At 39.7% G+C, this 121,896-nt stretch overlaps 26 non-coding genes across 26 annotated transcripts; 16 read left to right on the top strand and 10 right to left on the bottom strand.

Moving 5' to 3' along the window:
* Window positions 1-5,068: 5,068 nt before the first annotated feature.
* On the top strand, window positions 5,069-5,140 carry TRNAA-AGC (transfer RNA alanine (anticodon AGC)). Its single transcript has one exon. It is a non-coding gene; the product is annotated as a tRNA-Ala (tRNA).
* A 4,342-nt stretch (window positions 5,141-9,482) lies between these two features.
* On the top strand, window positions 9,483-9,554 carry TRNAA-CGC (transfer RNA alanine (anticodon CGC)). The gene has a single exon. It is a non-coding gene; the product is annotated as a tRNA-Ala (tRNA).
* A 10,148-nt stretch (window positions 9,555-19,702) lies between these two features.
* On the top strand, window positions 19,703-19,775 carry TRNAF-GAA (transfer RNA phenylalanine (anticodon GAA)). The gene has a single exon. It is a non-coding gene; the product is annotated as a tRNA-Phe (tRNA).
* Window positions 19,776-23,484: 3,709 nt separating this feature from the next.
* TRNAA-UGC (transfer RNA alanine (anticodon UGC)) lies at window positions 23,485-23,556 on the top strand. Its single transcript has one exon. It is a non-coding gene; the product is annotated as a tRNA-Ala (tRNA).
* A 3,518-nt stretch (window positions 23,557-27,074) lies between these two features.
* On the bottom strand, window positions 27,075-27,147 carry TRNAK-UUU (transfer RNA lysine (anticodon UUU)). Its single transcript has one exon. It is a non-coding gene; the product is annotated as a tRNA-Lys (tRNA).
* Window positions 27,148-28,332: 1,185 nt separating this feature from the next.
* On the top strand, window positions 28,333-28,405 carry TRNAR-CCG (transfer RNA arginine (anticodon CCG)). Its single transcript has one exon. It is a non-coding gene; the product is annotated as a tRNA-Arg (tRNA).
* A 3,792-nt stretch (window positions 28,406-32,197) lies between these two features.
* On the top strand, window positions 32,198-32,269 carry TRNAA-AGC (transfer RNA alanine (anticodon AGC)). The gene has a single exon. It is a non-coding gene; the product is annotated as a tRNA-Ala (tRNA).
* A 3,540-nt stretch (window positions 32,270-35,809) lies between these two features.
* Window positions 35,810-35,881, bottom strand: TRNAA-CGC (transfer RNA alanine (anticodon CGC)). Its single transcript has one exon. It is a non-coding gene; the product is annotated as a tRNA-Ala (tRNA).
* A 3,991-nt stretch (window positions 35,882-39,872) lies between these two features.
* Window positions 39,873-39,944, bottom strand: TRNAA-UGC (transfer RNA alanine (anticodon UGC)). Its single transcript has one exon. It is a non-coding gene; the product is annotated as a tRNA-Ala (tRNA).
* A 707-nt stretch (window positions 39,945-40,651) lies between these two features.
* TRNAF-AAA (transfer RNA phenylalanine (anticodon AAA)) lies at window positions 40,652-40,724 on the top strand. The gene has a single exon. It is a non-coding gene; the product is annotated as a tRNA-Phe (tRNA).
* A 929-nt stretch (window positions 40,725-41,653) lies between these two features.
* Window positions 41,654-41,727, bottom strand: TRNAT-AGU (transfer RNA threonine (anticodon AGU)). Its single transcript has one exon. It is a non-coding gene; the product is annotated as a tRNA-Thr (tRNA).
* Window positions 41,728-46,333: 4,606 nt separating this feature from the next.
* LOC133095788 (U6 spliceosomal RNA) lies at window positions 46,334-46,445 on the bottom strand. Its single transcript, XR_009701652.1, has one exon. It is a non-coding gene; the product is annotated as a U6 spliceosomal RNA (small nuclear RNA).
* A 477-nt stretch (window positions 46,446-46,922) lies between these two features.
* Window positions 46,923-46,995, bottom strand: TRNAF-GAA (transfer RNA phenylalanine (anticodon GAA)). The gene has a single exon. It is a non-coding gene; the product is annotated as a tRNA-Phe (tRNA).
* A 5,412-nt stretch (window positions 46,996-52,407) lies between these two features.
* TRNAA-AGC (transfer RNA alanine (anticodon AGC)) lies at window positions 52,408-52,479 on the bottom strand. The gene has a single exon. It is a non-coding gene; the product is annotated as a tRNA-Ala (tRNA).
* Window positions 52,480-61,182: 8,703 nt separating this feature from the next.
* Window positions 61,183-61,254, bottom strand: TRNAA-AGC (transfer RNA alanine (anticodon AGC)). Its single transcript has one exon. It is a non-coding gene; the product is annotated as a tRNA-Ala (tRNA).
* A 2,105-nt stretch (window positions 61,255-63,359) lies between these two features.
* TRNAA-AGC (transfer RNA alanine (anticodon AGC)) lies at window positions 63,360-63,431 on the top strand. The gene has a single exon. It is a non-coding gene; the product is annotated as a tRNA-Ala (tRNA).
* Window positions 63,432-65,922: 2,491 nt separating this feature from the next.
* On the top strand, window positions 65,923-65,995 carry TRNAF-GAA (transfer RNA phenylalanine (anticodon GAA)). The gene has a single exon. It is a non-coding gene; the product is annotated as a tRNA-Phe (tRNA).
* A 790-nt stretch (window positions 65,996-66,785) lies between these two features.
* On the top strand, window positions 66,786-66,892 carry LOC133095791 (U6 spliceosomal RNA). Its single transcript, XR_009701655.1, has one exon. It is a non-coding gene; the product is annotated as a U6 spliceosomal RNA (small nuclear RNA).
* A 6,663-nt stretch (window positions 66,893-73,555) lies between these two features.
* On the top strand, window positions 73,556-73,627 carry TRNAA-CGC (transfer RNA alanine (anticodon CGC)). Its single transcript has one exon. It is a non-coding gene; the product is annotated as a tRNA-Ala (tRNA).
* A 4,021-nt stretch (window positions 73,628-77,648) lies between these two features.
* Window positions 77,649-77,721, top strand: TRNAK-UUU (transfer RNA lysine (anticodon UUU)). Its single transcript has one exon. It is a non-coding gene; the product is annotated as a tRNA-Lys (tRNA).
* Window positions 77,722-82,739: 5,018 nt separating this feature from the next.
* Window positions 82,740-82,811, top strand: TRNAA-CGC (transfer RNA alanine (anticodon CGC)). The gene has a single exon. It is a non-coding gene; the product is annotated as a tRNA-Ala (tRNA).
* A 5,367-nt stretch (window positions 82,812-88,178) lies between these two features.
* TRNAA-AGC (transfer RNA alanine (anticodon AGC)) lies at window positions 88,179-88,250 on the top strand. The gene has a single exon. It is a non-coding gene; the product is annotated as a tRNA-Ala (tRNA).
* Window positions 88,251-96,184: 7,934 nt separating this feature from the next.
* TRNAT-CGU (transfer RNA threonine (anticodon CGU)) lies at window positions 96,185-96,258 on the top strand. The gene has a single exon. It is a non-coding gene; the product is annotated as a tRNA-Thr (tRNA).
* Window positions 96,259-106,723: 10,465 nt separating this feature from the next.
* Window positions 106,724-106,795, bottom strand: TRNAA-UGC (transfer RNA alanine (anticodon UGC)). The gene has a single exon. It is a non-coding gene; the product is annotated as a tRNA-Ala (tRNA).
* A 7,210-nt stretch (window positions 106,796-114,005) lies between these two features.
* Window positions 114,006-114,077, bottom strand: TRNAA-AGC (transfer RNA alanine (anticodon AGC)). The gene has a single exon. It is a non-coding gene; the product is annotated as a tRNA-Ala (tRNA).
* A 6,027-nt stretch (window positions 114,078-120,104) lies between these two features.
* Window positions 120,105-120,186, top strand: TRNAS-GCU (transfer RNA serine (anticodon GCU)). Its single transcript has one exon. It is a non-coding gene; the product is annotated as a tRNA-Ser (tRNA).
* The last annotated feature ends 1,710 nt before the right edge of the window (window positions 120,187-121,896 follow it).

Raw genomic sequence — 121,896 nt, 5'->3', positions numbered from 1 at the left:
AGAAATCAGCTGTTAACCTTATGGGAGTTCCCTTGTATGTTATTTGTCGTTTTTCCCTTGTTGCTTTTAATAATTTTTCTTTGTCTTTAATTTTTGTCAATTTGATTACTATGTGTGTTGGTGTGTTTCTCCTTGGGTTTATCCTGCCTGGTACTCTCTGCGCTTCCTGGACCTGGGTGGCTATTTCCTTTCCCGTGTTAGGGAAGTTTTTGACTATAATCTCTTCAAATATTATCTTGGGTCCTTTCTCTCTCTCTCCTCCTTCTGGGACCCCTATATTGTGAATGTTGGTGCGTTTAACATTGTCCCAGAGGTCTCTTAGGCTGTCTTCATTTCTTTTCATTCTTTTTTCTTTATTCTGTTCCACAGCAGTGAATTCCACCATTCTGTCTTCTAGGTCACTTATCCGTTCTTCCGCCTCAGTTATTCTGCTATTGATTCCTTCTAGTGTATTAATGACAGCAACATAACTACTTATTTGATTAATTACATAAACACAAAGAGGTCATAATTACAATACCAAAATCACAATTAACAAATGATTACTTAAAATAGTGTAGTAATCTTTTTTTTTTCACTTCTTTTTGTCCTTAAGGTATTACCTTTCTCTCCATGTAAGTAAGGTTTTTTTGGGTTGTTTTTTGTTTGTTTGTTTGATTGTTTGTTTTGAGAAACAAAATTTAGTTTGTCCTTCTGTATTCCATTTTACAGTGGCATTATATTGATGTGCCATAGTTGTCTCAGTTTTTCCTTTTGATGGATATTTGGATCATTTCTCATCTTTTGCTTTATAAATAGTGATGTGATAAATAGTCCTATGCATCTACTTACCTTTTTATTTTTTATTTTTGCCAGTATATCTTTGGATAGCTTCCTAGAAGAGAGATTTATGGGTCAAAGGGTAAATAAATATGTAATTTTTCTAGATACTGCAAATCTCCTTCCCTTAGGATTGTATTCCTACCAGCACTCCACAGATGGAGTAATGTCTCTGCAACCTTGAACAACAGAATATGCTATCCAACTTGTAGATTTTTGCCAATCTGATAGGCGAAAAAATTGTATCATAGTGTTAACTTAGTTGTATTTCCCTTATTATGAGTGAAATTGAGCATTTTTTTCATATAGTTAAGAACCATTTGTATTTCCTCCTCTTAACTCTTTATTCATATCTCTAAACTATTTTTTCTGTGGATTTGTTGGCCTTTTACTCCTTTAAAAATTTTTATTTATGTAGAAAGAATAGTAACCATTTATCATGATATAAATTGCTAATAATTTTTTCAGCCTATTATCATTTGTTTCTTTGATTATGGTGTTTTTTTGCAATGCAAAAAGTTTTCCTTTAATGTTTGTATAATCATATTTATAAATATTTAGAATACTGCTTTTAGATTTGGGGCCATATTAGGTAATTTTGCTACTCCTTAGGTTATAGAGGAGTTCACATATGTTTTCTTTTTGTATTTGTATAGTTTCATTTTTTTAACATTAAAATTTTTAATACATATGGAATTTATCCTGGTATGCAAGGTGAGAAATGTATTCAGTTTAATCCTTATTCATGTGACTATTCAATTATCTCAGTGCTACAAATTTAGAAGTTCATCTTTCCTTTGTTGATATGAGTTACTGCCTTTATTGTAAACTAATTTTTATTTGCAACTGGTTTTGTTATAGGATTTTCTATTCTCTGTGTCAATAACAAACAATTCCAGTTACAGAGGGTTTATGGTATGTTTTAAGCCTGTTGGGCTAGCTCTCCCTCCTTGCGTTTGCTCTTATTATTTTAGGGGTTTCCTGGCTATTATTGATGGCTTGTTTTTCTAAGTAAACTTTATAAAAATTACTCAGTTGCAGAAAAATGTGATGGCATTTTTATTGGGATTGCATTAAATTAATAAATTATCTTAGGAATAAATGACAATTATATGAAGTTGTATCTTTTTCTATTAGAATATTATATATTTTTACAATGTTCAAGTATATTTTTGTGACTTCAGGAGTGTATTAGAGTTTTATTCGTATAGATTTTGGAAATTTTTAAAGTTTATACCCAGGAATTTTTTTCTTTTAAAATTTTATTTCCTTTTCCCTTTACTCCCCTCCCCACCCTCCCTGCTTCCTTCCTCCCACCCCCTTTTCCCTTTCTTTGCTGTTGTTAATGGCTTCCTCTATTGTGTTTTTTATATATATATATATATATATATATATTTTTTTTTTTTTTTGGTATATGTGAAGGGTATTGATTTTTTGTGTGTTATTTTTCTAACCTACCACTTCACTAAAATCTCTTATTGTTTCATAGTTTTTCTTTTGTTTTTTTTGATTTTTCAGATACATAATTATAACTGAATCATAACATCGTTTTCCCTACTTCTTTCAATTCTTATGCCTTTAACTGTCTTGTTAATTGTTTTGACAACTGTCTCCAACTTAATATTAAATAGCAGTAGAAATACCGAATATTATTTTTTCCTGCCCGCAAAGCCTCTAGTGCTGCTCAGTTAACTAAAATGCTAGTTTTGGGCCTGAAGTATTTTATCATGTTGAGAAATGTCCATCAATTCTTATTTTATTGAGTGCTTTTGGCACATTTGTATTAATTTCTTAAGGCTGTCTTAACAAGGTACCACTAACTGGGTGGTTTAGAACAATAGGAATGTATTCTCTCATAGTTCCCTAGCCCATAAGTCCAAAAGCAAGGTGTAAGTAGGGCCATGCTCCCTCTGAGGTCTCTAGTGAAGAATGCTTTTTTTGCCTCATGTTAGTTTCTGGTGGCTCCTGGCAATCCTTGGATTGTAGCTGCATCACTCTAATCTCTGCCTCCATCGTCACATGGCCTTTTTCTCTTTGTATATCTCTGTCTCTGCATGTTCTCCTCTTGTAAGGACGTCAGTCATTGGATTTAGGGCTCACCCTAATCCAATACGATGTCTTTTTAACTAATTACATCTTCAAAGACCCTATTACTAAATAAGGTCACATTTTCAGGTTCTGAGTCCACATGAATTTTTGGAGGACACTATTCAACCCACTACAATGTGAAATGTATGTTGGCTTTTGTCAATGTCTATTGTGCAGCTCTTGGAGATGATCATGTATGGTTTTTCTCCTTACCTTTATCAATTTGATGTATTATATTAATATTGTTAAAGATAAACCAGAGCTGGACAGTAGCTAGAGTGGTAAAAACAGATTTCATTCAGGAATATTGCAATGGGCAAAAGGCCTCAATATGGAACCAGGATCAATTCCAAATACAGCATAGCCAAGTGGGAATTTATAACTAAGGAGAAGGGTGGAGTGGGGGTGAGGGTCAGTGGATAGAAAATTACTAAGAAGAAACATCAGAGGTAAGGAAGAATTCTGGCTAAACCAACCAAACAGGATTCTTGTTGAAAGTAGGCCAAGGTGATCAGACATCACCCAGGGGATGGCAGCGGATGAGGAACACAATTAGATATCAAGGGTGACCAGACATGGAGGATAGAGGATTCTATCCAAACCAACCTAACAGGATTCTTGCTAAAATTGGACAACACAGAGATGAAAACAGAAATCCAAAAGTCAAGGCCTATTTGAAAAAGAGTTCAGGGAACCCTGAGTAGAGATTGGTAGAGGAGAGAATCTTTGTTAATGTCTTCCTTAATAATGAGTGATCTTTGCATTTCTGGAATAAACCCCACTTGGATATTCTGTATTATGTGAAATTAGACTATAGTTTTCATTTTCTGTGTGAACTTAAAAAGTTTGTGATGAACGCTATACTCACTTTATAAAATGAATTGGAAGGGCTCCTTTTTCTGTGCTTTGAAAATTTAAGTTGCATCATGATTCTCTGATATTTAACAGTTCGGTAAAATTTCTTTGTGAAAGTATTTGTGCTTGGTGCCCTTTTGGGGGACATACTTATTCAACTGTTTTTCTATTTTTCTATAGTAATGGTCTGTTTAGACTTACTGTCTCTACAAGAGGTAATTTGGGTATAATGCATTTATAAAATCCACTTCATCTAAAGTTTTTAAATCATTTGCTGAGTTGTGTCTTATGATTTTTAAAAAGTTTTTCTGTTTTGATCGTTATTTTCTCCTGTCAGTTCTAATTTTGTGTATTTGCACTTATTTTCACTCTTCTTGATTAGGATGGTTAGAGGTTTGTCTATTTTGTTGACTTTTCAAATAACCAGCTTTTTTCTTTATTAGTTGTCCTTCTAAAAAACTCATTTTCTGAGTTTGTCTTTATCAACCCTTCCTTCTTCATTCTTTTTGGCTTATTTTGTTCATTTTCTAACATCTTGAACTGAGTGTTTGATTCGTTATTTGTCATTTCATTAACGTCCTTTTCATCTCTGATTGGAGAAGTATTATTTACCGCATTACCTTATACGTCTTTTGCCCATATAAGCCACTTCTCCAATCTTATCTGAGGCTCTGTCGGTTTGTGGGGCTGAAAGCGAGAGGCTCAGAGCCTCAGAGAAGGGTGTGGTTAGTGAACCAGTCCCACCGTGCGGAAGGTTTTACAAAGGGTTAATGTGCATCACAGGTGTAGCCTTCTTAATGGCCTTCAATTCCACCCCCAAGGGGGGCGCGATCATAGCCCATGCGCCCTCTCTCCTCGGCGACCAAAACAAACAGCTCTCCATTTGTCCTACCGTCTTCTCTCCCCTCTGGAGCTCATATGGTCTCTATTTTTGCATCCCCCGCATTATACTTTGTGGCTTTCTGGCAGCCCTTTCAAGCGGCAAGGAAAGAGGAAAGGAGGGAGTGAAAAAAGGAGAGAAAATATTTCATCCCGTGGTCTTCTAGAGGCGTCAAGGAAGTGACTCCAGACTGATTGGAGCGAAAAGGTCCCAGGACCACCAATAAGGGCTTTCCGTCTAGAATGCAACTTACTCTTCTTTTAGCAAAGCATGTCATAGGACCTAGATTTAGGTTCCAAATGTAAGATTTCGGAAATAAGCGAAATTAGGTAGATTGGACTTTAGCTTGATATTAATTCTTGTGAAACCTACTCAAAATGGCTATTTTCTGTTTTGAATGTATTCCCGAGGGCGCAGTTCGAGGGAGGGGGTGTAGCTCAGTGGTAGAGCGCGTGCTTAGCATGCACGAGGCCCCGGGTTCAATCCCCGGCACCTCCACTTTTGAAAGTTGTTCTTGTTTCTTTCCCCATTTTACTTTTTTTCCCTGCTCAAAAAAACAGTAAACCGATTTCACAACTATTTCACAACTATGAGTATTGGCGCTGCCCTGTTACTACTTCTCGGGTTTGGCAACACCCAGGGTGGCTGCGAAAGGAGGAAAAGATGGAACGAGAAGACAAAGTCTGGGCTCATTCAGCAGCTCGAGATTCCGGAACAAAAAGCACGTCACAGTATTATTAATAAAGCAGGAAAGAAGAGATAAGGATGGGAAAATTTAACAAAAGAAACACATGGTCGCAAGCCAATTTTTCTTAGTTTCTTTTGTTTTCTGAGCCGTTTTGGCCATGATCAGACTGCAGGTTGAGCAAGAAGAGAGCGTTCCAAAATGGGAAATCGAGAAATTTATTTTCATCAGTGGATGTGGAGAAGTCACACTTAGGCAGCAATAGCTCCATTGGGAATACATTGAGCAATACCTTGGGCTGAAGATTTCAGAAGTCACAGATTAATTTCCAGTTTTCTGTCTTTACTCTTACCCGAGAATAGGATTTAACTGGATAATTTAGATGATATACAGAAGTAATTTTATATGAGATTGTTGCACCCTCTATCGGAAAGGAATTTTCCAGACCCAGGGTCAGTGTGGTCCTTGGACCAAAGGAGTTGGTGGTACCTGAGAGCTTGTTAGAAATGCAGGATGTCAGTTCCACCCCAGACTTACTGAACTAGAATCAGCATTTCGACAGGATCCCCAAGTGTGTCCTTTGCACGTGAAAGTTTGAGAATCACTGGTTTGAGTGCTATGACGTGGATTTAAAGGGTATATATTATAAATATATGGCTGTATTATAATTTTTTGCAACTTCCTACGCTAATGTAGAAAAAACAATTGCAAAAAATGTATTTCTATTGTTGAACAATTTTTGTATTCTAATAATTGACACTTTCCCCTCTCATGGTAATATGATATTTATTAATATTAATTTTTTGAATCAATATACATAATTGAATTAGATGTGAAGTTTCTTTTTAATAAAAGTTTTGCAAGGTTTGCAATCAAGACGATGCTAACTTCCAGTATAAACTAGGAAGTTTGTATCTTTGTTTCTGCTCGGCAACATCTTAAATAGGATAAGATCTTTCTCAAGTTAAAATGCCTTCACTTTGAAATTTACCTCTTCAAAGGAAGAATAAGAGCTAGCAATCAGGAGCCAGATTTTCTTTAATAGGAGTAATAGGTCATTTTCGGTTCTGTTGACATATTTTTCTCTCTCGTTTTCAAAGTACAATTTTACAGTGTCTTTTTGCCACTTGTATCTACTGTGTCAGGAGAAATGTATTCACATGCTCCAACAATAGGAATTCATCAAGTTGCAAAAGGCAAATAGACTAAACTTGAAAAAGAATATCATGAATTCTTACCATTGCTTTTATGTATTATATTAGGGCTCAGGTCCAAATGGAAATTTTTTTTCCCTTCCAACCATAGACTTCTCCAAGGAAGTTCACCTCTGAAATTTAAGGGAGAAGAGGATAGAGTGGAAAAGCCAGGAACTTAGTATGAGAAAACCATAGGAAATATAGAGTGGCAATTTCAAAAAAATTATATACCAATAAAAGCAACATATGACAAATGGAGGTACTTCTTTGAAGGCTAGCTGTGTCTAACTTTGGCCCAGGACAAAAAGGGCTCATTTTAAAGTACATTGTAGATGAATTCTGGAAATTCAACTATGTTTTATTTGGGGGCTCTATCCTTCAACAAGCTTTTGTTTAGCTTTCTTCGGGGAGGAATTAAAGATTAAGGACCTCTGAGAGGAAAGGGGAGGTGGCCATGTGTGTGACACCCTCTGTGAATGTGTGAGAGGTCACAGTTGGGCAGGACCATTGGCTGCATAGGAATATGGAAGCAGACAATGTCCACTAGGCCACGCAGTCACTCTGACTCAAAAGGCAGTGATTTATTTTTTTCAAAGACATATTTAATAGGAGAAAAAAGAATACTTAATCCTTTACTGCCTACTCTAGGAACAGTTTCTTCATATTCAATCAAGGTGGGAAACTTAGAGCAATACGACTAAACCTCTCTGTCCAGGTCAACAAATCGAGATGTTGTAAACACCAAACATCATGAGTGTTAATTCAAATTCCAGAGCATTACATAAAACCTTTTTACATGAATACTTTATCCCTTTTGCCCTGTCAACTTTGTGTGTGTGTGTGTTAGCTAACACCTCTACTGTGTCACATAATTATTCTTCTAGTGGTGGGAACAATTAAGATCTAGTCTCTTAGCAAGTTAAATGTTTACAACACAGTTTTGTGGTCTGTAATCCCTGGACTGTGTATTAGATCTCCAGGACTTATTTGTCTACTAGTTGCAAGTATGTACCCTTAAACAACATCTCTCCAATTCCCCACCCCTCAGGCTTTGGTAACCACCATTCTACTCTGTTTTTGTTTGTTTGTTTTTTTTTTTAAGATTCCACATATAAGGGCTATCATATAGTATTTGTCTTTCTCTGTCTGACATCTCACTTAACACAATGTCTTCAAGACCCATCCATGTTTCTCATATATAACATCTTCTTTATCCTTTCATCCTGGTCTGTCATTAAAAAATGGCACCCAACCAGTTACAATTTTCTCCCTGGTTTTAGATGCATTAGAAAAGCACTTCATACATCTGCTAATTGCTGATTATTTTCACAGAAAATTGATAAACAATTTTGGTGTTCAGTGTACATTGGAGTAAACAGAAAAAGACAAAATGAAGCCAAAACTCCTTGTGAGGAACTTCTGGTAATGTAACTGGTAGTTAGGCTTCTCCAATTTCAATGACTCTGGAAACTTTCATATTTGTGCTTTCACCCTCAAACAGCCTAGATAATTTCCCACTCATCCTCCTGGACTCTCTCTCTCTCTCTCTCTCTCTCACACACACACACACACACACACACACACGCTCATATACTAGAGCTTGCAGAATTTTGTGGGTGCCTCTTCTCTAGCACTCAATTTCAGCGAAACCTGCCACTTCTGTCTCCTCCTATCTATTCTACCAGCCCCATGAGCCAATTGAGAGAGAAATTCTGCCAAACCAATAATGTCCTCTCAATTCCAAAAGATATTCAATGATATATTTACTAATATAGGCAAAGACATAAGATGAATGAGGAAGATATAACACATACTAGGAGTCGTACCAGAAAATGAGTCTTTCTGGGTCTTCTATGGAAGTTTCAAGGACATGATGCTAACCAGTGTGACTGCTAGGGTTCAAGATCAGACTAAGAAGCATTTTTGTTTGTGTGTTCGTTTGCTTTTGTTTTTGTTTTTTGGCTTTGCACAACTATCAGTAAAAGAGTTCCTGATCGCTGAATCTCAAAGGACGTTTCCAGTTCTCATTCTGCTCACTCTCTGTATGCTGTGCCTTCTGAGCACTCCCACTCCCGTGTATTCATATCAGAGCGCTGAGTTGAGTTCACTGCGCTACACTGACAGGCGGGAACTTATGGATGGATCTGTTAAATTCAGCATGTCCAAAACCAACGCCATCTCCTCCGCATAATCTCTCTTCCATTCTGAAGAAGAAGGAGGAGGAGGAAGAGGAGGGGAGGAGAAGGGAGAAGATGAGGGGGAGGAGGAGGAGCTCCCCAGGGTAACGGCCTGGTCCAGTGGTTAGGACTCCGAGCTTTCGCTGCCGAGGGCGCAAAAGAACAATAGATCTCTTTTTTGCTTTTCTTCCTGTTTCTTGGATGACTGGGTTCTCTTTTATGTGCCTCCCACTTTGTTTCTTGCTCTGTAAACCCAGTAGGTATCTCCAACCTGTGTCTAGATACCTATTAACTTGCTTTTAATCAACACTTCTTTCCATCCCTGACTCTGCTGTTTAGTGCGTGCCTTGAGCACTATTCTCCTAGACTATTCTATGAACCTTCTTACTTGCCATCAGGATGTAATAAAGATGAATAGACTGTTGGGAATGAATCGCTGAACGAATTGCCGGTGGTTTTTATTTTCACCTGGGGTTTTCCCATTAAAATCTTGCCCTTAACATTCCTGTGGAGCAAACAGCAAATAGCAAGAAGTGTTTTATCCAAGGAAAAGTTCGTCAATTTTCTGACACACGTTTTCAATATTTTTCGTTCCACTTCAAGTTTTATTTGGTAAAGAATCAGTATCACCCACAGCTCCCTGGCCTTCTCTATCTTAAAGCAGTCACATATCCTGCTCCGACACACAGTACTGCTAGAACAACAAACACAGCAAGTGGGGAGACGGGCCCACAGAATACGGTGAGATATTTCTTGAAGGACCTCCCCCAGTACCTCAGGAAGGGGGTGTAGCTCAGTGGTAGAGCGCGTGCTTCGCATGTACGAGGCCCCGGGTTCAATCCCCGGCACCTCCAGCTGTTGGCTTTCAGGAAGCTGTGGGATTTAAGTGCTCTTTTCCTTGATTCCTTTACCCATTGCCTGCCTGCTCACAAGAAAAGTAAACATATGGTCTACCAATTGCCTGCTTACAAGAAAAGTAAACATGTGATCTAAGACATTCACTTTAATGCTGCGCTATTTAGACTTCATGAGCCTCAAAACCACTCAAGTCAGCTGACAGAGTAGATGTCTATTGCTTTCCTACGGAGGCTATAACAAATTACCACAAACTCGGTGGTTTAAAACAACAGAAATTTATTCTTTTACCCTTCTGGAGGCCAGAAGTCCAAAATGAATATCACTAGACCGACATCAGGGTGTTGGCAGAGTGCTGCTACCTCCAGAGGCTCTAGGAGGAGAATCCATTCTTGCCTCTTCCAGCTTCTGGTGGCGGCTGGCATTCCTTGGCTTGTGGCAGCAATACCCCAATCTCTGTCTCCGTGGTCACACTGCCTTCTCCTCTGTGTGTGTGAAATCTGCCTCTGCCTCTCTCTTTTAAGGACACTTGTGATTACATCAGGCCTACCCGGATAATCCAAAGTAATCTCTCCATTTCAAGATCCTTAATGTAATTGCATCTGCAAAGACCTTTTTCTATATAAGATAACATTCACAGGTTCTGGGGATTGGGACCTGCTATCTTTGGGAGCAATTAATTATTCAGCCTACTATTCATAGGATCCCCTAAACCCAAAACAAGTGTGCCGTCATAACTTTTCACCTTGGCTTCTATTTCCCACTATTACTGAGAGAAGAGAAAAAGGAGAAGAAAATAAGAGGCTTGAAGAAAAATTGCTTTAGTTTCCTTTGTTTTTTGTGAAGTTTTAGGATGAGAAACAGAAAGTCTTCCCTCTGATTAGTCTCTCCATCACCAAAAGTTTAGTCCAAAAATAAACCAGAGAATACTAGTTGAATGAGTGGGTGATGCTACTGGAAAGGACAGCTGTCAAGAAGCTAGAGTCCTGCGAAACATGGGAAAAAAAAAAAAAGAATCGGCTTTACACGACTCAGCTTACACATGCCAAATTGCTATTTTGTACTATCCAATTTCCTTTTATTTTGTCACTCATCCATTGTTCCTTCTTTTCAAATCTCTAAATAAGATTATGCCTGGAAATGTCAGTTAACAACAAATATGCTACCATGAAGAAGTGGCAAGAAAAAAATTTTTTTGGTATGTATGTCAAAATGGAAATTATTAGCTGCCAAAACAAGAAGACATGTAGTTCACAAATGTCTAAGACATTTTCACTGTAGCGAAAAACCAGCCATTTCCTCTACTGTTTCCTGCCCATATAATCACTTCTGCTTTGTATTTTCCAGGCACTCCTCAAAATTTCTAGTCCATTGATGGCCCCGTTAAAGGGCTATTATGGTTACAAATCCATCACTATCTCTGCCCATCTTCACCGCTGAATATTAGAGAGGGAAGGGAATTCTGTCTCCCAACTTTACTCTTTCTTTCCCTACCAGAACTTTACTCTTTCTTTCCCTCCTCACCTCTCAGCTCTGAGAAAGAAATTCAATCTCTTTCAAATGTCCTTAGTTGATTAATTCACAAGCAAGGAGTGTGAAAGGAAAAGAGAGCAAAACACCGCTAAATTCTAATATAAATTGGGAAATTTGCATCTTTGTCTCTGCTTAGCAATGTTTTCAATATGATGGGAACCACTTGAGAGCACCTACTGTCCAAATCTTAGGATCATTTCAGAACACTGGGTTGCCTCTCCCTCAATAACCAAAAACTGCAGAATATATAATTACTCGGACAAACAATATTTTTCTAAACTATTTGAGAACAATTTGCAGATATTATATCTTTTTCTCCACAAATCTTCTTATTATACACTTCCATCATAATCTTTATATTTTATACATCAGTATATATTTCTTAAGAGTAAGGGCATTTCCTTACCACAGCACAATGATCAAATTCAGGAAATATAACACTGATAAGAAGTCTTTTCTAATATACAGTGCATATTTAACTAATTTTACCAATAAAATACTTTATAGAAATTTCTCTCCCAAACTAAGATCCATTCCAGAGTCACATATGAATTTAGTTACTCCTTAGTCTCCTTTAATCTGGAAGGGTTTCTCAATCTTGCCTTTTGTGAGATTGACATGTTTTTGAAGAGCACATGCCAATGATTTTGTAGACTATTCTTCAATTTATGTTTTGATTAGACTAAGTTCAGGTTCTGAATATTTGGGAGGAATATCACAGAAATTATGTTTCCCTCTATCACACCAAGGAGCATGTGATGTCAGTTTCTCCCATTGTTAGTGATGTCAGCTTTGATTACTTGGTTAAAGTTGTGTCTAATAGGTTTCTTTCCCCAATAATTAATAAGTAATCAGTAAGGGATACTCTGAGACTATATAGATATTCCGATCCTCATCAAAATTTACCTATGCTTTTAGCACTGATCTATGAATTTTGCCAGAGTCTATTATTATTCTGATGGTAATTTTATAACTTTGTTATTACCTCTGCATTTATTAGTTGGCATACCACTGTAAGGAAAAATTTCTCTTCTTCCATATTTATTCATTTAAGTATCCAAGGATTGTAATCATTTATTGTCATTATTCATCTCAAACTGCCCCAGATTTAACCAGTGAGAGGCCCTTCAAGTTGGTTTCTGGATCCTTTTGAATTGTCCTCATGATTTTTGAGCAGTTATATTCTAGCACAGAAAGATAACTTAGGATCATCTTGTACTCTCCCTCTTCCAGTCTTAGAGTCTGTGAATCCTACAAGTAGCTCTGTTTCCTTTTAGTGGGGATTGGTATTCAAAAATCAAGATATGGGACTAGCATTGCTTATTGCTACTGAGGTATTAGTTTTTCTAGGCCCTGTTAGCAGACAGATCTGGAGGAAAAATGACAGATATACAAACAGACACACGCGTGCACACACACACACACACACACATATTTCATATCCAGAGCCAACAGGGCTATTCGTTACTTACCTCCTTCTCTTACAGTGAGAGCCCTGAATTCCAACAACAATATATGTGTTCATTTTCCCAACCACACAAAAGTAAATTCACACACACACACGCACGCATAAAAATAAATAAAATTCACACAAAATATCAGAATTGACATACCCTTAACACTACAAAAAATAACCCTGCTACATAGAGGTTATGATTTGTTTGCTTTTTTTTTTTTTCTTGTCTTTACAATTGGGATAAAGTACTGTGTAAACATTTATTTGGATGTGTTCTTTCTTTTTCTCTTGAATGAGGTTATGTTATCCTTTTGAAATGCAGTTAGATTTTTTTCTATTCATATTCAATTTTGCAGTAGTTTCACACACACTTGAGTCAGTTTTATTTTTTGACTATGTAAAACATTAATGTTTCCAAGAGTCAAAAGTATTCAGAGAGTAATATTCAGATAAATTGTGGGAGAATGTTGTGTCCCATGACTCACCCAAGTGATGGAATGGAAGCACAATCCAAGCAATCTAATCTGATGGGAACCCAACTTTGTGATCAGATTCTGATCACAAGCTGACCACAAATCAAGAACAGTGCCTTTCTTTCTACCATTAAGGTTCCTTTCTCCTGGAGTAGCCATGCCTGAGAGAGGATAAAGTGTAAGGAGTTTAGAAATAGCAGAATTGAACTTAAGGTGGCTTATTTTGATAACTTGATCTTCAAAGATGCAATGCTGGTCACTAGAAGGTCACAGAAAGTCTTCTGAGAAGCTGATAAGAGTGAGGGGGTATAGCTCAGTGGTAGGGCGTGGGCTTAGCATGTACGAGGTCCTGGGTTCAATCCATAGGACCTCCACTTTTGTATTTTCTTCTTACCCACATACCCTAAGAACTCTTGCTTCCTGAAACATCTTTGTCAAACTCAGTCGTCTTGGCTATGGCAATTCTTTCTTAACCTTTTTGGGACACAGGGAGGAATTGTGCTCCTTCACTAAAGTTATCTGTTGTTTGCTCTATTATTGACTGCATCTCTCCAAGCACTCTCAGCAATCACTAGCACGTGGGCCACTGTCAATAGGTTATAAAAAGCAAGTAGCAGTTTTCCCAACCACCTAATTTCCAGTTGTATGGAATCTGAAAGCATTAGCAAACGCGGGTCTGTGTGGCCTAATGGACAAGCCATCTGATTCCTTGTCAGAAAGTTAATCACTTAAGTTCTTCTGTGGTTCTTTTATTCTAGCTCCTTCCTAACCAGGATGCAGGAGGCTGAGAAGATTTCACTAAAATATTTCACTAGATTTCACTGCCAGTGGTTGATGACGGTGTGCTGGTGGGCACTTTTTGGCTCAGAGCTCCTCAAACTCTGGAGCTTACATAGAAGTCATTTAACTACAAACAAATGGCAAACAAGGAAAAGATAGCAGTCACCTCAGCAGAAATCTGTAAAGGGAAATAGTACTTCTCTGGGTGTTTGAAGAAAGTTTCCAGTCTGAAATGGCAAACATTCTGAACTCTGGGGTCCAAGATCAATCTAGGGGAAAGTTCATTTCTTTGTTTCCCACAAATAGAGAAAGAGCTCTTATTCTCCCAATCCCAATAGATCATTTCCAACCTTACTCTACTTACTCTCCAGGGACACCCTCCTTCCAAACTACTGAACAACCCGTATCTCCAGATCAGAGCTCTTTGCACAGCTTCAGATTCTGTTATCACAATGCCTAAGCAGAAATCCACTGGATACACCATCTTTTTTTTTTTAAACATCTTTACTGGAGTATAATTGCTTTACAATGGTGTGTTAGTTTCTGCTTTATAACAAAGTGAAGCAGCTATACACATACATATATCCCCATATCTCCTCCCTCTTGCGTCTCCCTCCCACCCTCCCTATCCCACCCCTCTAGGTGGTCACAAAGCACCGAGATGATCTCCCTGTGCTATGTGGCTGCTTCCCATGAGCTATCTATTTTACATTTGGTAGTGTATATATGTCCATGCCACTCTCTCACTTTGTCCCAGCTTACCCTTCCCCCTTCCCATGTCTTCAGGTCCATTCTCTACCTCTGCATCTTTATTCCTGTCCTGCCCCTAGGTTCGTCACAGCCATTTTTTTTAGATTCCATATATATGTGTTAGCATACGGTATTTGTTTTTCTCCTTCTGACTTACTTCACTCTGTATGACAGACTCTAGGTCCATCCACCTCACTACAAATAACTCAATTTCATTTCTTTTTATGGCTGAGTAATATTCCATTGTATATATGTGCCACATCTTCTTTGTCCATTCATCTGTCTATGAACAATTAGGTTGCTTCTATGTCCTGGCTATTGTAAATAGAGCTTCAGTGAACACTGTGGTACATGACTCTTTTTGAATTATGGTTTTCTCAGGGTATATGCCTGGTAGTGGGATTGCTGGGTCGTATGGTAGTTCTATTTTTAGTTTTTTAAGGAACCTCCATACTGTTCTCCATAATGGCTGTATCAATTTACATTCCCACCAACAGTGCAAGAGGGTTCCCTTTTCTCCACACCCTCTCCAGCATTTATTGTTTGTAGATTTTTTGATGATGGCCATTCTGACCGGTGTGAGATGATACCTCATTGTAGTTTTGATTTGCATTTCTCTAATGATTAGTGATGTTGAGCATCCTTTCATGTGTTTGTTGGCAATCTGTATATCTTCTTTGGAGAAATGTCTATTTTGGTCTTCTGCCCGTTTTTGGATCGGGTTATTTGTTTTTTTGATACTGAGCTGCATAAGCTGCTTATAAATTTTGGAGATTAATCCTTTGTCAGTTGCTTTGTTTGCAGATATTTTCTCCCATTCTGAGGGTTGTCTTTTCGTCTTGTTTATGTTTTCCTTTGCTGTGCAACAGCTTTTAAGTTTCATTAGGTCCCATTTGTTTATTTTTGTTTTTATTTCCATTTCTCTAGGAGGTGGGTCGAAAAGGATCTTGCTGTGACTTATGTCATAGAGTGTTCTGCCTGTGTTTTCCTCTAAGAGTTTTATAGTGTCCAGCCTTACATTTAGGTCTTTAATCCATTTTGAGTTTACTTTTGTGTATGGTGTTAGGGAGTGTTCTAATTTCATTCTTTTACATGTAGCTGTCCAGTTTTCCCAGCACCACTTATTGAAGAGGCTGTCTTTTCTCCATTGTATATTCTTGCCTCCTTTATCAAAAATAAGGTGACCATATGTGCGTGGGTTTATCTCTGGGCTTTCTATCCTGTTTCATTGATCTATATTTCTGTTTTTGTGCCAGTACCATACTGTCTTGATTACTGTAGGTTTGTAGTATATCTGAAGTCCGGGAGCCTGATTCCTCCAGCTCCGTTTTTCTTTCTCAAGATTGCTTTGGCTATTCGGGGTCTTTTGTGTTTCCATACAAATTGTGAAATTTTTTGTTCTAGTCCTCTGAAAAATGCCATTGGTAGTTTGATAGGGATTTTTTAAAAAATCTATTCTTGTTTTCAGCCACCAAAGGGAAAACCAAGCCAGCATACTGCTAAACATTCAGAAAGCATAAAAGCAGTCTCTTTCTCCATCTACAGAAGCCAAGAAACCTGGAGGTCTTCCATAATGCATCCTCCCCTTTTCTTATTCTCCAGAAGCTGTAACTGTCCACCAGGCGGTCACAAACCAGCTGTACAGCCAATCTTGAGGTCATCCACTTGACTTGTGAGGGACTCACCTATATTGCTCTGTACCTGTACTAGGAGTGAAGAGACCATGGCTTCGTCTGTAGGTATCACCGACTGTTCAGTGACTGTGGCTTTCCACGACCAGAGTCTTCAGACCCTGTTCCACTCTTCAGACTCCTTTTGAGGCAAGAGCATCGTGTGAGGAGTAAAGGAGCCTGTTGCAAATGCCAGGAAGAGTTTCTTCAGGACAAAGTTGTGTTTCAATAAGCTTCTAAGAGTTAGAAATATGTGCAGCAAGCAAACGGGAACTTTCTCAATTTTTTGCTTTTCAAGCAAAACCTTAAAAAAAATAAGACGCTTCCACGGTCTCGGTTGTGTTCAACCTCAAAGCTGCCGCTTCTACTGTCGACTCTGCTCCCACCGCATCCACGTCCCCAAACCGGGGCATCCCTGCAGCTCCCAAGCTACCAGTCCCAGAGGTTCCTGAACTTCAAACGAAATCTCACCCTCACGTTCGTCCCCCAAAGCGCTCAGCCTGTCTATCCAGCGATGGAGAGTTGCTAGGCGCTCCCGAAGCCAGAACAGTCTTCGACATAAAGAGCCAAATCCTTTTCTGAGACAAGCCTACCTCCCTTGAGAGAAAAAGATCTCATCTCTTCCCTCATACCCGGACGACGCCACGGAGAGACGTGGAGCTTAGACACCGCCCCACCCCCCACCTCGCCCCATCAACTTCCCCTCAAATCCTAATCATTTTGAGGATGCTTTTCCTTTGCCCACTTCCTCTCTGTCCCTTTTCTCCTTTTCTTCCTCCACTTCACCCCACCCCGCCTCTTTCCTCTTCCGTCAGCTGGCGCTCCTCTCCTCCCTACTGTGTGCTCCGGAATGAAATTTGCACAGCAGCTTGGCGCACTACTAGTCGCATTTACACGCATTTTAATCTCTGTATTGAGACACTCATGTGTGGCTGATATTTTAATTTCCACATTGCTTTCTAATTCCTTTCCTTATGTTCCCAGATCAGTCTTTCCCCAGCATAGGCTGATGCTTGGTCTGGTGGGGGGCTAGGTGCATGGCTGGGGCTAAAACCCTGGGTAGTTAGAGAAATGCTGGGGGGAGAAAGAATCAGTAAGAGAATCTAAAATATTTTTAGAGGAAGTCATCCAAAGACTTGCATCCGAGTTTCCACTTGCACCAAATTTTGGCTAAAGGCAAAAAGCTCCACCCTTTCAGAATAGGAGATTGAGATTTGAGAACCTGTCCAGATATACACAGGGGTTTATTAAAATTCACTTAGCTGGTGGTTCTTGGGTGCTGCCCTTTCCTCATTCCAGAGATGATTATTTCTTAAATCCTGAAAGCCCCTGAAATTGTTTCTATTTTATTTAACAAAAAGAGTCCTATGTCCTGGCACTGTTCACTTCTTATAAAAAGTTCCTAATGCTCACAGATAGGTAAAAAACAATTCTTAGCCAGGCACCAGTCTGCAGACCACAATCTGAAAAGCACTAATGAAGAGATAAGATGTACTGGAGGTGATGAGGTATCCAAGGAGATCCTTTTTCTTCTTTTCTTGTTATTTAAATTGAGGCTTAATTAATATAAACAAAAATGCATGAAATTTAATGATTCAGCTTGATGGGTTATTGCGTATGCATACACCCATGTAACCAACAGCTCTGGCAAAGATACATGATTTTTCAGCCCCCAGCTGCTTCCTTGTGCCTCATCCCAATCAATGCGACTCTCTGACCTCTATCACCATAGATTAGTTTTTCTTGCGTTTTGAAATAATATAAATAGAATCATACAATATGTACTCATTTGAGTGTGGATTCTTTCACTCAATTTTTAAAAAGTTGGATACATCCATATCGTTGCTAGTAGCAGCAGTTCTTTTTCATTGCTTGGTAATATTCCATTGTATGAATACTGTGCATCACAACTTTTTAATTCATTTTACTGTCAGTGTACATTTAGAGTGCTTCTAGTTTGGGGCTGAAATGTCTAATGTGGTCACTAGCATTCCTATATTTGTCTTTCAAGGGAAATACTCATGCATTTCCCTTGGGTATAAATAGAGCTGTGGAGTTTTGGGGGCATAGCTTACATGTATATTTAGATTTAGTCAATATTTCCAAATAGTTTCCCAATGTGTGTGCACCAGTTTACAGTCTCATCAGCAGTGTGTGAGTGAGTGTTCCAGTTGCTCCACATGCTCAGCAGCACTTGATATTGTCAATTCTCTTAAGGTAATTGATTCTGGTGAAGAGAAGTATTATTTCATTTGGTTTTTAAATTTGCATTTCCCTTATAGCAAATTATGTTGGGCACCTTTTAAATTGCTTATTGGCTATTTTGGGTATCCTCTTTTTGTGAAGTGCATGTTAATTTGCTCTTTCTTAATGAGATTTTAGTCTTTTTCTTAGTGTTTTTTAGAAGTTCTTCACAGATAATGGTCTTTCGTAAAACATAAGTGTTGAAATATCTTCTCTCAGACTGTAGTTCATCTCTTCTTAAGAAGGAGAGGACTTGAAAAATTTTGTAAGAATAGGAAAGAGAAAAAGAGAGAGAGGTTGAAGTCAGAAAAAAAAAAAAAGTTCCATCTGGAAATCTTTCCTGGTGGTTGCAGAAAAAACGCCGCCAGGCAGTTTGCTGGGGCGGGAACCTCGGAAAGAGCTGATAGGTTGAAATGTGTTAAGAGCAGAAACGGTGCTATTTGGCTTGGGACCCTTACATTTCTCCTAGTGTAGCAGCTTAAGAGGATACAGTTTAGAGGTTTAAGAAATAGTAGGATTTGAGACAGTGGCTTTTCTATCTGGCCAACTACCGTATCTTTGAAGACCCCCTCAGAAATATGGTTACTATTTCAAAGATGATCTTCACGACCTTTCTGTCCTGAGACGTGTAGTTCAGTGGTGGTTTATCCTTTCCTTACGAGAGGGCTGGAAACCATACACGTGCATCTCTTTTTCTCCCTTTACGCTTTGCTTGCTCACACGGAAATAGACACATTATCCGATGGATTGCCTTTAAATGCTTCCGGTTTCTACTCTCTGTGTCTCCGCACTAACAACCACGTGTCAGCCCAAGGAAGACAAGGGAAAGGAAGTGACTAGAAGAAAAGAATTGGCTCCTTCCGGATTTCCTCAAGCCGAAGCAAGAAGCCCGTCTCCATATTAACGTGCCCAATAATCCTTTTAGCCTTGTCATTGAAGAGCAAGACAGAAAAAACCGAAAGACGAGGCTCGATAATTTCATTTTGAATTGCCTTAGTTTTCTGAGCCGTCTTTGAGTAGTGGAGTAGCTGAATCCGTTTCTCCCCCTATACTTCCCTCCTCCTCTACCAACCCATCCAGTCTCCTAAAACTGGATCCTATTTTTAGACATGGACTTCAGGGGAGCCCATATATTTTGGGGCGAACGAATGGGTGATGTTGAACAAAATAAGATTAGACTGGCCTCCACAAATGAAAACTTTAAATTTTGGGAGAACAGCTAAGCTAAGCGTTCCCGGGCGGCCGAAATAGCTCAGTTGGGAGAGCGTTAGACTGAAGATCTAAAGGTCCCTGGTTCGATCCCGGGTTTCGGCAGTAGCGTTTTACTTTGGTGTAATTATTAACCCGTTACAAGACAGTTATGCCCCAATCCCCAAAATCTATATATAACTACAATTTTTACGGCTTTTTGCAAGCGCGATCAAGGGATATGTGTGTGTGTGTGTGTGTGTGTGTGTTTGTGTGTGATGTGTCTTCCACGAAGTGTTTACTGACAGTGATATTTTATTTAAAGTTTCAAAACCTAGGAAATTATTTTCCTAGGAGCTAGGAAATTCCAATATGCTACATGCCCTTGCACTTACAATTCATTTCTGCCTTTTGTTGTGTGTGTGCGTGTGATCTTTTTAATCACAAGAATTGGTGGTGGTGGTGGTGGGGAAACCTGCAGGAAAAAGAACTACTACACTGTGTAAGTGTATGTATGTGGGTGTGGTATATGCAAGGAAAATTTTCCAATCAGAAAATATGGGTTTGTATCTTGAGTCCACCCCGTTTTTAAACTGCTAGAATAAGGAGCTTTGTTGAACATCATTGAACTTTTAAACAATTACAAGAACATGCAGAGTTTTCTTTTTGACAAGACATTCATTCCTTCAGCCTTCCACCCCTGTCTAGAATTTGCACATCTTAAGTTATTTCTGTTTTGTTATCCAGGAAAGAATGAAAATAAGCACTTCCTTAAGAATTATTCTGTTGAATTTTCACAAGGGGACCTAGAATACTGAAAAATGAAAGCAAATGGAAAGTAAAGTCGTCAAGACTCAGGTACCAATACCCCATTTTTTCCTTTTAATTTTGACTTTATTTCTTGAAACTCTTTGTTAGGGATAATAGGTCACTCTTGTGTCATTTTGAACTGTTTTCTTCTTTTCAAATTTCTGTGTCAGTTTCATAGTGTCTGTTTTCCACCGACAACTCTTGGACACTTTGTCAGAAGAAAATAACCAACACTATTTCAACATCAGAACTGCATCAAGTTGCAAATGGAAAATTGGTACAAACTGAGAAGCAACGTCAAGGTAGGGACATTCGCTGTACAGGAACTTGGCATTAGAAACTTATCCATTAACAATCTATCCCTCCTCAATTCAGAAGCTTGCATTTTATTTCATTAAGAAGTATTTGATTGGACAAACAGCATCATTGAGTATTTTATTGCCTAACACAGTAATGATTCCTTTACATTCTGTTGAAGTGGGAGGTCTAGGGTAATTCACAAAACATAATTAGCCTCACATTCAATATCTAAAAAATGAGGCTAATGATGTCTATGTAAAAAGGGATACTGTAAATACCAAAGGAGATCATGCAAGTGAATGCCTTGTGTCATGTCCACACATAGTAGGAAACTGGTAGGCTGTGCTCCATATTCCTTGGTTCTGGTGTTCTCCCAGAACAGCATCTAAACATGTCATGTCGTCTGTAGCTAAGGCTGTCCAATAGCAATATAATAAAGCCATAAATGAGTCACTTTTGTAACTTTACATTTTCTAGTAGTCACATAAAAAATAAAAATAAGTGGTCTTAATTGAAGAAGAATATTCAAATAACTTGGTATATCAAAAACATCATTTAAATAGTCAATCGAAAAATTATTAGTGATATAGTTTACATTTTAAATATCATATTAAGTCTTTGAGGCCTGATATATATTTTACACTTACAGCACTTCTCAATTTTTAAGTGTTCAATACTCAAAGTGGCTAGTGGCTACCATTTTGGACAGTGCAGGGTTAAACATACATGTCATAGATTTTCAGATTTTCTGAATTGAGTATATATGGCATGAGTGTGTTCTGTCTCTCAATTTAGAAGTTTAATTCCTGATAAGAATTCTGTATTAAATGAATCCATAGTCTGAAGATGGCTATAGATTTTTTAAAAATTGAAGTATAGTTGATTTACAATATCATATTAGTTTCAGGTGTACAACATAGTTACTCAACAATTTTTATAACTCTAAATATTTAATTTAAAAAATCCCCACTTTGGGGCTTTCCTGGTGGCGCAGTGGTTGAGAGTCTGCCTGCCGGTGCAGGGGACGCGGGTTCGAGCCCTGGTCTGGGAGGGTCCCACATGCCGCGGAGCAGCTGGGCCCGTGAGCCACGGTTACTGAGCCTGCGTGTCTGGAGCCTGTGCTCCGCAACAGGAGAGGCCGCGACAGTGAGAGGCCCGCGCATCGGTATGAGGAGTGGCCCCCGCTTGCCGCAACTAGAGGGAGCCCTCGCACGGAAGCGAAGACCCAACACAGCCAAAAATAAATAAATAAAGTAAATAAATTAAAAAAAAAAAAAAAAAAATCCCCACTTTGTTCATGGGGCAAAAAGAAAAAAAAAAAAAGCATACCTTATTATTATGAATTCCTGAGACCCCAATAGACATGCAGTTTTCACCAGGTGTAACACAAAATTATGACCAAGCAGTGTTTCTGCAAACCTTCCTAATATTGGAAAGCATCATAAACCTAATATTTTACAACATCAAACAGTCAAGATAATCCTCCTCAGCACTTCATGGGCTAAAAATTTCATGAGCCAACTGAAAGAACAAATCTGTCAGACAAACCATATTCTTCCAACTTCAAAAGGAACTCAATGTTATTTTATGAATATTGGCAAAAGTCCATAAATGAGCAAACCAGAAGGAGAAAGGGTTAGCCACTGGAAATCTGGTGCCAGGAAATGGGTTCTCTTGCAGTCTTTTTATATATTTCAAAGAACACAGCCTTAACCACAATAAATCCCAGGGTTCAAGAAATGTCCGGGAGCAAATTTATTTTCCTATGGATATCACTAATGAGAATACTTTTCTGTCTTTATCCATCCTCCACATAGTTGTATCTACTGATTACTCACAAATCCAAAGCTGGAGGCAGGGGTAATTGTCTGAGTTCACCATGTAACATTCTCACAAGTGTGCACCACATAGATCTTGAATTTAACATGAGCAAAGCTTGCTCATCTTCTCCGTCTTCCAAACTTCCTCCCATTTCCAAAAGAATTTTTAAAACCTCCCCCTTTTCTGCACTTTCTTCTGTTTGGTAATGACATGGCTTTTTTCCCTCCCGAAATAAATGAATGAACAAACAAACACATAAATAAATACTTTTTTTCCCCTTTATCCCTAATGTCTTGCGGCTATTTGTCTTTGGTCTCGCTCTCATAATTTAATATTTTTCTCCATCCCTGAAGCTGTTGTTTCATTCATGCCTTATGAATGCTTATGAAGAAGAGATTTTGGATTATTGGCAGGGCCTGCTAAATTATCCGGGTGCCTAGATTAGAAGAGAAAAAAAGCCCCTTACATTGCAATGTTGAATGCATCGCTCTAGGGTTTTTTACTGCCTGTGGCTTTCCTCCATCAAATCTGGTCCTTAATATTCCGATGGAGCAAACAACAAATATCATGAAGCGTTTTAGGCAAGAAAGAAGCTGAATTTCAGTGGCCTTGTGTCTCAGGTTAAGACATATCTGGAGGAAATCAAAAGGTCCAAAAACTGGGACTTGATTTGATCTCTTGCCAAGCATAATAGGAGACCCCAACTATGTTTTAAAGCTATGGTGGCAACTTCTTTTGGTTATCTGACACATGTTTCCAATCTTTTGCCTTCCACTTCAAGTTCTATACTCTAAAGCATCAGTATCCTTCTTTGGTTCCTCTACTGCCAAGACACCCAAGAATCCAGAGCCTCAGGAAATAAAATTTATTCCCAAAGAAACATTATCAAGAAAGCTGTCAGGGAGGGGGTGTAGCTCAGTGGTAGAGCGCATGCTTTGCATGTATGAGGCCCCGGGTTCGATCCCCGGCATCTCCAGGCCTTGCTTTCACTTTTCCCTCAAACCTCAAGGAATACAGATTTAGTTCTCCTAACTCTTTTTTTCCCGTTATATCCTGTACATATACAAAGTAAAAACATAACCCAATGGATTCCAGTGAAGTCCCTCGTCTCTTGCTGTGAGCCTCGACCTCACCAAGACGACTTCAACAAGCAGAAGAAAGACAAAAAGGAAGTGGGAGAAAGAACGGGATGCCAACAGGAACAGTCTCGAAATGTTGGCCCTGAGATTAAAGTCATGACCACCTACACACCGAACTATCTAGAGTTCAGCCTCTGAAAACCATTTCAAATTAAAAATACTTGGTTACTGCCTTACCTTTCTTATCTTGCATGTCTTGCATTCCAAGCTCAACACATTAAACAAACAACAACAACAACAAAAACACTCACTCCTACGTATAGCTCAGATGGTGAAGTCTAAAGACAAAGGCGGTCCCTGTTTCTACCTTGCGCTCTTCTCCTACCACTAGCACGTGGGGATCCGGACACTGTGGCCTCCCTGCCGCGCGGTCTGAAACCTCCAATACCACCGGCATACACTAAAAACAGAAACTCAACCGCAGGACTTCTCTCAAGTGCTCCAACGACGGAAAGAGCAGCGAGGCTCTCTGAAAACCGCGACAGTCGGACAAAACGAAGGGGATCTTCCTTCGGGAAAGCGCTCTCAGCTCACTTCTTTTACCGGGAATGGGCCTGCTTGTTCCCCACGTACCCAGAGGAAGCGCAGCAGACGCTCGTAACTAACCGCCTCTCCGCCCATCCGAAACTGATGCCAGTCTAAGCACTCGTCCACTTTTTTCCTCCTCCACCTTCCTGTGGCCGCTGAAGCCGCGGACTCCACGCCTGCCTTTCGTTATCGTTACCTGTATTCTGCTCTCGTTCTTTCCCCTTGACGCACTGATCTCCCTCCTGGTGTTAACTTTCCCGAACACATCAGCTCACTCGTCTGGGAGTCTCTAAGGCCGAGAACTGCCAAACCTGGCTGACTTTCAGAATCATCGGGGGGAGCTTTTAAACAAGGTCGATTTCTGGCTTAGCCCATCAGAGATAATTTAGAATTTCCTCCAAACCTGAGTTGACTGTCGGAACAAATTTTGGCTGAAGGTGGGAAGCGTCTCCCCTTTCCACAGGGACAATGGGATCTCAAGAACTAATTTGGCAACCGGCGAGTTCATTTTGCACGTCGGGCCCAGCGGCTGAACCTCCCCCCTGGTGTTCTTTCATCCAGAAAAGGGTTCCGTATATACTAAGAGGGGCAAAAACCGATGCAGCGTCCTGCTGTCTGTGCTTGTCCCCAGCTTGGTCTCTGTGCGTCTCAGAACCAGAGCTGCAAGAGCCCGGGAGACAAACCGATGCCGGATTTCCCAACCATGGTGCTGGCCCAGGCGTTGACAAGGGTATTGTTTTTATTAGTTTCTTCCTTCTGTTTGCCTTAGGTTTCTTCTGCTCTTTTTTCCCTTGGCTATCTCAGTGAAAACTTAGATGACTAACTTGTGATTTTTCTTTTCTTCTATGCACTGAGGGCTATAAATTTCCTTCTCAGTGCTGTTTTAATATGTATCAGAAATTTTTAGTGCTGTCTTAGTGTATCAGAAATTTTGATACACTGTATTTTCATTTTTATTTCATTCTATTTATTTTTAAATCTCCACTGAGATTCCTCTTTGTTGCGTGGGTTATTTAGAACTGTGCTGTTTAGTTTCCAAGTGTTTGAATATCTGCCTCTTATCTTTCTGTGACTAATTTGCACTGTGGTCAGAGAACACACTGTATCTTTCAATTCTATTAGATTTGTTGAGGTTTATTCTATGTCCCAGGATATGTTCTATCTTGGAATACATTCTGATGGATTTGAAAAGAATCTGTACTCTGCTTGTATTGGATGAACCGTTCTATGTTGATTGGATTCTGGTGGCTGATGGCATTTTCGAGTTTTTCTATATCCTTGATCATTTTCTGTTTAGTTGTTCCATCAGTTATTCTGAGAGAGACACTGAAGTCTCCAACTATAATAGTGGATTTGCATATTTTATCTTTCAGTTTTATCAGGTGTTTTATTTCCTTCACATATTTTGAAGCTCTGTTTTTTGGTGCATACATATTTTGGATTACTATGCCCTTCTTGGTAGATGGGCACTTGTATCATTGTATGATGTCCTTCTCTGCCTCTGATAATTTTCTTTGTTATGAAACTGACTTTATCTGACATTAATACAGCTACTCCTGCTGTCTTTTGATTGATGTTTGCATGACATGCCATTTTTTTTATCCTCTTAACTTCAAACTGCCTATATATTTACAGGTTATATTTGAGGCGAATTTTTTTGTAGACAGACAGCATATAGTTTGGTCATGTTTTCTAATCTACCCTGTGGGTTTAATTGGTGCACTTAGACTATTTACATTTAATGTAATTATTGGTATGTAGGGCTTAAGTCTGGCACTTTATTTATTTATTTTTGTTTTCTGTTTGTTCTCTGTTATTCTTATTGTTCTCTTCTCTTTTTTTTGTTGCCTTTTTATGGACTACTTGTACATATTTTGGAATTCCATATTCATTTATCTATACTATTTTTTATTGTATCCTTTTGTATAGATTTTTAAAAGTCATTACTGTAAGAATTCCATTATAGATATTTAACTTAGACTGTACTGGTGTCACCATTTTACCAGTTCAAGTGAAATGTAGCAACCTTACCTCCCTTTCTGTCACTTTACTATTCCTCACTTGTAATATAATTGTCTTAACTATTTCTTTCACATACATTTAGAACCACATCAGACAGTGTTATACTTTTGCTTCAACTTTCAAACATAATTTTAAAAGCTCAAGACAAGGAAAGTTTATTGTACTTACCATGTTTTTTTGCTTACCATGTTTTTTTTCTTCCTTCCTGATATTCAATATTCCTTCTCTTATCATTTCCTTTCTGTTTGGAGAACTTACTGTAGCCATTCTTTTAAGGTAGTTCGCTGGCAGCAAATTATCTTAGTTTTCCTTTATCTGAGAATATCTTGATTTTTCTCTTCATTCCTGAAGGATATTTTCTCTGGATATTGTATTCTGGATTGATAATTCTGTTCTTTAAGCACTTGGAAAATGTTGTGCCACTCTTTCTGACCTCTATGGTTTCTGATGAGATAGATAGCCGCTGTCATTTGAATTGTTTCTCTATACGGGTAAAGTGTCATGTATCTCTGGTTTCAAGACTTTTTTTTCCCTTTGTTTTTAAGAATTCAGAAGTCTTGGTTGATTTTTTTCCCAGTCAACTGACGAAAGAGACTCTCTTCTAAAAACCACATAAAATCCAAATCTTCAGGTCAGCAATCCCTATTCCAAATGACTTCCCAAGACTGTCCCTTGGGGTTGGTAAATTTATCATGTAATCATTTCACACCTATAAAGCAATGAGCAAAGTTTCAATCAGTGTAAAAGCAGGATATCATTTCCTTCTAACTCTTCCTGTATGAATAAAGATAAAGAAAGATCAGTACGCCTGAACAGGGACTTGAACCCTGGACCCTCAGATTAAAAGTCTGATGCTCTACCGACTGAGCTATCCAGGCCTAGTGTAGTACTATTTCCCTTAGTATCTTATCTATTTTCACACATTTGGACAATTCATTTTATCCTTCATGTATTAGTTCCAAAGTCAGATTTCTTGAATTTTCCTCATTGCTAAGAAGATTCTGTTTGAGAGAGATGTTATAATCATTAGGAACATTTTCCTTCCTCTTCTCTTCTTTGTCTTCCTTCTCTAGGTTTTCAGAACCAGAGATGCTGCGTCCCCTAGACAAAGCATTGCCAGGTTTCAGACTACATTGCTAGACAAAGAGGGTTTCATTTCTTGCCAAGTACCTCACCTAAATTTCTCCAGGCAACACTCACACTATTTCTGTTTCTCTCTCTCTGCATTGTCTTGTACATATTTCTTGCAGCCTTTGTAGACAGAGGGAAAGAGAGTTGAAGGAGGAGGAATTTGAAGATGCAAGAAAGTGTTCCATAATGGGTCCCTTTCTGTTGATGGATGAAATTGCCCCCAAACATTCCTTTGGCAAGGGAGTCTTGGAGCTGGCTGATGGGAGGGTGGGAACCACGTGGAACAGCTCATGCTGGCCAGGCATTCTGCCCAATGTGGTATGGATTCACATTCTTCAGCTTCTACTGGAGCCAGTAGCTCTCCAAACAGGAAAACAACAAGGGACCATTATCCAATCTAATGCTTCTCATTGAACCCATTTCGAGAAGGAAAGGGATTTAACTAAAACAATTTCGTAGGAAACAGCAGAAGGCATTTCCTTGGTCTAACCAGACTCATTCAGTCCAGGCCCTAGCTCTTACCCTCCACTGCTCCTGTTTGAGCTTACAGAATTTTCTCCCTGGAGGATGCGCCATTGTATCTTTGAGATGGAACAGGTCAGAACACACCAAACTCTGAAGCTCCCTCTCCTTACACTATCATCATCCCTTCATTGCAGACTTTAGTTCTTGGCTCATATCTCTCCACTGAACTTGCATCATCATTAACTTGCATCAGACTTAGGTAAGAAAGCCTTCAAAGGCTGTGTCACTTCTGATCGCCTCACTGTTTATTAATTTTAAGTAATTGTTGTCAGGAACTTGATGCAGTTTTATTCCTTTTGGGGCAGGAATGTTATTAATGAGATCTTCTTTCCACTGAAGTTAGAAATTTGAGAACAGAAACCTACCACGTTTCAGCTCTCAGGTTTGAATGTCCACATTCACCAACTGGCTACGTGGCCTAATGGATAAGGCATCTGATTCCGGATCAGAAGGTTGAGGGTTCGAGTCCCTTCGTGGTCGTTGCTTATTGCTATGCAAGAACCGGAATCCTTTCCATTTGACTTTCTAAGGGTTGACCTTGAGAAGAAAACCTGAAATGAGGCAAGAGTCTTAAAAAAGCAAAATTCGTATGCCACTAATTACCGATACCTTGCGTTTTGTCATTGGCATCTAATCACCAGATAATACTCAGAGTGAAATACTAATACATGTATAGTTATTGATACCATAATGACCCTGGATTTTCTGGCTCAGAATCCTTCTCTAGAACTGGTAGACAGTGGCCAAGAAAAGGATAGGAAGGGGAAGAAAAGTTGACTGCAAACATTTCTCTGGAGAAAGCTGGGTTTCAAAGAGTTTCTATGCTTGTCTGATGCTTGTCAACTGAACTATCCAGCTCAGGAATTCAACTTATCCTGAGAATTTATTCAAAGCTAATAAGTGGATTATTCTCTAACCTTTCTACTATTTGCCTTCGTTATAAATACAGGGCACCAATATTTGAGAAATTCACCTGGCAGAGGGATCCTCCTTCTACATTCAGGATAGCTTCCTACTTAGAAAATCTGAACAAACTTGTAACAGGTAGAGATTGAATCAGTATTCAAAAACCTTCCAACAAAGAAAAGCCCAGGAGCACAGGCACATTCAGCTAAATTGCAAGACAAAAGATCAACACACAAAAGTAAGTTGTTTTTCCCTATACTAGCAATGAACAATCTGAAAAGGAAATTTAAAAAACAATTCCATTTACAATAGCATCTGAAAAAATAGAATACCTAGGAAAAATTTAATCAAAGAGGTGAAAGACTTGTACACTGAAAACAACAAAACATTGCTGAAAGTAATTAAGGAAGAGGGGTAGGGAATTTCAGTGGGAAGCACCTCTGTTCCTCCATCTACTGTCTATTTCATGACTCAAAAATTATGAGACTCAACAAAAATGTCTGTCAGGTTCTTTATTTTTCCTCTTCTTTCCATCTTTTTTCCCTGTACTGAAGGCGAACTTCCTCTTAATGTTGGTGTAGGCCTCTTTTTCTTAACTGTTTTTTTTTTTTCTTTTTCTTTTTTGGCTTCACAGTGTGGATTGCAGGGATTGACCCTGCGTCCTCAGCAGTGAAAGTGCAGAGTCCTAACCACTGGACTGCCAGGGAATTCCCTGGGCCTCTTTTTTTTTTTTTTGGTGGAGATTTAGGATGGACTCCCCCCCCCCCACTTTTCCTCTCCCGTCCCATCTTCCTTTTGCCAAAACAACCACCCTATGTGGAACCAAGGTCTATGGAATAGAACTGGAACAGCTGCAAAGGCAATGCACTGAATCATCGGTTTTCTTGTCATATGAGCGGGGAAATCAGGAGAAAATGAATGAAAATGTGCAAGAAGGATTTGGTTACAGAGTACAGAACACACATGGAGTTACAGGGGTTTTACTCAAGACCTTGTATGTGGAAGGCACCTGCTCAACACTAAAAATCAGCTTGCCCTAGAAATTCTTCATAACATATCAGTGCCATTTTTGGATGGTTTTGAGAAACCTAAAAGTTGGCAAGGGAAAGTCCACTGAGATAAATTTCACCAATGTAAAAATCATTAAACTAGATCCTCTCTTGCATCTCTGGTTCAATATTCTGGAACAGAAAAAGTATATTAGGCAAAACTAAGGAAATCTGAATAGATTGTAGATTCCGTTTTTTAAAATGTATCAATTTGAGTTCATTAACTTGGCAAATGTATCATCCTACTGTAAGCTGTTAACAATATGGGAAACTGAGTGCAGGGTATAGGGGAACTCTCTGTAATGTCCTCTCCATTTTTCTCTATATCTACAACTGTTCTAAAGTTAAACTCTTTTTATAAAATAAAAATTATCTCTCTTTTAGATATACAAGAGAAGAGAGCGTTTAAAAGGATTTAGAGCAAAGGTTTTTCTGCAGAGAGTGAATGCATTTCTAACAGGGCTCTTGTACCGGTTAGCACCCACATTCAACAGGAGGGTGACTTATAGGACCTATGCCACTGTCTGATTTCTATGATGATTTTAAATAACATTCAACAGAGGTTAAAACAAAAGAATAAGCATGTGATTAGTAACGTGCTCCAAACGAAAGCTGGCTTCAGTAGCCTTTTGTGTATGTATGTATACATGAAGTTATGGGGAAAGTGAAAGAGTCTACACCAGAACCGGGTCGTGAATCCTGGGTCCTCAGACTAAGGGCCTGATGCAGGTCCAACTGAGCTACCCAAGAGGACGACGGTTTCAGTGAGAATCTATTCAAACCAAAAACATTTAGTCACTGCTTAACCTTTTCCTTCCACTCTTTCCCTTGTATTTTAAAGCCAAACACGCTAAAAACTAGTTGATGGCAGTTGAAATGCCCAAACACAAAACTGCGGTTGGAATTTGTTTCTAAACTCAACGCTGCATCGGGATACGTATAACGTCGCCTTTCTAAAATCTCTAATACCGGGGTCTACTGCTCCAGAGATATGCAACCACAGGTGCGCCCTTGAAAATGTTCAGCCTGTGTTTGCCGTGACAGAAAGTGGAGCAAGGCACTCTCAGGGTCACAAAATCTTGGGCAAAACGGGACGTATCTTTTTGTGGGACACACGCTTTCAAATCACTTACCTTAGGAAGGAGCCTTCTTCTCTTCCCGAGGGGCTGCAGAAAGTGTAGCAGAAATGCCGGGCTTGGTCACTTTCTACCTCCGAGCCTCTCCATTGAGACCCATCTCCAAACTAGTCCTCTTCTATCTTCTTCCTCTGCTGCCTCTTTTCTTCCCCTTCATTGGCTTCATCCTTTTCCCTTCCAAGAACCAGGCCACTCTCCCTTCTCCAACACCTCTTCTGCTTATTCCACTTCCCAGCCGCTCGTCTTTCTAGTATGCTGATAACATAACCCATCCCAGTCGGTACCTGTCCTCTCCTCCCCATTCCCTCTCCTGCCAGAAGGTTTAGGATTTTATCCAAAAATCTTACCTAGCTTAACAGTCGCACCAATGTTTGCCTAAAGGTGGGAGGTGTCGACGTTCTGCGCCCTGGGTACTGATGAAATTTGCAGACTTGTCCAGGCATAGGGAAGGTTTACAGAGAGCGAACTGGTTTCGCAGGTTGCGCGCAGCTTCCCTTGTGCTCTCCTCCTTGCGCAGATAATTTGATCTGAAAGTGATGCTGTAACAACAGGAGCGCCCACATTTCTACTCTTGCCTCTGTCTGCCGCCACTCTTGCGTCGTCTGCAAAACCAGAGTGATAGCGTCGCCGTAACAAAGCCGCTGTCACGTCCCGAGTCCAGATGCCGAATGCAGTGGTTTGCAAGAGCACGCAAGACTGCCTGAGACACATACTTGTCGCTCTTTGTTCCGGTCAAGTATTGTGAATTAATTCACCTCTTGTCTTAACTTCACATCTGGACCTACGTTCCCTCGGCTGTACTCACGGAGCGCGCCTTTGTATCCCCAGCACTACGTTTTGCATTTTTTGGCAGCTTCATGGGCAGAGGAGGACTTTCTAAAGAAGGGAGAATCTGAAGACTTAACAGAAGATTCAGTTCTGGGACTCTCCCTCGTGGTGGACTAGAACTGACGCAGGAGGCAGTTGGCTGAAAGTCCGTGATGGGGGGAGGATTGTGGGAAGATCTAAGGGTTTTTCGGTCCAGAATCCATTTCTCCTTTTCCTGCCCTAGCTGTGAGACAGGAGTCACGCCAGAGGTTTCAGAAACAGAGGAACTGAACATAATGGACTTTGGCTTGCCAACACCGTCATACAGTGATAAATAAATAACTTGGGACAATAGGTAAACAAACTTACGCCGGGGGGGTGTAGCTCAGTGGTAGAGCGCGTGCTTAGCATGCACGAGGCCCTGGGTTCAATCCCCAGCACCTCCATTGGTCCTCTTAACTCCCTCACAGCTGAGATCCTTCTCTGTTTTCTTTGTGTAGACCTTAACTTCTGTATCCTTCGGTTAATCATGTAACTATGGGCCTTGACATTCCTTGGACCTCCCAACGTGACTACTTCAGTACAATAAAGCCAGGAACCAAGTAAAGTACAGAAACTGCTCGCTCAGAATCAGTCTCCTGAAGGCGGAGCACCGAGTACGCCATGTAGGGTCCATTCTCCTTTGCTGCATTTTTTTCATTATTATTAAGAAGCAGGGAAGAAAAAGACAGACTGAAAGAGAAAAGGGGGAAGGGGGCCTTTGGGAAAATTCTTTTAGATTACCCCTCCCACCTCCCACCCCGTCTTCCTCTCAGCTGGTTTGTGTCAATGGACAGGCTGCGAGCTCCAGAGAAAGTTTTCCTTCTCCTTTTCCTTTCCCCACTCGCCCCTGCGCTTTCACCACACGCCGAACCTTGGTTGGGCAGCAAAAGGTCGGTCCAATCACCAGCCATGGAGCGCTGTGTTCCCAGGTTTTTCCCGGTGAAGGAGTGTTTAAGATACTGTCCATGGGAAAGACGCTTCTCACGAAACTCAGAGGCTTCCAAAATCCGTAGTTGAAAAAGTTATTTCCGGTGTTGGAAAGAGCAGCTAGTCTCTCTCAAAGCCAGACTCGGGCAAAAAGGGTTGCGCATTCCTGTGGCACAAACGCTTTTAAGCCCGCTTCCCTTAGGAGGAAGATAACCTTCTGGTTTCCTGCATCCCTAGAGGGAGCAGAGGAGGCAGAGGCAACGCGGGCGCAAATTACCTCCCGGGCCAACCAAACAGTGGGCATCGTAAAGACCTAGCCCCAAGCCTTCTTTCGCCCTTTCCTCTTTTAGTTCCTCCTCCCCAACCGCAGCCACCTGCCTCCTCCTACCCGCCCCCATCCACTTTCTTCATCACCTGCTGCTTCACCTTCTCCTTCACTTACCCTTCCCGTCTCTCCTTTCATTCCGTTTCACCGCTTCCTCCAGGCTAGTTGTTTCCCAGCAGCTCACTTCAGTTCCCGCAGCTCCACTTTCTTGATTAACAGTTCTCAAACCTGGATGATCAACAAAATCATCTGGGGAGGCATTTCCATCCTATAGATCTCCACCCCACCCCCATCCCGTGATTCTGAGTGCACTCAGGAGCTACAAGGTAGAAATGGGCATACGTATATTTATAAAGTTATCCGACGGTTCCCCAGGTTCGGGAACATTGCATTCTAGTCTAGAACCTTTTATCTCTGTGTTAGTGAGTCGCTTCAGGCTGCCTATATTATTCACCAAGTTACTTTTAAAAGTCGTTTCGCCTCTAAGCACCCATTTCAGCGACTTTCCAGAGCCAACTAAGCCTCATTCGGGCTTTTTTTTGAAGGGGAGGAGCAGAGGAGGAATGGAAGAGTTGATATATATGTAATTGATTCCGATATTCAGGAAAATACAGATTTCCCACTCGTGAGAAAAAGTAAAAGAGAAGACACAATGATTTAGGATTACTCCTAAAACTCACCTTTGGTCACCACAGATTTTGGCAACAGGAGGAAAGTGTCTATTCCTTGCATCTCTGTGATGGCTGAGGTTTGAGTATTTGTCCAAGAGCATCGGGTTGGAGTGGGAAGCTTGTTATAAAAGTTTAATTCGCTTCGCTGTTCTTGCTCAGCCTCCAAAGTGTCTCCCTTAAGTGTCATTGTGGATCTCAGAAACAGAACTGCACAGTTCCCAAGACAAAGCCAATGAGGTGCAGGGCTCCAGAGTTTGGAGTTTCGCTGGGCTCCAGAGTTTGCTAGAGTGACCTGTTTTCTCTTTCCAGCTGGATCTAAATTCCCCAGGGAACTTTTCAGGTTCTGCTCCTTTGCACCCTTGTTCTAGCATTTCCAGCTGGGGTTGACAGCCAGAAGCATTGGAGGTGCAGGGCCCCCCGATGTGATGATGTGGGATCTGCCCTCTGGTGGAGGCCACCGGGAGAAGGAGCAACGTATTCAGGGTTCCAGCCTGAAGCCACTTGAGTTAACATGGGCCATGCATGGCCATGGCTGAAGCGTCACAGCCCTAGGGTTTAGAAATTCCCTTCTCCTGGAAAAACGGATCCAAAATATGGATTCCCTCACGGGTTACAGTGGCCAGAGTACTGTTCTTTATGGGAACTTCTTATGTCTCATGGCTTTTGACAGCTGCCTGAGCGATTCCTAAGGCAGAAGGAGGGCTCCATGCTAAATACAGTGAGGCTGTAAAGAGCAAAAGGAATAATGTCCTGAGAATCCGTGTTTGGCAAAATGGAAAAAGGTGGTCTAAGCTGTTTTTCACTGCTTTGTCTACTCTCCCATGTCAGAAGTCTAGAGAATGAGAGTCAAAGAGAAGGAAAACTCATTCACTTAATCTTTGCCCTGAAATGGTTTAGACAGCAGCTTGGCAACAACATACTTGGATGGAGACAGCCCAGAGATGGCCCTGGTAGGAAGGGAGCTTAGTGGCTTGGCTGGTTTGAGTGTCTGTCCAGGGTTTGAGTCGCAGAGGAAGCTGAGCTTGTGACTGATCCCTGCTTTCTCGTGATCTTGAAGGAACTAGGAGAAACATGATTTTAGTTTCTCCAAATGAGGGAAAATAGATGTCATTAAAAAAATTTTTGACTTCACGTTTTAAAACATCCTTTTCAAATACAAAAGTTATCATGCAAAGGTTTTGGTAAAGAAAAATGGAACAGTTTTTGTGCATTCACCCAACACTCGACTTGCACAGAGAACAAAGTGCAGAGCAATGATATTCTGTAGTTTGTACTGATTCTTAAACAAGTTGTTTCTGTTTGTTGTTTCTGTTTGTTTGCTTCTTTTGTCTTGTTTTGTTAAATACAAGCAAATTATATATCTATTCTTATTTCCACCCAAACACCTTTGGCCACATCTTCCTCTGGGACATCAGTGTGGTGTTACATGAGGTGTTGTTAATTCATTTAATGATTTAAGAACAGAAAAGTGAAGTTCAGTGAGGAAATGTAGAAGGTAAGGAATCTAAATCTGCTGTTTGCAGGGTTTCTGAGATTTACTTCAGCTAGGTGTTTTGGCTGAGAGGATGGTGGGGAGTTAGTGGGTGTCTTCTAGTATATATTTTGTGTAAATTTCCTGTGGAAGTTGATTTAATATGGAATAAAAATGACTGTGCTGCCCAAACCTAGGATCTAACCTTTAAAATCCGTTGGTTGCTTGCTCGTCTAAGCTATTCCGGCGAGCGTGAGCTAGCTCTTCAGCCTTCCAAATCATGTTTTAAACGTTCGCGTGGCAAAGGCTTTGCTAAATGTCACCTTACCTTGGGCCAACGTCCACCCACTCACTCACCAAAAAAATACTTGGGGTCTGTGCCCTGCACCTCCGTGGCTTATCTCGATTCCCTGCTCCAAGGCCCGTGGAGTAGAAATGGTATAATATCGAAGGGAATCCATTGGACTACATAGTTTTTAAAATGGGAGCAGAGGAAACGTGGCAAAATGTATGACAAAAATGAAAGGGGCGTATGAGGCGAAAACCCAGATGGAGGAGCCGGGGGTTGAACCCGGGACCTCGTGCATGCGAAGCACGCGCTCTACCACTGAGCTACACCCCCTGCTTCAGGGACTCTTTGGGGACCATTTATAAAATACTACTTTTATTTTGAGATTGGCTTTATTTTCTGATGGAGAAAATCCACTGGGTTAAATTCCACCATTTGTGAAATTACTAAACTGGATATTGTCTAGCGGCTTCACTCAGGTTACAGTCCGACTGACACAGTCTCTGATTCTAGGACTTTCCTACTTCTGTTAGCCCGCTGCAAGGTCCACTCAGAAGAAACTACGTGAAAATTACTTTCTTTCGCCTGGAAAAGTCACGGATTTCCAACACAAATCTCCAGCAGTACTGGCTCAGATGAAGTGCTTTTCAGTCCAGAGGCAGCCGAACTGAACTCCACACCAGGTTGGGTCGGATGACGGCCAACAAACATCCTTTTTCCAGCTGACACTCATTGTTTGCTCACGAATCACCACATGTTCTGAGATTGTCTTCAGTTCTGGTTCCACATCCCCCCACGTCTTGAAGGTTATGTCTACAAAGGATTTCAGGGGGGAAAAAATCTTTAGTTCTATCAACTAAAAAAAATCTAAAGTTCTATCAACTTAAAAAAAAAAGAAAAAAGCTGTCATGGGAATTCCCTTGGTGGTCCAGTGGTTAGGACTTCACGCTTTCGCTGCCGAGGGCGCGGTTTCAGTCCTTGGTGGGGGAGTTAGGATCCCGCAAGCCACGCAGCACAGCAAAAGAAAAAAAAAAGAAAAAGAAAAAAGAAAAGAAAAAAGTGACATTTTTCTAGACTGGGGGAATGAAAGGACAAACACAGGGCAGAGAAACAAGATTGGGGAACCTAGCAAACTGTCAAACTGCTTTCCCTGAAGGAACCCATTATCACAGTGGGAAAACCTGCAATTCTTCAGAACATGAAAATTCTAGGAGGTCCTGGGTAACTCAAAGCTGATAGTATTGGCCGTGTGGGAAAGAGCAGAGGTAATACCTCTTTTCTCACTGGGATGCTTTCAGCTTTGTGTAAGGCCAATGACCTCCATGAGTCCAAAGCCCTAAACTGTACTTCTTTATCATGATCTTCATATGATATTGATGGAAGTAATCCAGGAAGCTTTTCATTTAATGGCTTGAAAATATCGGACATAAGTGTTTACTGGTGAAGGCAGGGACAACTGAAGGCACGCAATTCCAATTCTTCTTGCCTTAGCCCTCTAAGCCCTTTTCTTGAGAAAGTGAATTCAGAAGCATTTGTATTAGGGTGACATGTTACAGAAAGGAGAATTTGTTTTGACACAAACTGTGGGCTTTTCAAATCATGGGGAGGGAATCCTGATTTTAGTCCAGCCTTTTAGAGCTCTTCCAACTAAGCTATGTTGACCAAATCTCTACTGTCATCAGCAATAATAATTTTCTCCACTTTCAAGTTTGGAAAGCACAGCAATCCTTGAGAGATGTTGTTCCCTTTTTCCCTCACTTTGAGAAAGTTGGTGTTTGATATCCTGCCACATTTGGTAATTAGTTTCAACTACTAGCAACAATGGGTGTGGGAAGGGAGTGGGAGGAGAGAAAATCAGTGGGTAGGTTTTCTGTTCCTCAGTCTTCAGTCTTTTAATTGACACAGGCAGAGCAGAGAACACAAAGGAATCCGTTAACAAAAATTGACTATGAGCCTCTTTTCCTTTCTTTTGTATCTTTTTCTTTCCTTTTCCTGTGTAAACTGTGATATGGAACAAAAGGGAGCATGGGCTCACTCTCTTATTTCTTATCTTACTTGTGCTGATGCAGTTAGGTTGGTAGATGCCAGAGTCATAGAGTTGAAATAGATCAGCCTAAAAGCAATCTTTTGGGTAATGGATTTACTTTGGATGTGAGCAGGGGGAAAAAAATGACAAAAGAATTTTTTTTAATGGGGAAATTTGGATGTGTTCTTGAAATACAGTATTCGTGAGGAAAGGGAAAAGCAATAATGGAGTCCAAGATTACCTGGATTCTCCTGCACGCTTAGCTTATGCTCTACCAGTGAGCTACACAACCAGATAGACCCTATACTTCAGTAAATCTATAACTGATGATTGCCCTGATTCTTATTGAGGAGTCATTTTTCCTTTTCCCCTACATTGTTTCCAACTTTTATTTGGAAGCCAGATGGAACTTGGCTTTCTTCTAGGAAGGTCTTTAGAGCATGTTAGGGTGTTCCTTCACTTCTCACATCCTGCCATTGGCTTCAACTAGCTTCTGAAAAGCAGGATATTGAGGGGCAAATCCAGGGCAGCAATAGAATGAGAAAGTCATAAATGTATACAATCCAGTGATGCTTTGCTCTGTCTTAATCTAGACTGAAAGACAACTTCGGAGGTGCTTTCAAGGGTCTGCTAGACAAATAAAACAGTGAATTGAACGACGAAAGGCAAGGGAGAAATTTGATGTAACGTGGTAGAATAACACAGAATTTGGACTCTTACTGGAGTCCAATACCTAGTACTTAGGAAGACTTACAGGTAGATTGGATTATGCAGACAGTGATGCCTTTCGCAAAGCTAATAAAAACAGGGGAAGTGGTGGGAATTCTGTTTGTTGTTGTTATTGGTTTGTTGATTTATTTTTGCGTCGGGAGCATAAGGCGGGGTAATAAAGGGGTAACGTTGAGTTTGGGTTTCGGTATGACATATTTTAAATGCCTACAAGATAGCCTCTTGAGATGTCTACCTACACACAGTATAACCTGAATCTGGAATTCTATGGACATCTCTGAACCTCAAGTTTGGACATGTATGTGGCTAGGAGTAGAAAGCCTCCAAAGAGTAGGTAGAGTGAGAACTTAAAGTTATGCATTCAGACGTGTAGGTAATGGGACTTCCCTGGCGGTCCAGTGGTTAAGACTCGGTGTTTCCGCTGCAGGAGTCACGGGTTCAGTCCCTCGTCGCGGGATTAAAATGCTGCGGGGCGCGGCCAAAAAAAAAAAAAAAAAGACGAATAGATAAGGAGGTTATTGTTAGTACTTGTGAAAAACAAAGAAATGAGATTGCTCCTAGGCTGATCTCATTCTTCTTTGATTTATACTGGTTATTGTTATGGTCCTAAAGTTTCCTTAGAAGACCAATAAAAGTCCCATTTTCTGCCATCAGCTTCCACGTAAAGTGATTATCTCTGCAGAAATTGCAGATCTCTTAAGCTGTCTGTAAAAGGAAACAGCATCAATTCCACCAGTCCCCAAAGGACAACCTTTGAGCAGAAATACTGTCCACGGGGTCTGGTTTATTGAAAAGGAACGTCTCCTGCCTCCACCGCACCCACTTGCTGCTGAGCATCTGCTTCTCAACGTTTTGAGAATTCAGTGGAAAGGATGGGAAGGAAACAAAGAGATGGCTGACTTTTTAGAAACCAAGACCTCTCCATTACTTGAATTTATTTGAAAGTCAAGTGTTCTCTAGGGCAAGGGATGAACATCACTTTGTCTCCAAAATTAAAGCAGGTTGGTGGTGGGGCTTTCTTTATTTTGTCTTTTTCCGGGCTCTTACTGGAGAAACAGAAGTCCTTGTTCGAATTCATGTGTTCTGTTCCAGGCATGTGATAAAAGTTCATGAATAGTTGTGTGTCTAAGGCATTTGGTTTGCAGTTCAAAGTGTTTTTCCAGGGACGGTTGGAATCCTGCTCACAGCACCCTAATTTTTCACGTGGCTACTGTCTTTAGGATTAGTTATTCTGGCCAAAGAAATTGCACACGGGTTTCTTTCTTTTTCTTTTTTCCCGTCTTACTTTGGATCTTCCTTCTCTTAAGTAGTATTGTAAAATGGTAGTTCAGGTGAAAAAGCTGGTTAAATTGGGAACATTCGCGGATGTGGAATAAGCCTGTTCTTTTTTTTTTTTTTTTTTTTCCTTCTCTTGTTTATTCCTTCTGCTGTCCCAGCAATCATGTTTACTTTCCATGTGAGCAGGGGGAAAAAAGTGACGAAAGGTGGAAAAGTAGGAGAGCAGATTCCGCAGGACTGAAGGAATGTAAAAATATAAAATATATTGGAGACCAGAAAACGAAGTACTCATGGAGGTGCCGGGGATTGAACCCGGGGCCTCATACATGCAAAGCATGCGCTCTACCACTGAGCTACACCCCCGAGTAATAGTGGCTTTTTTTTCGATATATTAGGAAATATGCCCATTTTCTGTATTCTTTGGCAAAGCTATTTTCTTTTGTCAGAAAATTTATTCTGTTAACTCCACTATTTCTACAGTTTTTAAATTAGATTTTTTTGGTGGCTGTCTATGCTCAAGAATAGTAAATTCTAAACCCAAATTTTTACCTTTCCTGCTCGTGGTTTCTTCTCAGCCGGGTCAGTCCTCTCCAAGACCTTCTCACCTGGGCCAAAAGACAGAGTAGATGGAAGAGCATAAAAGAAAGGAAATCATCACCTTTCATCATCACTCGAAATCATCACCAGGAAACAGAAAACTGATCCCACATTCACAAAAATTAATCTGTTTCTCAGCATCTTTGAAGATTATGCAAGAACAAACAAAAAGAAGAAAAAATAAGGGACTCTAAGAAATTAAATTTTTTTACTGTAATTTTCTGAGCTGTCTCGGAGTAGCAGAGAGGCTTTCCAATGAATCCCTATTACTTCTCTTCTCTCTCCTCCTACCGTCGCACATTGCCAGGAATTGGATGCAAGCACCATACATGGAAGACATTCCAAACTTTTTGGGGTGGGTAAATATATTGGACAATTAGACAGCAACACGTGCAGAATCTAAAACATTCTAAAAACGGGTTGAAAACAATCTCAGTTTTGAAAAATGTGTCAGAGAAACTTATTCTTAAGGAGCCGAAATAGCTCAGCTGGAAGAACGTTAGACTAAAGATCTAAAGATCTCTGGTTCAATCCCGGGTTTCGGCAAGCTGAGTGGTTCAGCCTACAGTTGGTAGGAGGAGCAATTTTAGCAACCCCCGCGACCTAGTCCTTAACACTCCAGTCTTTGAATTGAGGTCTTGTAATTGATGTCACATGAGCGAAGGAAATGTCCGGCATTTCTTGCTTCTCCCGTATGCGTGCGATTGCAATGCCCTGTGAATTGTGAATTTTGATTCATCTTTAATGAATGGTAAAATTCGTTCTTATAATTTACGATGCGATTTTACCTTAATAATAATGACATCAAATAGCAAATTAAGAAATACCATAACAGGTCGAGAGAGCGAGGAAGAAAAAAAGCTAAATTTACGTTTTATTATCTTTACCGGCATCTTTCCCTGTTTTTTGGGTAAGGGACCCTACATTTTCATTTTGCTCTGGTCCCGTGTATTATGCAGCCGGCCCTGACCAACATTAAATAGACATTCTATGCTTTCACAAATTTCTTGGGCTAATTACATCTACCTCCACACCCACTCTCAGTCTTCCCACACACCTACCATTGAATTATAATCTCGAGCACTGGCGAGTTTCGTATTAAAATCCACGCCCAGAGTCTACAATCCCTCTCTGAATTTCAATTCGTTGTTCTTAATTCTTTACATGAAATTAGGATTGGAATACCTGAGGTAACATTGCAAGGAAAATCCCAAGGGAAGATGTGGTTTGTATTTCCAAAAGGAAACATTAAGAAAATAGGCAGTACACTAAAATCACAGCCCTGCTCTTTGCTTTCTTAACATGGTCCTGCGTTGTGCGGATGTAACAAAATCAGTTCCATTTTGTTTCCAAAGCCTTTGGAAACTACCTATTAATGGGTGGCTGGTAGGCTGCTGGTAGGAAAAACCCCGCCAAGGTCGAATTTTAAGAGAGCAAAAGATGCATTTGGAGAATCAGACAGGTCACACCTAGAGAGGCCCCGCTGGGATTCGAACCCAGGATCTCCTGTTTACTAGACAGGCGCTTTAACCAACTAAGCCACGGAGCCCACGTTGTGAAGTTATTTCGGTTTTCGTCTATCAGAGAATGCTTTTGTATTGATGTATTTCAGAATAGGGCCTGAGATGGGAACTATATATTCATCTCTTTTTAATAATAAGTCATCTTTTCGTGGACTTTCATACCCTTGGCTTTTGACTGGGGTCAGAGCCACCCAAACAATGAATAACAGCTTTGACCCAAGCGTTATTCATCTGTCTTGTTTTCCTTTCGCTCTGCATGACCTCACTGTATTTGGCGTGGAGCCTCGATACTGCCTCAGGGAAACTCAGGCAGAAAAGTTCAAGCAAGATAGAAAGGCAGGGACTATGCGTAGATTTCCTCAGAAAGCACTGGGACACTGACTTTGGTAAACTGCAAGGAAATCAATATTCCGAGTGGACCATTTTCTCCAGGAGACGAAACTAGCAAAACCATAAAGGCCTCAAAATCTACCTCGTCCACTTGTGGTCAGGGTTACCTCAGCCTCTCCGTGCTGGCGCCTGAGTCCCCACGCTTCGCCGCGGGCATCTGGGTTGGTTGCTCCTTCTCTGGAAAAGGCCCTGCGCTACCAGGCGTTTCCCACATCTTTACACCGGTATCCCTGCCCCTCCACTGCTCCTGACTGGCAGAACCGCGGCTGACAAAGCTGGGCAGAAACTTCGAAGAGGAAAATAAAGTTGCCTCAGGAAATAAAGGTTCAGTTGGAGAGAGGACACAAAACGGCCAGGAGCTAAATGAAGACAAGGCAAGACAGTCCCTGCTCGCAAATCTCTTGGCCCAGCAGGTGATCGGGAACCCTGCGGCGGGATCCTAAGGACTTGGTTCTGAAAACCTCAGAATAGACCCTCCCATCAAATACTGCGACTGTGTTAAGCAGTCTTCTACCAAAAGAAGACAACAGGAGGGGGATGATACATGGCTTGGGGACATGACCTGAAAGTGAAAAGCAGATTAACTTTTTGTCACACCCTTCATGCAACTGAACAAGTCCCCAAACCTTAAAACCAGTGAAGCTCAAAGTAGACGCTATTGCCTTTAGCCAAATTTTGACCTGTCAGTCAACCCAGATACGAATTTAAGATTTCTTTTTTTTTTTATTTTAAGGTAATCCTAAATCATTTCATCTTCTGTCTTACTTTGAAGTTTCATTCCGACCTCTCTTACTGGTGTGAGGTCCTATCTTCCTGAGAACAGAAATAACATAACTAACTCTCCAGTTCCTCTGTACCACAGGTCAGTTCCCCTCTCTGCCCATTAACAAGACAGAAACTCAACTGGCTCTGGGGATGTCACTGGAAATATATATGAAAATATATCAATATTTCTTAATATACACTTAATATATTAAATAAAAATTTAAATATGTTAACATTAATGTTATGATAAATAGCAAAGTCAACCACAAGCAACCTTCCAAGGTAGAGAGAAAAAGGTACATAAATGCTGTAGACGAATGTCAGTAGTACCCCGACCTGGAGAATGGCTTGAGAACTTGATGAAAGTATAGATTGCTGGGCCCACCACACAACTCGTAAATGAATTAAAAATAAGGCAGGAATCTTTATAATTTAAAATCCTCTTCAGATTTTACAGATGGCCAGCCAGGTTAGAGAACCACCATTGGTCTAGAAAGTTAAGTGAGTGGAAGTAAGACAATCTGGTGACAATTTCATCTGGAAGTGGTGGTTAGGGAGGGAGAGGGGTGGGCAGAATGATTCCTGGGTTCTTGAAGAAAGGTAGGCAACAGAGGTTGAGGGATTTACCATAGTAACTCACTTTTTAAAATAATCAGGCTTGGCTTAGAAACAATAGTAATGAGACAGTTTTAAAAAAGAGAGAATTATAAAATTTTGGGAAGGGGGGAAAATGATGATTATTTGCACATGATAAAAAGAAAATGAACTAATGAGCTTTGATTCCAAAAGTTTAATGCTGACTTCCTTGGAAAGTAACCACCAGTCTTCAAAGCTTGTTAATGGTTCCATAAAACTCCTTTTATTTTGGGTCTGTTACCCAGATACCAGATTCTAATATTGTCAGTAGGGTGTTACAATTCATTCTGTTGGCATCTTCCTTATCTGGCCAAAGAATTATCAATGATAAAAAAAGCTAGCTGATTTGTTGTCTTAAAATTTTGTAACAGAAAGGTTAGTTTTCAACAATTTAATGCCACGACATGAATGCATGAACTCAACGCCATTGGGCAGCCTGGAGTGGAGCCCCACCTATGCTGAATCAGAAGTTCCGGCTGTTGCGCATGCACTATCACATTCTGAGATTGTTCTCAGTTCTTACTACACACTTCATCTTGTGAGTTTTGTTCCAAATAGCATCAGAACAAAACTTCAGAAATGCACCTACTCTTCATTTTCGTTTGAAGGAGGGCAATTTTTAAGAACAGACACAGGGCAGCAGAGTAAGAGTAGCAGAGAGAACAAAGCCCTCACATTCCTTTCCCTCCGAGAATGCAATGACTGACAGGAAAGATAGGCACAGAAATTCAAAAGAATAAAATTAAATAGCTGAAACCTCTGAGATGGGATCACTTTTGTCTATGCAGCTGATGATGACCATTTTTCCCCCAAAGCCTTTCAACTTTAGCTGCTGGCTTCTCCAGTGTTTTCTGTGTGATTTTCTGACATGTACCAGGCAGGGTTTCCTTAATATATTTATATATGATGGCAAAGCATGGAATTTCGATCCCCCCCCCCCATTTCAGCCCCCTAGACAATTCACTTCAAGGATGGAGAAGGGTGTCTGTGGTCAGGAAGCTTCTACATGCGAATTGGGAAAGAATTATTGACTAAACATGACCATCGCCACCAAACTATGGGAACAGATATGGGTACTCTTATGCTAAAGGATCTCTCAATCTAGCTATTTCAGTCACACTGGAAAACTCTACACTCACTGACTCAAATACTCACTTTAACAAATTGAGGTTTGGATAACAACAGCATTCTTATGAGAAGTGGATTTATTGTGCAATGTCTACCCATGCAGATAGAACTGAGATCTGTAGACTTCAATGTCTGGTGACTGCACTGAGTTGCCCTCAGTGGAGCCTGGAAGATAAGGAGGGAGTGGAAGAAAATTAGTGGGCAGGCCTTCTGCTCCTCAGAAACCTGTCTCTCAAGAAAGGCACAGTTGAGAAAATAGGAGTAGGAAGTTGTGCATGGTCCTCTTATTTTTTTCTCTTCCCATTCTTCCCCCCTCCCCCCATCCTCAATTATTTTTGCAAATGAATCATTTACTGGCTCGAGAATGTGCATTTGGTATGTTTACTGCCCTGGGTGAACAGTATCTTCCTTTGTTATCCCACTCCACGCAGCCTTCCTTGTTCTGACACAATCAGGTTCGGTAATGGACTCCAAAGCCCTTGGAGTAGAAATGCTTGAGTGCTTAAAGCAACCAACTAAATTAGATAAGTAGTCTCGCTTGAATGTGAGCAGGAAAAGATGAGTAGAGAAATGCAAAATAAAAGTAAGAAAAACCAAAAAAAAGAGAGAAGAAGAGAAGAGGTTCTGACATGGTCAGGAAACTACAGCTGTGAAGTGCGAGCATGGAAATATGGAAGATTAAACCTAGGACTTCTTCCATGCTCCGTAATCTCGCCACAACTCAGCTACATCCACCCAGACATGTGGCTGCTGAGAAAAAGTTTTTGACTAATTACCTTCCTTTTCTGGATGTCTTCGAGGATCTAATAGTTGGCAGAAGAGTTTAATCTGTTCAGCTCCTTTATTTTGTGAAGCTCCTACTCTGAATCTGGTCTTGCGGCTACATCAAGAGAAGGGGCACTGCAGCCCAGATGAAAAGACACATGGTCTTCCCAAAGTTAGCCGGCTCTGAGGTCTGCTTGCCAAGGGACTGCCTGAGTAGCAGTTCCATCCACCCAAAGAGAGAAGCCCATTATGGAACCTACCCTTGTATCTTCAAATGCTCACTCCTTCAATTTTCTTCCCCTCTGCTTACACAGATGGCAAGAAAAATGAAAAACATAATGCAGAGGGATGTGAGGAAGAGTAGCGTGCTTCCTCGAGAATTTAACTGCATGTGGGGAAATTAGAGACAAAGGATGAATTCACAATACTTACAGCGAAATGAAACACCTCCGTTCCAGCAGTAGTCTGCAAACCTTGCAGTGATATTTTCTAGTGGATGCTACAGCTCTGGTTCTTAAAGACACAGAAGACAGAAAGAAAGGAGGAGGAAAACAAAGTATTCCTGAGAGCTAGCTATTATAGAGTTTTTTCAAATGGAGTTTTCTCTGCAATGAAGAGAATGCAGAGGAGATTTCCACTAGGACAAGATCTACCAAATGAATTAGTTGATTATATGTGCAGTACCTAGATCTATAAGTTTGGGTAGTTCGCTAGTTAAGCTTTCAAATTTTTAGCTGGGGAAACAACGTTCGAATCCCTAGCAGTTTAGTATTGCAATGTTCGCACTTGTTCTCTAGTTATTGGGGAAGGCGGGGCGGCCGGGATATGACTCCAGTTATTTTTAACTGGCAGAAAGCAACTGAAATCTTGCCTGCTCTTAAAGTTCTGAGTATTTGCAATGGGATCCTTTACCCTAGTGGTTGGTAAACTATTGCCTGCGAGCTAAGAATGATTTTGGAACGTTTCACGAATTTGCGTGTCATCCTTGCGCAATGGGTCATGCTCACCTTCTCTGTATCTTTCCAATTTTAGTATATGTGCTGCCGAAGTATGTGAGCAGCGTTTTTTATTTTAAAAGGTTGAAAAATAAAACGAAGAATAGTATTTCGTGACACGTGAAGTTTATATGAAATTCAAATTTCGGTGTCCATATATAAAGTTTTATTCGAACACAGCAACCTCATTTATTTACACATCATCTATGGCTGCTGTCGGGCTACAACAGAGAGTACTTGTGACAGAGACGGTACGTGGCAGCTTTTTCCCTTCCCACTGCTGCTGTGCGCAGTACACATCGCAGTGACTCAGTGATCGTTCCTTGTTTTTCAGTGTCGCACACATAATATTTTATTATTATTTTTTAAAGTAGCAGTGCTTACACATCATTTAAAAACAATAAACGTGGGCCTCAACTGCGAGCTCCTGCATGGCTGAACTATGGCCACAGCATTGTGTTTATTGTGCAATTAGGCTTTAACATGCTAAAGGAGTATGGTGTATCGTGAGCATCATTTCGTATTCACTAAAATGCTGAGCTTGCCGAAACCCGGGATTGAACCAGGGACCTTTAGATCTTCAGTCTAACGCTCTCCCAGCTGAGCTATTTCGGCTACCCGAGAATGCGACTTCTTGACTTTTCTTTTTAATATTTAGATTATTTTCAACTTCGGTCTTTGGAAGGTTTCAGGTTCCTTAAGTATGGCTATCTAGTTGGCCAATATATTTGCCCACCCAGGAAGACTTGGAATATATTGTTTTCCATGTATGCCAGTTGGATCCAATTCCTGGCAGCGCGGGATGGACAGGTATAAAGCAGATTTTTTTTTTTTAACATCTTTATTGGAGTATAATTGCCTTACAATGGTGTGTTAGTTTCTGCTTTATAACAGAGTGATATAAAGCAGATTTTAAAGAGAGGTGAAAATGAGGGATTCAATGGAAAGCCTTTCTGCTCCCCTGCATCCTGTCACTTGACCCAGGACACTGTTGAGAAAGTAAGGGAACTTAAAGGCAATATTTTTGGGGATCCCTATTTATCTCTTCTTTTTGATCCTTCCTCTCTCGCAATCTCCAAAAATGCTGAGGAATGGAATCCAATAACGCTATAAATTTGCTAAAAGAATGCAATATACACGTTCATTACCAGTGTATATACAGGTTCATAACCACTCGTCACAGTACTCCAACTGGCAGGACAGCAACTGTCACAAAAATTAGAAATTTTGAAACGGCATATCTCATTGCAACAGAATTTCTTCACACACACAAAAATGTTTTTAATGAAGATGAGGTTGCAACCAAGTCATTCTATAATTGGCTCCTCTGTAAGTCGTGCAAGGAAACCATTTATCATGGAGAAGTAATTACAGAGTGTTTACTTGTAGTAGCCAAAGAAATACATCCAGGGAGTTCCCTGGTGGCCTAATGGTTAGGAATCCAAGTTTTCACTGCTGTAGTCCGGGGTTCAATACCTGGTCAGGGATCTGAGACCCTACAAGCCACAGGGTGTGGCCAAAAAAAAAAAAAAAGTCTAGAGAAAAGAAATCTAAGACCCCACTGATTGAGCCCTGAGGATATCAGGAGCAACATCGAGTTGATTTTAAAAATAAGACAAATGATCTGGCATCATTTTCTTTGACTCTTGATGAGTCAGTCTAACAGATGTTACTGACATTATTCAGTAGTTTATTCAAGCAGTCAATGTCAGTTTGAAGTGACTGAAGAAATAACCTACATGAATAGTCTACATGGAAAAACTCCAGGTGAGACTATTTTGTGAGAAGTTGAACAAAGAGCAATTCATTTCAACCTGCCACAATATGTTACAACTGGTGGTGGTAAAATTATGAAGGGAACAGAAAAAGACTTAGTTGAACAAATTTTAAAACTTGTGAGAGAGGTAAGCCTAGAGGACCTCTTTGAATTTTGGAGGCAATATAGAGTCTTTCAGACCTAATAATGTGATGGTCTTAACAAGTAGCCTGTAAAGCTACCAGTTTTATTTAAAGCCCAGAACAAGAGAAAGTTCTGCAATAGGTCCAGGCTGTACGAAAGCTACACTATCACTTTACCTGTATGACCCAGCAGAGTACTCAAATGTCTATGTAAGACAGAGATGGTATTTGGAGTTTTTGGCATTCTTCTATTAGTGAACCACAGGACAAACCTTTGGGACTTGGTGCAAAACTATGACATCCTCCTCAAATTTTTATTCTCTTGTTAAAAAATCGTTTTTGGTCTATGTTATGAGAGAGAATAAATGCTTGGGCATGAGTCACTATGAGACTTGAACTTCCAGTCGTGACCTACTTGTTCTCTAATCCATCTAGCCATAAAGTTGTGCATGCACAGCATCATTTCATTATTAAGTATAAACAGAATATATGAGCAGGGCCGACACACATGAGTCATTTGCATGGAAAAGTGGCTTATATTCCCATGGCTCCTACACTTGGTACTTTTTCTCTATCTCTTCAACCCCCATTCATAGCCTCATAGTGAGTTCCCTGTAACTGAGGCAGAAAAAAACAAAAAACAAAACAGGACTGGTTTATTAGTAATTCTGCACCCTATGCTGGCACCACACGAATGTAAGCAGCTACCATAGCACCTGAAGGCCAGTGGTGAAGGTAAATCCCCCCAGTGGGCATGACTTCACGCAGGGCACGTGATTGTTCATTTTACTTGGAAGGACAGATAGAGCATAGGGATCCACACTAATTCAAGACAAGTGACTAATAGTTTGGCTGGATGATTAGTACTTGGAGGGAAAATTGCTGAAAAGTGATGACAGAGAGGTCTGGGAAAGAAACAGAGGGATAGATTTTACTAAATGGGCAGAGGGATAGATTACTAAATAATCTAAGGATTATTTTCAATGTAGATGCTCTCCGAGGAGCACCCTCCTAAGAGGGGGATCTTAATAGGCAGTTGACAAGATGACCCGTTCTCTCAATGTTTGGAAGCTTCTCCTTAGCCATCACTGTCCTTGTCCAATGGGATTATGAAAATAGTGGCCACGGTGACAGAAATGGAAGTCATATACAGCTCAGTAACATAGACTTTTGTACACCAAAATAGATCAGATTGAAACCACTGCAAAATGACTAAACTACCAACAGACTTAAAACATAAGTAACATTAACATCATAACATGAAATGAATTCAAAATAAAAAGAGTTCTTTGAAAGGAAGATTGAATTAAAAGGTCAATAGGAGTAGATGTTTAATATTTTTCATAATTTCATTAGTGATCCAGGGGATTTTTATAAAATGGCACTTAATTTAAAAAACTACGACTGCCAAGGCATTATGAAAGGTTGCATCAAAGATACTAGCTTGAACCTGTTGCACGAATATATGGCAAAATAAAATAAAAATAAAGTGATTCAGTATTGAGATCAAGGAATATCAAGAAAGAAGTTTCAACATTAAGAAGAAATTGGATTGTCATACCTGAATCTTTATGACCTTGCTTTTCTTCTCCTTTCAGTTTTCAGTATTCTAATCTCAGTGGTGAACTAATCCTTCATTTAAGAATGCTTAATATTGTTCTTTCTGGAGCCCTTAACATATGGACATTCCAGACAAAGTCAAAACTCTACCAGTGATGGTATGCCAGCTGCAAGGGTATTTTGTCAGTAAGGAAAATGAGAAGGCTCGGGTAGTTATTAAAATGTCCAGTGATGTTCAGGTATTTTCCTCATGTCACCAGGTTAATAAAGCAGTGAAATAAAGATCGCCTAATGTCAAATAGAGTCTCATACATATACACCATACACAGCACATTGACACACACACAGTAGAGAAGTTCTTCCTTTATGGGTCATTTCTTGTCTTGTGACTTGTGTCTTGTCTTGTGACAGTGTCTTGTGACTGAACGTAACAATATGCATCCCTCCCCCCAATGCACAGACACACAAAGAAAATCTCAAAGTAGGAATGAATTAAAAATGTGTTGCTAAGTAGTGTGTTGAAATTTCTCACCCTCCAACATTCCTAGATTTTTCCAAGTGAACTTTAGACTTTCATATTTAAATCTGTAAATTAAATCACAACCAGAATAGATCAGTTAACAAAGCAGAGTTGATTATGATAGTTCCATTTGGATTCCAAGGTTGGAAAAACAAAACGAAAACGAAAATTTCTTTATAAGAAAAGGGGATATATTTAAAATCTGGGAAACCAGCTTATTTTGCTGACACCCTCATGATTATGTGTGTGTGTATTCAAAACAGAACAACAGCTAAAACGCTGAAATCATTGATGATAGTGAGGGCAATTAAGGTTGAGAAGCCTGAGCCAGAGACTAAATGCTGCAGTGAAGGGGAAGGAAATGACGATGGGGGAATGACAGGAACAGGGGAAAATAGAGCGCCAGAGGAAGGTATGTTAGGAAGGTTTGCGTATCAGAGTGAGGACGCTCCAGGGAGGATCTGTAAGTTGCAACTGACTCCTCTACCGGAAGGAAAAAAGTCTTTAATACAATTCGATTATACTGTAGATTTCAAGAACGTGATCGTAAAACATGTTTGGCTGAATCACCAGATACAAGGGATGGGCAGACGTAGTGGGTCTCAAGTCTCTCTGAGAGAGTGGAAGGAGTGTCTTCCGTGGAGAACTCGACTTCACAATGGCACGGAATAGCTTGGTGGGGCGCTTCTTTTACGAGACATTTACCTTGGGTGGAGTGCGCCCCCTAGAGTGCATGTAGGTTAATTTCAGAGAACTACTGGAGATTTTGCGCGTCTAGTCAACCAAATTTATAAGGTAAGAGAGATGCAATGTTCCCAAACTGCTGAAATGAAACTTTTACAAGGGCCTATCACTTTATGTGACTTGGCTTCTTGAAAGTGGCCAATTGTTTGCAACAAACAATAAACTAACACAAATCAAACCATTCACCTCTTCTGTGACCAAGAATAGCTTTTCTCTTTCCCTCAAACCTCTTGCTTTGCATTCAGGTCTCCCTCTACAACATTTTCCCCTGGTTTAGGTGAGACACAAAAACTTTTTTACTTCATAAACTGGATTGTATAATCAAATTCATGTTGATTCATCAAAATCGTTGTTATTAATAGGACCGCGAAGTTAAACTACTTGTAGGAAAAGGTGGAATCGTCCCACAAGTACCAAGCAACTATCCCAAATCTCTGGAGACCAGTGTCCTAAATCTGTGTTCTTTGATGTTTCCATAAGTGCTTAGGGCTTCAGCTGTGTATCTCCTTTAGCAGCCTTTTCAAGAGGTGATGCTCTCCCAAGCATACCCAGAGTGAGAGTTCAGGACAAGCAGAAGGAGAAAAGAAGTTTTCCTGTACTCTTTTTACTTCTTTCCTTTTGGGATCCAAACAGGACAGGACAGGCCAGCAAGTCTGTGTGGTGAATGAGTATCTCCTGCCTTCTCAGCTCAAACCTGGCACTGGTGAACATCCACTCTCAAGCTTTTAAGAGAGGGCAAGGACTCAAGAGAGTGGCTTGCTTCTTTGGCTGGAGCGTTCTCTCCTACAGCTGTCATCATGGCCAGCCTCATGTGTCTGTGACCAGTGCATTTCAGAGAGCCTTGTGGCCAGCACATTATGCAGCCAGTCTGTCCTACGTCTCACTACCGGAGAATCCTGTGCTCTTCTGGCCAGAGAAGGAACTTTGTTCCCCAAAGTACTAGAGCAGGTTGACTTCAGATTTTCTAGCCTCTTAATTTTAAACTTTCTCCAAATCCAGGAAAAACCCCGTTGAACTGATTCCTGATGCTAGTTTGATGAAAGATGAGGTGAGGGCATGGTCAAAGTGATTTTCCTGCTCTCAGAACTCTAATTTTCCCCAGTAGTTAATTTTTGTGTAGTACAGACTTTAGCCAACATAGGAGTGGCTGCTCAGTGACTAGAGTGGATGGCTTTTAAAGGTGGACAAATAAGTTTGAGCATATCGGCTTGAATTACGAGTAACGAAGAAGTTTCAACACGTAAGAAAACCAGGGAGTAAGAAGAAAGCCAAGAAACGCTGAACGAGATGTAGGGTATTCCCGCTGGAGGTGCCAGGGATCGAACCTGGGGCCTCGTGCACGCTAAGCACGCGCTCTACCACTGAGCTACACCCCCTCACACGTTTCCCAACTTGGCTGAAGAAAATTTAATGGCAATATCTATCTGCATTGCTTTTTTTTTTTTGCGAACTTGAAATTGTTAGCACAAAGATCCTTTATGTACAGCTCCATTATTTCTGAAACTCCTTTCTTTCATTTTCTTTCGCGGTGACATGAGGAGAAAAGCAACTTCATGCTAGGCAGAAAGTCACCGTTCCTAGGACCGATTCACGCTTGTCAACCTACCCCCAAAGACCCGGCTACACAAAACTTGAATAGAGGAAGGCAAAGAAGAGCCCTTTCCTGGCCCTGTCTCCCGGAAGAGCCTAGAATCAATGACACTCAAAGAACAATGAGAGGAGCTAGTCCCATATCTTAATTTCTTAATACAGATTTCCACTAGAAGGAACCAAAGCTCCTGGAAGAACTTGTTGTCACCAGAGGGCTGGGACAGGAAAAGTACAAGATGAGCCTAGAATATCTTTCTGAGCCAGTATGTAAGAAAGTACTCCAGGATAATTGAGCACGGTATCTATGAGTCAAATCTTGGAAACACTGAGCATTAAAATGAGTAATAAACAAAAAGAATATAGTCTGGATGGATAAAATAAGAATAATTGAGTTCATACTGATAAGAAAGGGAAAGAGAAAGAAAGAAAAAAGGAAATGAAAGAGAAAGAAAGGAAGGAAGGAAGGAAAAGAAAGTTTACCCTACGTAATATGCCAATTATAGTGTGGAAGAAATGACAGCATCATCATTTTCCACTGTCCTGTGATGATTGATCCAGGCAAAATTCATCAATCAGTGCCCAAGCTATGGGTGACAGTTTGATAAAGAAAGATGTATTTATCAAAGTGTATTTATCCTCACATATTTCTTATGAAAATAGTAACTTGACCATTAAAAAACTCAGCAGAGAAAACCTTACCCCAAATTATCAGATTAACTTCATCATAATAGGGACACTGACATCATGTACCTCTTATGAGATAAACTGAGAAGGACACAGCAACACTCCTATTGTATTCTGACCAAAATGCATCATCATCTGAATCTAATCAGGCAGTCAAACCGAAATTGAAACACATTATACAAACCAACTGTAACATGCTCTTTAAAAATGTCAATGAATGAAAATGTCATGAAAGACAAAGAAAAGTTGAGAAATGGTCCCAAATTAAAGGAGACTAAAAATACATTAACATAAATGAAATGTGTCACCATGGAGAGGTCCTGGATTTGGAAAAAAAAAAATGGAGTAAAGGATAGTATCGGGACAATTAGCAAAATTTGAGTATGAGGGGTATAGTTTTGTATCAATATTAAATTCTCTACATTTGACAATTTTACTGTGCTTACATAAGGGAGTGCCCTGAAAGAATACAATGAAGTATGTTGGGGTAAAAGGATATGTTTGCCAACACTGTCAAATGGTTTAGGAAAAAATTTATGTGTGGAGAGAGAGAGCAAGTGAGAGAGAGAGAGAAAGAGAACCAATGAATGTGGCAAAATGTTACAAGAGATGAATCTGAATATATAAGATAGTTTTTGCAACTGTATTTTATGTTTGAAATTATCTCCAAAAAAAGTTTTAAATATTCCTCCTTTTTACAACTTCCTTCCTCATTGTGCCAAAATGCTGCCAGAAAGACATAAAAGGTAACGCATAGTGATTTAAACCATAGTACTGTGTGTGCTACCTCTGGGAGTTTAGACCTTGATGGGGAGATGGGAATGAATTTACAATATCTGACCCAAAATGCGGAGGAGGGAAGATGAAGAACACTTTGTGTTGGCATAGGATTTTGGTGGGTGCATTCTCTTTGACTCTTCCTTTAGGTAAACAGGAAACAAGTTCCCTTTAACCTAAGTGAAGTAGCCTGAAAGTGTTTGTTCCACGTAAGACTTGGCTTGTTTTTTCTAAGCATGTCAAGGTTTGCAGAATCTCTCACTGCTCTTTCTTTCAAAAAAAGACAAACAGTACATAGGAGGGCATGCGTGCAGTTGAGTTTTTGGTTTTGGCAAATAGTCACTGGTATTTGTGGCTCTAAAGAGAGCGGTAAGAAACCACATTTTCTCGACCCCATTGTAGCTGTGAGGAGACCCTTTTGTTTTAGAAATGGAATCTGCTGACAATTTTGAGCTTCTGTACCTAAGATTTGTCTGGAGTGACTATTTGTTAGCACATGGGGTTTATAAAGCAAAGAAAGGATAAAAAATATAGGTTAGGCAGAAACCTAAATTTTTTGAATTGCAGAGATTTTCATAACAAAATGTCTTTAATCCTGGATAATTTGATAGAAAATTAAACTTTCAATTTGATGGTTCAGGATTTAGGTCTCGTTTTAGAGCCTGGTAGTTTTTTGTTTATTTGTTTGTTTCCCTTACTTAGATATGAGCCAAGACTAGTACAACCCAGCTTTGTTCTGGAGAATCTTGTCCATGCATTTACCCTCCTCACATGGAGCTCTTGGCTCAACAGGAGTATGAAGAGCTAGAAACCAGACAAACATCTATTGACTTGCAGTGGTTTATTCTGTTCTACTGTAGGGATAGTGTTGATTTAAGGAAGGTTCCTTACAACATTAAAAAAGAAACGTAAGTATTGCTTTTAAGGTTACAAATTTAGAGAAATGTAGAAAGTAACTAGGGAGGAAAAGATATGGCCTGTAAACTGGAAAATGCCGGTAAGATTTTTATTTTACAAATCATTGATAAATTATAAATTTGAACAACTTCTTCCTAGACAAGATGATTGACTGGATTACTGGGTGTGAGTGAGGTGGCCAGTGTCAAAGGATCCCCAACTTTTTCTCTGAGGATGGTAAGAATGGTTATGGTGTCTGTCAAAGAACTTAAGGACTTCCAGAACTTCAGTTTGAATTGAGAGGCCAGTGGCTCAAACAGATTACTCAGACACTTGTTGAATTAAAGTTCTAAAATCTCATGTATTTTGGCTAGAGTGAGACTCCATACATTCATTGTGAGTTCATTCATAGAAAAATCTAGAGCCATTTTGTGATCATCAGTGTTGCCTAAAAGACTGGTGAGCTAGAAGACACAAGAAACCACAAAATCTTGAAAATAGGGCAATTATCTCTTGATTTCTGTCATGGCTCCATTGTTTGAATAGGCAGGAAGCTCTGGGAGGAGCAACTTTTTTTTCCAGAGCACGCCAGGAACTGATATCAGCTTCTCTGCCTTCTAGAATATGGTGGGAGAAAAGTTGAGAGAACAAAAATGTGGCTCATGTTTTTAGTAGGATGTTTCCTTTAGTTGAAATTACCTCAAAGTTCCATGTTCTTCACTATAGAGAACATACATTGTTTTACCCCTCAAACTAGAGGAATTGGGGTGGGTATTTCTACTTTTTTCTTGTTGAATGCCCTTTAATTTATTGGTTTCAAACTTTCCCCAAATCTAGGAACAAGTGCACTTGAACTGAATCAAGATGCCTTTTCCCACTGTGTGATAGATGATGAGCATCATTTACTGCCAGGTGTAGGAAAGTTTGAGTTTTGAGCATTGAAACTTGGTGGGTTTCCCAAGGGCAAGTTGAAATCCTGCTCACAGAACCCTAGGTTGAGTTCAGACTGTGGCAAATATGACACACTATTTTTTCATACTTGCAAAATAATAAAAAAATAAGGTGCTTGTTTAATGTAGCTAACGATAAGAAGCGGATAATAGTAATAACAATGGGTTACATTAAATGATTATATCACCTCCTTGATAAACAGACTGCCTAAGAGATGAAGTAATTACTTGGCCACCAGTTCACAGCCAACATGTAACAGGGCAAGTTTCAATGCCCGGCAGATTTCCTTTAGAACACCTACTCCAGGTCTTTTCTTTAGAGATGGAAATCCTGAAGTCAAAAGACCACTTGAGATTAGTGGCTTTTGGATTTATTCCTCTTTGAAAATGTCATTATCACTCATAGGAAAAGAAGTGGTGCTACATAATCATATAATGTTGAGCAGTTTTCAATTCTTTGGGGAAATTGAGAAGAGAGAAACAAATGAACTCATAATACTCACCATGAAATAAAATACCTTAAGTCCAGCAATATGGTCTGCAAACCCTGCTGTGACATTTTGTAGGGGACGCTACAGCTCTGGTTTTGGACACCTAAAGGAATGGAAGACAGAAAAGAGGGAGGAAAACAAAGTAATCCTGAGAGCTAGTGGTTACAGCATCTCTTTCAAATGGAATTTTCTTTGCAATAAAGAGAATGCAAAGGAGATTTGCAACTAGGATAATATCTACCAAATGAATTAGCTGAATGTACGTCCAGTAACTAGATTTATAGATTTGGGTAGCTTACTAGGTAAACTTTTGGAATTTTTAAACCGGGGAAACAAAGTTTGAAACCCTAGGGGCTCAGGTCCTTCTGTTCGAATTTATTCTCCAGTTATTTCTAACTGACAAAAGGCTACTGAAAGCTTGCCTGTTCTTAAAGTTTGAGTATTTACAAGTTCTGAGACCCTATACTTTGTGGTTGGTAAACTATTGCCTGCGAGCTAAGAATGGTTTGGGAACGTTAAAAGGTTGAAAAAATAAAACAAAAAATAGTATTAGTTGACATGTGATGTTTATATGAAATTCGAATTTCAGTGCCCATATATAAAGTTTTAGTCGAACACAGCCACTTCATTCATTTACATACACGTCGTCTGTGGCTGCTTTTGGACTACAACAGAGAGTGGTTGCAACAGAGACGGTACGTGTCACCCTTTTCCCTTCCCACTTCTGCTGTGCACACTACACATCACAGTGACTCAGTGACCATTCCCCAAGTTTTTCAATGTCACGTGCATAGTATTTTATTATTTTAAAATAATAAAAATCAGCAGTGCTTACTGCTCACAGGGTATTAATATGTTGGAGCACCATGTAAACTCAAAGAAATCATAAAATGCATTTATTACTTTGGTTAAAAACAAAACCAAAACCATTTGAAAACAATAAAAGTGTGCTTCAGCTGTGAGCTCCTTCATGGCTGAACTATGGCACAGCTTTTAACATGCTAATGGAATACAACGTTTTTTTCTCTTCTTCTTGATTCTTCCTCTCTTACAATCTCCAAAAATGCTGAGAAATGGAATCCAATAATGCTATAAATTTGCAAAATATATATATACTTACTGTACGTATATACAGTAACTCCCCTACATAGGAATCTTCAAGTTGCGAACTTTCAAAAATGTGACCATGCAGTCCATCAATGTCAGGCGAGAGTGAAATTGCAGCTTGCCCTCTGTCTCCTATTGTTCACGATTCTTCAGCTCTTCCATCTCCAACCTCCTCTCCCCCCTCCAGTCAGTATCTCTTCTTGCCTGTTCACTCGATGCCAGCCCCTGTATGCCAGCTGTTATACTGTACTACTGTTCTGTAAGATTAAAAATTTTTTTGTGTTTTTTAATGTATTATTTGTGTGAAAAGTATTATAAACCTATTACAGTACAGTACTATATAGCCGATTGTGTTAGTTGCGTACCTAGGCTAAATTTGTTGGACTTACGAACAAATTGGACTTATGAACTCACGCTTGGAACAGAACTCATTCATATACATGAATGTTACCAGACTAAACACTCATCACAATATTCTCAACTGACAGGAAAGCTGTCACAAAAATTAGAAAATTTAAAATGGCATATCTCATTACAACAGACTTTCTTCACAAAAAAAATCAAGTTAAATTTTTAATTTTTATTTATTTTTAATTTTAAAAATTTTACACAATTTTAAAGGTTACTTTCCATTTACAGTTATTACAAAATATTGGCTTTGTTCCCCTTGAGCCTATCTTACACCCAAGTTTGTTCCTCCCACTCCCCAACCCCTCTATTGCCCTTCCCCTCCACTGGTAACCATAGTTTGTTCTCTACATCTGTGAGGCAGCATCAATAGTTGAATTTTAAAATAAGACAAATGATTTGGCGTCATTTCTTTTGACTCCTGATGAGTCCACAGGTGTTACCAATATTACTCAGTTGTTTATTCAAGGAGTCAGTGCCCGTTTGAAGTGACTAAAGAAATAACCTGCATGAATAGTCTACATGGAAAACTCCAGGTGAGAATATTTTGTGAGAAGTTGAACAAACAATTCATTACAACCGGAAGTGAAATCTGCTACAATATGTTAGAACTGGTGGCAGAAAAAAAAAAAAAAAAAAGGCTTAGTTAAACAAGTTTTAAAACTTGTGGAAAATGTAAACCTGTGGTTTTTTGCAGATACTTGTGGTAAACATTTGAATGTCACAGGTCACTGAACAATGAGATATCAGTGGAATCAACCACTGCCATTTTTGCAAATTTATTGGGAATGTAAGATGAAGTCACTTGGCAGTGACTTCATAAATTTTGAGCCTTAGTTTAGGGCTGAGATTGGCAGCGATAAATTGTGAGCCTTAGTTTAGGGCTGAGATTAACTCCCTGGAGGTGCTGGGAATTGAACCCAGGGCCTCATGTATGCATGCTAAGCACGCTGTCTACCACTGAGCTACACCCCCTGCTGAGGGTACTTAAAATATTCTATATAGCAGGTTGCCACTATTACCTGCAGGTATTCCAAGATTGAAGCTACCCTGCTCTTTCTGAAACCCTCAAGAGAAGAGACATTGCATTCTGAACTGAAAGGTGTCTAAATACAGGTAGAATCTTTCATAAGTATCGGACCCTCCAAGGGCTGCTTCCTGAGTGGCAGTTCCTGTCCACCACCAAGGGGAGTGTCGGACGGAATATTCTTTTGTGTCTTCAACTTCTTTCTTTTCTGTCTACAGCGCTCTCAGAAAACTATAAAAGATAGTGCAGGGGAATACAAAGACCGGTGCCATGAGAACTGCTCAGGAAATTTAGGTCCACTAGGGAGATAAGAGTGAAGTGTAATTAACTCACAATATGGGCATGAAATGAAGAGCGAAGTCAGTCACTACTTTACTAAGCCGCTGCGCCCAGCATCTTTGTCTGGAAACGTGGGAAGCAGAATTCTGCCCAGGACGCTGCATCTCTAGCTCTGAGACCCCTAAGGACAGAAGACAGCAAAGAGGATTAGAAAAGACGCTCCCGTCGATATTGCGCCTCTTTCAGACAGAATGTTTTCCACAATAAGGCGAACACGAAGGAAGCAAAAGAAATACATTAGTTATTTATAAGACCTCCTCACAACTGGACAGGTCCTCAAAACTATCTGTCCCTGGGGCACAAAAAAGTAGAAGTTTCCTGCCTTTATTCAAATGTGTACCACTGTCAACGCAGACACGCGTGGTTTTTTGTGTGTTTTTTGTTTGGTTGGTTTGGTTTTGGTTTGGTTTGGTTTTTTGAGGAAATCCTGTCATAGATGGAGGAGGGGAGGGGCAGGAAATTATGTAATTTTAAAACTCCCCCAAATGACTCTGAAAGGTCAGCAAGGTTCGGTTGTTCCTAGACTAATGCTGAGAACGGGAGAGTTGAAGGGGGACGGAGAAGAGAGGGGATGAAGAGCGGAGAGTATCCTGTGGGGAGGAGAAGGCAGTTGAGGGGGAGAAGAAGCAGCCAAGGAGGAGCAGGAGAACGAGGCCGCTAGAAGAAAGTTTGGGAATGAGAATTAAACACCAGTAATATTTGGATGAGGGAGAATGTGGATGTATCCAAGGTCTTTATCTCTTCTGCATTTCTACAGGTCCGCAAGAGAAGGCGCCATTATTCTAAGCGAAGTAGGTGAAAACGTTATGTCCCACAAGAATCCAGTTTGTTTTGTTCCAGTTATCGTAGTTTGAGAGCTACTAGTTGCTCTTTTCCTCGCTGGTTAAACAAGTTGAACACTTTGTAGGGCGCTCGTGTGGTTGAATTTTTGTTTGCGGTGCAGTACTGCTGGAATTGATAGCTTTATAAAGAGCAGCTGGAAAGCCACATCTGGATTCCCGTGTGACTGTAGTGGGAGCAATGTTGAGCGTAGAAGCAGGGTCCGCCGGTGGCTTTGGGCTTACGTGTCTGAGGCAACAACTGATTTTTAGCGCATTGGGCTTGGAATGTGAGGGACAAATGAGAAAGAAAGGTAAGCCGGACAACAAACGAATACTTTTGAATAGATGTCCAAGAATACAAGTGTCAGCACCTCGGATAGCGCATCAAACTTTCGACCTGAAAGTCGACCGTTTAAGTCTCTGAGAGCAGGTTCTTTAGTTCTTACATTCTTGCTTCTTACTCATACGCAGAAGTCAGTCCTCTGAAACCCAGTTTTCTTCTAGATATCTTTTAGGACATTTTCAGTGTTCTCCTTTACTGCTTATATTCTACACTTCTCCCAGCGGGAGTCTGAAGAGCAATAGTTTGAACAGACTTTCTCTGTTCCTCTCCTGTGGATCTTTGCTTTAAGCCCAATGCTATTTCCACCAAAGACACATGAGGATCAGAAGTACCTGGCTTCACTTCGGCTACTTCAGAAGTCATCACACAATACCTAAGAATAGTAAGGGTGGGGGCAGGCATCCCTTACGCTGTGTGTACCCCACGGCACAGCTGTGATTGTTCAAAATGGCTAGAGAGCAGATGGCTAATAAAAACATGAACAAACGGTTTGAGTAACTCAGCACGAGCATCGTTGTATTCCACAGTGACAAAGAAGATTGTGGCACCACGACAAGTCAGGAAACTTGGATATTCTCTCACTAAGAAAGCCTGAGACACTCCTGGTTTGCTTGCCGCGGTTCCCAGTAAAGAGAGATGCCCAAGTGGAGGTGCCGGGGATTGAACCCGGGGCCTCGTGCATGCTAAGCACGCGCTCTACCACTGAGCTACACCCCCGACGTAGTTGAGCCATTTCATTCATACTAGAAATTGTTCCATGAATTAACTTACATGTGCTCTAGGGAGCGCATTCCACCCAACGTAAATGTCTCTTGCAAGAAGCGCTCCGCCAAGCTATTCCGTGCCACTGTGCTTGACATAGCATCAAAGTCACGGTCTCCCAAGAAGACGCTCCTTCCACTCAGATTTAAGACCCACTATGCCTACCCATCCTTAACATCTGGTGAGTCAGCCAAACATATGTTCTAGCATCACATTCTTGAAATCTACAGTGTAAGTGACTTGTATTAAAGACTTTTTTTTTCCTTCTGGTACAGATGTCAGTTGCTGCGTAGAGGTTCTTTCTGGAGGTTCTTCCCTCTGATAGGCAAACCTTCCTAATATACTATCTTCTGGCGCTCTATTTTCTCCTAGTCCTGTCATCTCTCATCATCATTTCCTTCCCCTTCACTGCAGAATTTAGCCTGCGGCTCAGGTTTCTCCAGTCCAAATGCCGTCATTGTTATCAATGATTAGGCGTTTTTGCTGTTATTCTGTTTTGAACATATGCACACACAACACATATGTAATCATGGGAGTGACATCAAAACTAACTGGTCTCCCAGGTTTCTTAATACGCCCCATTTTCTTACAGGGATTTTATATCAAACCTTTGGAATACAAATGGAACTATCATAATCCAACAATTGTGCTTTGTTAACTGACCTATTTTGGTTGTGATTTCATTTACAGTTTTAAAATAAAAATATAAAGTTTACTTGGAAAAATCTAGGAAAGTTGGAGGCTAAGAAATTCCAATATACTTGCTACTCAGCATCACACTTTTAATTTCATTTTACTTTGAGGTTTTATGTGTGTGTGTGCATTGGGGGGTATTGTGAGGTTTAGTCAGTGTGAAATGACCCATAAAAGAATAATCTCTTTATTGTGTGTGTGTCAGTGCTATATGTATGACGTATATGTGTGAGAATTTACGTGACATTTCGTATCTTGATTTCACTGCTTAATTAACCAGTGACATGAGGGAAAGAGATGAACATCACTGGACATTTTAACAATTACTTGAGCCTTCTCATTTTCCTTACTGACAAAACATCCCTGCAGCTGACATGCCATCACTGGTAGAGTTTTGCCCTTTGTCTGGAATGTCCAAATTTGTCTGGAATGTCCAGGAGATAGTATTAAGCCTTCTTAAATGAAGGATAAGTTCACCACTCAGATTAGAGTACTGAAAACTGAAAGCAGATGAAATAATAGGGTCATAAAGATTCAGGTTTGACAATCCAATTCTCTAAATCAATAACTTCTTTCTTGATATTCCTTGATATGGATACTAAATCGCTTCATTTAACTTAATTTTGCCATATATTCATCCAACATTTCCAAGCCAGCATCTTTGATGCAAACTTTCATTTCTAGCACCTCCATTACTGTCCTATTTCACTCTCTTAAACCATGCTTGCAGACTTTTTCCCACTTTCCTCTCTATATTACCTTACTTACCGTTCTTGCTCAATAGCAAAGTTAAATTCATAACCCTTTACTCCACTCCAAGGGCCTCATGATCACTGTTGAAGTCTGTCTTCCCAACGAACATTTGATTGAAAGAAACAAAAAAGAAAATTCTGGTTCATGTAGGATCTCTTGAACCTGAGGCAACAAACACAACAGATTCACATCATCAGGTGTGAGGACTCAGTGCCATTGGCAGTACCATTGAGGAGCATGAAAGAAAAAGAACAGAAAGAGGAAAAAAAGTAAGACATTCTCGGTCAATTATCTTTTAGAAGGCATTATTCTTTCAACTGTGCCTTGGTCAATGAAATAGCTGTGGGCTAAGGAGAAGCAAATCTGCCCAGTGATGATCCCTTCTCTGTGCTTCTCTACTCTTCTACCTCCAAGCATGATTATCTTCTATAGTCAGCAGAAGTAGGGGGCAATGGATCATCAGTCTTTCTGAGCAAGTAATCTGGTGTTAAGACATTTACTTTGGGTGGAGTGAACCCGCTAGAGCTCGTTAATTCACAGAACAATTGGTGATTTTGCGAGATTCACCCAATCCTCACTAATTTCTAATATGAATGAAATGAGCCACATGCCGCGGGGGTGTAGCTCAGTGGTAGAGCGCGTGCTTAGCGTGCACGAGGCCCCGGGTTCGATCCCCGGCACCTCCACTTAAGGAGTGTCTTTGTTGGGAACCACTACAGAATAACATTAATTATTCTTTACAGTGGCTCAGCAGCTCCCAGGGTTGAAAAAAGTGCAGAAGGGTGGCAGGTGGTTAAGTGAATCCACAAGTGTTCTGATCTAGCCAAAATAGTGTCACCCATCCTTATTTGGATTATGAAAGGTCAGATTTTTGTCATGAGGAGTCACCCATCCTTATTGGGATTATGAAAGGAGGTCAGATTTTTGTCATGAGGAATTATTCCCCTCTCAGTAATTTACACAAATTAGCTGACCACACATTCCTCCCTTCAGTTCCTAAAGTGAATTCTTCAGAGTACTGATTTAGGGAAATTAGGGATTTTAGGCTGTCAAGCTTTCCTTGACATCACTCAATAACCCCCCTTTCCACACTGTTTTTATCTTTTTAAATAAAATCATGCCTTTTATTCATAAGTTCCAATCACAAAGAAACACCAGAAAAATCACCTAAAGACTTTGGAGTCCAAATAAAAGTTATCAGTGGAATAGAGAGGAAGCAAAATGCCCGTGTCTGTTAGCCATACAGTGAAAAGACCACTTCCTCTCTGATTCATGCATCCATGAGTCCTGATGAGAGAGACACATTCCCATTATTAGTCACTGATTAAGAGTATTCACCATATCCTGGATATCATTACACAGCCCCCCACCCCAAAAAGTATTGCCTCTCAGCTCATACAATAACCAAGTATTCAAAAGGTCATTCCACCGTCCTATTAGGCCAGCTGCTTCAGGGTTAGGGGCTTATGGTGAGGCCAGTGAATTCCAGAACATTAGCCCATTGCCAAATTTTATTTGCTATAAACTGGCTTCTTGTCTCAGAAACAATGCTGTGGATGCTGTTGAATATGACATTCATTAAATCCATGGTTGGTGGTTTTGGCAGAAGCATTGTGGAAGGTGAAGGAAAATCCACATCCAGAAAAAGTATTTATTCCAGTGAGATATACACTGTCCCCCTAATACAGAATTGGTCAAATATAACGAACCTGACACCAGGGGTTTAGCTGCTTCCCCCATGGAAAGATAGCTTGTGAGGGCTCAAAGTTTGTCTGTGATATTGGTAGTTTAGTCACTTAGCAGTGGTTTGAACTACATCATTTCGGTGCATAGAGGTGCATGTTGCTGAGCTTGTGTATGACCTCTGTTCCTGTCATCATGGCCAGTTTGTCCATAAGCTCACTGGGCAAGTAGAATGATGGCTAAAGAGAAGCTTCCAGACATCAACAGAATGGTTCATCGTGTCCAACTGCCTATTAGATCCCCTCTGAGGAGGTTGTTCTCTGGAGGGCATTTACACGGAAACAAATATCCTTAGACTCTGCACATTTGGGGAATTCTATCTACCCGCCTCTTTCCCAGACCTCTCTGTCACCACTTTTTCAATAATTTTCTTTCCAAGCCCCTAATCACCAGCCAAACTATTAGCCGCCTCTCATGAATTAGTGTAGATCCCTACCCTACAAGCAAAATGAACAGTCATGTGCCCTGCTTGAAGTAACGCCCACTGAGGGGGTTTACCTTCACCACCAGCATTCAGGTACTATGGAAGCTGCTCACCTTTGTGTGGTCCCAGTATATGAGCAGAACCACCTATAAACCAGGTCTGGTTCTTTTTTTTTTTTTTTTCTTCTTCTTCTTTAGTTGTAGGAACTCCCTATGAAGCTATAGAGGTAGATTGAAGAATGGAGGATTGTACCAAGTGTAGGAGCCACGGGAACATAAGCTACTTTCTCATGCAAATTACTCATGTGTGTAGGCCCTGCTCATATATTCTATTTATACTTGAATATGAAATGATGCTGTGCACTGTTTATTACCTCACAATGCTAAATGATTTTCTTGCCTGGCTAACGAAGGATCCAATCAAAAGCTGATTTGGTTGTAGTCTCATTTTCATTTTTGAAGGAATTTTTGTGAAGAAATTCTGTTATGATGAGATATGCCGTTTCAAATTTTCTAAGTTTTGTGACAGTTGCTTTCCTGTCAGTTGGGAATATTGTCTCGAGTGTTTAGTCTGGTAATATTTATGTATACGGTATTCTTTTAGCAAATTCACAGCATCATTGGACTCCACTTCTCAGCATTTTTGGAGCTTGTGAGAGATGAAAGAAAAGAAGAGAAAAATAAGGGACCCCCCCAATAATATTTTCTTTAGTTTCTGAGCCGTACCTGGGTCAACTGACAGGATGTAAAGGAGCGGAAAGGCTTTCTATTGAATCCCTCATTATTACCTCTTTGCAAATTCTCCCACCTTTACGTGTTCATCCAATACTGCCAGGAATTGGATGCAACTGGCATACGTGGAAGGCAATAGATTCCAGGTCTTTCCGGATAGGCAAGTATATTGGACAATTAGGCAACCATGCTTAAGGAATCTGAAAACGTCTAAAAACGGAAGTTGAAAACAATCTAAATATTAAAAAAGAGATGTCAGGAACATACATTTTTCAGGTGGCCGAAATAGCTCAGTGGGGAGAGCGTTAGACTGAAGATCTAAAGGTCCCTGGTTCGATCCCGGGTTTCGGCACACTAAGAGTTTTAGTTGATCCCAAGGGTGAGTTTCCTTCCTGCGCATTAATAAGGAATGTCGTAATGCAGCAGCCCCCGACATTTTTGGCACCAGGGACCGGTTTCGTGGAGGAGAATTTTTCCACGGACGGGGGTGTGGATGGTTCAGGCGGTACTGCGAGCGATGGAGAGCGGTGGGAAGGGATGGAGAGCGGTGGGGAGCGACGGGGAGCGGTGGGGAGCGACGGGGAGCGGTGGGGAGCGACGGGCAGCGGCAGATGAAGTTTCGCTCGCTCGCCCGCCGCTCACCTCCTTCTGTACGGCCTGGTACCTAACAGGCCGCGGACCGGTACCTATTCACTCGGATGATGCCCACGGATGTTGAATTCCCTTAGCATGCTAAAGCCTAATTGCACAATAAAAACAATGTTGCACCACAGTTCACACTTTTTGTTTTGTTTTGTTTTGTTTTCACATGATGTGCAAGCACTACTATTAAAAGTAATAACAATAAAATGTTATGGTTCAGAGATGCACGGGACACTGAAAAACTTGAGGAAAGATCACTGAGTCGCTGCAATGCCTAGTGCGCACAGCAGCAGTGGGAAGGGAAAAGGGTGCCACGTGCGGTCTCTGTTGCAATTACTCTCCGTGAGAGCCCGAAAGTAGCCATAGACGATGTGTAAATAAAGTGGCTGTGTTCGAATAAAACTTTATATATGGACACCGAAATTTGAATTTCATATAAACTTCACGTGTCACCCAATACTATTTTTCGTTTTATTTTTCACCTTTAAAAATAAAAAACGGTACTCCTTTCGGCAGCACTTATACTAAAACTGGAAAGATACAGAGAAAATTCCCATGGCCTCTGCGCAAGGATGACATGCACATCCATGAAACTTTCCAAAACCATTCTTAGCTCGAACGCAATAGTTTACCAGCCACTAGGGTAGAAGAGTCCATTGTAAATACTCAGAACATCAAGCAGGCAAGATTTCAGTAGCCTTTTGCCAATTAGAAATAACTGGAGAATAAATGTAAACACACGGAACCTGAACCCCTAGGGATTCAAACTTTGTTTCCCCAGATTAAAAATTCTGTAATTTACCTAGTGAGCTACCCGAATCTACAGGTCTAGCTAGTGGACATGTATTCAACTAATTTATTTGGTAGATATTGTCCTAGTCGCAAACTCCTTGGCATTCTCTTTATTGCAGAGAAAATTCCATTTGAAAGAGATGCTATAATGCCTCACTCTCAGGAATACTTTGTTTTCCTCTCTCCTGTCTTTCTGTCCTCCGTTCCTTGAGGCGTCCAGAGCCAGAGCTGTAGCGTCCCCTACAAAAAGTCACAGCAAGGTTTGCAGGCCATATTGCTGCATTTAAGGTGTTTTATTTCTTGGTACATATTATGAATTCGTTCCCTTCTTTCTCATTTCCCCACAGCATTGAGCGCTGCTCAACATTAAGAAATTATGTAGGCCACCCCTTTCCCTGTGAATGATAATGACATTTTCAAACGGAAATGAATCCAAAAGTCATTCTATCTGTCTTTTGACTTCAGGATTCCTGACTGTAAAAAAGGATCTGGAGCAGGTGTTCTAGGAAATCTGCTTGGCTTTGAAACTTGCCCTGTTACATGTTGGCTGTGAACTAGTGGCCAACTAATTACTTCACCTCTTAGGGAGTCTGTTTATCAAGGAGGTGATATAATCATTTAATGTAACCCACTGTTATTACTATTATCCACTTGTTACCTCCAGCTACATTAAACAAGCACTGTTTTTTATTTTGAAAGTTTGAAAAAATAAATGTGTCATATTGACCACAGTCAGAACTCAACCTAGAGTTCTGTGAGCAGGATTTCAACTTGCCCTTGGGAAACCCAACAAGTTTCAATGCCTCAAAACTCAAACTCTCCAACACCTGGCAGTAAGTGGTGCTCATCATCTATCACTCACTGGGAAGAGGCTGCTTGATTCAGTTCAAGTGCACTTGCTCTTAGATTTGGGAAAAGTTTGAAATCAATAAATTAAAGGGCATAAAGAAGAAAAATTAAAAAGTGGAAAGACCCATCCCCAATTCCTCAAGTTTGGTGAGGGTGGGGGAAGCAATGTACATTTTCTATAGTGAAGAACATGGGACTTACAGGTAATTTCAGTTAAAGGAAACATCATCCTACTAAAAACATGAGCCACATTTTTGTTTCCTTAGCTTTTCCTCCACCATATTCTAGAACGTGATAAGCTAGCGATCAGTGCCTGGTGTGTGCTGGGAAAAAATTGCTGCTCCCAGAGCTTCCTGCCTATTCAAGTAATGGAGCCACGACAGAAACCTAGAGAGAAAGTTATAATTGCCTTATTTCAAGGGTTTTGGGGTTTCTTATGTCTTCTAGCCCACTAACCCTTTAGGCAACACTGAAGGTAACAAAATGGCTCTAGATTTTTCTATGAATGAACCCACAATGAACTTATGGAATCTTACTCTAGCCAAAATACATGTGATTTTAGAACTTTAATTCAACAAGTGTCTGAGTAATCTGTTTGAGCCACTGGCCTGTCAATTCAGACTGAACTTTTGAAGTCCCCATGTTCTGTAACAGACAACAGAGTCATTCTTACCATCCTCAGAGCAAAAGTTGAGGATCCTTTGACGTTGGCCATCTCCTCACTCAGACCTAGTATTTTAGTCAACTCTCTGGTCTAGCGGTCTTATTTCATCCATTACTTTGTATTCCTTTATTGTTTCTTATTCATTTTAATGCTCAGTGTTTCCAAGATTGTCTCGAAGATACTGTAATCTGTTGAGCATACTATCATCTTTAAGCACTTTCTTACATTCTGACACAGAATGATATTCTAGGTGACAGCAAATTCTTACAATGGGATCTGTATGAAGAAATTAAGTTGTGGGGCTGGTTCTCCCAGTTGTTCCTTGAGTGTCACTGATTCTAGGCTCTTATTTTCCTTCTTCTATTCACCTTTTGTAGGTTGACAAGTGTGAATAGATCCTAGGAATGTACCTTTCTGCCTAGCATGAAGATGCCTTTCTCTTCATGTAGCCTGGGAAGAGAATGCAATAAAGGAATTTCAGAAATAATGGAATCGTACATAAGGGATTTTTGTACTAACAATTTCAGGTTCTGGAAACACAAGGCAGTTAGATATTGCCATTAAATTTTATTCCACGAGTACAAAGAGTAAGGGGGTGTAGCTCAGTGGTAGAGCGCGTGCTTAGCGTGCTCGAGGCCCCATGTTCAATCCCCAGCACCTCCAATCGCAGGTGAGTGTTTCTCATTCTACGTGATGAGACCAGCTCCTTGTGAGTGTTCGTATTTCTACCTAAAACTGGCCTTCGCTTTTTGGAATCACTTCTATCCTCACCATATTGAGCTACCTCCTTATTTTGCGGGGAAAAAAAAAAAAAAAAAAGAAGTGAAATATGGGAATTCCCTGGCGGTCCAGTGGTTAGGACTCCGCGCTTTCACTGCTGAGGGCTTGGGTTAAATCCCTGGTTGGGGAATTAAGATCCTGCAAGCCGCACGGTGCCGCCAAAAAATTAAAAAATAAAATAAAATAAAGTGAAATACATCTAGTTTAGCATTCAGTAAGTTAGTTTAAGTAGAAATAATGTAATTTTAAATGGCTTTTTAAACTAATAACATCAAACTGTAAATTGAAAAAGCAACTTAAGCCCTGCAGAAAGTAGGCATAGAGGGAACTTTCCTCAACATAATAAAGGCCATATATGACAAACCCACAGCCAACATTGTCCTCAATGGTGAAAAACTGAAACCATTTCCACTAAGATCAGGAACAAGACAAGGTTGCCCACTCTCACCACTATTATTCAACATAGTTTTGGAAGTGTTAGCCACAGCAATCAGAGAAGAAAAAGAAATAAAAGGAATCCAAATCGGAAAAGAAGAAGTAAAGCTGTCACTGTTTGCAGATGACATGATACTATACATAGAGAATCCTAAAGATGCTACCAGAAAACTACTAGAGCTAATCAATGAATTTGGTAAAGTAGCAGGATACAAAATTAATGCACAGAAATCTCTTGCATTTCTATACACTAATGATGAAAAATCTGAAAGTGAAATTAAGAAATCACTCCCGTTTACCATTGCAACAAAAAGAATAAAATATCTAGGAATAAACCTACCTAAGGAGACAAAAGACCTGTATGCAGAAAATTATAAGACACTGATGAAAAAAATTAAAGATGATACAAATAGATGGAGAGATATACCATGTTCTTGGATTGGAAGAATCAACATTGTGAAAATGACTCTACTACCCAAAGCAATCTACAGATTCAATGCAATCCCTATCAAACTACCACTGGCATTTTTCACAGAACTAGAACAAAAAATTTCACAATTTGTATGGAAACACAAAAGACCCCGAATAGCCAAAGCAGTCTTGAGAACAAAAAATGGAGCTGGAGGAATCAGGCTCCCTGACTTCAGACTATATTACAAAGCTACAGTAATCAAGACAGTTTGGTACTGGCACAAAAACAGAAATATAGATCAATGGAACAGGATAGAAAGCCCAGAGATAAACCCATGCACATATGGTCACCTTATCTTTGATAAAGGAGGCAAGCATATACAGTGGAGAAAAGACAGCCTCTTCAATAAGTGGCGCTGGGAAAATTGGGCAGGTACATGTAAAAGTATGAAATTAGAACACTCCCTGACACCATACACAAAAATAAACTCAAAATGGATTAAAGACCTAAGTGTAAGGCCAGACACTATAAAACTCTTAGAGGAAAACATAGGCAGAACACTCTATGACATAAATCACAGCAAGATCCTTTTTGACCCAGGTCCTAGAGAAATGGAAATAAAAACACAAATAAACAAATGGGACCTAATGAAACTTAAAAGCTTTTGCACAGCAAAGAAAACCATAAACAAGACGAAAAGACAACCCTCAGAATGGGAGAAAATATTTGCAAATGAAGCAACTGACAAAGGATTAATCTCCAAGATTTACAAGCAGCTCATGCAGCTCAATATCACAAAAACAAACAACCCAATCCAAAAATGGGCAGAAGACCTAAATAGACATTTCTCCAAAGAAGATATACAGATTGCCAACAGACACATGAAAGAATGCTCAACATCATTAATCATTAGAGAAATGCAAATCAAAACTACAATGAGATATCATCTCACACCAGTCAGAATGGCCATCATCAAAAAATCTAGAAACAATAAATGCTGGAGAGGGTGTGGAGAAAAGGGAACACTCTTGCACTGTTGGTGGGAACGTAAATTGATACAGCCACTATGGAGAACAGTATGGAGGTTCCTTAAAAAACTAAAAATAGAACTACCATATGACCCAGCAATCCCACTACTGGGCATATACCCTGAGAAAACCATAATTCAAAAAGAGTCATGTACCAAAATGTTCATTGCAGCTCTATTTACAATAGCCAGGACATGGAAGCAACCTAAGTGTCCATCATCAGATGAATGGATAAAGAAGATGTGGCACATATATACAATGGAATATTACTCAGCCATAAAAAGAAATGAAATGGAGGTATTTGTAGTGAGGTGGATGGAGTTAGAGTCTGTCATACAGAGTGAAGTAAGTCAGAAAGAGAAAAACAAATACAGTATGCTAACACATATATATGGAATCTAAGGGAAAATAAAGGTCATGAAGAACCTAGTGGCAAGACGGGAATAAAGACACAGACCTACTAGAGAATGGACTTGAGGATAGGGGGAGGGGGAGGGGTAAGATATGACAGGGTGAGAGAGTGGCATAGACATATAAACACTACCAAATGTAAAATAGATAGCTAGTGGGAAGCAGCCGCATAGCACAGGGAGATCAGCTCGGTGCTTTGTGACCACCTAGAGGGGTGGGGTAGGGAGGGCGGGAGGGAGGGAGATGCAAGAGGGAAGAGATATGGGAACATATGTATATGTATAACTGATTCACTTTGTTATAAAGCAGAAGCTAGCACACCATTGTAAAGCAATTATACTCCAATAAAGATGTTTAAAAAAAATAATAAAATAAAAAGCAACTTAAAAGGATTTAAATATGATAAGATGTGGAAAGACATACTCATAATTTCTCAGATCTTCATGCATTTTTGAGTCGAAGTGACAAATTAGCTCTAATATATCACACACTGTAACATGCTCCCTCTGCACATGACTATGTATGAAACCAGAATATGTCATGCAAAATATGCCTCTTTGACATGAAAATTATTTTGAGCTGAAGTTAATTAAGATGCAAAAAAACACACAAAAAAGCTCTATCTACCCTCCCATATCCGCCCAAAGGCAGGATATAAATTCTCCTTTTACTGGAGACAAACTCTTATCAGCCCAGAGACTCACCAGAGGAATCTGCAAACAAATCTTACTCCACTAGTTTCCTTCCATATATTTAATTTCCCACAGTTTTCTGCCCTTGGAAGATGAAAACTGCATTCCTCGATCCTGTCATTTGTCTACAAATTTACTGTTCTTGGTTGAATATACTTCATTAGCCGCGGTGCTAAGCCGCCACTTTGAGTTACTTTTTGTTTAGGTTTCTTCTGCGTGATGCCTGTTGCACACATTAACAAGCTCTGTTTTTCTCTTGTTAACCTACCTTTATGTGTAAGAGTGCCAGCTGAAAGCCTAAGTTGAATAAAGTGTTGTCTCTCCCGTTGTAGTATGCTTCCCTCTCCACATTCTATACACCAAGCAAGTTGGACAGCACGCCATTAGAGCTACACACTATTAAAATGAGTCAAGTCCTCTGATCACGCACTTGGGATTGAAAGCAATTACAAGATCCTCTAAAATTTCTAAATCCTTGCTTTTCATTTCTAGACTTATTCTTGGAGAACCAGTAGCAAATAATGGAAATCAGTGGGGACAGGTATTTTTCCGAATTTCTGGGATTATGTGAGAATAGAGTGCACGAAATGAAGTACTGGGTTCGGTTTCTAGCACCTTTGTTCCTGCCCTTTTCTTTTATTCTCTTAAACCATGTTGGCACAAACGTTTCCCACTTTCCTCTTTATATTCCCTAACTCACTTTTTCTTGCTCATAGCAAAATTAACTTCATACCCATTTGCTCCTGATCCCTTTCCACTCTAAGGCCTCATCATCATTGGTGATGTCTGTCTTCCCAAGGAACATTTAATTGAAGGAAACAAAAAAGAAAGATCTGGCTCATTCAGGATTTCCTGAACCCAAAACGACAAACATGGCAGATTCACATCGTCAAGCTTGAGCAATCAATTCCATTGGTAGTATTATTGAGGAGCATGAGGGAAAAAGAACAGAAAGAGAGAAGAAAAAAAAAAGTAAGACATTCTCAGTCAATTATCTCTTAGAAAGCATTATTCTTTCAACTGTTCCTGGGTTAATTAAATAACTGCAGGCCAGGGAGAAGCCACTAGACTGTATCCAGTTTAGTAATTTCAGAAATAGTGTAATTTAACCTGGTAGACTTTCTCCAGACAACTCTTAGCTTACAAAAAAAAAAAAAAAGACGGAGAGATAATATTTTATGAAACAGCCAGAAGAAGGTAGAAGTAGGGGGGTGTAGCTCAGTGGTAGAGCGCGTGCTTCGCATGTACGAGGTCCCTGGTTCAATCCCTGGCACCTCCACTTACATTTTATCAACCCCTTTTCTCATATCCTCTGCGAAAAGAAGGGCAGTGGATTGCTTTTATAGTTTTCCCATTTTTATTGCCTCTGGCTTACCACCTCCCAGGGCGGGGCATCAGCAAAATGAAGACAAGAAGAAGGAGAGAGAAAGAGAGGAAGAGAGGAAGGAAGGGAGGGAGGGAGGGAGGAAGGGAGGGAGGAAGAAAGAAAGGAAGGAAGAGAGGGAAGGAGGGAAGGAGGGAAGAAGGGAAGAAAGGAAAAGAAAGACATTCACATCAGACATTTCACTTCCAAAGCAAGAAGCCTCCCACCACAACTGGCATATGCAAATAAAGACAGGACAGAAAAAGGACAGAATAAAGGGGAAGATAAACAGCCCTATTCTTTTAGTTCTTTTAGTTGTATGAGCAGTCAGATCTGCATCATCTAACAGACAAGAGAAAAGCTTTCACCTGACTCCCCTGCCTCCCCCTTCTCATCCCCACCTCCTTTACCTCCACCCCTCCATCCATTACTGGACGCAAGCAGTTGAGGTGGGGGAAGTGGATCCCAAATCTTTCTGAGTGAGTGACTGAGAGAACATTGAACAACCCAAACAGCAGCGCTAAGGAATGACGAGACTGTCAACGTGAACACTGGGAACATAGCTGGAAGTTTCAGGGTTGGAAGCTATTAGGTAGCAGGAATAGTTTGATTTGGGTGGAAATTAGGCTTAAGGCGTTAAAATTTTTTGTTAGAAGCTGGATTTTTGGCAGATGATAAGTTGGGTCTCATTGGAGATTTTCACGGGCCATGTAGTAGAAAACACCCAACCCCATACACACACTCCTGGCTGAAATAAAACCGCAACGATTTTGGTGAGTAATGAATTAAAATGTCTTCCCTTCTACATTTCCTACATTTGCCCACTGAATTCCAGTTTCTTGTTTTTAGAGTTTTAAATAAAGTCATAAGGTGGAATACATGATTTGACATCACACCAAAGATTTCTGAGATGCAACCAAAGGGGTAGTGTGTGCAGGGTTGGAGAGATGAACAGGGAGGGATAAAAACAGATGGATGCATAAATTTCTTGTGTTTCCTAAAATAAACACTATTGGTATAAACAAAGAGCTAATTAAAATTATAGAACAACTTTGTTGCTATACATAATTCTACATTAGGTGAATATATCAAAATCAGTTCCATTTTCAATTTTTTTTTGGATGCTAGTTTGTGTATCAAAGGAGTAGAATAATGTAAAAGCTGAATTTTGCAGAGCGAGGGAAGCTTGTTCGTGTGTACAAACAAAAAAGATTTCCATTTAGCCTCTCAAAGGCTAGGAGGGCTGAGAGGGTAGGATTAGCAACTCACAGAGGAAGATGAAGAAGACAGGACTCCAAAGACACTGGACCTTAGGATGCCCAGTTTACCCAGCAGCTGCTATAAACACCTAAAGCACAGACATCCAAGGGCATCGTTTTTGGACCCTCCCAGTTGAGAAATGCTTTTACAAAGCAGTGTCTATTTTAGGGCAGATGCCAAGTAGAGACTGCTTTTAAATTCCTTTTTGAGTGAATTATCTGTTGTCCTCTTTATTTTCCTTCCAGTGGCTCCTAGCAGCTCCTGGCAGAGAACAAAAGCTTGCCCTTGGTGTTTTCCGTGCCAGGAACACTGATGCATCTTCTCTCTCTTCCTCTTCATACTCACTGGATTAGACATGGAGCCTCCATACGGTCTCAGATAAATGAAGGCAGTGGGCAGAATCATGAAAGACAGAAAGTCTCTGAAGAGCACTGGGACTGTAGACACTGTAGCCCCCAAGGGAATCCATATTCTGGGTACTTTTCCCAGGGAAAGGAAATAACTAATACCTAGGACCTCTAAGATTCACCTTTGGCTCTCTGATGGTCAGTGTGCCTCAAGTGGCTTCAGCTTGGACCTTGGGATTTGTTTCTCCTTCTCTGGTCATCTCCATGGTATTACCGGTTTCCCACATCGTCACAGCAGGGGACTGTACCTCCAGTCTGCTCCTGACTGCCAGAGACCTAGCAAGAAATTCAGGGGAGTGAGTACAAAGAAGGGAACTCAAAAAGTTACCTCTGGAAATTTAGGTCCAGATGGAAAGAGAAGACAGAAAACCTTCAGCTACTAAAGGAAAAGGGGTAAGTGTCTGCCACAGACAATCACTGGTTCTGGCACTGTTTGAACATGAGATGAATTTGAAATGTGTAGGAAGCAACTTCATGATGATGAAGATGTCTGGTAAGTAAGGTCATACCTGAGTCTATAATTCAGCAGATAGCTTGCATCTAGAGACCTGGATTTTCACTTGGCTATGGAAGAGAAGGCCCCTGAGATGAGAGTAGCACACGGACTGAAAAAGACCCATTGGAATTGGAGAATTAGGAGTCATTGGTATACATTGCAGGAAAACAAAAGAATGGCTGGCTTTAGATTGATTTCGGACCTTGCGGCTCTTTGTTTCTGCTTCGGGTATCTTCCCTACTTCTCTCAGCTTGCTTCAAAGTCTGCTCCACAGCTAGCTCTCAGGAAGGCATTTCCATTCCATCACCAAGGAAAGTCCCAAGAATGGGGCATTTTTCTTGTCTTCAAATTCCTCCTTTCCCCCAACTTCATCCTCCTCTGCATCCAAAGCTGCCTAAAAGACCACAGAGGTAACGCAGAAGAATACAAAGAAGAAAAGTTAAGTATTTTATTTGTTGGGCTTCAGTATTTGTAGCACGTGGGTTCCGTAGTTGTGGCTCGCGGGCTTTAGAGCGCAGGCTAATTGGGGCGCTCGGGCTTAGTTGCTCCGCAGCATATGGGATCTTTCCGGACCAGGGCTCGAACCCTTGTCACCAGGTTTGGCAGGCGGATTCTTAACCACTGCGCCACCAGGGAAATCCTCAACGTTAAGTATTGCGGGAGGCGGGTAGAGACAGGGCGGATAGAGGGGGATTTAGGTCCTTCCGGAAGGGAAGAGATGGCAGAGCGGAAAGAATTCACAAAACCTACCAAGAAATGCAGAGCGACAGAGTGTGTCTAGCAAACCTAGGGCAGCAACACGGTTGGGACCCGGCAACTGCTTTCCTTATTGAGGTTCTGTTTTGAAAGACAGAAGGAGGAGGGAAGAGGGAGGAAGAAACAGAATACAACAACCTCTTTCGGACGGAATTCTCTCCGGAATGTGAGAGAGCAGGGAAATGTGTGGGCTGGGAAAGGAACTAGCACTTTGTATGCCTAGAGAGCATCTCACACCTCAGGCACTCAGGCGCAAAAACACTTCCCGCCTATTTTGTCCGACAGGTAACCCAGATATGAATTTTGGATGAAGTCCGAAAGCATATTTTAGAAGAGGCCGGACAGTAATTTATACTATTAGAAAGCTCCGCAGACTCAAAATCTGGCAGGTTTGGGAAACCCTGACTGGAGTGTCAAAACCCGGAACCTGGATGGAGTGGACTGAGTTATTGGGAAGATCTCACGCAGGAGGTGGCAGAGTGGACCAGAGCGGAAAGGCGAAGCAGTGCGTGAATGGGAAGAGGGAGGAGGCGAGGTTGGAGTTAGCAAAGTAGGGAGAAGAGGGCTTGAATATGGATCTCTGAACATGAATAGGATTTGGGTAGATGGGTAGGAAGGACGTGTCCAAGCTCCACCTCTCTTCTTTGCATCCTATAGGTATAAGAAAATGTTGGCTTTCCGTGGTTTTAGGGAAGTGAGCAACAAACTTTTGTCCCACAAGAAGATCCCACTCATTTTTACCCAAACTGTTGGCTTTTGAGAGCATCGTGGGGCTCTTTCCATAGCTGAGGTAGCTCCTCAGAGCGTTGGATTTTTGAGGGAAGTCAAATTGTTTCAAACCTGTTGCCTGTTGTGGTGGCAGCAAGTTAGTGCAGAAGTGAGATCCGCCGGCTGCTTTTGGCTTGAGTGTGTGAGGTACTTGGGCCGGCGACTTGTTTTTACGCTTTGAGAACTCAAAATTGAAACCAACCTAACGAACTTACCTTTACTAGGCCGTGAGAGAACCTTATGTTGGCGGGCCCGGGTAGCTCAGTCGGTAGAGCATCAGACTTTTAATCTGAGGGTCCAGGGTTCAAGTCCCTGTTCGGGCGAATATGAGCTTTTCTTTCCTAATATCCAAAAAAAAGTGTTCCTGCTCTGGGCTATGAACTGCCAGAGGCAAGCGGATTAATCTTAAATGTTTGATACCTTCGCCCAAGTAAACAGGAAAAGGGGGTGGGGGTGGGGATGGGGGTTCTGATCTTGGAATGTGTGCGGAGAATAATGAATCCCCTTCTGAATGTTGGCAGTCTGTTGTGTTTTTGCTTTGTGGTTGTTAGATCGAGCTTGGAACGAGTAGTAGCTTGGGTTTGAACATGATTAAGATGCCTGCAAATTTAAGATGGAGATATTTGGCAACCACAGTGATCCCTAAGATGGCAACTCTGCAGCAATCTGTGATTGGTAGGGGTTTTATTATTATGGAAAAGAGAGACAGTATGTAGAGCGAGAATGTAAAAGGGCTTATTGTGATTTGAAGATTGGGAACTCATTAACGGTATTCCCGGGAAAAAGGTGTATTAAGCTAGACTGATCTTGGACTCCACATAGTATAATGTTCCTTGAACTTCCTTAGAAATCCTGGGAAATGCTTAGAAATCTAGGTGAGGTGATAGGTATCTCATCTCCTTTTTGCCCGCTTCTGACCATATGAGAGTTTTGTTCATGTTCACAGAAATCCCATGAAGTAGAATTTGAACTTGGAAGGACCCCATTTGTCGGGAAGAACTTGTCTCTCAGTTTGTCCAATAGATTCATCTGACTGCCAGAATAAAGAATAGGAAACAGAAAAGTGACAGGTCTCAATGAGGGAGAGAAATGTGTGGGGTGGGGAAATGGGGCTGGCTTTAATTTGCCTCTGCGTCTTGGTGTAAAGCACAACTAGGATCATGTCCATTGTCCCTGGTAAATCATTACATTGTGACAGAAGCAAACTGGATTCCAAGTGGGGTCTTGTACATTCCTGATATAAGCAAAAGCACGGTAAATTGGGAAACACTGCCCAATATAATATGAGCCACAAATGCCAACCACATATATAATTTTAAATATTCTAGTAGTCACATTGAAAAAAGTAAAAAGAAACAAGTGAAGTTAATAACATATTTTATTTAATTCACTATATCTAAAATATTATCATCTCAGTAAATAATCCATATAAAGGCATATTACCTAGATAATTTACATTCTTTTTTTTTTCTTACTAAGTCTTTGAAATCTGCTGTGTACTTTACAGTTACAGTACATCTCAAGTTGGACTGGTCATATTTCAAGTACTCAAGAATCACATGTGCTAGTGGCTACCATATTGGACAGCAGAGTTCTAAGGATTAATGCATTTGAATAAACAGAAGAAAATATATAGATGTGCAAATTAGAGCAGTTTTGTAACTCAACTCAAAATCTATATGCAAAATTTCACTCATATTTGTGAGGTGTGCCAACTAAAAATTGGCACTTGCCATCTATCTCTACAAGGATTAAATCACTAGCCACTGCAGCCACTGACCTTCAACACACCCTGAAAGGAGTTAGGAGTGGAGATCAGAAGTGAGGCACTCTGTGCTCTGGGAAAAACTGGCACAACAGGCCTTCAAATAGTTAGATATTTTCAGGAGATTTTATGAGCCCAAATTCTTACATCTTGTCATATCTAGAAAAGCACTAAAATCATTAACGGTGACATCTGCTCCTCCTGACTAGCAGCAAGCCTCTGCCAAAATGTGTGCTTAACTGCACGTACCCCCTTCACCAAAGTCTTATATAATACTGACCTTCCCCCCTACGTCTTCGGCGCCGTTCCTCAGAGCTATCTGAGACACTGTCTCCTGGGCTATAGTCCTCACTTTGCCCCAAATAAAACTTAACTCACAACTCTCACATTGTGTTTTTTTGGTTTTGTTTTGTTTTTTCCAGTCGACATGTGTCAACTGAAATAAAAATGCACAATGCGGGAGCTATGAGTTTCAGTTTTATTTGGGAACTTATTGAGGACTACAGTCCAGGAGCGGCTATGTGCAAATACTGGTAAATTGCCACTATGTAAGGTTACCTGAATTCTTTCTGATAAAGTGCTAATATTTAATATCCTTTTACCATCCTTTATCTTTCCTATACCTAAAGACTAATATCTGTTTTCCTGTGAATGACAGAGATTGTCTTCTACCCAAATCATTCACTCATAAAAATGCATGTTAAGACTTGAGAGGGAACATGCCATTGGATATTTCTGCCAGTGGATAGTCCCCCCATTACTTTCTGTATACAGAAAGCCATATTTAAAATTTCTAAGTAAGTGGTCACATTTCCACAAGACTCTGAATCCCTCAGTTTTCAAGAAATTACTTTGGGAGCCACTGGGGAGAGAGATCCTTCTGTTCACAAGAAAGTCAACTTCAAAAGGTTGATATATACTTTTAAAAAGCTATTTAAGTACATATATGCTTTGAAAACAGTGTGTCACAGTAAAAAGATAAAATATATATTTGAAAAGAGATTCAGATATACATATTTTCAACAACGGACTTTCTCATAAACAAGGTAAAATTTACATCTGAAAGGAAATTCAGATACACATTTGAAAAGAAAGAGAGTTACAATATCTTTCAGGGAAAAAAAGGAGGGAAGAGAGTAAAACAAAGAATATTAGTTGGACTTTAGAGTCTTCTAATTGGTATAATGTTATTTTGATTATGAGGGAACTCTGTTCTCATCAGGAGTTCCATGTGTGTCTGTTAGATAAATTGCACAATTCAAATATTATGTATCCATACTTTATTTCTGATGGTAATTACTGAGCACAATGGGTTATAATCCCCCATTATGGATAAAAATGGACTATTTAATAATTGGTGTGGCAAAAGCTGGGTAGTTACCTGGAAAAAAAGTTTTGACTCCATATCCCACAACTCACAGCAGGATGAATTCTAAATGGTGTTTGAGATTTATGAAAACAAAACTTAGTAGTACTTCAAAAACACATGTGAAATTTTCAATAACTTTGGAGTGGGGAAGGCTATTGAATCAGTTGTGATTCAAAACTCCAAAATTATTTAAAGGAAAATTTTGACAAATTTGATTACAAGAGAGCTTCTGAAAGAGTGGTAAGAGTATAGGTAGAGTGTGTTTAGTAGTTTTATCCTTTTCTTACTTTCCAAATTTTCTGCAATAAATATGTTATTTGAATAATAACAGAGTAAAACAGAACAAAACAAAGCCTCCTGTAAAACAAAGTAAAAATCCGCAAGCAAAGTCAATGAAAAATTCAGACTGGGAAAATAGAATTGCTATTCATATAACAAAAGTAATAATTTCCCCGTGTCACTCAGCATAGGCTTGATCATGATGTAAAAGAAAACATCCACAAAATCTCAATGGCTTAAACAATAAAGGTACATTGTATATTTTCCCTCATTGGTTGGCTGTTGGCTCTTCAATATTCTCAATCTGGGATTTAGGATGATAAAGTAGTGTAGGGGAGAGGAAAAAACATCTTTTCCTCTACCCATCTTAGCTTCGTTGATTGGAACTGTGCAAATTAAACCGACAAAAACCAGATTAACAAGAGAGAAACAGAAGTTTATTAATGCATGCATCATGCATACACATGGGAGGATTCAATGATAAATGACTCAAAGGGGTAGTTAGCCCTGAGCTTATATAGTGTCTTAGGAAAGAAAAATAAATTTGTAGAGAAGTGATGAGATAAAGGGAAAAGGTTTTAAAGGCTTTTGAAGGCAGAAAACTGTGGGAAGGTAAATATCTGAGGGAAAATAATGGAGTAGGGTTTGTACAACTCCCTAGCATTTGGTGTTGTCAGTGTTCTGAATTTTGGCTATTCCAATAGGTGTGTAGTAGTATCTCATTGTTGCTTTAATTTACAATTCCCCGATGATGTACGATGTGGAGCCTCATTTTGTATGGTTATCTGTCATCTGTGTTTCTTCTTTGATGACTTATCTGTTCAGATACGTTACCTGATTTATAATCGGCTTTTCATTTTCTTGTTGAGTTTTAAGAGTTCTTTGTATATTTTAGATACCATCCCTTTATCAGATACGTGTTTTGCAAATATTTTCTCCCAGTCCATGGCTTAAGAGTGTCTTTCGCAGAGCAGCAGTAATTTTTAATTTTAATGAAGTCCAATTTATCATCATGAATCGTGCCTTTGGTGTTACCATTTTCACTTTTGAAGAGTTTCTGTTCTCTGCTGTATGACTTCTGAAGTGAGAGACAAAAATCACTGCAGCTGGGTCTGGGGTCAGAAAAGCCCTTTCAGTAGATTGTAGTAGTGCAGCGAGGCTGCGGGTGCAGAAGCGCTCCGGACCCGGATGCTGGTTTAGGAGGTCTTGTCCAGGTTCATTCTTCCACGGCGTAAAGTAGCCTGCGGAACGAGAAGCTGGCCACTGGATAAAGGAAAGGGGGAAACAAAGGAATGCGGGCTTCTTTAAATCTAAGATTCTTCATGAAGCCAAAGTTCACAGATAACCACTCCGGTTATCTGTGGTCAGGTGGGCTAGAAGGTCTCTGTGGGACAAGCCGTTGCCTCTGGGGACAAATATTAGGGCAGGATTTTCGCAATTTCATCTATCTGGACAATTTTCTTTTTTTTTTCTCCTCCAAGCGGGATCAAGTTGGAAGACGCAGCTCCAAAGATTCATTTGACTATTCAACTTACTCTGCTGCAAAAAAATTGGGTCGCATTTTCCATGAGCCTTTGTTTTGGCTCGTAGACCATTTTTCAAAGGGTCCTGAAAAATCCCTCAGTTCTTTCCACCGGGGGTTCGATTTGACTGACGGGAGAGAAAACAATTGTGCTGAAACTACTAAAATAAGAATAATTGTGCTGAAGCTACTAATATTGGGCTCTGTTCTCAGTAACAATACGAGTTGGATGTTGTCGGCGGGTCTCGGAAGGGGGCTACTTGGGTATAATCCGAAAGAGGCTTTAGGTGTAATTCGCCTTCAATGACGGCTACTCTCTAGTTGGAAACAAAAAAACCCAAAATTGTGCACAACGCTTTGCGATTTTAAAGGGACAGGACTGCTGCCCGGTAACTGACCTTCAGTAGGGGATGTAGCTCAGTGGTAGAGCGCATGCTTCGCATGTATGAGGCCCCGGGTTCGATCCCCGGCATCTCCAGTAGGTCTTCTCGTTTTCGTTGTTGTCTAATTCAGCCTTTGGCCTTGCATTATAAAATATTTTAGCTCTTTCTCATTTTCCCCCCATTATCATTCCCTTTAAATTGAGCTATTTTCCATCTATGTGCTTATTTCTCTTCCGTTTTGTTAAATAACCACCGCCATTTCCCCTGCTTCCTGGAAACTTCCTTGGGGTGTCTTATTATGCAGTGAGTAGTACAAAGCCAGAGGGACAATTCACAGGTAAATTCATCCTATGAATGCACCCAGGAAGAGGGAATACAGCTGCATATCAAAGAATTATTTAGCTCAATTAAAGGAGGTCCTATCCATTCCCACTATCCACTGGAAAATAATCAGTAAAAATAAAATATCTCAGTAATTTTTTTTAAGGGGAGAAGAAGGTAGCATGTTTTTTAGTATTGATGTGGTAGTTGCACATCACTATTCAAGGGTACACCCTATGACCATAGAGAACTTCTTTATGCATAGTTACTAACCTAGTTACCATTTTATTTCTCACTGCATCTTTGGCATTACTCAACGCTTCTGTGCAGAAAAACTGGTCACAGTCCAGTACAGGAGGTCTGGAAATGTAGTAAAGGTTAGGAATAGCCTGTGGAAATGGAAGGCACCCTTAATAGCATGACTGTTCTCCTAGCAACCAGCCCCTAACTCTAGAAGCAGGCCAAAGCTCACCTCATTAACATAACAAAAACACCTTTGTCTCTCTCATCACTTAGGAAATTCTGAGGATTTTAGGAGCTCTGTGCCAGCAGCAGGGCTGAAGGCCAAATGTACATTTCTTATTATAAATCACAATATTAATAATGTATACCCAGATGTGAAATTGCTGCATCATATGGTAGTTCTATTTTTAATTTTTTGAGGAACCCCAAAAACCTTTTTTTCTCCTTTCTTAGCTTATCAGTTATAATTCTTTAACTTTTTTTAGTGGTCCCTCTAGAGTTTGTGGTATACATTTACAATTAATCCAAGTTCACCTTCCAATAACCCTGTACTTCTTCACAGGTAGTGTAAATACCCTTGTAATAAAAAAAATCCTACTTTTCCTCCCTCCTAGCTATTGTATTATTGCTATCATTTATTTCAGTTATATATAAGCATACATAAGTATATATACAATATTTGCATAACCATATAATCAAATACATTGTTGCTATTATAATTTTGAACAAACTGTTATCTGTGAGATCAACTAAGAAAAATAAAAGTTTTTATTTACCTTCCCATATCCTTCTTTGATATTCTTCCTTTCCTTATGAAGATTTGAATTTCTGACCTATATGATTTTCCTTGTCTCTAAAAAACTTCCTTTAACACGTCTTCAAGACTGGTCTACAGGGAACACATTCCCTCCATTTTTGTTTGAGAAAGTTTTTATTTCTCCCTCACTTTTGAAATTTTGCAGGGTACAGAATTCTAGGCTGTGGTTTTTTCTCTCAACACTTTAAATATTTCACTCTAATCTGTTCTTGTTTTCATGGTTTCTTAATAGAAGTCAAATTAATTCTTACCTTGGTTCCTCTATAGGCTAGATGTTTTGTTTTGTTTTGTTTTGTTTTTCCTCTGACTTCTTTCAGGAGTATTTTCTTTACATTTGATCTTCTGTAGTTTGAAAATGATATGCTTATATATAGTTTTCTGTTTCTTTTTCCATTTATCCTTCTTGGTGCTCTCTGAACTTCCTAGATCTGTGGTTTGCTGTCTGACATTAATTTGGGGAAATTCTCAGTCATTATTGTTTCAAATATTCTGCTCCTTTCCCTCTTTCTTTTCCTTCTGGTATTCCCATTATGCATATGTTATATTTTTTGTGCTTGTCCTAGAGTCCTTGGATATTCTGTTCTTTTTTCCCCCGCCTTTGTTTTCTCTGTTTTTCAGTTTTGGAGGTTTCTATTGATATAGCCTCAAGTTCAGAGTCTTTCCTTAGTTATGTCCACTCTACTAATAAACCTAACAAAGGCATTCTTCCTTCTGTTACTGTGTTTTTAATCTTGCGCATTTCTTTTTTCGTTGTTTGTTTTAGGATTTTCATCTTTCTCCTTACATTGCCTATCTGTTCTTGCATACTATCTACTTTATTCATTAGATCCTTTAGCATATTAATCATAGTTGTTTTAAATTTCTGGTCTAATAATTCCAACATCCCTGCAATGTCTGGTTCTCTTCTTGCTCTGTCTCTTGAAATTGTTTTTTGCCTTTTGATATGTTTTGTAATTTTTTCTGTATAGCCTGACATGGTTTACTTGATAAAAGGATATATAGGACTTTAGTAATGTAGTGGTGAGATGTTGGGGGAGGAGAAGCTTTCTCTAGTCCAATGATTAGGTCTTAGTCTTTTAATGATCTTTTACCTCTGGGTCGTGAACTTCACAACTGTTTCTCAGTTGTACCCCCCACCCCAAATGCCCCAACTTAGGTGGGACAACATAGCTAGAGTATGCTGGAGTTGGGTTTTTCCCTCTCTCATGTGAAAGTCTAGAGCCAGCTGGAACTGAGTATTTCCCTTCCTTCAGGACAATTAGGCTCTGACAAAACCCCAGCAAGTTAGGGTCTGGTTAAATAGATTCTTTAGTAGGCAGGCCTTGTTAAGAACAGCAGAGTGCTCTGACATATTTCAACATGGTTCCTCTTCTCCCCACTCTGCTGGAAGCATGAAGGAATTTCCCCCCAATATTTGCATATTTAATGTTAGAATCTGGTCAAACTCCTAGGGGTAAAACTCGCAGAAGTGTGGGGACGCCACCTCCACCCTGCGCCGGCCATGACTCAGGGTCCCTGGAGTTTTTAACTATCAGACTTGCTTACATGGATCCTTAAGCAATTTATCAATTACAGTTCTGGTTTTGGTTCTTCCTGTGGTTTCCACCTGTGAGTCACTGCTCAGGTAAGTCATCACTCCCTTTATTCACCTGTCTATCTCTCCAATCTTGGGGGCAGCCATTTGCCCTGTGTCCGCACCTCTCTTATAGATTCAAGAAGAGGTGTTGATTTTTCAGTCTGCTCAGCTTTTTCCTTCTTGATAGAACGGAGTGGTGACTTCCCAGCCCCTTATATATGGAACCAGACACTGGAAGTCTGTTTGCTAGTTTTTTATACGTTTTTGTCTCTGTACTTATTAGTGAAATGGTCCTATAATTTTTCCTTCTTGTATTTTCTCCACTGGGTTTTTGTATCAATATTATACTAATCTCCTAAAATAATTTATAGTTTTTCTGTTTTTCAGAATATTTTGTACAACACAGAGGTTAATACTTCCTTTACGATTTCATAGAACATGCCAGTAAATTGATCTCAGACTGGAAATCAAATTTTATGGAAATTTTGCTTCAATTCCTGATTCAGTTTTTTAAAATGGTAATATATTGAATCAGATTTTCTATAACTTTTTATGTTAGCTTTGATAAGTTATACATTTTTATACATTTTCCATTTCTTTGAATGGAATTGAGAGGATTGAAGCCAAATTTCATGATTTCTCACTTTTAAGATTTCCTAAGTAGCCACTGAAAATATTCTCCTGTTTATTCATTTATGCAAGCATCTATCTCTCTATCCATCCACTCATTTACATTTTAAAAATGATTCAAATATTTACTTACACTGGGTATTGTAATAAGTACTGATATACAATTAAGGATAACACAGTGTCTTAGCTAACCTTCAAGAGGACCCCCTATGATCCTTACCTCCTGGTAATCACACCCTAGTGCAGTCTTCTCCCACTTGAGTCAGTCACCAAGACATGATGGGGAACTGAGGTTTCCTACCCACATGTGAATGAGCCATCTTGGAAGCAGATCCTCCAGACTCAGTCCAACCTTCAGAGCACTGCATGCACAGTAGACACCCTGAGTTCAACTTCAAGGGACACCTGGTGCCAGAATTACCCAGCCAAGCCACACTGGAGTTCCTGACCCACAGAATCTGAGATAATAAATATTATTTTTTTTAACCCTGTACATTTTGGAGTAGTATTCAGCAATAGATAACTAATATTCACAGCAAGACTTTTTAACATTTCTCTTAAAGGAATAATCATTATTTACAAAAAATATACAATTTTTATCTGTTTCTCTCAAGCTTGCAGACTACTATTTGAAAATCAAATAACAATGCTAACTTAAGATGTGTGGCTCTCCTCACATGTTTCTCTTTTTATCCTGAAAAAAATCCGAAGATTTTAGGCTGATTGCCTAGTGTAACTTATCCACCAGAGGGTCATGGATCTACCATTAAAACAATCCCTGGCAAAAAGAAATGGAAAAACCATAATTATTTTAGATGACTCATGTTTTATGTTAACTGTCTGGGACCACCATCTCTACTACATGAATAAAATTTAGGTTCTCTTAGCAAGGTGAAAAGATGAGAAATGCTGGTGTCATCTTGGTCAAGCTGATTTCTCTGCCTTCATCTCCACCTTGCACCTCCCAACTCAAACCGTTCTGAACTACATACACTTCCACTCCTGTAGGCATGTTGTATCCTCAGTTTTCGTTTCCTTTCTATTTGACATTCTTATTCATTCTGCCAGGTTTGCTCACAGGTTACCATATCCGGGGACTTCCCAGAACTAGGCAAGGATAAAACCTTCTTGATTTGTTGAGACCCTTGTGAGGGAGTGATCTGAATTCCAAAGGACCACTCCCTCTGCAGAAAAATAAAGCAACCCGGAAGCAGAGGTTTTGCCTCAGTCTTAAAAGTAACACGTTTCTTACTTCCTGGCTTTTCTTTCCAAAGAATCAGAACAAGATCCGAGGATTCGTATTCCTTGGATTTGATTTGTATTCTTTGGATAAAATGAGGATCAGAGGCCTCAGGAAGCAATCCAACATCTTTACCCTTTAGCCCTCCCAGTTGCTAAGAGTGGAAGGAATTTATTTTTCTAACAGAAATACCTTCATTGGCTCCTTGTTTTCTAAGAATAGTTGCATAGCGGTTTCTGGAGTCCGGGACTAGGCTGCAGAATTGGGGAGGGGAATTGGGGAGGGGATAGTTTGGTAGGTTTCATAATTAAAGACAGTCATTGGCAAAGTATTTTTTTTATCCTTCCTGTAAGGAATTTTCCTTTGTCCCACATATCTTTTGGCAAACGAGAAAAGCACTCAGAAAAGGAGGGTCTGTGAGACTGTTTCCTACTCAGATTTCCGAGATCAGTGTATTCTCATCAGTCACTGAATGTCTGCAAGATACAGGTTAATAAGAATTCCTTGGTAACAGAGTTCTATAAAATAGAAGGTGAGAATTGTATCGTTTAGAAAAGAACGAAGTAATTTTGTTTTAAAATGTAAATTTGTTTTATTTCATGAAGGTGGTTTAGAAAACGCTTATTAAGCGCGGTGGGGATGTAGCTCAGTGGTAGAGCGCATGCTTAGCATGCATGAGGTCCCGGGTTCGATCCCCAGCATCTCCATGCTTTTTGTTTTCTAGGTCCGGAAACAATTCTCTTCTGCGTTACGGTCACAGCCCATTCCTGTAGAATCTGAAGATTAACCATCTTGCCTCCAGGTACTTAACAGTTTGCTCGGGTTATGCTAGTAACATTTCCGTTTAAACATTTTATTCCTTTCCATCCTCAGCAGGGATTAGAGATGGTCTTCCACAAAGTGAAATCAAGAGTGACTTTAGTCCCTGTTCCATGAAAAAACAAAATGACAGTTATTCATGTAAACTCTAAATGGAAGATTTGCGAACGGATTAGTATTTTCACTTAATTTTGCTGCCGGGGTTTCGAATGGGAGATGGGACGGTAGGCTGAGCTCCTGTCTCAGGTTTCATACTCTGAGGCTCAGTAAGAAAGATGGATTTCACGGGAAGCTCCCCTAGAAAGAAAATACACTCTTCCCAGGCCGGAGGCTGTGAAAGTATTGGGTAAATTTCGCTTCTCTCAGAAATCGAACACAAAGGAGTGAAGTAGAAACATTTTGACGCAGACATGTTTCCCCCTCAGTGCGTTTTGCCAGAGCTCGCAGCGTTCACATCGCTGTGGATTTGATTCCTTCTATACTGATCTCTTTTGTAATCTCTGAATTTGCCTCACTGATTCTAAAGTTACTGACTTTAATTCTCTCCAAAAATCCACTTCTCTTTCTAAACCTAGCCCTTTTACACCATTCATGTGGGTAAGGACTTTCTTTGGCTAGCTCCTTTGTGTGTTTTGTTGAAGGGCTATTCCCCTTTGGAATGCAACATCTCCTGTAACTTGGTGCTTTGGTCTCAACTTCCAATTTGTGACACCTTGTCACATTAGCAAGTGAAGGAAATTTAGAAAACAGTTTTCTGTTGTTCCGTTTATTTCTCAGCAAGGCCTCCAGCAGCTCCAGGCATTCCTTGCCTGGCTGTAGTTAAGGGCTCCTGAACCTTAGGGGATGGAATGTACCAAATTCTTAGAGGTACAAGAGCCCAGTGTTAAAAAATAATAATGGCTACGATCCTTTATGTTGGACTCTTTAATGATTTGGTCTGTCATTCATGGCTGGATCTAGTGCTTGTGCCTCTTGACTATTTAAGAAAAACCACAAAATTAAAGTATGGGTCTTAAAATGGGCCTTTGAAAGTGTGGTGCACTGAAGCTTGCATTCTATTAGCTAAATCATCCTGTGCTGTCATGTATTGAACAATTGGTCTTGCCAATATTTATTACAGACCTACAATAGTTTAACTCTGGTGTAGCTCTAAAGATATTAGAACACTTTGAACAAACTTAAAATAGTAGCCATAGTATCTACCAGCTGAGCGGTTAATAAGGAAATAGTTCACAGACTTTATCCTTTCTTGTTCCTCCCATTTTCAATGTGTCGTATTACCCACAGTCAAGTCTAGCAGTGGTGAGATACCAACAGTTCTACCTAGGAACCAGTTTTGAGTTGTAATTCTGACTTACCACCTGATTTTTTTGTCACTTCAGGTCACCAGACTATGATCAATTTCATCAAAGATTGTTTTTAAGATTTCTCTATTCCAAACCACATGAAAAGACTCACCTTAATTTAACCAATAAAAAAGTTTTAGGTGCAATTCAAGAACAGTGTCCTAACTAAATTATTTTATCTGGTAGGTAAAGTGTGTACTGGGTGATGGGAGGGAAAAATAAAATCAATACAGTTTCCCTGAGCCCACAAATTTCTTTGAAAGTGAAGCGGTGGTTCTACAACTTGGCTGCACATTGCAATCACCTGGAGAGCTCTAAAATTTTCTGATGCCTGGATCCCACTCTGAGAGATTCTAGTTTAATTTGTCTGGAGTGTGGAATGGACACCAGCGTTTTAAAAATCCCCCTAGATGATTTGAATATGCAGCTAAGGTTGAGAACCACTGGCCTACAAATTCTCTATTTAAATTATCTCCAAATATCCACAAAGGTAGGAGGAGGCATAAGAGAGGTATACCTGCAGGCTTATCCCTTTCTCAGTTAGTCTAAGCTTATCTAGAGACACCACTGGTGACTGAGGTAGTCACAGATACAGGAGCAGCCCCCAGACTGGCCAGGTCAAGGGCAGACAGGGGTGATCCATGGGATATAACTTAATTTCACATACCATTCTGCTAAGTAAAGAGAAGCACCTCTCTCTCTCTCTCTCTTTATCTTACCACAGTTGTTCAAGGACTGTGAAATGAAAACCGTTACTTCCTGAGATCCCTGTGTTTGCAAAGCTGGTCACTGGGAAGAAAGTAGATCACTTAATAATTCAGTGCCTTCCAGGACAGAACAAATATACTCTAAGTTTCCCCACCCACCCCCGCCAAAATTTAAATTTGGTGATATCTATCAGTGGTTTGAGATGGCTCTGACCTAGACTTGAAGCAAGGAGAGACACTACATTTTCTGAAATAAAATTTCCTCATGAAAAAGGGGATTTGATACTGATAACTTGGGGCTAAGACTTTATAATGGAAGGCTTGTTTTTTGTTTTTTAACATCTTTATTGGAGTATAATTGCATTACATTGTTGTGTTAGTTTCTGCTGTATAACAAAGTGAATCAGCTATACGTATACATATATCCCCATATCCCCGCCCTCTCGCATCTCCCTCCCACCCTCCCTATTCCACCCCTCTAGGTGGTCACAGAGCACCGAGCTGATCTCCCTGTGCTATGCGGCTGCTTCCTCCTAGCCATCTATTTTACATTTGGTAGTGTATATATGTCAATGCCACTCTCTCACTTCTTCCCAACTTACCCTTCCCCCTCCCCATGTCCTCAAGTCCATTCTCTACGTCTGCGTCTTTATTCCTGTCCTGCCCCTAGGTTCTTCAGAACCATTTTTTTTTTTAGATTCCATATATATGTGTTAGCATACGGTATTTGTTTTTCTCTTTCTGACTTACTTCATTCTGTAGGACAGACTCTAGGTCCATCCACCTCACTACAAATAAGTCAATTTTGTTTCTTTTTATGGCTGAGTAATATTCCATTGTATATATGTGCCACATCTTCTTTATCCATTCATCTGTCGATGGACACTTAGGTTGCTTGCATGTCCTGCCTATTGTAAATAGAGCTGCAATGAACATTGTGGTACATGACTCTTTTTGAATTATGGTTTGAAAGGCTCGTTTTAAGTTATCATATGACTCTGGGTCCCTAAGAGAAAAGTAATAATGTTTTTAACAATATTTCAAGAGATGACTATTTTAAATAGGTAAAACTAGATCTCATATTCTGTAGGTTTTTTTTGTCCCCCAGATAATATTAAGAGGAGCAAAGATAGAAAGAAAAGGAAAATTTTCTAAGAACATAAGAGAGCAGATAGCTGGGGAAAAGTCTTCTATTTGCTGAGCTTTATACATTAACATTGAAGAAAAAGACTAAAAACACTCCTTTTATTTACCAGCAATGGAATTCCTCTGAGCCTACCCTGAGTTGGACTCCATTTAGTAGTTTCTACAAAGTCTTGTGGCTAGAGAAAAGTAGATGTGAACCAAGGTCATTCAGTGAAGAATATACCTTATTTTTTTCATTTCAAGGAGAAATGAGATCCAGCAGACCTACACTGTAGCAGAGGGCAGTCCTTGCACAGTTTAATCTTAAATTGTGACTAATGACCTCTCAGTAATTTGAAATAAAATTTGTCCTGTTTGTAAGTAGTAAAGAAAGCTAATCTCTCTTCTTTCTTGTCTATATTGGCCCTTCAGATCCAAAGAGAGAACAAACTAGATCAGGGGAAAGAAGCCAATTAGAGCACTTCTCCTCACAAAGACATTTATAACCAGAGTGCATTCTAGACAACAGGACCTCAGGAAAATGTCGTAAATCTGGGAGATTTTAAACATTCAGGGAAGGCAATCTGACGATCATTTTTTGAATTCATATAGTGTGAGGTGATCAAAGGAGAGGAGGGTTGGATAAGGGGGTTGGAATAGCTATTTCACAGTTGCTACCAAATGGCAACAAAAGGATTAACTTTCTAGTAATGAACAAAGTAACAAATGTGCTAGATGCATAAAAATGCAATATTCATATCTTTTGGTATTCTAAATAAGCTATTCACCAATAAAAGTTAAAAATGAAAATAAACTGAAGAGACAGAAAAAAGTTATACTGGGGAGAGCTAATTTGCTCACATAGAACTTCCTGTGCTTAATCCTTAAAGGGTCCTACTACTATTTTCCCCCAAAGTTTTCTTTTAGGGTAAATTCTAAGTTATTTTGAATGGTTGTTTCACAAAGTGAGGAAACTTTAGATTGCTATTCCAAGTCATTGCCTTTATTTTTTCCCCTTGTATTAGCTTCTGGTATGTTTGACATAAAATGTTGGAAGGCTTGCCTTTACTTATGTCACTATGCTGCAGGGAAAGCCCATTTCCATGTGGCCTAGGTAAAGCTACAGTATCATTACCCATAGATACATTTTGTTTTGTCAACTAACATTTTAGCTACTTAATGGCAAAGACTATGTCTCTGCTCTTTGTTATTTTCTAGAAACTATAGAAATTCTGGCAATATCTGTTAAGGGAAGAGGCTCTATTACATGTAAAGCTAATATGTGAATACTTGGGGCTTTGCAAGTGCACTAATATTTACTTTTACTTTTGTTATTTTTCTAATACGATAATGTGAAAGTTTATGCAAATATATTTTATTTTATTGAACTTAAAATTAATTATGAAATATTAAAGCATAAATACAGAGAATATTATAATAGATGTCATGTACCCTTTACCCAGATCTTTTTTTTTCCCCTAAGGAAATAATTTAGAAGTATGGTTGAAGCATCACCCCTTACTTTCCATTCCCCTTCCTCTCTCCATAAAAGTAACCACCATCCTGAAGTCCATTAGTATCTTTTCAATCTGCATTTTAATCTTTTACTACATGTATGTATATCTATAAAAAATTTATAGCAATTTTTGTTCAGCTTTTTAGTTAGTGTACATGAGCCTCTCACACTTACCTCCTATCACCCCTTATTCATTAGCTCTCTTTTTATTTTATTTTTTATTGATATACAGTTGAATTACAATGTTTTGGTAATTACTGCTGTACAGCAGAAGTGATTCAGATATCTATATAGAAATATATATATATATTACATAAGAATGTATATATATATATATATATTCTTTTATATATATTGTTTTCCATTATGATTTATCATAGAAAATTGAATGTAGTTCTCAGCCCTTTTTGAAATAAATTGTTTTCAGTTACGTTTGGGGAAAAATTTAGGAAAAAACTTAGCTCATACTCAGAGGATGATGCCTAGGGCTACTGTAACAAAATAACACAAACTACATGGCTTAAACCATAGAAGTTTATCACCTCATGATTCTGGAGGCTAGAAATCCAAAATCAAGGTGTTAGCAGGGTGGTTCCTTCTGAGGATTATGGGGGAGAATCTTTTTATACCTCTCCCGTAGCTTCTGATGGTTTGCTGACCATCTTTAGTATTCCTTGGTTTATAGGTGCATCCCCCTCCCCAATCTCTGCTTTCATGTTCATATGTGTGCATGTCTGTTTCCAAATTTCCCCCATTTACAAGAACCCCAGTCATATTGTAACAGAGAGGCCTGCCCTACTCCAGGATGACTTTGTCTTAACTAATTACATTAGTAATGACCCTTTTTCTCGACTACTTCTACAGTCACATTCTGAAGCAGTGGGGATTAGGACTTCAACATATGAATTTTTAGGGGGACAAAATTTAACCGATAACATCTACTAGCTAGTGTTATGTTGAATCACCCTATTCTCAACAGAGGAAGCATTCATTAGGGTAATAAGAAATCACTGCAGTTATGAAAAATCCCCTGTTCCACTATCCATATTCATATCCCTCATTTAGTTATTTTGGGTCTAATATTAATCAAGCACTTGTGCATCAAATTGTCCTGGGGTCTCATATGCTATTTGCTCTTTCAGTTCTCACACATATTGCTTGCCTGAGTGCAAGGCTATTTCCGGGAGGACCTCATTGGAACAGGTTCCATGGATTCTGCCTCTTTCTACTCTCATGATAATTTTATTTCATGTACCTTGCAGACCTTCCTACTATTGGGCCTTGGTCAGATTTATTTCATTCCACCTTGGCAGAGATTCCTATTTTGGTTAAATACCTGGGATTAACATGAAAGTTTTAAAAGATGTTTCCAAGTACTACTTGTACAGTTATACATTATATATATATATATAAAATATACTTTTTCTACAAAAAATCAAATACATTAAAGAGAAATCATCAAAAAATGTATTGAACTGGGCAGTGTTCATAGTACAGAGTATTACAAGCCCTTGTTAGGTGCTCATCTATCATCTTGTGCTTCTTTTATTATCATATTAAATTTTTATTAAAATTTCTTGTTCTATTTTCTATCATCTTTGGCCATCTGGTACCTAGTTGTATCCATAGAACTCATTTCAGCCCCTGACACATAGTAGGTACTCAGTAATATCACTCTTGTTGGACAATACTTGAACAATACTTTGCCAAAACTGCTGTCATCCCAATTGTGCTTTTGTAACTGAAATTTATACAGTCCTGATCATAAACAATTGAGCTAATTAGAATTCAGAAACACCATGATTCCTTGTCCATTATTATTTTGAAGGTGTTGTTTTCCAAACTGTATATTTTCCAAATATACAGTAACTGTAAATGGAGTAGTAGTGTGAGCCTTATCATAGACGTTTGTTAGTATATATTAAATTAAAAAGTGACTATCCTGGTTAGCAAGAAAATAAGTTTATATTCACTATGAAAACATTCTGAATGGGATAGAAAATGGCAGTGCCAGACCATTTGACCCAAGAAAGGAATTAAAAAAGACTTTGGGATTCAAAGGTCTTATCAGGCCCAGAGCTCCTTTCAGCCTTTACTTGGTTAAATAAAGAATTTTGGAGTCCTCGCATTTTGTATTTTAACCAGGCAGCAGAAGCTGGGTAGATGTGCTGTGGCATCTGCTCATTTGATGAACTCACTCCCTTTTCAGCGCCAGCCTTATTCCAATTAAAGGCAGAAAACCAGGATGCAAGCGTTAACAGCTTAAGAATAGATTCTTAATTTCGTAATTGTACAATCAGTAAATGTTTGTTTAGCTTCTACAAGTTGAGGGTCCATGAGGAAAATACTAAAGAACATCCTTTTGAAGAACCAAGAAGAAGGTAGTATAGAAAAGGAGGAATTTCCCGATCTGCGACGCCTCCCAGAGTGTAGCGAGCTGTGGTTTCCATCTGTGCACCTTCCTAAGAGCTGCAGGAACAGAGGTCATTTCCCAGCCTCGGGCAGGAAAAGGCTCCTGGGATTTGAATCATAAAACCTTTAAGTGAACTCTGACCAAGCCGCCTCCTGAATGACCGTCTCCTACTTCCTCAAGCAGAGCACAAGCGGACAGCTGTTAGCAGAGTCTGAATGTGTTTGGAATTTTGGGTTGTTTGTTTCCGTTTTGTTTGTTTTTGAGTGCACAAGTGTGCCCTCTTCTATCAACCAGGAATGCCATTAATTTGACTGAAGTTCTAACTGACCTATTCTGCTATTAAAGCTTTTCACTCTACTTTTAGAATATCCACTTACTTGAGGATTCTAAATTACTACAATCGGATGGAATGTAAGAACTTCTCTGGCCTCATTCAGAGAATTCCCCTCCTCCACAACGAACACTCGGCTCGTATCCACTCTTTCCCATTCCGTGGTTGTTCTAAGTACATTTTCTCTGCTACGGTGTGAGTGCGTGTATGCGTTTTGTTAGGCTTGATGGGAGTCTTAAGTTCCAGGAGTCTCCATCGCGGGTCCGTCTGTTCTGCAAGGTCGACTTATTCGAGAAGAGAGTGAGCAGTGACTGTAATTAACTCAGCTTTTCACCTAAATGAGTACAATTTGACTGGAAAGGAGGCCTCAACTCCCGGGCAGCAGGCTCTGTGGCTTAGTTGGCTAAAGCGCCTGTCTCGTAAACAGGAGATCCTGGGTTCGAATCCCAGCGGGGCCTGGTCAGGTGTCCGCTTTTCATCCTAAAGTCCTTTGTCCGATATGTTCTTTAATCACAGTATCAAATCCACTGGTTGGAGGTTTTTTTAACCTCTTCTAATTACACCTGCATTCTCAATGACCCTCAGGCTGTCTACTGATGGTCTATCATATAGTTATACTGTACTGGAATTTAACTACTTCGGTGTTCAAGATCAATTATGAATAGAGATTTCCAGAATAAAATTGGAAAACTTTTTATTCAAAGCATTTACAAATATATTCTGCTGGTTTCTCAAACTCCAAGCAATCTTACTTAAGTTATACATAGATGAAAAATGGCTGCAATTTATCGAACACATACTATGTGGCATTTTTGTGTTTCTTCATGTACCTTTAAATCCCTAAAAACACTCATGAAAGTAAGCATTATTATGCATATTTTAGAGATGAGAAAACCGAGAATTGGAGAGAAATGAAGTAACTTGCCCAAATCACAGCTAGGAAATAAATGACCAAATTAGGGTCTAAACCTAATATTTTCCAGTTCAAAGTCATGGTTTAACATGTCAAATAATCTTATTTATAAAATCAAACAGTATCCAGTATGGTTTAAAATAATTGTTCTTAAAATTGTATGGCACATAAACTCATTAGATTATCTGATGAAAACTTGCCAATGACCACCACCAAAAAATGCTCCAACAGACATATGGATAAATCTTTTATATCCTTTGAAGGTGTTCACTGATCCCCTTGAGCTCTTAGGTGTCCATGAACCACTGAAAAAAAAATCCTTGACTTTCATAAACCAATAAAGTAAATCACAAATGGGTATTAAGGAAACATAGCGGTTATAGGGGCATATTGTACTTCTTGATGTTGATTTTTATGGGACTATTATTCCCTCTCCTAGGCTGACTAAAATTGGGCCATTAGAGGCAAACATCTGGTCGTCAGTGTCATGACTCTGGGCCAGCATATCAGTTTCAAGAAGTTATATTTCTGGATGTGAGATCACTGAAATGAGTTCTGAAAGAAAATCTGTGCAGACAAACAACTCTTACAGCTGGCCCCAAGCAGCAGAAGATCTACCTTTATCTATTTTAGCTGATAGCTATGAAACATTCATTCATCCCCTCATTCCAAAAATTATGTATTGTATGCCTACTCATTCAGCATGTGGAAAGGTGAGCTGAACAGGTCTGGTCTCCACCTCCAAGGAGTTAAGAGCTTAGTGGGAAAGAAGGAGGAGATAGAAATCAATTACATAATCACAGACAGAAATATAATATCATGACTATGATAAATGCTACAAAAAGGAATGACTGAGATTTAGGAGAACATATATGAGAAATTCTGTTTAATCCGGGAAGTCACAGAGGGGGACACTTGAGTTGCAAAAAAGGGGAAGAATTATGTAGGAAAGAGAGGCAGAGCATATTGTTCTTTTTTTGGAAGATAGATTTAAAATGAAAAAGAGTAGATTTTAAGCAACTTAACCAGAGGTGCAGAAAACATAAATGTAAAAAATAATAAAAGGGAACTGGCATCAAGTTTTAGGGAGAAAATCCCCCCAAATGAGAAAGAACCTATTTCTGCAACTCCAGGGGAAGCATTGCTGACAGTGCCTTTTTTTCCAAGACATTTTTAGAGTAAAACTTTGACAGAAATAAAGTAAATGCATCCATTCCTTTTCCTTAATTTTAGATCAATAAGACATAATCCTATCCTTTCTCTCTCTATCTAATGATGATTAATTCACCAGTGTTTTAGTGAGAAGGTATTTGTGCTAACAGGGAGTTCTCTTTGGAGATTTTAACTCTCCATTCTGCTTCTTATTGGAAGTTCTTAACTACCAAAATAAGAGAAATTGGAGGTCAACTCTTCTAAGGTTATTTGAACCGCAAGTGGGGTTATGTAAGGAGGCTTAATGGAGCTTTTTAGTATCCTCATTCTCAGCAAAGAACTGAGTTGGTCTCCTTACAGTGCAAACTCAACAGAAAACTCCTAAGATTCTGCACTGGGGCATAGATTAAAAAGTGAAGTGGCTCTCAATTCAATTCAGAGATGTTTTCTTCCCTCTAAAGAAAGCACTATTCATTCAATGGACCAAATTGTTATTGTAAAAAAACAAAATCTGTCTATATATGAATGCAGAGAAAAGGCTGGCAGTAAAGTGACTGACCATGCACAGAAGAGAAAGGAGCATCGAGTTTTAGGTGATAAAGTATCTTTCCATTTCCTGGATCTGCCATTAACCAAATGTGGGCTTTTGTTAAGGGATTTGATTATCCTAACTTATATTTTATTCTTATCTTTTTCTTTTAACTATTACTTTTAAAGTAATTTTATTTTTACAGAAAAGTTGCAAGAACAGGACGAAGAATTCCTATTTATCATCATTCAAATTTCCCAAATATGAATATTTTATCTCATTTAATTTATTATATATGTATATATATAAATCATTGAGAGTAAATTGCAGATATGATGAGCCTTTACCTCTACCTACTTCTGTGTATGTTTCCTAATAATAGTATTCTCTAATATAACCACAGTACCAAAATCAGAAATTAACATTGATATCGTACTGTTATCTAATATACAGGCCTTATTCAGACTTTGCTAATTGTCCCTGTAACGTCCTTTAAATTTTTTAAAATTTTGTTTTGGCAAAAACCCAACATGAAATTCCTTCCTCCCTTCCTTCCTTCCTTCTTTCCTTCCTTCCTTCCTTCCTTCCATCCTTCCATTCTTTCTTTCTAACTTGAAGTATAAACCTATAAATGGTACTATAATTTATCAGATTGAATTCAAAATAAGTGCCTATTGGCTAATGGGAGAGTTTTGAGACAAGATATTAAATTCTCTTGTCCAAAATATTTTAAGTCAAAATAAATGGCACTTGCAGTTCATTTTAGATTGAAACATAGACACCACACACACCCAATTACATATTTCACTGCACGTTAATATATTCAACAATCAAGGTTGCCTTACATAAGTTCCACCTTCATCCAAATTGTTGATTAGATAAGAAAAAATAAACTATTTTATTTATTTTTAATTGGTTTCCTTTGGAAATTGATTTGTAGAAGCTTCTTATTTATTTTTAATAACAATTTTCATCATATGTAGCTTATATAAATATAAATGGTCTATCCTGGTTTATCAGTTTGTCAAAAGGTCATATTAAATTTGACCTAGGTAAGTGAACCAATATTTTTATGTAGTGGTTTCTTTGTGTGTCTTAAGTAGACCTTCCCTATGCTAAGTTCAATAACTTAAACTGTAATTTTATTTTATTGAAAGACCAGCTCCTGTTTCCTAACCTCGTAACCTCACAATACCTATTTTTAGCTTCTATATTCAAAATGTTAAATAAATCACGATTGTTCAATCTTAACATGTAAAAGGCTAATTTAATCCTTGCTCAAGAAAGGGAGGGTTGCGAGATTGGAGCCAAGATGGCAGAGTAGAAGGACGTGCTCTCACTCCCTCTTGCAAGAACCCCAGAATCACAACTAGCTACTGGAAAATCATCGACAGGAAGACACTGGAACTCACCACATAAGATACCCCACATCCAAAGACAAAGGAGAAACCACAATGAGACAGTAGGAGGGGTGCAATCACAGTAAAATCAAATCCCATAACTGCTGGGTGGGTGACTCACAGACTCAAAAATACTTATACCACAGAAGTCCACCCACTGGAGTGAAGGATCTGAACCCCACGTCAGGCTTCCCAACCTGGGGGTACGGCAACGGGAGGAGGAATTCCTAGAGAATCAGACTTTGAAGGCTACTGGGATTTGATTGCAGGACTTCGACAGAACTGGGGGAAACAGAGACTCCACTCTTGGAGGGCACACACAAAGTAGTATGCGCATCGGAACCCATGGGAAGGAGCAGTGACCACAGGGGAGACTGAACCAGACCTGCCTGCTAGTGTTGGGGGTTCTCCTGAAGAGGCGGGGGGTGGCTGTGGCTCACCGTGGGGACAAGGACACTGGCAGCAGAAGTTCTGGGAAGTACTCCTTGGCCTGAGTCCTCTCAGAGTCTGCCATTAGCTCCACCAAAGAGCCCAGGTAGGCTCCAGTGTTGTATTGCCTCAGGCCAACCAACAGGGAGGGAACCCAGCCCCACCCATCAGCACTCAAGCGGATTAAAGTGTTACTGAGCTCTGCCCACCAGAGCAACAGTCAGCTCTACCCACCACCAGTCCCTCCCATGAGGAGACTTGCATAAGCCTCTTAGATAGCCTCATCCACCAGAGGGCAGACAGCAGAAGTAAGAAGAACTACAATCCTGCAGCCTCTGGAACAAAAACCACATTCACAGAAAGAGAGACAAGATGAAAAGGCAGAGGGCTATGTACCAGATGAAGGAACAAGATAAAACCCCAGAAAAACAACTAAATGAAGTGGAGATAGGCAACCTTCCAGAAAAAGAACTCAGAATAATGATAGTGAAGATGATCCAGGACCTCAGAAAAAGAACGGAGGCAAAGATCAAGAAGATGCAAGAAATGTTTAACAAAGACCTAGAAGAATTAAAGAACAAACAAACAGAGATGAACAATACAATAACTGAAATGAAAACTACACTAGAAGGAATCAATAGCAGAATAACTGAGGCAGAAGAATGGATAAGTGACCTGGAAGACAGAATGGTGGAATTCACTGCTGTGGAACAGAATAAAGAAAAAAGAATGAAAAGAAATGAAGACAGCCTAAGAGACCTCTGGGACAACATTAAACACAACAACATTCGCATTACAGGGGTCCCAGAAGGAGAAGAGAGAGAGAAAGGACCCAAGAAAATATTTGAAGAGATTATAGTCGAAAACTTCCCTAATATGGGAAATAGCCACCCAAGTCCAGGAAGCACAGAGAGTCCCATACAGGATAAACCCAAGGAGAAACACACCGAGACACATAGTAATCAAATTGGCAAAAATTAAAGACAAAGAAAAATTATTGAAAGCAGCAAGGGAAAAACAACAAATAACATACAAGGGAACGCCCATAAGGTTAACAGCTGATTTCTCAGCAGAAACTCTACAAGCCAGAAGGGAGTGGCATGATATACTTAAAGTGATGAAAGGGAAGAACCTACAACCAAGATTACTCTACCCGGCAAGGATCTCGTTCAGATTTGATGGACAAATCAAAAGCTTTACAGACAAGCAAAACCTAAGAGAATTCAGCACCACAAAACCAGCTCTACAACAAATGCTAAAGGAACTTCTCTAAGTGGGAAACACAAGAGAAGAAAAGGACCTACAAAAACAAACCCAAAACAATCCAGAAAATGGTCATGGGAACATACATATAGATAATTACCTTAAATGTGAATGGATTAAATGCTCCAACCAAAAGACACAGGCTTGCTGAATGGATACAAAAACAAGACCCATATATATGCTGTCTACAAGAGACCCACTTCAGACCTAGGGACACATTCAGATTGAAAGTGAGGGGATGGAAAAAGATATTCCATGCAAATGGAAATAAAAAGAAAGCTGGAGTAGCAATACTCATATCAGATAAAATAGACTTTAAAGTAAAGAATGTTACAAGAGACAAGGAAGGACCCTACATAATGATCAAGGGATCAATCCAAGAAGAAAATATAACAATTATAAATATATATGCACCCAACATAGGAGCACCGCAATACATAAGGCAAATTCTAACAGCTATGAAAGAGGAAATCGACAGTAATACAATAATAGTGGGGGACTTTAACAGCTCACTTACACCAATGGACAGATCATCCAGAAAGAAAATTAATAAGGAAACACAAGCTTTAAATGACACAAAAGACCAGATCAATTTAATTGATATTTACAGGACATTCCATCCAAAAACAGCAGAATACACTTTCTTCTCAAGTGCACAAGGAACATTCTCCAGGATAGATCACATCTTGGGTCACAAATCAAGCCTCAGTAAATTTAAGAAAATTGAAATCATATCAAGCATCTTTTCTGACCACAATGCTATGAGATGAGAAATGAATTACAGGGAAAAAAACATAAAAAAACACAAACACATGGAGACTAAACAATACGTTACTAAATAACCAAGAGATCACTGAAGAAATCAAAGAGGAAATCAAAAAATACCTAGAGACAAATGACAGTGAAGACACGATGATCCAAAACCTATGGGATGCAGCAAAAGCAGTTCTAAGAGGGAAGTTTATAGCTATACAAGCCTACCTCAAGAAACAAGAAAAATCTCAAATAGACAATCTAACCTTACACCTAAAGGAACTAGAGAAAGAAGAACAAACAAAACCCAAAGTTAGCAGAAGGAAAGAAATCATAAAGATCAGAGCAGAAATAACTGAAATAGAAACAAAGAAAACAATAGCAAAGATCAATAAAACTAAAAGCTGGTTCTTTGAGAAGATAAACAAAATTGATAAACCATTAGCCAGACTCATCAAGAAAAAGAGGGAGAGGACTCAAATCAATAAAATTAGAAACGAAAAAGGAGAAGTTACAAAAGACACCGCAGAAATACAAAGCATCCTAAGAGATTACTACAAGCAACTCTATGGCAATAAAATGGACAACCTGGAAGAAATGGACAAATTCTTAGGAAGGTATAACCGTCCAAGACTGAACCAGGAAGAAATAGAAAATATGAACAGACTGATCACAGGTATTGAAATTGAAACTGTGATTAAAAATCTTCCAGCAAACAAAAGTCCAGGACCAGATGGCTTCATAGGTGAATTCTATCAAACATTTAGAGAAGAGCTAACACCCATCCTTCTCAAACTCTTCCAAAAAACTGTGGAGGAAAGAACACTCCCAAATCATTCTATGAGGCTACCATCACCCTGATACCAAAATCAGACAAAGATACTACAAAAAAAGAAAATTACAGACCAATATCACTGATGAATATAGATGCAAAAATCCTCAACAAAATACTAGCAAATAGAATCCAACAACACATTCAAAGGAACATACACCATGATCAAGTGGGATTTATCCCAGGGATGCAAGGATTCTTCAGTATATGCAAATCAATCAATGTGATACACCATATTAACAAATTGAAGAATAAAAACCATATGATCATCTCAATAGATTCAGAAAAAGTTTTTGACAAAATTCAACACCCATTTATGATAAAAACTCTCCAGGAAATGGGCATAGAGGGAACCTACCTCAACATAATAAAGGCCATATATGACAAACCCACAGCAAACATCATTCTCAATGGTGAAAAACTGAAAGCATTTCCTCTAAGATCAAGAACAAGACAAGGATGTCCACTCTCGCCACTATTATTCAACATATTTTTGGAAGTCCTAGCCACGGCAATCAGAGAAAAAAAAGAAATAAAAGGAATACAAATTGGAAAAGAAGAAGTAAAACTGTCACTGTTTGCAGATGACATGATACTGTACATAGAGAATCCTAAAGATGCCAGCAGAAAATCACTAGAGCTAGTCAATGAATCTGGTAAAGTTGCAGGATACAAAATTAATGCACAGAAATCTCTTGCATTCCTATACACTAATGATGAAAAATCTGAAAGAGAAATTAAGGAAACACTCCCATTTACCACTGCAACAAAAAGAATAAAATACATAGGAATAAACCTACCTAGGGAGACAAAAGACCTGTATGCAGAAAACTATAAGACCCTGATGAAAGAAATTAAAGATGATACCAACAGATGGAGAGATATACCATGTTCTTGGATTGGAAGAATCAATATTGTGAAAATGACTATACTACCCAAAGCAATCTATAGATTCAATGCAATCCCTATCAAATTACCAATGGCATTTTTTACAGAACTAGAAGAAAAAATCTTAAAATTTGTATGGAGACACAAAAGATGCCGAATAGGAAAAGCAGTCTTGAGGGAAAAAAACGGAGCTGGAGGAGTCAGACTCCCTGACTTCAGACCATACTATAAAGCTACAGTAATCAAGACAATATGGTACTGGCACAAAAACAGAAACATAGATCAATGGAACAAGATAGAAAGCCCAGAGATAAACCCACGCACCTATGGTCAACTAATCTATGACAAAGGAGGCAAGGATATACAATGGAGAAAAGACAGTGTCTTCAATAAGTGGTGCTGGGAAAACTGGACAGCTGCATGTAAAAGAATGAAATTAGAACACTCCCTAACACCATACACAAAAATAAACTCAAAATGGATTTGACACCTAAATGTAAGACCAGACACTATAATACCCTTAGAGGAAAACATAGGAAGAACACTCTTTGACATAACTCACAGCAAGATCGTTTTTGATCCACCTCCTAGAGTAATGGAAATAAAAACAAAAATAAACAAATGGGACCTAATGAAACTTCAAAGCTTTTGCACAGCAAAGGAAACCATAAACAAGATGAAAAGACAACCCTCAGAATGGGAGAAAATATTTGCAAACGAATCAACGGACAAAGGATTAATCTCCAAAATATATAAACAGCTCATGCAACTCAATATTAAAAAAACAACCCAATCCAAAAATGGGCAGAAGACCTAAATAGACATTTCACCAAAGAAGACATACAGATGGCCAAGAAGCACATGAAAAGCTGCTCAACATCACTCATTATTAGAGAAACGCAAATCAAAACTACAATGAGGTAACACCTCACACCAGTTAGAATGGGCATCATCAGAAAATCTACAAACAACAAATTCTGGAGAGGGTGTGGTGAAAAGGGAACCCTCTTGCACTGTTGGTGGGAATGTAAATTGAAACAGCCACTGTGGAGAACAGTATGGAGGTTCCTTAAAAAACTAAAAATAGAATTACCATATGACCCAGCAATCCCACTACTGGGCATATACCCAGAGAAAACCATAATTCAAAAAGACCCATGCACCCCAATGTTCATTGCAGCACTGTTTACAATAGCCAGGTCATGGAAGCAACCTAATTGCCCATCGACAGACGAATGGATAAAGAAGAAGTGGTACATGTATACAGTGGAATATTACTCAGCCATAGAAAGGAACGATATTGGGTCATTTCTAGAGACGTGGATGGATCTAGGGACTGTCATGCAGAGTGAAGTAAGTCAGAAAGAGAAAAACAAATATCGTATATTAACGCATATATGTGGAACCTAGAATAATGGTACAGATGAATCGGTTTGCAGGGCAGAAATAGAGACTCAGATGTAGAGAACAAACATATGGACATCAAGGGGGTAAAGCCGTGGGGGGCTGGGGGTTGTGGTGTGATGAATTGGGAGATTGGGATTGACATGTATACACTGATGTGTATAAAATTGATGACTAATAAGAACCTGCTGTATAAAAAAATAAATAAAATAAAATTCAAAAATTAAAAATAAATAAATAAATAAAAAATAAAAAAGAAAGGGAGGATTGCAAATAGAAATACAGGCTTTCACCAAGCAAAGCAAGAGATAGAGTTATTATAGGATTTGGTAGGTGGGGTGGAGTTTAATTTAATTTAGTTTAATTTAATTTAACTTCAATGAAACAGCATTTTAGAGAATCAAAGCAAAGAAGGGCTATGTATAAAGTGGCTGTATCAGGCATTGCATGAGAATTGGAATCATATCCTGTTTTCTTAAAACTACAGTGTTAAGATAAATATTAAAAGATGTTTCTGAAAACCCTTACTGAAACTCTGGAAATCGTTGGAAATCAAATCTGAGTTTCTATGTCAAAGTCATAGTCAAAGTTTTAGTCAAGGCCAAAGTATTTTGAGGCACGTGGCTCAGATAATCTAGTCAATAGTGGGATGTTCCATTCCTACTGATACGATTTCCGAGAGCAAATTTTCTCAGCCTATGTTTTTAGAGAAAACTGTTTCTTAACCTATATCCTTGATGACAATTGATGGCAGCAGCTTTTTCTCATTTACACAAAGAACAAAGGAAAAGCTAGTAAAAATTCTTCCCCCTCTTTGCATACATTTCTAACCAAGTCTTTCCTCTTACCTGAAGACTGTTCTTTGCCTATGATTTCTGCTAGTCACATTCTTAGCTTCAGGCAGCCAATTTATTAGAAATTAGTCATATTTTTACCCACTTATACCGGTAGTGTACTTTCTATTCAGCAGTTGATTTCAAATATGATCTCTTCTAAAATAGAAGGAATGAGAAATAAAATATTTGTTTATGACCTACTAAGATAGAAACACTTGTGACAAAGGTCAAAGAGTTGTTGAAAAAAACAGAAAAGCAAAAACAAAGGGTAGGAGTGGAAACCAACCTATCCATTGTCTCAGCCTAATCTCTCTTAACCCTCCCACTTCTCCCCTCCTCCAAAAGAGGGTTATAGCATCAGAGTCTGATGGGGCCTTGGCAATCGAAGCAAGGTAAATTTTTTTTTCAGCAGCGTATTGTTTAAACTTTAAATTGCTCAGAAATAACCAAAGGGCTGAAAACCAGCTATCTCTGTTTATCGCGATCCAACATTTTAAAATGCCGCCAAGAGAGTACTAAGAAGCTGGAGACGCTGGGGATCGAACCCAGGACCTCATACATGCAAAGCATGCGCTCTACCACTGAGCTACATCCCCAAGCCTATGTAGCTAATGTGGCCCCCGAATACTTTTCTTTATGAATACATGGTCAATTTTCCCCTAAAGTATATGTTGTTTACTTTGTTGTGCAAGAATCGTATGAATTTTAGAGGCCTTGAATGTCAGAAAGAAGATGTGTTTTGTAAATCAATGTCACTAAAGCCTTCAGATTCTCTTGCACCTGACTAGGCCCAGCTCAGAACAAGAAGTTGTAAAATTGGCTTTTATCCCAGTAGGACCATGAACATAAGTCATTCAGATCAAGAGTCTTTTGGAAAGGCTGGCATCAAAACAAAACAAAACAACAACAACAACAAAAACAAAACATAGATGACTACAGTAAACCACTGGGAAACTTCATGATGTAGTACAAAGCCAAACTGTAAACAGGACCCAGTCCAACTGGGGAAAGAACTGGGAGAGAGCCATACTGCAAGGTGCATTCAATCTCAGGTTCCAGGCTTGGAATTATCCACAGTCAGTATGTATGTAAATCTCAGCCTGGTCCAAGAAGGAAAATCCCACTCAGTAGATTGGGTGAGGAAACCTATATCCTGTTGAATAAAAAGTGTAAGAGAGATGCTGACGATTCAAATATAAATCCAGGTTATAACACTTTAGAAACAGGTTTTAGTGTGAGGCAGTGGTTCTCAAAGTGTGGTCTTTGGACCAGCAGCAAAAGTATCTCCTGGGATCTTGCTAAGAATACAAATTCTAGGACCCCACCACAGACCCATGAGTCAGGAACTCTGGGGGTGTGGTCCCAATAATCTGTGTTAATAAGTTCTGGAGGTGATTTTGATTCAAGAACCACTGGTGTAAGCTACTGACGAATATGACAGTACTATAACAACACAGTACTAAGGTGCTTCCAACATTTAGAGATAAAATAGACCCACCAAGGTCGTGTGAATTTTCTGTACTGTTAAACTTCATTGTAATAAAATGAGAGAAAATTTTAAAAAACATTTAAAGATAAAATAATTTAACATTACAGGCGTGAATTTTTATAGCTGGATGTTAAAATAAATATTTAATGTGTAAGAAGTATCTAAGCTTTTTGATTTAGTTTTTTTATATTGTGAAAATAGTATGTGAATATCCTGAAGTGTTAATTTTTAAAAATGAATGAGTTGTACACTAAACTACAAACAGCAGCAAATTTCTCTTGATATTTCAAAACCCTTGAACATTAGAGAATATAGACACCAGCCATACGGAGAGAAGGAAAGAGAAAGAGAAAGATGAGTAAGAACAGGTTAAGAAAAGCAAAAAGCGGAAATAAAGCACACTTACAGGTAAAGGCTGTCTTGCAATGGGACACAGCTGGGCACAGCAGGGATCGAACCCAAGACCTCACGTGTGAGAACAAGCTCTACCAGCAAACCTAGTCGGACTGGCGAGGAAGGGAGGAAGGAAGGGAGAGACCGCCCACCCCAACACTTTACTCAACCATCCCATCGCTCCTAGGTCCGGCACGAGGGGCAAGGTCTAAATCACTCAGTTTATGACCGAAATTACAAAGAATTCCTCGTTCGTGGGGAGTAACTGGAATCCCTGATACCCATCACGAACGGGATTCAAAGGCGCAACGGTTAGCACCTTCTGAGCTGGTCAATGTAGTCCGCGGGCTGAACACCTAAAGACATTTAGACCCAACAGTGATCAAACTCGGGAGGGTGGTCCTCTAAGAATTTGGGAACGTCGACGGTTAGGGGATCGTGTACTAGTTATCACATCCGAGGCTCGTTCGTTCACCAGAAAAATCACTCCACCGCTAAAAATGGCCTGGCAGCACTATCCACGGATTGGAGAAGGAGCCACCAACGTGTCCCTTCTTTCCACATCGGGGGCCCTGGTACCCTCCCTTCTCCTTTCCAACACAGCTGGGCTCAGAGGAATTTGGGGAAGAGGTAGGGCACCATCTCTGCACTGGGCATTTTCTGGGAGGCTTCTAGTGTTCCAGAGGCCTCAGGAACACCCCGACTGGTGACAAAGCAAGGCTTGTTCCGATGGTTGAGAAGCGGCCTCCACGGAGAGTTAAACCAGGTGAAGCCAAGGAATCTGCAACAAGAGGAAAGGGTGGGATGGAAGGCGAGGAATTGTGCACTTGCCCTCCACAGTAGCCAAGGCAGGAAAGGGCAGGGGCGAGAGGCAGGGTGGGGCACAGGTTGGACGTGTGACCTAACTCCAAACGCTAGGAGCTGCGCCTGGAAGTCTACGGGGCATCCCAGGCTGACTCTTAAAGCAGAAACAAGGACTGGCGAGGAATGTTCGTCTGCCTAACAAGAGCTCTGCATGTTGAAATTAAACCTCCAGGAAGGGAGCACAAGAACCGTGCTTTTGTTGCTGAAGAACAGGAGGACAGATGTTGGCAGCCGGGACCGTGAACAGTTCTGAAAAATACTCAGCGATTTGCTCCCACAAGCACAGTGATCGTCTGCACCAGAGAGAGGCAGTTCTGGACCTCGGAAGTCATGGTGGAACACTGGTAACCCTAACCCATCCTGTCTTCAGCAGAATTACCAAATACACCACACCAGCCCCGTGTCGATCATCCACATCACAGTGTCACCGGGAGGCCGGGGCTGTCCCACCCATTGATGAACTGGATCTCATTTTTCTGTGGATCTTTGCCAAGGGTAAATTCAATAAAACCAACTAATGCATCTCAGACCCGCAGCTCCTGCCTTAAGTCTATTGGCCAACATGGTCCCACTCTGAGCCTGAGCAAATCGCTGCAGGGTACCGATTCTGGGCTTCCGTACTCCACCAGCGCCCAGAACTTTGGTGGAAATGTGAGAGCAGCCACTCATACTGCAAACTGGTCCTCAAGCGCAACTCCTGACCTTTATTCACTCGTCTTGTCTTTCAAGACTCCTGGAGTCGTCAATTTCTGGACAAGAATGCGGTATATACTTTTTGTCTGCTGCTGTAGTTACATACGATTATCTTTCCCAGAGGACTTGTCCTACTGTACTGAAATTATCTGTTTAAATATTTGTGAATCCTCCTCTCCCACACACACTTCACTGCAAGATTCTCTGTTCTGTAACATATATCCTGAACAGAATACACCTGTAATTTACTTCTCACCGCTCTTTATTGAGTGGCTGCTATGTGCAAGCCTCCATGCTAAGGGCTTGGTATAGAGTTATGAGAAAAATCAGTCACAGCCTCTGCCCTCCTGCAGCTATCTTATTAGAGAAGGAAACATATTAGCCAAATGACAAATCGACAATTATAAACCATGCCAAATGATATTAAGGGGAAGTACAGGGAATCTATGGATGGTATTATTTAATAAACATTTATTAAATTGACCTAATTATGTTTCTATGAATGTAGATTGAAGGAGCCCACGGAATTTGTAGTCACAAGCTATACTATTTAGTGAGAACTATTGGTCAACAAAAGAAAAAAAACCTGTGTGTGCATGTTGGGATGTATCTCAGTGGTAGAGTTCATGCTTTGCATGTATGAGGTCCTGGGTTCAACCCCTGTGCATCTCCACTTTAGCTAAACTATGGAATGCAAGTTTCAACTGATTCTTCACTGTTTAATCCTTGGAAGGGATTAATATTAAAACACAAATAATGGAATCTTTTAAAGTTAGGTGTATTGAGTTATTGGGAACGCATTGCTCAGAGTCCCCACTTAATAAGAATTATACCTATAATATATCAAGACCAACTGCTTTTAAATAATATATACCATAGAATATACATTAGAATGTATGTTCTACATAAAGTAGAATTAATTCTCAAGGGAGGTTAGAACAGTTCTTCAATCACGGGAGCTGGTTCTGAAGGAAGAAAGCTTCTCATACAAGAGGTAGCTGCATCCATAAACTGACTGTCCATATTTGCTCCACTTTGTCCTATCAATAGGCAAAAAGTTGTTATTATGTTTTTATGGCTGGTATTTTGATTCCATTCCTTCATAGTGATTACTGACATGACCAAATTTTAATAAGAAATAATAACAATCCAAAACTTCTCTCTTTCCTATTAAGAACACAGTAAGTTAATTGTCATCATCATTATCATCATTGTAATTTTTATTATCATTATATGTATTGGCACACAAGACTCTAACAAGCACCATCTGTAAGGTTAAAAAAAGTGATAGATATGAATAAATCAAAATTAAATGTTTCTTTAATTTAATTCTCTAGTTTTTAAGAAACTAAGGCTTGTCAAAGATTAGGATACCTTAAAACTAAGACTACCTTAGCAAAAATTAACACACTGATGACTATAATAATTACTTTTATGTGTCAACCTGACTGGGCCATGGGATGCTTAGCTATCTGATTAAGCATTATTTCTGGGTGTGCCTGATTGTTTGCAGAGGAGATGAGCATTTGAATTGGTAGACTGAGTGAAACACAAGCTTTAAATGACACAATAGACCAGATAGATTTAATTGATATTTATAGGACATTCCATCCAAGAACAGCAGATCATACTTTCTTCTCAAGAGCACACAGAACATTCTCCAGGATAGATCACATCTTGGGTCACAAATCAAGCCTCAGTAAATTTAAGAAAATTTATATCATATCAAGTATCTTTTCCGACCACAACGCTATGAGATTAGAAATCAATTACAGGGAAAAAAACATAAAAAACACAAACACATGGAGGCTAAACAATACGTTACTAAATAACCAAGAGATCACTGAAGAAATCAAGAGGAAATCAAAAAATACCTAGAGACAAATGACAATGAAAACACGATGATCCAAAAATCTATGGGATGTAGTAAAAGCTGTTCTAAGAGGGAAGTTTATAGCAATACAATCTTACCTAAAGAAACAAGAAAAATCTCAAATAAACAATCTAACCTTACACCTAAAGGAACTAGAGAAAGAAGAACAAACAAAAAAGAAATAGAAGCCATTCTTTGATGAAAATAAAAATTTAAATATATTTAATATACAATATAAAGCATATTATATATATAAAGTATTAAATTTTTAGCTTTTTGTTTTGGGCATTTTAAAACAAAGTAGAAATCATACTATAATGAATATCTATGTACCTACCACCCAACTTCGGCATTTATCATAGTTTTGTTGTTCTTGTTTGTTTCTTTTTGTGCTTTTTTTTCCCCTCCTGGAATAAAAATCAAGTTCCAGATATTAATCTCAACCATAAATATTTTCCCATGTATAACTAATAGTTATAAACTTTCTTTTTTAACACTGCCACAATAACATCACAACCAGCAAAAATAATAAAACTTCTTAATATAATCAAATCCTCAGTATGTGTTTGATTGTTTCTTTTTCCAATTACCTTGTTTGAATCAGGATCCAAATATGTTGCATTTGTCTATTATTCTCCTTACATGTCATTTAATCTGTATCAGTTCCACCTCCCTTTATCCCCCATGCCATTTCTTTCTTGAGGGTCAGTTTGTCCAGGAGAATGTCCCACATTCTGGATTTGACTGATTGCATTTTTGTGATGTTATTAAACATATTCCTATATTCCCAATATTTACTGTAAACGGATGGTTCCATCTATTAGACTAGACGAAGCACTAATTTTTTAATACAAGTATTTCATTGGTGGTCCCGGGCATGTTCTGTTTCACTGTGTCAAGAGGCACATGTTGTGTAGCAGTCTCACTTTTAGAGAGAAATTGATCGGGTATGTCAGCCCGCTCCATCTGTTCTAGAGCTCCCCCATCCAATTTCACCTCATGGTTGTAGCAACCACTGATGATTGTGACCAGGATGCATTATAGCAATATCAGCTGCAAAATGTTGACTCTATTTTATCATTCCTCCTGCATGTATTAGCTGTCATTCTTCTACAGAAAAAAATTTTCCCTCATCAACTGTATGTTTATCCTGACATACATTCTGTATGAGAGGTAGTATAAGTACTTGATTCTTTTCCTTCATTTGTCAGCTTTCAAAATAATGAATCAATAACCAAAAACCTCCAAAGTCGGGATGTAGGAAGACTTGTGTGTGTGTGTGTGTGTGTGTGTGTGTGTGTGTGTATTAATTTTACAACCAGGTTCTTTACTAAATTGTCCATTTGTAGTAGCTTTTCTCTTCTGAGGAGTAGTTTCTAGATATATAACCCTACCAAGATATATAGAGAGAGCTTTATCCCTTCCTATCCACTACCTACACCTCTAATTACTTTTTCATGCTAAATTCCTTGATTAGTACCTCCATTATAGCATTAAAATAGTAATGATAGTGGATATCCTTATCTTGTCATGAAGAAATTAAATCTCTGTGACCACAGATGTACTTAAAGTGACTTAAATAGGTGGTACAGATCATAAAAACTTACTAAAAATATATATTGTACAGAATTATTTTTCAGAATAAAAACTAATTCTAGAAATCAATACGTTTAAAAGGGACAACTGATTTTTTTTTTCCCTCTCATATTATGAAACCAATATTTCAGACTAGGTGGGCCTAAGCAAATCAGCTTTGATTTTTAGATTGGTTAAGACATATGGGTATTGTGGGATACTTGTTTGTGTTGGCAAAGTGGAAGTCGTCGTTCACTCAGATTTATTTCTGAAATGAGCCCATGTCATTTATTTTGATTGAAATTTTCTTGAACAGGAGATATTTAGATGCTTGATCTCTCACACTCCCAATAAGTTATCTCAGCAAAGCGGCAGTGGTCTGGATTCATTGAAGCAGCCGGTCTTCATTCACTCTGTATCATTCAGTTTAGGCTTGGAAGGCATCACGTACAATGACAGACAGTGCTTTATTGTTTCTTGTGCATAGAACCTTGCGGTTATGACTGGAACCCACGGTTTCCATATCTGGTGATTCAAGAAAACAAAGTATGGGGTGGTCAGATGCTCATAAGGAAGAAATCACAAGATATTTTTCTGCTATTCCACCTCCAGTTTGGTTTTTGCTCTAAGAACTCTTCAGAATTCAGAAGAAAGTGAATGAAACCGAGAGTCTGTTGTTTTCTGTCTTCTTTTCTGTTTTTAACTTGGCATCCAAAGAAATCAGGCCAGTTATCTTTCAAAAACGCTTGTCACGTAGGATTTAGGATATTTCTGGTGGTGGCAACGCTCTCGGGGCAGAAACTGGTTACTACAAAGGCAGTACAGGTAGGCAGAAAATTGAATGAAAGAAGACACCAGGTTTAAAGGGAGAGATGAAAGGAAAAGTGGTTTGATCACAAATGCATCCTCTCAAAACTGGTGGAGGTGCCGGGGATTGAACCCGGGACCTCGTACATGCTAAGCACGCGCTCTACCACTGAGCTACACCCCCAACTGTAAGGGCTTTTCTTCGGATTCCTTTCGTGATTTATAATCATTATTTCTTTGCTTCTCAAAGATTTAGTAAATTGCAGAGGAAACGTGAATGTAAAATTATCCATTTGCGTAAAATTCTCCATTTGCGAAACAGACTGAGCAGCGGCCTCATAAGAAAGCAACAGAATGAGACTCCAAAGGAAGCGGCTGAAAAGAGGCAATCTGTTGTCTCGACAATCTGTTGTCTCTCACTCTCTCCAGCCTCCCTCCATTCCTGCCCTTTCCACATGTAAGGCTTCAGGAGGCCGAAGCAGGTAGCTGGGCAGCCGGGGTACTCACTGAGGAGGTGGCGTTGGGAAGGGAGCAGAGGTGGAGTCAAAGCGGGTCCGCGCCTGCAGAGCTCCAGTTCCCGCGTCCAGCACCAACTCCCTTGGAACAAAGACCCTCAAATCATCTCCATTTCCGGAAGCCAGAAAAATCCACTGAGTGTTTCGTGGTGATGGCAGGGAACATCCCAGCGAGCTCACGATGTCCTGGACCGTAGGCGCCCAGATCGTCCAACTTAGCAACACTTACCTCCGGCAAAACCCTGGAGTCCCCTTGCCTTGCGGAGCTAGTCGAGGGTGGGCTGGGCTGGGCTGGGATGTTATTTAGATAAAAGGTGAGCAGGCAAGGCAGGACTGGCTTCTGTTTCTCCGCGACCAATCCCTTGGGAACCAGGGAGCTATGAAGAATTATTAGTACCTCGGAAGGTTTGGGAAGGGGGGAAGCTTCCTATACTTTAAAGAGTTGGCCCGGGCCCAATTCACATGCATTGATTTCTCGGGCACGTCCAGCGCAGTCTCTCTTTTTCTCCCTCTGAATTTCAAACTTATTAAAATTTTGAAAAAAATAAAAATATTACCCCAAATAACCATATACCTTTTACTCAGACTTAGCTATTGTTAATATTTTACCCCATGTCCTCCCTCTCTCTCCCATGTGAGAGTAAGCTGTAGTACATCATGTTCACTTACCCTTAAATACTTTACTACATAACCACTGTACGATCATGAACTTCAGTGAATTTAACATTAAATAAATAGCTGTATTTAATCTACAGTCTGCATTCCAATTTGACCAATTACCCCCTAGAGTACAGGATCTAGTCTAGTGTCAGGTATTGTATTTAGATGACATGTCTTTAGTTTTCTTTAATTTGGGACATTTCCTCAGCCTTTCTTTTTCTTTCATGACATTAATGTGCCATTTCAATAATAGTGTATTTTTTTCTTTTATTTTTTAAAATAGAATGTCTTTCACTTTGGTTTTTGACTGATGTTTTCTCCTGATTAGATTCAGACTATGCATCCCCCAGTGGATTACTACGTAGATAATGCTGTGTGCTTCTCAAAGTATCATACCTGGAGACAGGTAAGGGCTATCTGGCACTCACTGGTGAGGTTAATTTTGATCCCTGCTTTGTAGGACAGTGATTTAAGACTGCAAATATCCTGTTCCTCATCAAAATCTCCCCCAAGATTTAACATGTACAGTCTGAGCAAATCTTTATTATGATTGTTACAGAATAATGATTTTCCAACTCCAGTCCTTCCACCATATTTACAGTCAGTGCTTGACATGCTACTAAACAATCATTTGTGTGGATTTCTAGTTTTTTGATGATTTATAATTGATTATGATACTTAACTACTTTGGTGCACAAATAGTCCCAGATTTGGCCACTGGGAGTCCCTTCAAACTGGCTTCTTATGTCTGTCTGAAATGTCTCCATCGTTTTTTTGAGTCGTTTTTACTTTCTAAGCCACTCTCTTGTTCACCTCTCCTAGACTGAGTCTGTCCTTATGTCCAGTAAATAAACACCCAACACTGGGATTCTGCTCAACAGAAGTGGATGAGGGAGCTGATGATCAGGATGAGAATTTGGGCTGGGGAATTTGTTTTTGTTTTTTTAACTGAGTCCTACCTCCTCTGATATACCCAAAGCAAATAGGTGTAAGGGGGGGAAAATCATAAACTTGTTGCGTGAGAGAGACCAACAGAGTGTATGATTCCTTTTGTATGAAATTTTAAAACTGCCCAAAATAATGTATGGTATAAGAAGTTAAGTTAGTTCCTGTCTTGTGGGTAGTGGCTAGAGGAGGACAGGAGAAGAGCTTCTGGGATACTGGGAATGTTCTGTTTCTTCATCTGTGTGTTGGTTACACAAATGGGTTCACTGTATGAAAAATTGCCAGGTATAATTTGTGTACTTTTTCTGTATGTTTGTTATACTTCAATATGAAGTTTTCAAACACAAGAACAGTGTTCAGAGATATGTTATTTCAGTCGCTGGCGGGTTCCTCTTCCTGTTTCTGCCTGGGGTTTATCTCCACAAGAGATTTCCCTTCCAAGGTAAAGTGTTTACCAAGGATATCATGATTAACCTTGAAGTAAAAGAAAAGAGCAATTCGTTATTGTTTCCTGCACTAAGATATGATGTATAGTGGCTAAAACAGAACATCAAGATGCACTATCAAATTTCAACAAGAATCTTTTTATGTGGGAAAATTAAATGAACTAGTTTTTGGTAAGCTTTTATCTTCAGAGTACTAGAGAATTGTATGTGACCTGAATCCCCTGATTTAGTGTTTCGACACTTAATTGGGAGTTCTCTTTTTTCTCTTTCTGTTTTTTTTTTGTTTTTGTTTTTTGTTGTTGTTTTTGTTTTTCCATTTTGTTCTTAGGCAGACAAGGCAATGAGAAGTGATATCTGGATCGTTTTATTGGCATTTCCCCTCCTAAAATACTCTCAAATCCAATGGTGGAGTCTTGCCTCTGTCCCTCCAACTTGCAGCTCCCTCTGGAGATGCCCAAACATCCTCAAGATCAGTACTGACAGGGCCAGATTTCAGGTCCATACTCTGCACAGAGCAATGCTCTATAGCATATATTTCTTCTTCTTCAATTTATCCTCATTTTAACCTCTCCTCAGAAAGTTTTTAAAAGGTTTTAAGAAACCACAAAAGAGGCCTAAGGAGCAAATTAGCAAGATCCCTTTACCCTCCCCAGAGGTCATGCTGGGCAATTCTGCTTTCTGAATGAGAAAGTCCAATGAAACCTAATGTGAGAGAGACATTTTTTCAGGAGCAAACACCACTTGGATTTTGCAATAGAGAACACTGGCCTAGGGAGAAAAGGGAAACAGTATTATCTATTTGTTTACAGAGCCTTGCAACCTGCCAGATTTGGGGGTTGAAATGGCCTTGGAGATGTCTCAGGTGCCTGGGTTGGATATGTTATTTAATCTCTCTAAATCTCAGTTTCTTCACATGTAAACTGATAATGATAATAGGTATTATTATATTTAATATATATTATATATTATACTATATTTCATGATTGTTGTGAGGTTTAAAGAAGAAATGTACAAAACTTTTATGCACTGGGACCTAGAACAGAGTGTGCTTTTATTATTTGGTGGCTATTCTTGTTGTTGTTGGTATTAAACTGGAACTTCTCAGCCTGGAATAATCTAGTTGTATCCCTTTGATAAGCGCCATCTTCCCCAGCGCAGGAATTCCCCATGTCTTTGGGACTGTATATTATTTACTGGTCATAAGGATCTCTGAAGATACAAGGGGAACCACAGGGAAAAATATGACCCCTCTGTGAAATCAATCATATTACAGAAAAATGTTCTTTAAATACTTTTTCTCAGAAAACATGATCTGGATAACAGGCTCACTGCTGTTAGAGAAAATAAGGATCCAGGTAATTTTTCGATGGGAAAAAAGGTTTTTTGTTACCTATGGAAGTAGAAATTTCCAAAACCTACTTTAGGTTAAATTGTTCTTTATGGATTTTTGGCAGGAGAAGGTACAGAGGAAAAAGCTATGAGAGTGGGAAAATAGTGTTCAAGAAGGATTGAAAATAAAAACTAGGGATCACACCAAGCCCAAATACTCTGGCTTTTCTGTGGCAGAACTCACACATTAATAACATTTAGAATGAGAAGAGTAGAGAAAAGAGGAGGACTAATGACTAGATTGAAGACAAAATTAGATGCTGTGCCTGTTTACAGTAAGCATCATTGTAAAGTTTTCTCTAAATATCTGGGAGATATGCCCAGGAGTTGTATCACTGGGTTCAAAAATATATGTACTGTGTAAGCCAAATTACAGCCGTCAAAGATATCTAGGTCTTAAACCCTGGAACCTGTAAATGTTACCTTATTTGGTAAAGGAGAGTGAAGATATGAATAAATCAAAGGTCTTGGTATGGGAAAATTATCCTGGATTATCTGGATGGGCCCTAAATATAATCACAACTGTCTTTATAAGAGGGAAGCAAAGAAGAAGAAGGCAATGTGTGGACTGAAGCTAGATGCTACACTGAAGGCTTTGAAGATGGAGGAAGCAGCCACAAGTCAAGTAATGCAAAGAATGCAGCTCTAAAAACTGGAAAATTAAAGGAAACGTTCACCAATTATGACTGACTAGAAGCTCTGATGGACCTCCTACTTCCCAACAATTAGCCCCTAGATAGTGCACTCTTTGTGACATTTCTGGTCTCACAAAGAGTTGGAGAATTCTCTAGGGAGGTCACTCAAAATAAACAAATATGATATTATATGGGGCCTAAAGTCATTCAGGAGCATGTGGAGCACAGGTCAGGGTGACTAGTGATAAAGCTCTAGATGTGGGAGCCCTGCCTAGGGTGCCTGGGAATCAGAGCAGTTGGGAGCAAGAGCTGCAGGAAGCCGACCTGGATCAGCAGAGGAGCAGGTTATCTTGAAGCCAAACAGCAATAGAAATACAACTGTGGGGATGAATATTTAACATCAGAAGAGCCGAGAAGTGGAGGAACTGAGCCTGGACTTCTCCTTATGGGCCAAAACCGGTAGTGGGAAAGAAGTGGTTCAGGGTATGTTGTACGTTGAAGGTGAGTTTATGAAATTCAGTAAAGGAACGTGAGAGGGAAAGAAGAGAGTCACTCCTGCCAAAGTTGAGAACCGAAGTAGAGATTTCATAGGAAGGAAGGAGCTACAGCATTTGGGCATGTGAGAGTCTTTTCAAATTTCTCTCCAAAAGTCTGCACTAAATATAGAAAAGCAGTTGAACCCTAGTGAGTGAAAGGGGTTTATTGATGCTGAGTTTATTTGAAGTTGTCAAGTTCAGCTTCCTCCTGGGGGTGGGGAGGGTGGGGAAGAATGGTGGTGGTGGTGGAATTGTGGGGGTGAGAGGGAAGGAGTGGATATGGAACTGGTGAAGTGACCTGCCCGAGGTCACACGGTTAGTGGGACAGAACCACAACAGGACCCAGGCGTCCTGGCTCCTGCACTAGTGAGGATTTCCCCACCTGGCCCTTCTCGGTGTTTGTGGTAGCCACCGTAAATCAATCGTACACTCTAAGACGCCAATCTGCTCTAGAAACAAAACGGCCCGGTCAGGACGCTTGCGGGTTTTCTGCTGATACTTTTTTTCAACCACGTTTTCACCCTTTGCTGTGTGTCGCAGACTGATGAATCCCAAGCCCCAGAGAAGGTAACAAGACCGAAATGAGGGAGTCTTTCAGCAGTCCAGCATATTTCAGAAGCAAATATAAGAACTACAGAGCCAGGTTTTGTTGTTTCCTGGTCTCTCCCAGAAAACTGGAATCCCGGGACGTGTTCTAATCAGGACGTAGGGAATTCGGCCCCTCGAATGCAGAGTGCAGCGGCAGAGGCACCCTACTCTCTGGGAGAACACAGGGCAGCTGACTGGAGCCGCGTCAGCAAATCAGGGTTGAAATCCTGGCTATGTTCATTCATTCATGTGTTCAACAAGGACCTATGTATTTAAATACCGACATGTACTGGTTTTACCTGTTCATTTTATATGTGCCAAGTAACCGAACCACTCTAAGTGTCATTTTCAGTTTTATGGTTGCTGTGAAATGTATATAAAAATATCTGATTGTGAGGACTGAGTCAGGATTAAACCAGAAAAGAAAGGCAATTAGATACAGTACGACAGAACGGAACTGCAGTAATGAAGGACATGATTTTGTCCCAACATCGTCCGACGAGGTGGCCGAGTGGTTAAGGCGATGGACTGCTAATCCATTGTGCTCTGCACGCGTGGGTTCGAATCCCACCCTCGTCGTGAGCTTCTCTGGACTTTGGCGCCTTCAGGGCGGCCACTGTGTGAACAGCGCGTTCTTCACTGAATCAGTTCCTACGTGTCATGTGAATAGTGCCTATCATCATCTAATATAGCAACTTGCCTCAGGGCGGGAGGTGTACTTATACTCACACGGACTTTTTCGAGGAAGAGGGATATAATAAAACATTGCCTAAAATCGTCCACAGAGATATACACAACAAATTATTATATGTTGTGTTACACTTGCAGGATATTTTCAGCCTATTTTTAACTGTACTGCAATTTTCACCAAGTTTGTTAATTTAATGTGTCCCCCTCCCCAATAAAATACTTAACCATTACTGAGGATCTCTGGCTTTGAGGAGGAGGGTATGTCTCTGCTTAGAGACAAAACTGAAAATACATCCCACATGACATTTCCTGTTAGATCCAAGGATTCCTCCTTTAGCAGAACAGAAGAATGTCAATATTGTGTAGTTTCTGCTGTGATCGCCATCTTGTCAGAACTTTGGGGGGAAATATTTTTATATGTATATAAAATATTTTATAAAATAAAAGTTATTTAAGTATTTTATACATAAAATATAGTTTAATTTAAAATTATTAAAATATTTATTAAAATATCACATATATAAAGCTATACAGAAAACCCTTGCATCCTTTCTTATTTCCCAGCCACCTAATTACATTCCCCACAGAGAGCCATTGTTATTAATTCCTTCCAGAATCATATTAAGCATATATGAATATATACCACGTGCAATAAATATATCTGTTTATCTCAAAAAGAGGTAACACAAATGATAGCATACTATGCACATTGGTCTGTACCTTACCCTTTTCCCCTAAGCAATATATCTTGGAGCACTTTCGATATCATAAAAAAAAGTGACAGTTTATGCTTTTCCAAGGACACATGGTATTCCAACCTATGGGTTACTGTATATTATTTAACCAGCCCTCTATTGGACATTTAGGTTTTTTCCCCCATCTTTTGCTTTTACAAACTATGCTGCAATGAATAACTTTATACATTTATATATAAATTATATAGAGAGACATTTATGTATAAAGTTATTCATATATATGTATATGTAATTTTGAATATGTGCATTTGTAATACTGCAAGATGAATTTCTAAAAAGGAGTTTGCTGTGTCCTAGGATATGTGCATTTGAAATATTCACATCTACTGCCAAACTGCCCTCCAAAGGAATTTTATTAACCTATACTCCCAGCCAGTAATGACTGAGGTCCTTTCTCCCTTCACCCTCCCCAATATGCTATGTTGTCAACTTTGGCTTCTCTGTTATTTTAGTAGGTGATAGTGATATTGCAGTGCAATTTAATTTTCATTTCTTTTACTACAACAAAATATTTGTTACATTTATAAAGCTAGAATATTTTTTGCTTTATTTTATTTTTTTTTAAGGTGAGAGCAGTATTTGAAGTATGATCTCTAGGCTGCTTCAAGTGCTTGTTGTGAATGAAGAATTCTGGGCCTCACTCTTGATCTATTAAATTATGATCTCAGGGAGTGTGCTCTGGAATCTGTAATTTAATAAAGCATCCAGATGCTTCTCATGTTGATCTTAAAGCTTTGTGTCTGGCTGAGGTATCTATGTATTACATCCAATCACCCAGAATGCTCTTTATTTCTGCAAATGTTCAGCCCAGGAAAGCTGCTCCTGCCTTCAGTTTTACCAGCCA

Source organism: Eubalaena glacialis, chromosome 7 (genome assembly GCF_028564815.1).
Source record: "Eubalaena glacialis isolate mEubGla1 chromosome 7, mEubGla1.1.hap2.+ XY, whole genome shotgun sequence".
Classification (NCBI taxonomy): Eukaryota; Metazoa; Chordata; class Mammalia; order Artiodactyla; family Balaenidae; genus Eubalaena; species Eubalaena glacialis.
The sequence above is the reverse complement of the archived record's forward strand: the minus strand, read 5'-3'. Positions and strand labels throughout refer to the sequence as shown.